A 144179-nucleotide genomic window follows, 5' to 3' on the forward strand; every position below is an offset into this window, starting at 1 on the left:
CTTGTGAACATCCCAACCACCCTCAGACTGCATCTGAGTGAATGAACTTATTAACCTGAGTGGCCGTCCCCACCAGAGAGCGGGGGAGTGGGTGGGCCACCAGTTTGAATAACTATCCCCATCATCAATGTCATATAAATCTCTTTCCCCCCCTTCCCCCTCCGAGCCACAGTTAAATGTTTGCCATAATGCCGGCTGTGGGTACGTATCTGCAACATTTCTGTGGGATTTTTCCTAACAAACCAAATTTAGCACAACACAGAACATTCCTGGTTACACTTTTTGATAAAGTAATAAATCTATTATCTGAATAAAAGCACAAGAACAGACACATTGAGATTCCACTGTGATTTTATTGTACAGTTCTTTTAGGAGTCAATGGAAGCCTTAACCAATATTCAATATGAACTATTCATGGTGTTAAGTACTGTGTGTTACTTTAAATATGACACTTTAACCTGCCATTGTTTTAAATCAATGAAAGCAAAAACAACAGATGCTGTAATGACAGACATGTCCGGTAGTTTATTGAGCAGCTGTACAGAACACTTTGTGATAACATGGGTCATGCAGTGAGGATTAAGACTCCTTTTTTTTTTTTTTTTTACTTTTTCACCAGCTGGATAACATCTTCATCCTCCATCACATGGTCCTTGCCCACCTTTTGAGGGTTGTGCTTTACGGAGGAGCCCCAAACAAGTGCACTGAAAGAAAGAGTTAAGAAAAAAAGAGTTTGATCCTGGTTGATTCGTTCAAGAGTGTGAAAAGAAATCAGGCCATTATAAAGTAGCCCTACAAATCATTCTTTGCTACAGCTCTATTATAAAGGAACCTACTGGGTACGTGACATCCGTAAGGTGCAAAAGCTTGCATGTGTCACAGTTTGACCCCGTCCCTTCCCTTGAGGATGGCTAATGCTCAGCAGCACTAACATAATGAATGATTGACGATGTTATCTTGGCTAGGCCATTTGGAGATGATGGTGCAACACGCGGTCACATGTCTAAAAATCAAACGTTCCAGTGATGGCAACATTTAGTCTGGTAAATGTTGCCATTAAGGGAGGTGATAGAGTCATGAGAAAAAGAATGTACACCCAGTTTTAGTTTTAAGGTTTTGACGCATAAAAACACATTAAGAATAATCTGATCAATACCACGCTCTAAAACCACTTATATACAACCTCAGATGAACTAAAAACAAACAAACAAAAAAAAAAACCCCGAGCTATTACATATGTGTCATTATTTATTTAACAAAAATTAAGCCAAAAATGCAGAAACAATGTGTGAAAAACTAAAGTACAGTGTTCCTGCTTCCATAATAATCACGAGGGTAAGTGGCGCAGCTACTCAGAATGCATTTCAAAACAGAAATTTTGGCAGTTTGTTGGTCAGGAGGATTCAGGTGTGTTAACGACAGGGACCAATTGTTGCTGCTCATCAAAATGCTAACAGTTATTAAATGTCATTTACAAATAATCTGAAGTCCATCATTCTACAGAGAAAAAGATTCACAAGTTGGAAACATTAGAGACAGCTGCCAATCTTCTCAGGAGTGGACGTACCATCACCATGCTGTGGTGGGACCTTTAGAGATCTGTGCATAAACAAATTTCCAAAAACCTCGATGAACTAAAGCAGGGGTGTCCAACTCCAGACCTCGAGGGCCCGGTGTCCTGCAGGTTTTAGATGTGTTCTTGATCCAACACAGCTGATTTAAATGGCTAAATGACCTCCTCAACATTTCATGAAGTTCTCCAGAGACCTGGTAATGAACTTATCGTTTGATTCGGGTGTGCTGACTCAGGGTGATATCTAAAACCTACAGGACACTGACCTTTGAAGCCTGAACTAAAACAATATTATAAAGAAGAGCTGGCCAAAATTCCTCAACAACAATGTCACCGAATGATGAAGTCGTTCAGAAAATGATTAGTTTATAATATTGCCTTTAGAGGTGGTTTTCTACAAGCTGTTGAATCAGGGGTTGTATAGTTTTCAAAAAAATCCAGCCAAGCTTTTGTTAAATAAATAATGACACTGTGTAATATTCAATGTAATGCTGTTCATCTCAGGTTGTATTTAAATAACTTTGGAACCTTTTAAAGATCACATGGTATTTTATTTTGTCCTCATCTGTAAAACCTTAGAAATTGAGAGAGGGTGTACTTATTTCAGTAACTTAAATAAACAAAAGACAAAAATATTTTTAAAATATTAGCATTTTAGCTAAGGCAACTATACTCACTACTTAAATTCTTTGATGAGGTTTTTGTGAATCTTCATGCAGAAATCCTCCACTGAAGTTCGTTCATTGGGGAGCACAACAGGAGACGTGTAATCAGGAAGCTGGCCTTTGGGTTTGGTGTAGCTGTAAGTAAACGTATCATCTCAGTAACTTTTTCCAGTCTGAACACATAAACACTTCAATTTTCCAAAGACTTGCTTTAAATCTATAACTGACTTTCACTGCATTCAAAGCATCTTTTGCAGATTGTATTGATGAAAATTCTTACATGCGCACAAGCCTTAAGTAGTCCCACATCCTCTCCAGCAGGTCATCAAAGTTCCAGCGGTGGTGGGCTGAGATGGGCACAGTGTGGGGCACTTTGTAGATGATGTCGAGCTCTTCAATGGAGATCTGGTCGATTTTGTTGAGCACATAAATGCATGGGATGTAGACGCTGTTGGGACAGGGACAGAGTCTGTAAGTGAAACCACTACATACTCAGTTATACTAAATAATCCAAGAAATAAAATTGTGAATAAATGAGTCTATATTTTGGTGCCGCATGAAGCCTTCTACTCCATTTACTTGTTAACCAACATGTCAGCTGGTACACAAATGTTAGATATTACAACTAATGCCATTTACCTAACACAGGGTGCACAAGGTCTCAAACAGAAGATTTACAAATCAGTTACTTTTGGCAGAATAACTCCTAATGAATATCATTATAAATTCATAGAGCTTGCAGTAAAGGTAAGATCAGGTGACCTTGAACTATCCCTCGGTTATGCTGCTGTTGGCTCAGGATAATGCACGACCTCCCATAATGCATTTGCCTCTTTCACTCCTCTCGCACTTACATGCCACTAGAGTAAGTCCTTTTTTTGCACTCTGTCACAGTTTGTGCTTTGCCATCTCTGTGCTTTTCCCTTTCCCCTCACAGCAGATGGCTGCTCCTCCCTGAGCCGCGTTCTGCCAGAAGCCTCTTCCTGTTGAAAATGAGTTTTTCTTCCCACTGATGCCAAGTTTTTGTTCATAAGGAAATCGCTGAATCACTGGGGTTCTTCTATAATGTTGTCTTTAGCTTAAAATATTAAGTGTCTTGAGACCATTGTGATGATTTGGTGCTACATAAATAAAACTGAACTGCATTGTCAACTATACACTCCAGTATAATCTGAGTCACCGACACGCTCTACAGTTTCTACAACATTTAGTAAGACATTTAATTCCTTTATTCTGCTTGTTGAATTTGAGATATTTAGTTTTTCATATAAAGTTTAATACTTTCATTTAAATTTAAACTTATCTTAATTTATTGTATTTATTTTTTTAACTTCAAATTACTTTCCACCTTATTTCTTTTGACATATCTTATTTTATTCATCTATATACTGTAAGCACTACTGCCTGATGTGGAGTTTACACGCCTGGGTTCTCGCTGTACTTCCTCCCAGTCCAAAGACATGCAGTTAGTGGGTTTAGGTTAATTGGTGATTGCAAATTGGCCATGGGTGTCGGTGTGAATCGTTGTCTGTCTCTCCGTTAGTCCTGCCACAGACTGGTGTCCTATCCAGCGTGTACCCCAGAATGGCTGGACGTATGGAATAAATAATGTATATTTCATTAAACTGTATAACAGCATGTGGATTAAGTGAAGCCTTCTACTTTTAGGTGGTTATAATTTCCACTGTGTCCATTTTCCTCTCAAAATTAAGTTATTTTTTGTAGGAAAAATTGTTTACTTTTCACTGGAACATTTGGCTATATATTTTTAATATATGTATATTAAGTAATTTTAAACATGTTTAAAATATGTATTGCTAAATTTACTTTTGTTAAGACACCTCTCTTCAAATAAATACTGTAAGTATACAGGCAAGGAGGAGGCCCCACCTAATGCTTTATGCAATGACAGTTCATAGGCCCATAGGCTTTTGAATTATGAGAATTTTTAAAAATATTTGCCTATATGAAACATCACAGTGGATTTTAACTCAATTAAATGTGAATGAAAGCTAGAATTTCATTTTTAATTCAAGGGATTTTCACAAAAAAAAAAAAAAAATCCTTCTCTGCTCATGTTCAGCCAAATGCTGCAAAACTGATCAGACAGAGCTTTGCAGTGCAAATGGATGATGACCCAAAGCATACTGCAAAAGCAATGCCGAGTTTCTCAAGGGAAAGAAATGAGACATTCTTCAGTGGCCAAGTCACCTGATCTAAAATCAGTAGAGCAGCTTTTCAGTTATTAAATACAAAAGTGAGGGCAGAGAGACCCACAAACAAGCAGCAGCCGAAGGCAGCTGTCGTAAAAGCCTAGTGGAGCATCTCATGGGAGGAAACAACATCTTGTGATGTGCAAGGGTGACTTCAGGCACTCACTGCAAGAATTAAAAAAAAAAAAAAGTCCTTGTATTTAAAATTATGTTTGTCCAATTACTTTTCAGCCTCTGAAAATGGGAGGGTGTCAGTAAAAAATGCTGTAAATCCTAAACACGTAATGCATTTTTTGGCCAAATCCCTTACAATAAAGCTGAAAGTCCGGACTTCAGACCTTGATTGATCAGTCTTAAGATCCACAATGGGGGTGTACAGGATTTAGACATTATTTGAGAAAATATTCTATAGACATAGTATTTGGTAAATTTGTTTCTTTTCTGAAGTTGTAGTTTTTATTTTACTGTTTTGTGGTCTTTCTCCTAGTTGTTTTTTTCTGAGAAAGGACCATGCTCAACTCCACATATCTCTGATCCCATATTTGTTGACTTCTTATATTAAGATAGATGACTCAAAGGTTTTTAAGTAATATTAAAACAGGAGTTCTCCCAGATGCTGCCTAGCACATAAACAGCATATTTAAATCCATCTGTAGTGGGAATGATGGGAGTGTTAAATGGGATTTCAGACCGGCAGGCCACACCCACTGAGAATGACTAAGAAAGGCCCATTGTGACACTTCAGCAGCTTACCGATTTCCCTCCACCACATCGATGAGGTCATCAGCTGTGGAGTCACTGCGCAGAGTGATGTCGGCGTTGTGGATCTTGTACTCTGCCAAGATACTCTTAACTGTTTCAGCGTCAAGCTCACTCTGTGCACACTGGAGAGAGAAAGAGAGAGTGCATGTAGGTGGATGACTTAAAGTAACACAAAAAAGCAAGAAAATAGTCATTAAAAAAGTCACACAATTTAAACATCTGTATTAATAAATTATTACATATTAGAGTCAGCAATACAATAAACATTGATATGTTCTAATCCATGTGGCATCACTACCCATTTCTGCATCTAAATGCTCTAAATGCAAGAGTGGCAGCTCTCCAAGGTGTTACAATAAACTGCAAAATATGAAAAACATTCAGCTCTGGACATAAACGAAAAAGGGAAAATTAAATGCCACCTTTGTTTGTTTGATTAGAGAAAATGGGATAGCTGACATTCTGCTACCTCATGATGAGTTACAGAACTACTGTTGGCCTGACATTAGTGCAGGTATGATGTAGCAAGAGGGTTAAACTGTTCTCAAAAGTACAGATAGACACAAATGCCGGACGGGAAGATAAACACCAAAAAAGGACAAAACATCAGACAAAAAAATGTCTGGGACTGTGGGATTTTAAAAACTTAGCTTGGAGAACATATTACACTTGAATGTAGAGGCTGAGAATGACAAGTAAGTAAGGTTTTAAGTATCAGTGTAATTATTCACTTTAATTCTAAAGTGAAAACTGTAAGTGCGAAGTTTCATTTACTGTGTTTATTATATGAAACGTACTGTAGCAGTAAAGTTGATGCCTCCTTTGTCCTTTTTCTTGAAACCGATGTTTGGTGGTTGCTTGTTAAGCCGAATGCCGAAGCCTTCCAGCTCATGTTCTATTAGCTTCTTATGAAGAAGAGGCTTCAACACATCGAGCACTATCAGAATCAGATTGCAGGTTCGAGCCACTGTGAGAGAGCGGAAAAAGAAACAATAACATCAGTCAGAGATGTGTAAAAAGAAATCCCAGGTGAAGTACACCTGTTCAGCTGCTCGTTAATGCAAATATGTAATCAGCCAATCACAAGGCAATATTTAGACATATAGCCAGGTAGGTCATATGGGTCAAGACGACTTGATGAAGTTCAAACTTGAGCTTCAGAACGGGGGTAAAAAGGCGATTTAAGTGACTTTGGTTTTTGATGCAGGACGAGCTGGTCTACATTTCAGAAAAAGCTTTCAGGATCTACAGAGAATTGTCTGAAAAAGGGAAAATATCCAGAGTGCGCTGTGAGGAGTGCTTTTTATGGAAACCAAATGACCACTCCATAAACACATGGCACAATACAGGAGGGAAAGCTCAACAGAACAAGACAAATGAACTTAAAGGAGAAAACACATTTTTGAGGATGCCAGTGTTCACATTTTGGACCAAGAACACAGACGGTTTGAGAGATGAGTAAAGAAGTCCATCTATATCCACTGTGAATTTCTGTCACCAAACAGAGGTGGTGGGTGTGACACGAGTTATCAGCCACCTACAATGCAATTTTGAGAAACCTTCCCAAGTATTTCAACACCCACTCTCACCTTGCCTCAGGTGACCTCGATAGCTCATATGAGGTACAAAAAATGTCTTTACAAACCTAAAGAAATCTAGTTACCTTCTTTTCAAGCACTTAAGACTACCATGACCTGTATGACTGAAAATCTACATAGACCACTGAGCATTATTTAAAATGTCACAGCCTACCTAGGTATTGTTGCAGCAGGATAGCACACCAGGTCACAAATCACCTTAAAACAGATTTTGTAAACATGACATTAAGCTGTCAGCAGCAGCTGATAAATCTGCAGCAACTGTGTCACGTTATCATGTAAATATCTGAGGAATGTTTCCAGCACCTTGTTGAATCTGTGCTACATAGAATGAAGATTCAAGATTCAAAGTGTTTATTGTCATGTGTCACAAGAGAAAAAGGCATTTCTCTGTGCAATGAAATTCTTTCTTTGTTTTTCACCTACAGATGCTGATTAATATATACAATAGAAATAGAACATATAAATACACATAGCACAAATAAATAAATGAAGACAGAAAGGGAGACAAAATATGGAGATTTGAAACAGAGATGTGTGCAAAAGAGCTAAAGAGCAAACGCAGTTCTAATGGAAGTACCACAACCTGGTACAAGGAAAGTGTAACTAATAAATTGTCCAGTGAGTGGATAAAGTTGAGGTTCACTGCCTGCCCATAATGGTCAAAAGAAATCTTTGAGCAGGCTTGCACTTTTTGATGCCAGAGAAAATGTAACAGTAATGAAGTGGAAAAGTTTCAAAATGTGCGTGCATACACGATATAAGTGTGCCATGGGAAGAAGGCAGTGATGAGGCTCATGAAAGGAAGAGCTTAAAATACCAAGACTTTATCAAAGAGTGTAGAGTGAAAGGGTGGCAACTATGTCTGTTTCCTCTAGAAGTGGAATCCCAGTACAGTCACTGTAAATGGCACTCACTACACTCAGAGTTTCAGAAAATGAGCGGAAGACAGCTGTATGCAGGATTGTGGAAGCAGCAGAAAGAGCCTCTTATGGGCTCTGGTATAAAAGGGAGGTGTAGGGTTGGAAGTGTGGAGGTGGTGGGCAGGCCATCGCTGCTGACATGCCAGATGGAGGGTGTTGCAGTTAAGGGTTGAAATGCCAGGTTAAGCCTGGGCATGACATCAGCTCCAGGCCGAAGGCCACAGTCAATCTGTAGAGCACCAGCGGTTGTGTTTTAAGCAAACTTTAGATAAACAATGTGAATCATTGTCTCACTGAAAATCTACAAATACAACATCTTATGATTTAATCTGTCTATAAATATATACGGGAGAAAACTAAATTCCAGTAGCACTATTAGTTGTGCTGCCATTATATTTCCCTCTAAGCAGATTCCACTGTGATCAAATCATTACCTGCGATGACCTGTCGGCCTCTGCCCTTTCCATCCTTGGCGCCCTCAATGATTCCCGGGAGATCCAGGAGCTGAAAAAGGAAGTAGTAAGGAAAAGAAAAATATAAGCAAATAACTTAAACCTTACCACAGCATGAACACTATTAGAGATTTTGAAGAAAGCAGAAACTCTTGTACCTGAATTTTAGCACCTTTATACCGAATGACTCCAGGTACTGTTGTTAGAGTGGTGAACTCGTAGGCAGCAACCTCAGAGTATACACCTGCAAGGTTACTTAGCAGTGTAGACTTTCCTACTGAAGGAAAGCCTACAAAGCCAACACGAGCATCACCGGTTTTCGCTACATCAAAACCTAAAAGTTGGAGGAGACATATATATATATACATAAAAAAAAAAATCAAATATGCATTAGAATTCTTTGCCGGGCAAAAATAAATAAATATTTAAAATAAAACTTTGGTAACATCATTAGGACACAAGTATCCTGATCTCACCTTCTCCTGTCCCACCACCGCTGCCTCCTTTAGGTGTGATGAGTTCCCTTCTGAGTTTGGCAAGACGTGCTTTGAGCAGACCCAAGTGGTGAGCTGTGGCCTTGTTCTTCTGCGTCCTGGCCATCTACAGTGAACAATAACATCAGTCTGCGTGAGAACTTTCTAAAAAGCATTAAGTACGCAGTTTTCACTGAATGCACTCAGGTACACCCATGGTGAAACTTAAAACAAAATAGACTTATCCTTTACAATTGAAAGTTTAATTTTGCCCATCTGGATTTACTGTAATGTCAGTGCAGTAACAACGCTATAAACCTGTTCCCATTCTTTCATGTTGTACAGTTTTTACTTTATCCATCCATCCATCCATCCATTTTTTTTAACATTAATTAACAGATATTCATTCATTTTATTTAATAACCTTAGTTTTTCTGTCCATTTGATAAATAATGCAGTTTAAAGCATTTAAGGTGGGAGGAAACATTTTTAATATGCAGGAAAAGTCCTGGCCAAGATCAACACAGCTGTGTTTCTCTGCACAATACAATGTACACCTAGTGCTGGTCTCAAGTTAGGGATAAATGGGTAGGTTGTGACAGGGAGGACGTCCGGTGTAAAGTCTTTGCCAAATCAAACATGTTAGCTAGAAATGTTATTAGTGATTTACGAGAACTGCTACCGGTACAACTGACCAGCAGGGTGGCTGCTAATGGCCAAAGACTGAGAAAGAATAGTAGGGGGAAGGCATGTTTGGAGGCAGCAAAATAGAAGGCAAGATGTTAAATGTAGGAATTATGGCTGGTAAAGTGAGAGACATGGCTGACAAAGGAAAGGATGTTCAAGATGGATCTGTCAGGCAGGAAGATAAGAGGAAGACCACAGAGAAGACAGATGGAAGCAATGATCTGCTGTGGCAACCCTTAAAGAAGACACTGAAACAAGTACTCTTTGCACTGCAACCTGGAGGGTTTCCTTTTACTGCCTCTGACAATACAGTAAAGTTTCCATAAAAATCTAAAACATTCGGTTTAATTTAAAGCAAGTACCCCTGCTGGTATGAACTCGCATGTTCAAATTTGAGGCTTCCTCAATACAACAGACGGCACACCATACAAAGATCATAATATATGGATACGTGCGGATTAAAAGACAGCACTGCCGTCTTAAATTAACTTGTATTGGACAGTTAAAGTGTACACGTTGCGTAAAGGCGAGCTTGTTACCACCATCAACCTGCACTAGCACATCCGTTATACTGTCTTATATGATTAGTAATGGATTCACAAGTTCACTGATTGGGTAAAGCAACTTCATAGGGACTTTGTGGTGAAAAGGGAAAAAACTGAGTTAGAAATATTGAGAGTAAAACAAAGCCCGGCTGTAATATTGTTGCTAACGCTAACAGTTTGTAGCAAGCTTAAACGTGACTGTCAGCGGGTTAGCCCACCCGCTGCTTCCATCTTACCTCATTTTCAATTTCTGCTATTTTGGCAAGTATACTCATGGTGACGGTGTTCCCCGTGTACAATTGACGTTACCGGTTGAAACTAAAAAGGTTTTACATGGAAGTTGGCAAAGTTATTGGGGTACTTTAGCATGCACGCCACACAAACGCGGTTGTGCGGTTTTTCGAGGGAAATCTCGCGAGAACTCGGACAGAAGCGGGGCATGATACCCGGTGCATTGACCAATAACAGCCCGCGTTGACTCACAGGTTGCTCACGGGACAAAAAAGAGAAACGCAAACGCAGCATGAGCTTCCAGAAGGGCAAATGCTTCATTTGCGAATCAGGAGCATGGAATTTAGTACAACTAAAATTGCAAATTAAAAAATATAAACACAAATACTGCCCCCTGAGTCCAGCTTTCATATAGCCTGCTATATGGATAATGGAAAATTCCATTATTTATTTGGAAAGGTTGCACTTCACTGGATATCAGAAAAAAAAACGTTTAGTTAACTTGTTTGATAAATCCCAGATAGCTTTTCGAGGAAAAAAATCTTTGCATCAAAAGGTACAATTAAGCTACTAAACACAATATTTTATTAAGAATTAATGTAGGCCTGTGTGCCTGATGAGCATTGGCTTGTACTTTTATCAAGTTTCGGATGTTTCTGAGTTGTGAGGAGACATCGTCGTTCTAAATTGATTTAAATAACCGTTTTACGCTGTAAAACATCAGATTGAATCAGTTTCTAGCTGAGAATGTACCACCGGACTGCGTTACTGTTGTCATGCAAAAGTTATACACCTGTACCTAAAATACTGCATGACTACATTTACTCAGGTAGGATAGTGCGCTTTGATTTCTTTTGCGTTTTTAATGAAATAATCCATAAGTTAAATATTAGAAGTTTTATAAAACAAAACCATTTAACTACACATGAACTAAATTACCGACATTACCGTCTCCTAAATTAGGGTTATGAATAAAAACACCTCTACAGAAGAAAATCTTGATGAAAAAATAAGCTCATGGGCCACTTCATTGAGTACACCTCAGTGGTACGAGGTGAGAATACCCTTTGCCTTTAGAACAGCCTTAATTCTTCGTGACACAGATTAAAAGATACGCCGGAAACATTCCTCAGAGATTTTGGTTCATGTTGACATGATCACACAGTTGCTGCAGATTTTGCAGCTGCACAACCCTTTATGAGAATCCCCCATTCTGCCACATCCCAAAGGTGCTCTACTGGATTGAGATCAGGTGGCACCGGAGGCCATTTGAGTACAGTCAACTCATTATCAATCAGTTTGAGATGATGTGGACTTTGTGACATCACGTGTAATCCCGTTGAAAGCAGCCATCAGAAGATAGACACGCTGTGATCATACTGAAGACCGACCGATATATCGGCACTGCTGATATTATGAGTTATGTTATGAGTGGTAATGTTATCAGTGTTCATGCTGCATAGTTTGTCCACCAGAGGGCACTTTTAAACGTCTCTGCTGGCACAAACACAGCAGATCTAAGTAGAGTCAGGCAGAGCATAATCGAGTAATCCAGGAGTTGTTGTGACAATATAATATGATTATTTTTAAACTGAATTGGAAGGACTCATAAATAACATAACAGATATTATGGAAATATGTTTATATTTCATGTGTCATGTTTCATTTCACCCATCAACCCGTCTGGCGCCAACAACCATGCCGTGTTCAAAGTCACTTAAATCACCTTTCTTCCAAATTCTGATCCTCCGTGTGAACTTCAGCAGGTTGTCTTGGCCATATCTACCTGCCTAAATGGACTGCCATGTGATGTGTATCATATTTAATACATGAGTTTTTGTGTTATTTATGAGCTGTTGAAAAGGTGTACCAACAAAGCATCCAGTGAGCGTATAACTGCATATAAAGTCAAAGCTGAATGCACACAAAGTATTGCAAACTGATGATTCGGTAAGATTAATATAATATTACATTTGTTGAATAGTAATTACATTTATTCAGGTAGAAGTTTAGATACTGTATTTGGATTTCTGGTGTGTAATTGTAAAATTGTTGCATGTTAACTTTTAACAAATAATCAATTCTACAATTCTGCTTCTAAATAAGAAAAATCTTAGAACTTTGTTATATACTCAGGGACTATCCCTTTACTTTTGCCAACACAATGGCAACTCTGGCTATATCAAATAATCTAATTTATGTCATAGCGAACCTTTTACTTTAGAAGATTTATAAAGTCTGTGGTGCACTTTACCTGGAGTGTACATACTGATGACCACATTGTTTACAACACTGGTTATTCTTTCTACAAAAGCACATAAGATACAAACCCACATTTAAATGCACACAAAAAGGATGGAGACCAGTGAAATTGTATATTTTTATTGTTTAATTCTTTATCGTTTAAGTCGCATACAGTATAGTCTGTCATTGGTTTCTATGCTGCTAAAGTTTGTGGACTGAACATCTGTGTTTTGTCAACTGTCTGATTGATTTATTGTTTAATGAGTGAGCTGGTTGAACAAAACCTGTGATGGATCTCCTCTGACCCATGCGATGCTCTGTGAACCTTGGAATGGCTGTTTTAAAAATACACAACCATTATGGTCGTATACTGAGTAATAATGCATAAAAGGGTATGTTGGACACATCAGAAGATTTCACAGTTCATATGTAGCTAGAGTGCATTAATGACCAAAGTGGATATATGAATGAAATCAGAATATATGTTAAATCAATTGTGGACCGTAACATTTCCAAGTGTAATAAATGCCAATCACATTTACCAGCCCTGCTCTTCCAGCTCATCCAACCAGTATCATCCAAAGCATATGCTGTAAATGATAGATGGAGTGTGAAGAATACCACAGTTTTTAAATCACACTATTTGTTAATTATGTTCAGAAAAGAGTCTCACAGACAGTTTTATGTATCTTAACTCCAGTCCAAGATATCCTTACCGTGTGCTAGTTACGCTGAATCTGCCTCTTAATCGATCCCACGTTGTTGTTTGTTTAGTTTTAAGAGGTGTGCTTCTCCTCATTAAAGTATATAAAAATAGGCATTTACTTTTTAAAAGGTAGATATGGTTACGGTTTTGTTGTTCAGCATTTGTTGTTGCCCAGCTGGGATGGCAGCAAGCATAAATAGCACAGGCAAAAGGAAAAAAAAAAGACGGGAGGTGAGACACAGCGAGACAGGGGGTTAATTAGTAAATATATGATCACTCAGTAAGTTTCTAAAGACCTCTGCAGGTCTAAGATGATGCTTCTTTGTGAGAAACAGAAAGGGGGCTTTGATTTGAATCATTAACACTAGCCACAACTCGATAATTGACAATAATAAACCCATGCCCGAACATTTAAAATGTTCTTCTTTTAATGAGCAACGTATCTTTATATCATATCTTAGTCAGCATTGAAGTGCATTGATTAAAAAGTAAGTGCAAGTACAGGTTCTGATGCATTCATTTTTACTAGAGGATTAAATTATTTGCAACGTGGCCCCCCAAAAATAGTCATTCTACAGGGGCACTCTGCAAAGGAAAACCACTATAGTTGATGCTGTTTCTAACCTAAAAGATATATGCTGTTTTCCTCATTTCAAGCTTTTAAAGTTATCTCTGAGTGACAGTGTGTAGGAGCGATTTTCATCTGGCTTCTGCTGTCAGTTCACTCCAGTCCGTAAACCGTAGTACTTTTCCTCAATATCACTGCCATGCTCCCTGACTGATTTCTCAGTGGTTTCTCGGTTTCCTTTGAGGAACACAGAGACTGAATCAAGCCAGCAGAAGCACAAAGTCTGTGAGAAGCACTATTTTAGTGCAATAGTTTCACACTTGGTAACCCTGCTACCTAAAACTGGCTACCTGTGCATAGAGATGGAGAAGAGTTCTTATCATAGCCCCATCGATAGGCCTTTTAGTTGTTACTGAGGGAAGCGCCATTATTTTTATGTCACCAGAGCAAGGATAACAACATCTTTTGAGGTAATAAAAAATAAATAACAGCATGAAGTTATCCATTAAAATGTATTGTCCCCAGTATCTTGGATTCTGTCATCAGAATTTGGATAATACTTATTGAAACCATAAGGCTTTACGATAAATGCAACTTGGCCATATGATGGCAAAAGTCTCCAGTGGAGGCGTTCCCCCTGGACTCTAGCTGCTCTCCGAGGAGGTGGGCGGTGCCGTGGAGGACGACCTCCGTCGGGACACTGACTGTGAGCGCTCAGGGCTGTGTTTGTCATAAGGCTGGAGCTGCACCTCCAGGAAGTCCCTGTGCTGCTGGCTGATGACCTGGCTGATGAGTCCGGGCAAAGCTTGCAAGTTACTCAGTAGAGTCTCCAGCTTCGTCTCCAGCAGGGCAATCCTTTTCTCCATGTCCTCCCCTCTCTCATTCAGGTCTGATACCATGTCATACATGATGTTCTGAGTCTGGAACAGGAGAGATAAAACACGCTTATTGATATCATTTTCAAACCGATGTTACTTTTGATGGACCACCAGAAAATTTATTATAGATTAAAAATAAAATAGGGAAAATGCATTTTTATCACTTCAAGATGCACTGATAGTTCTGAAAAGAGAAGAAAGAAAACTGGTTACAAGAGGCTACGAGTGCTAAAGATTCACTGTTCAAACACATCAAAGTCAAAGTAAAGAATGACTTTAAAATAATAAATGGATGTATATCTATTTGTACGTCTGTCTGAAAACAATACTCACATTCTGCCTGCAATTTCAATGTCAGCAATCGTGAATGAACATCAAAGGCGCTATGCTGTGTAAAAGTGCAATAAAAGTTCAGCTAATATGATGCTTCCACAGTCTGAGTCAGCTCAATAAAGCTCACAGTTTCAGATGTTACAGGATTTTTTCACTGTATTGCACAATATTTGATTATTAAACCAAGATAAAAGGAAGAAAAAAGTCACTATCAAATTCAAGGTATTTTAGGATTTCCTATTTCTCTTAAATAACAACAAAAATGTTCATGACTGAGTGCAGTAATGACACGGATACACTCAATGGCCACTTTGTTAGGTACACCTGCTCCACTGCTTGTTAATGCAAACTTCTAATCAGCCAATCTCATGGCACGTCTAACATGGTGAAGATGACCTGCCAAAGTTCAAAGTCAATATCAGAATGTGAAAGAAAGGTGGTGCTAGAGGTCAGAGGAGAATGGCCAGACTGCTTTGAGTTGATAGGATGGCAACGGGAAGTCAAACAACTCCTCGTTACAGCTAAGGTATGCAGAAAAGCATCTCTGAATGAACAGTATATTGATGGGCTACAGCAGAAGACCACACTAGGTGCCACTTCTGTCAGCTAAGAACAGGAAACGGAGCTACAATTTACTTGTAATGGTGTCGGGGATATTTTCTTGATACATTTTGGCCCCTTAGTACCAAATAAGCATTTAAATGCCAGAGCCTAACTGAATGTTGCTGCGGATCTTGTCCATCTCTTTATGCCCTTTATGACCATAGTGTGCCCATCTGCTAATGGTTGCTTTCAGCAGGATAGTGCACCACGTCATGCCTGTCAAATCATCAAAATTGTTCTCAAATGCCCTCCACAGTCACCACAACCTAATCCAATAGAGCACCTTTGGGATGTAGTGGGATGTGAGATTTCCATTATGTGCAGCCAACAAATTTGCAACTGTGTGATGCTGTCATATCAATATGGATCAAAATCTCTCAGGAGAATGTTTCCAATCTGTATCACGAAGACTTAATGCAGTTATGAAGGCAAAAAAGGGTCCACCCCGGTATTAGCAAGGTGTATCTAATAAAATGTCCAGTGAGTGTATACACCTTACGCCACACACGAGATCAGCCTGTACAGAACCTGCATAATATGACAGGGTGGTGAGTGCACCAATGTTTCAGTTTATGTGTCAGGCTGAACGCTGTCGTAATACTGCACGGTGAGACGTTCCTGCTCCGGCTTCTTGAGCTGAATCAACAGTTCAGATTTTACAAACTCAAAGTAAATGCTTTATGATACTGCCATTTTATCCATCTTGTCTGCAATGGTGTCTCACCCAGAGAAACCTTCACCATCCTTCAAAATAAGGTCAGAGGAACATTATGGGAGCACAGTATCTGCCGTAAACTGATCTAGAAGGGTGAATTTTATTTGGACAGTTTTCGTTTTCATGCAGACCAGAGTACATTAGTCTGTGAAATTGAGGAGACAGGAAAGGTGCCTGCTGACTTGACATGATGCTCTTCTGATGCATCAGCCATCTCATAACAGGCTATTAAAAACAACAACAAGAAAAGAAAAACAAACAAACACACACACACACAAACAAACAAAAAAAAAAAACCCATGAAAATTATATAACTATAACTACTCTTCTCTAAAACGGTTGGGCTTCCAAAATAGTCAACGACAGCCTAAGAAATTCATGTCACATTCCAGATGGGGAGTGGTGGTGATGCTGCTGGAAGGCGGTCTCTGAGGTACTATTCAGTGCAGGACTAATAACCCCTGGCAGCCTAGAGGCGATGTCATCCATCACTTACCTTGTCCTCTTCTGATTTGAGGCGGGGATGATGGGATAGCTTGTTTATATGAATCAGTGAGGACTAAGGAAGCCATGACACTACTTAACCTGACAACTGTTGTTAGGGTTGTGCTATTAATGTCAAATTAATCCTATAAAGGTCCATTTTTCTTCGTGTAATTAAGAAATGATTGCATCCAGGCACAGGCCTCCAAGTTTCAAACAGTGAAATGAAAGGAGAACATGCTCAAATATGGTGGAATGGATGCTAGAGAGCAAGAACGCCATTAGTAGATCATTGAGGAACGTATGTGATGGAGCAAGAATACAGGTGGTTAATAGACATCTACTTGGGCTGTAATGTAAAACCGCAAATTGACATTATAAACCAATTTCTGTTCAAGACGAGGGAAGAAGAGCGAGCAGAGTGGCAGAGATGGTTGTTAAAGCCACTTGAGCGAGCAGTTTTGTAATTTAAGGATATGTACTGGAAAAAATGAAAAAGAAAAAAAAATCCTGTGGAAGGAAACTGCATTCAACCAATGTTACATCGCTTATGTCACGCTGGATGAATAAACAGGGTCTGTATAAGTGACTCTGGAGGAGATAATGAAATAAGGGGATACGTTGTGATCTGAGGAATTTCACTGTGCACTGCAGTGGCAATGCATCTTCCAAAAAGATATGTTCAGCTCTATTTAGCTCCGTCTTTCCACCGAGAGCGTGAAAAGACTGAGGCCACACTGCCCTCCTATGGCTGCAGACTCTTACAACACTGGCCATAAGCCACCTTACTCAATGTCACGTCGCAGGTTTCTGTGCTGTTTTACAGCATGAGGTGATCAGGCAATATTAACTAATACCTTTCATGACATGCTGGCCTGGATCCAGTTTGACTGTGGTGTACTTTTGAATGTCAGAGTGCTCTGCTTTTCTCTCCTGTTTTTCTCTGCCTTTATTTCTGGCTGAATCATCAGATCACAGTGTGTCTCCCTTTCCAGGTTACTGTTTCTGCTGTGTCAGGCTGGCGCACTGCCTGGTCTTTCCCTAAGGTTTGTCAACTTCTGTTTAGTGCATCTGGAGACAAACATCAGAGAATACATAGAGGGAAAAACTGTGCCGGGTTTCTCATTACTCCCATTCAGTGATTTTTTTTTGTCCCGGGGACAGTGATTTACACTGCAAAATAAAGATGCGTTATTATTTCATACCCCAAACAAATTAAATTCCAGGTGAGTGCAGTCAACTGCAATCAACACACAGATTGTAAAGCCTGTCTGTTTATTTGACACCTGTAGACTTTATATTAGAAAACACAACTAATTCAACCAGTCAGCTAGCATGCATTGGATTCAGCCACACAGAGGGAGGAAACCTACAAAGGCAGCAGTGTACTGTTAGTCTAGCTTACCTTAGCAAGGTCCACTAGTGAGTTTGCTTGGTCATTCAGCTTGCGTTGCTCCATTTTAACACTTCTCAATCTGAACACAAGACCATTCAGAACCCAATAAATTAACGCTATTAGTGTCGATATGTTTTTTCTTTTTCTTTTCTTTTCTTTTTTGTTGTTGTTGTAAATTTGTGCACACACAAGGCATACACATGGAGAACACTCCCAGGACATGCATAGGATATGTGTAGAGAATGCAGGGTTTGGAGGGGCAGTCTGCTTGGTTGAGCTGCATGCAAGTGGAAAGGAGACCACATAAAAAGAGAGGGTGGGGGGAGGACAGGGAGCTGCCACGGGGGTGAATGAAATCAGCTCTGCATCCTACTCAACCAATACACACCACAAGGAAATGGCGGTGGGGGGTCATATCTGGGTACAGTGTAAACAGCATTTATCAAGTCCTAATGTTTGTCTTCCTGACATATGAGATTAGAAAACATCAACAGCAAGGGGGAAAAAAGGTCAGCTGTTGTTCCTGTAAAGTTCCCTTCTTGTTAACTTTTTTCTCTTTACTATTCCTATTTAGTCACTCAGAGAGCCAAAAACACCACACACTGTTTTGTATTAACACAGAGGGTAAAGTTTAACCTTTAAACAGCAGCTATAAGCCTGCTTCCTTTTGAGACTTTCCAATATTCCCGTTAGAACAGAGAAAATTGCATCATCGTGACAACTTAAAGAATCGTTTTAATTGTTAATTACGGGCAGGAAATGAAAAGATTTTTCCAGAAACTCTCTTGTGGGCTTCAAAAACCTGCAAAACGCAAATTTTTCTATCACCCAAAAATCCTACCTGCAAAGACTGAAAATTGCCTACTTTATAAAATGTGCTTAAATAATTTACAGCTCCTGTTTAATTGTGCTACTGAAGCACCTTTTTTTAAACTCTTCTTCTCAGGGGACTTAAAAACAGCAAAATGTGCACTATTGTAGAGTATTAGCCACATGTGGCTTCAACATATTAAAGAGGGTTTTTTTCCTTCCTCCTGAATCGCTTAAAATAATAATACACCGTTAATACAGTCTGACTCTTAGGTGATGATTGAGGGTCAAATTTTAAGATTGCTGAAGACGAAGAAATTCAAGAGTCTTTGAGAGAGACGGATATTTCGTCGAGAAACTCCCAAATGTGCAGCGAAGACCAACAGAGAGTGCCACAGAAGCCACTAAAGAAAACTGCAGGCATGGGGCAAAAATGTCCTGGCACCTTAGCCCCATAATTCATACAAAGAAGGCTCTCAGACAAATGCAGAACAAATTTCAAAACATCACTCTTATATTCTTCTAGCTATAATAACAAATAAAGAAAAGAGCAGTAGTCTGCTCTAAATTACAGAAGATAATAGGTGTTCGGGGTTACATGGTTTTGTAGTTGACATGAGACCTGTTAGAAATATACATTTCACAATTGGATGACCAATAGCTGTCAGAGGGCAGGTTGAGGTGAGGGTGAGAAAGCCTGCTGACCTTCTATTTTATATTCAAAGTATGTTTTCCACAATCAGTCACTGCTCATGGGCACTTCCCTTTGTGAACGGGCACTTTATATGCGGTTGGTGTTCATCGGGGGAAAACGGCTATGCTAAGCGTTTCAATCTCAGTTAGTGCCGCTCCACATTTTTTACCCTCTCAAGTTGCTTTATTTGTCATGACCTCCATTAAACTCATGGTGAAAAGAAATGCAAATTATTCTTCAAAGTAATGGATGGGTGTGACGTGGTTTTTTTTAAACCCCCCCCCCCCTTGTCCCTGCTGACCATTCACACTGTTGGTCACAGTTACAGCCTCTCGAGCACAAACGGGATTTCTTCGAGGCTTTACCCTGACCTTCCTCTTAGGTCACTTCCCTCTTTGTTCAATTCACTGATCTCTGAGCTAAAAAGGGCTCACTGTCCTGCTTTTTTTTTTTTTTTGTCCCCACTATGGTTCCTCCTTCAGCCTTGAGCATGGAAAAAGACGGCCTCCCCAAAGGGAGACATTTGATTTCACAGCCGTTATGGCCTAAAACATTCTACAGGACTTGTGTGATACCGTGCCTCTAGCACGTGTCATCCAAATGACCTCAGTGTTGTTGTGTCTCCAAACTCTTCTTGCATGGCAGCTGCATGTCGTTGCTATTATGCTGTTTACCAGCCACGACAACAACAATGGACTGGCATCTCTGCTACTGTGTCATCCAACAGGGAAATGGAGGAAATGTAGCTGCAAATGTCGTAACAGGCGTAACAATGGTTCCACTTGCCGAAAGATGACCCTGAGCCCTGATCTGTGCGAGCGTGGCCGCTCGGGCGTATCGCATGACTTTTAGGGGTATCACAGAACGTACACGTCTGCAGGCTAATGCCGCTCTGGTCGTCATCCTTCGGTAGGTGAAAGCACAGTTGATTGGAGTTTAATCAGTTGCTTTCTGATTAAAGATCAAAAGTCTCATCACATTCATGCAGAAATGGAAAGAAAAACACCCTCCATCATTGATAATTGAAATTCACTTAAACTGCATCTGTGGGTGTGTATACAATGTGCAGCACATGTCTGTTCACTAACAAGGTGCCTGTACCGGTGATTTAAATCAGACAAAGAAAAATGTGATGCTGTGTGTTTCGTCAAACTAACATGCCAACTAAGAAAAATACACTTTTAGCAGGTGTGTAAAATAATCCGGTGACTGGGTTGTGTGAAGCAAAGATTTTTGAGGTATGAATTTCACTTATCAAATGAGGGAGTGTAATTTTTTTTTTTTTTTTAGTAGTTATTGGGTTCAAGGACAAGCTCTCGTTAGCATGCACACAACAGGTCTGTATCTACATGAGAGGCGAAGACTTACTTTCGAGCTCTATTGCATTGTGTCGACACAAACAGGAAAAACAAAAACAAAACAGGAACAAAAAGGAAACATGAAGTAGACAAATGAATTATTACAATATCAGATAAACATAGTCAGATGGCAAACTCTGTTTGCTCACGTCTGGCTGCTGAAACCCTCATCGCTACGCTGTCACCTGTGAAGAGCAGCCACCGCTTCTCCTGACTTCTCTCATCTTGAAACCAGTTTTTCATTTCACCCTGCGTGGACCGTTTCTGGTGGCTGCAGCTGTTTTTGTTCTCTGAATCTAATTTAGCCTTTTCTGGTCCTATAAGAAAGACAGTGAATAAAAGCAATCTTCCTGTTAATGCCGGCAAACCAGAAGTGTCTGTTTAACAACAGTTTTTACCCCCCTCAACTAATAAGGATGTGTGAGCAAAGTTTTCTCACTGTCTTACAACTTTGACCAGTAGAGGAAGTCAAAGATTGCTGTAGGCCTATTACAAGCCTCCACTTGTTAATCCACTTCCTGTTCTATATTAATTGCACGCCAGAGTTTGTCTGTCACCCCCTGCGATTACGCTACAGGCCCTACTTAAAACTCTGCCACACGAACCCCGTGAACACTCTGCCTCATAACCGAGACCTAATCTCTCTAACACAAAGATGTGACCGGGAGTTGTTGATACCACGCTGAGTGGTCGTTCCAAGCACACAGAGCTGAACGTGACTTTTCCCAACTGAATCTGGTTCTTTATAGATTGCACTTTAGCTCTGAGCCATTTCCATTATTAGGCTGTCCAAGAGAACAGGAGGTGGACATGAGAAGCCGTCATCAATGCCGCGAATCACCTGAACCCAACAGCAAGGGCATAATGACTCGAAAAGCAGCAACAATGAGAGAAAGCTATTAAACTGCAAGTCTGGATGTGGGTTGCAGCAGCAGCAGACAGTTTGTATATATTTGTGTCTCCCTACCTTCCCAATAAACATCCGAATGTCGTTAAAACTTAAATGTGTGTCCAAAAGATTCATGAGCAAAGCAAAGTTGCACACAGTAGACCACGAAGACTCATATATATATATGCGTGTGTGAATAAAACCACAGAAAGCAAAACAAACATACAGAGGACATTTTTACTTGAGCATGAACAATATACCAGCGTATTTGCTATTATTTATTCTAATAAAGCGCCGAGGTGATTGCCAGTTAATGAAAGAAGCCACAGTGTGGATGTGCTGGTAAGCACTGTAAGCTGAAGGAAAACAACAGCGAGGTGAGGTTAAAATCAATACTGTTTTGGAGTGAGATAGCACTTTGGGGGTCCTTGGGGACCCACTAAAACACTAGCTGACAGGTGAGTGTCTGAGCAGCCGCCAGAGGAGTAGAAACCGAAACGTGTCAGCCCTGAGGTCAGCCTGACATCTGACTCACAGCGAAGAAGACACACAAGACTCAACCTGACAGCAAAAGGTGGAGAAATCGATATCATACTCCTGTGAATTCTGTAAAACCTGCATATTTTGAGGTAAAATGAACTTTACACAGAGTTTCTTTTTCATGATGCTAGTTTATGCCTTTTTAAATACGTGTAAATGCTTTACAGGAATCTTCAATGAGTCATTGTGTATATATAAATATATACATATATAACATTCAAACATCAGCAGAGGAAGTTGTGAAATCAGTCAAGTCGAAGCATGGTTATAAAAATACAAGATCCTCCAAATCTATGAGCACATAACTTTGCTACAGGTGTCAAACAATTCAGATTTCAGGTTTGTGTTGCTCTGGTGAATGAAATTGCTGGATAAAAGTGGCGAGGTCAGGGTTAAGAGCACGGCACCTACTGATGAATGGCTTGGAGAAATTTTCTCTGGTGCTTCCTGACTCTGGCGTGGTCCATCTTCCTCACCAGTTTAGTGTTCTTGTAGATGAGCCACGTCTCCCTGAGAACGTTCGCAGCTGTGTTTTTCACCTTTGGGTGCAAAAAACAAAATTGGTTAAGACTGTAAAGAAATAAAGCATCTGTGACACCTTGCAGAGCTTTCACTTACTCTTTTTGTTAGCTGGGTGTCCATCATAAAATTGTGAACATGTTTTTCAGCTTTGGTTAATTCCAGTTTCTTCGCCACCACAGCCACCACCAAGGCAGTGCAGCCAGCGCCCTGGGGAGCCAGACAAAATATACAGCGTTCCTTTACTTGTCAATATTTTTCAGTCACGATAAATTAGCAGCAGATCGGCTGCTTTTACATAATTAATAAGGGTCTTTTAATAGTTTCACAAGCTGATAAAAAAAAACAAGCATCATAAGCTCACCATAATGCCAGTCAGGAGGCAGACTCCTTTCCCACAGTACGTATGTGGGACCATATCTCCATAACCAATGGTAAGAAACGTGATTGAGATCAACCACATGGCTCCAAGAAAGTTGCTGGTTATGTCCTGGTTATCATGGTACCTGTAATGAATAATAAATGTAACAGACTGACACACCTTCATGCACCTGAACAAACTGATGCTCACGACTGCTACTTATTTCTTTTTAAAAAAAAAAGAGGTTTTAGCCACTGTAATGCCTAAAATCCAACGTTTCAGGACTCTGCAGTTTCATAATCTTTTCTTACAGCTTGTGTTAATCCTTCTATCTTGATGCTCAGACAGAGAGTGAGTATTCTATCTATTTTTAAGCCTTATCTATGTTTCATGCTGAGCAGCGCGGCATAGCATGAGAAAACTGATCCAGGCACCTCTCGCAGGCTCTCACTGTCCATGCAGCAATTATCCATAGCGAGATGGTGAAGACCAGCAGCACAGTGCCGGGACAGATGGTCATGAGAGTCTTCATCACAAATCGCGTGTTAAAGTTAATCTTGTTGAGTGCACCGATGCTGCGGGACGAGGCATCGGTGAAGAGCTTGCTGTGCAGCAGCATGACGCGAGCGATGAGGTACAGCCGCAGGAACATGGGGATGGACAGGATGATGTCCACATCTGCGTCCGTCTTGGATGCCACGTAGGAGTAGGCCAAGCGTGCCGTCCAGGTGAAGGTGTAGTTGCCTGGGATGGGGTGTATGGCGCACACCAGGATCTCCAGGCAGATGAAGAAGATGCGCTCGTATGTCATGGCTATCCTCCAGTCATCAGCTGCGTTGTCCACCATAAATAGCTGCAAGGAGAGGGCACCGTGAGGGTGATGAAGGGTAGAAAAACCAACCAAACGAAAGAAAACAGCTGAAATTTTCATCATGTTGACACAGCACACTACAGGAAATCATTAAACCCATTAAAGAGTAAACAGCACATTGCCTCAAGCCATTAAATTACATTTTTTTTAAAAAAGAAACTGTGCTCAGAACAACATTTGGAGGAAGTGTAGCCAAAGAAAAAGGAAAAGATTTCATGACAAGGGGAGGATGTTACAAACTTTCAGATATTTATAGATATATACAACATGTAATGACGGCAGCATGGCCTAAATGTCATATCTGTGTTTGTGAGTGCACCACACCAGGTGTGTAAGTTTTAATGCCTTAAGGAACGTTTGTTGCCATTTTTCCCATTTCCTTTAATGTCAAAGGTCTTTGTAACAAAATAAGACTGGGGCAGGGTCATGTTTACCACTGTAATGCATCACCCCGTTTTTTAACAACAATCTCAAAGCATTTGAGAACTAAAGCTTTGAAAGTCAAACGTTTCCCCATTTTTGCTTGTTGTGGGATCTCAGCTGCTCAGCTGTTTGACTTCAATACAGACTCACTGTTGCAATGTGTGTAAAACACTGGAAATCTCTGAAAAAGACTTCTGGATGGCAATATGTTCCTCTAAAACCTGTGTGTGCCATTCAGCATTTAAGACGCTTTTGGAAATGTGGAAACCTTTGGTTGTTCTGACCACAGCAGAGTTAGTTTTCACCCCAGTCCATCTTAAATGAGCTTGGGTTCAGAGAGGAATTGTGTGTTTATTTTCTTTGATCTGAAAGCATCTAAAATGGGACTACATAAAAACGGCTTCAATTCTTAAACAGTTAATGCAATACTTTTGTTACAGCCATCGATTTAAATCTGAAAGTCTGCACTTCACCCACATCTCCATTGCTTGATTTAAAATCCACTGTGGCAGTGGACAACTTAACTGATGGTACAGTAAACGGTTATTTCAGCATCAAATTTAAAAAACAAAATAGTCCAAAGACTCCAGATGTTCACTTATGATTGTAAACCAACTTTCTTTAAGGTTTTACCTTTTCAACAAAACCGAGACATTTAAAGATTGTCAGGGCAGTATGGACTTTTTAAAGCTACTTTCAAGGTTCAAGGTTCAAGGTTCTTTATTTGTCACATGCATAATTACACAAGTATAACACACTTTGACGTGAAAACTAAATAATGTAAAAAGAAAAAGAAAGCCAGAAAACGGAAGACTCATCAATACTGTATAAAACAGCTTCTCCATACAATAAATTATTGAAATTTCTGGAATAAATGACAAGTCTTAGTGTAAAGCATCTTAGTGCCTATAGAATAAATTGTTCTGAAGATGACTGAAGATTTTGACTTCTTCATTAAAATACATTAAAATAAAATATTTTTACATCATTAGCGGTGTGCAGTAAGCATTTTCAACTTCTAAGCAGTATACTAATGAGAACATCTGCCACCTCCACATTAGCATTAGGTGCTGATCGCCTGGGCACCCTGACCAGAAGGTTGGCGGTCTCACTGGGGACCTCAGTGTGAGTGGATTTCAACACCTCCCATCGCTCTTCTCCACCCCGTCCTTTGTCATATACGCAGCAGCTTTCTCACATGGCCACTCCTGCTGATGTCCCTTCGCTCCTCTTTATCACTTTCTACAGCTATCTTCAACTCGTGTCCTCACACGACTACCAATATCAGCTCCTTCACAGTCCCCACTTCTCACGCTTAAGGTTGTAAACAGGTGATCTCAGTTTTATACCTGTTATTTTATATTGTGAGGCTTGTAGATAAAAAGCCTTCCAAACCGTATTCCTCTCTCTGACACCTCGCACTGGTATCCCTTCTCTAATGCGCCCGCTCTATCCACTCAATCACATCAAGGTCCTCTGCCTGCACAAGCCGTCACAAGTGGCAGTAGATTTTTCACAAAATGTTGTTGTCAGCAAATCCAAGCGAGGTTTCCTGGCAGCTTTTTCTTTGCCATGAGAGCAGACGCCTTTATGAAGGGGAAAAAAAGAAAAGAAAAACTGCACTATTACGTGTCGTCAGAAACCTCCCTAATGTACTCGGTAATAAATTATGGGGTGTCCAGTGACTTCTCAGGCTTAACTATGATATACAGTACAATGATTTTGCTTACAGCCCTCTGAAACAACATCCTGCGCAGTTCTGTTCATCTTTCAGCTCAGAAATGTACAAGAATTATTAAAGGAAAAGGAACTTCTTTCAGGGATTTAAAGATTTCAGTGTCCTCCAAAACAGTAGAAAATATATATCATATCTTCAATAACATATATCACACTGAACATATATCAAAATAAAAAATATTTAATGTGATATATGTTTAATACATTTAATATACTACATTAAATATATCATACATGTGTGTTTGACTTAATATAATGAATGTTGCACATCTTCACAATTTGTTCTATTAATGTGTTATATAATACTGAAGTATTTGTTTGCTTACTCAATGGTAAGAAATTAAAATCAAAAAATAACCCAGATATTTAATGGAAGAATTAGTTTCAGGTTATGCTGTAAGTCACGAAAAATGTACAGTTAAAAAAAAAGCCATGATGCTGGCTGCAGAGTTTTTGTGCTGATCTTAATGTGAGAGAACAACTGAAACTCTGCAGTTACTGAGTTGGCAGAGCGTTAGCGAGTTTTACTCTCTGTGCCATTCAGAAGCACTCGGTGATGCCGCTCTGTAACTTTATGTGGTCTGCAACTATGTAGTTGAGTTTCTATTGTTCCTAAATGCACATTTTGCAGGGGCAACATCTCACAAGCAGTCAGGTCATCTTAAACATGTCAGTGATATAACTAGAGGGGTGGAGCCATCAAAAGTCCCTTTTGATTTCTCGCTTGGCTCCCTGTTAAATCTGGAATTGAATTTAAAGTCCTTCTCTTCCCATACATGGTCTTGAATAATCAGGCCCCATCTTATCTTAAACACCTCATAGTACTGTCTCATCCCAATAAAGCACCTTACTCTCAGACCACTGGCTCACTTATGGTCCCTAGGATAAAAGTAGAATGGGAGGCAGAGCTTTCAGCTTTCAAGGCCCGCTTCTGTGGAACCAGCTCCCAGTTTGGATTCAGGAGACAGAAACGTCCTCTTCTTCTAAGATTAGGCTTAAAACTTTCATTACTGATAAAGCATATAGTTAAGGATGAATCAGGTGACCCTGAGTGATCCCTTCGTTATGCTACAATAGGTCTAGGCTGCTGGTGGATTCCCATGATGCATTGAGTGTTTCTTCATCACTCACCTCTTTTAACGCGCTGTTACTGTGTTTATACACCACTCTGCATCTAACCATTAGTTATTATTGATGTCTGGCTCCACAGCATGTCTTTTGTCCTGTCCCCATCCCCCAACTGGTCACGCCAGATGGCCGCCCCTTCCTGAGCCTGGTTCTGCTGGAAGTTTCTTCCTGTTAAAAGGAAGCTTTTCCTTCCCACTGTCGCCAAGTGCTTGCTCATAGGGGGTCATCTGATTGTTTGGGGTTTCTCTGTATTATTGTAGGGTCTTTACCTTATGATATAAAGTGCCTTGAGGTGACTGTTGTTGTGATCTGGTGCTATATAAATAAAACTGAATTGAACTGAATAGGAGTAAAAACATTTTGAAGAAAATTAGATGACCAATTTTAGAATAATTCATCATTTGCAGCAATGTTAGTAAACATTATATTTGAAGAAATCCCTACACACAAAGGACAACACTGAAAAACAAAACTGACTGGCACAGAACAAAAAAACACGATACAGAAATGCTCCTGCCAGCTCTGCTCGTGTAAGATGGACTGAGGTGAAGTGGAAAGCTGTCTGTGGTCTTATGTATCAAATTTTAAATTCATGCTTCAATTCATGCGCGCTGCTCTAAAACAGGCTAAAGAGGAGAGGGACTGTTCGGCTTGTTGTCTTGCTGTCAGGAAAGGCCTTATTTGTTTTTGTAAGACAATGCCAGACCCCATTCTGCACAGAGTACACAGCATGGCTCTGTTGCAAGAGAGCCAGGGTGAAAAACTGTCCTGTCCGCAGTTCAGACCTGTCACCTACTGAAAACATTTGGTGGATTAATAGGCAAGAAAAAGACAACAAGAAGCATTTGATTTACAAAACTGCAGCAGCTGGTCTCCTCAATCCCCAAACACTTAAAGAGTGTGTTGTTAGAAAAAGAGAAAAACCTGATCCTAACCTTTTTAAAATGTGTAGCTACCGTTAAAAATGTGGGTGTATTTTTCAAAAACAATTATATGCCTCCCTTTCAGCATCTATTACTTTGCCCTTGCACTTTTAATCATTTATATTGGGCTTATATGATTTGCAAATCAGTCTGTCTTAACTTCATATGGTCATAATTTTCAGGACACTCTGGAGGCATACATCATGACTCGGCAGTTTGCCAGCCACTCTCCATTTAATTTGGAATTTCTCATTATAGAAGCAAAAAGAAAACTGTCCCACTCCTGAAAGGCTAATGGGATCACTGACCTAGATTGTAATTTTAGCTGTGACATGTTACCTAAAAATGGAATCGCTGAAATAGTCATGTTTCTCACATCTTAAATAAAGCTCCCCATTCAAAGCGTTCATCTCAAGGACAAAGCGAGCGCGCAGAAATCAGTAAGACTGCACTACAGACGTGTATGAGTGCTCCACATGCTACAGTTTGACAGCTTCAAAGGCTCTCCGAGACTACAGCTTCAGCTGCTTTAATGCAGAAACGGCACACTGCACGCTTATTATAGCTTCCGAGCCAAGAAATGTGCAGGAAATATCAGCTGTCAACAAGCCGGCACAGTACAACACCAGCCAACAACAACAGCAACAAGTCCCTGAATAAATGGTACAACAACCCCACGTAGCCTCTGCAGCTCATTTGTATTTATTCAGAAGCTACAATCAAAGTCCCCCACCCTCCCCCAAACACAGAAAACACGTGAATTAAATTTTCAGCGGTGGTTGTTCCTATCAAATGAGCGACACTGAGCTCCTTTAACAAACTGACATCTGTCAAAGAAGTGTGTAACTCTAACCACAGCTTGTCCTGTTCGGCTTTCCAGCTGAGTGTAATGTAGACATGGAAACACAAGCTGTGTCTCCACTCACACTGTGGTCTCTTACTTACAGAATTAGCTCTCTGAAAGAGGCTAAATCTATTGTTTGTACGTGGCACAAGCGACGTTTTATTTTACATTTTAAACAACAAACCGGTCGTGTCAAAAGCAGTTACAAAGTTTGTTACCTCCAAACAATGTAATTAAACATTTAGCAGGAGCTTGCATAAGGAAAGCCTACTTGGTGAGTAAAAGCAATTATGGTAATGGATGATCTGAAATACAATACTCATGGGGCTTTAACCGCACAGCATGAAATATTTCATACTCGCTGGAAAACCAGCAGTTATGACATCTTTTTTTAAAAAGAAAAAACTTATGTTAACAGTGTGAAAAACAAAAGCCCTGATGAGAAAGAGAAGGTTAATTATTTACAGCACAGATGGTTTAAGTACTATAAAAACAGGCTTTAAATATAATAATTTCAGTTACATCATAGTTACATTTTTTAATGTTAAGAATGAAAATAATAATAATAATAATAGTTAAATATGAAACAATTAACAGAGGTTGAAAAAAAACAAAACAAATGAGTCCACAAGTAAATTTTGTGGTGATCATTAAATTATTATTACATTTTTTTATTTACATATAGACAATTACATAAATCTTAAAATTATAACCACAGAGACATAATTATTAAAAATATGTCTAACCTGACATTAGATTAAAATAAAGGCCTGTGACTTGAGAAACATACCTGAAAGTTTAATTTTAAAATAAAGAAGGTAAAAAGAATCTATTTATAGCGGTAAGAGCTCCGCATCTTGACCTCGTACACAGTGGATCATTCAAAGGGAAGATCTGAAGATGAAAGTGAGGCACAGCTAGAATAGAATAAATCATTTTTCTCTTCACTCAAATAAAATCTTGTGCATAGACTTTCTTTGTCATGTTCACTGTGTGGAAATATGACATTTAAATTCGGTTAATCTTTTGTAAAAGTGGCAGAAACTCTTTTAGGTGTCACTTAGCAACCTAGTTGATAAAATCAACTTGTTTAATCTGCTCAAATGCTACATGTGTATGTTACTTAGCGTAGACTTGTTAACCACTTTATTAGGTACATCTATTCAAATGCTCGTTAATGCGAATATTTCATCAGTCAATTGCATGGCTGCAGCTCAGTGGATTTAGGCTTATAGACAGGGTCAAGATGACCTGCTAGAGTCAAAACCGAACATCAGAATGGGACTGCAAGGAGATTTATGTGAGACTGAATGTGGCATTGTTATCGGCGCTAGATGGGTGATGAACAGGCAACAAAAACTCAAACAACTGCTTGTTACAACCAAGGGATGCAGAAGAGGATCTATGAATGCACAACACATGAAACCTTGAAGCAGATGTGCTACAGCAGCAGAAGACCACAACGGGTGCCACTCCTGCTGGGAAACTAAGGCTATAATTCGGCTCACCAAAAATGGATAACAGAAGCCTAGAAAAATGTTGTCTGGTGATGGTACAGCCAGAAATTGGCATAAACAAGTTGAAAGTGTGCATCCATGCTGCCTTGTATCAGCAGTTCAGGTTGCCGATCGTGTAATGGCTTGAGGGATGTTTTCTTGACACACATTGGACCCCTTAGTAACAACGCCGGTCTACCTGAGTATCTTGGTGACCATGTCCATCCCTTAATGGGCATAGTGCATGCACCCATCTTCTGATGCCTGCTTCCTACAGGATAAAGCTCCATGTCACAAAACTCAAACCATCTCATGATCATGGTTTCTTGCATATGACAGTGGCCTCATATGACCCGCACAGTCACAATCCAATAAAGCACCACGATGGGAATGTGGAGCTGAAAAATCAGCAGCAGCTGTGTGATGCTGTCATGTCAGTATGGTTTAAAAATCTCTGAGGAATGTTTCCAGCACCTTGTTGAACCTGTACAATGAAGAATTAAAGAAATTCTGAATGCAAAGGGGGATCTAACCTGGCATTAGCACCTGGTACCTAATATAGTGGCCAGTGACATTTCTAATTAGCACAAAGTACAGCTCAGAGTGATGGGAATGCCATTAGGTCTGTGAGGTTATAAACTAAAGGATCAGGTAAAAAAAAAGACCTTAATGGCATTAGATTAAAAGCTAAGGAGTCACTAAATATATTTCAGTACATCCTGGAGTAAAGACAAACATGTGCACCTTATTTAATGGAAATCCATCCAATAGCTGTCCAGACATTTTATTTGAATGTGAACTGTGTGGTCACACAAGAGATTAGGATTTATCCTTATCTGCTCAGTATGAATGCCTATAATAAAGTTTTATGGTCGTTCCTTTAATAGTAAAATGGCTAAAAATGTAGTCGCAAAAATAATTGATAAAAAACAGGCCTTTAATTCCTTACAATCTATATTTATCACGTGGATATTCAAAGACACATTTGTTTGTATCTATATATGTGTCCTAACCTTAACTGTGTGCCTTTATTCTAAAACAGCTCTCTCCAAACCCCCACCTTACCTCAGGAAAAAAAACCTAAAATCAGTTCAAGAGCACAGACGTTAATCCCCTGCAATGTACAACAGAGCCCAGGGAACAGAGCGCCAGCCTGTTTCTAACTCGGGGCAAATCAAAGCATCAGCGGTTTCTCTTTGACATTCATCTTGTTTTCTGATGGACTTAAAATACAGTCTAATTACTCAGAGTGCATGCCCCTTTCCCATCATCGAAAAGGCTTCTTCATGTCAGTCTGAGAGACAGCACAGCCGAATATGTCTTGAGCTCATTCCCTGCCTGCCGATGTCCTGCGTCTGCACTGTGCAGCCCCAGAGGAGCTCACCTGCGCTGCTAGCTGGGTTGGTTACTGGTTTCACTACTCTCAATATAACTAATGGAGTGCAGCTCAATATTTAATCTGTGTAATGTGGAGATGGGAACATATATCTTGTCACTGAGAATGAAATCACTCAATCTCATTAGTGAATTAGGTTGAGAGGTTCAGTCCAATTAGGCATTAATGCAATGCTTTATTTATGATATCAAAGTGAGCCACTAAGAGGCCAGTTTGCAGAATAAATCTGAAGCTTTTGCAAATTCTGTTTGCTTTCGCTTCCGAGATTAAGTCTCACATTTGCATGCACAATTTTTCCATTCGAGCAAAGTGAAACATTTCCGAGCCAAAGTAAAAGCTTGTATAAATCTTTCTTTAAAGTGCTGTGGCTGCAGCCAAGTCGCCACACATTAATAATCTACATTCAGCTGCATGTTTGGAGTCACACACACACACACAAAGAGCAATTTAATAAATAATCTTCAGGATCCTCAGCTCTATGGGTGGTTTGGTATCTCTGCCCTTGAAAGGCGGTACGTTCAGTGAAAACATTGAGGTCACCAGCCAGTGGTGGTTATCTGACTCCAGTCTGGAGTCTCAGGTAGAGGACAGATTTCACTGTGAGAAATGCAGAGCGTCTCCTGCAGTTACACCATATCTCTGACACATACGCAGCACCCAGGGGCAATCTGAAGAGCGCAGCCAACTTTGGCTCTGGCAGGATTTTGCTGGCACAGTTTGGGTGACGCGTTGTTGTTTTATCTTTTCTGCGGAACCGAAAAATGTAATATTGCGCGACTGCGAAACATCAGCGCAGACTCTTATCGCAAAAGTACACATCAAAGACAAAAAAACCCAACCCAGCCCCGAAAGCATTTTGCATTCGTTTAAGAGAACTCAGCAGAACTGTCATCACAAGGTAGAGTGACACAGCAATGGCCTTAACACAACACTTTGATGTGAGAAGAAGAGGGAAACTTGCAAAATGTCAGTTTGTGTTTGCTTAGAAAAAAAGAGAGAACTCATCAACCACCTCAGCAGCTTGCAGCTCATATCAGACTCTGACAAGGACAAGTCAAAGTTAGGAAAGAGCTACACACTCTGCTTTATTAACTTCCACAACACAGCTGCATTGCTAAACTAAAAAGTCTAAAAATTACTCATCTGGAAATATTAAGGAGACGTATAATAAGATTCATGCTTCCGGCTCTTTATCAAAGCTGGTGTGTAGAGGGAGGAATACATATAATTTTCCTTGTGGACACTGAAAAAAAAAAAAAACTAAGGACAAATCTTTTTCTTTTTTTTAAGCACACTCAGCTCAGTAGGTCACTCCTCACTGCCAATGCAGCACAGCAGTTGTATCCCTAAACAAATGACAGCCTGTGTCCAACCTCTGTCCTGCCTGCTCAGAGTGACCTTTTTTTGAGTTTTCAGTCACTCTGCGCAGAACAAACTTTGTGTTGTGGAAATCAGAGAGCGCAGACTTTACCGAGCTTGACAAGTAAATCAGTTTTAAGGGGCTAGAAGTGGTGGGGAAACCATTTCATCACCCTGACTTATGCCTCTACATCTGACAGGCATCTGTGAGTACACATGGATGTGCATGCATAATCTACTTCACTGCAGGAACAACATTTCCCACATGGAAAAGTGCACTTTAGAAACAGCAATTCATATTGCAACATTGCAAACACATTAGGCTCTCGTAGAGGCGTAAAAATGAAGCGCGGGGGATGTGGATGGGGAGGGCGTGTTAAACCTAAGAACATTGCATAAAACCGAATAACACAACAGCTGACAGAGTGCTGATGCAGTAATGCTAAATATGGATTCAGTCGATGGGTGGGTTTGTGTTTTGGTGGGCGCTGTGGTTTCCAAACTTTTTCTCCAGGGGACGTCATTTGCAGATAGAAAATAAAAATATTTGGGTTGGTGAAGCGCTACATGGGAAATCTATCATTTAAAGCGATGAGTTTCTGAACTCAAGCTCTAATGTCAAACATCTGGAGTACATGTAGTGTGCAAAAGTCTTGAGCCACCCCTCATTTCTTTACATTTTGTTAGGAAAATGGGAAATAGATGCAGAAATTGTCGAAACAAATATAGAAACAGAGCTTGAACTCTTTTAGACAAGCTTTCTCATAATTTCTTTTGTCTTCGGGAATAGTTTCCAGGCTTCTTGTTAAAGCGCTTCTTTGGATGCTGACATGGCAGAGCCTCCACTGTGTTCACAAAAGGCTGTAGACACTCTTTGCATCAGACCTGTTGCCACTGAGACTATTTCTGATGAGTCTTCAGTGAACTGTAGATGAGTAAACCGGAGCGTCAGATGCATCTTTCAGGTCCTGCGTCAGGTCTTTGTTGGATAGTTTTCCAATTTGTCAAGGACATAACTTTCAGAGCTATAGAGAGTTTTTTAGACCTGCCACTTCTTGTTTTGTCCTCCACTGCCCTGTTTCCTCAAAATTTTAAAGACACACTCCACAGCATGCTGAGTTATGCCAAGTTTTCGATTAATAGCTCTTTAGGAATCACCTAAAAGGAATCACCTTGTTTTCCTATTTTATGTCTGCCAAACTGGTTCAGCTAAAGAAATGGGAACAAAGGATGAGCTTTTGTGACAGGATGCTAGCAACAAAGTGTCTAACAACTCAATTCAGTATTCATTCTTTGCTAAGTTGTGTGTTATGTGTAGACACAACACTGGCTGATTCTTGAGTTAGGTGTTTTTTAATACTTGAAGGATTCATGCAGTAGGTAAAAATATTCCTCTGAAAATGGCCAATGTCCAAAGAAAATCTTTGAAAGACCTCCATCCTGGAGAGCTATTGTTCAAGAGCACTTTAAAAAATTACACGTCTTGTTCCTTGGAAAGAAAATATGAAGAAATTGCCGTTGGCTTTTGCATTGTAGTGCACATTTACATTGACTTCATTCATAGGAAAATACTGTACTTTTTGCTTTGCTACACTTACTTCTTGGCAGCCTTTATGTGAGGTAAACAAAATATGGTCAAAGACAGAATGATTCAATTATCAGAAAGTTAGTTGGCAACTGATTCCTCTTTAGGTTTAGATTATTTGATAAAACACGAGTTTTTAGATGTTATGTTGTTCATTTCTTTGCAGCGAAAGCTTCTACTTCTGATATTTTAGGTAAACTTCCTAATCACATTTATAGATACATAAGAAACACTTTCAGTAGCTTTACTTTCAGCTGAGCTTTTAAAATGATTGACTTTATATAATGATTTTGTACTTTGTTGTTAATACTTGTATAGCATCTGATAACGTCTTTGCCACTGCCAGATTTACCTGTGTGAATTTACGAATCACTGAAAATGTACCAGTCAGTAGCCGTATTCTTCCACCTGTTAAAGTAATGTTTCTGACTTTGGAGAAGCTTTTCTCGAAAGAGTTTCCAAAAACTGCCAGTTAAGCAGATAATCAAGTTTAAAATTAAATGCCAAATTAAAAATCAAGAACCCCCCCCCCCCCCCCCCCAAAAAAAAATTCTCTTGTTTCAGCTCATCTGGTGTGACAATTTGCTGGTTTTTGTTTGTATTACATCACTGTCAGTGTTTGCAAGCACTGAACAAAATCCTCTGCATTTAATAATGGAAAAAAGGCTAATTCAGCACCAATAAACTATACCAGATTATTTAGCGATATAGTGGAGACTTAATGATATAAAATATGAAGTAATATGATGTCACGTAGAAAAATGCGCATTTAAATCCATCCATCTCCATCAATCCTAACTGCAAAGACACTAAAGTCCAGGTGAAACTGGACATACACACTGAACAGATCACCAGTGCATCACATGACTAACATCTACACCCAAACCAGTTCAGAATCACCAGTTAGCCTAACATGCATGCCTTTTGACATTTGCACTCAGCACAGTGCCTGCAGATGACCAGGTTCAATCCCAAACCTTCTTGAAGAGAAGTGAATGTGCTAACTGTTGTATCAACCCAATTTAAACAACTATCAAAATATTGGCAATGGTAAAATTTGCATTGGACTAGTTTATGTCGTTCCTAATGCACCCGGCGTAGCACCTCACTGCTAATAAAAAATTCAACCTTCAATCAGGATTTTCAATTTGGGGCATTACACCTTCATTTAGTCCGGATATTTAAATGTTTAAGGATTCAATCTGGAGTCTGTTTTAGTTTATCTTCCTTAAACAAAAAATAAACAGAAAGAAAACAATCAGTTTGTTTTTTTCACAAGCGTATTGAGTAGCAGGCAGCATAGGGACAGAGAAAATGAGAAAGAAAAACACATTTTAACAGCTCTCTCTGGTCTCTCTCTGTTCTGTGTGCTTGTGTGTACTTGCGTTTACCATCAGCAAGACAGATTCAGAATTAATTCAGCCCTCTACACATGTACATGTGCACGTTTTTGAAGGCACATATGTCAATCTGCAGGAACCAAAAAAGCGACAACTGGCACAAAAAACAGCAACAACTGACACAAAAAACAGCAACAACTGACACAAAAGAGCCTCAGGCAGGGAGGGACGGGAGCAGCTGGTGTGGTGGATGTTGGAGTATAACAGTGTGAACTGGATTTAAATAGTGAGACAGAGTCAGTTCCAGGAACTGGTTACTCCCAAAGGGAATGTGATGAATTAGAGGACAGACCTTATAATCAACTTGTATATTTACAGAGCAGGTCTAGTGAGTAAGACTGCGGTGACTTGATAATGTTTTCTGAGTCATCAAAGTGTTCCAGCTTCTACTTCAGTCAGCGTGAATATGTGGCGAATTGCAATAATCAGCTGTGAAGAAACAACTGCCTTAATAAAGTTTTCTAGGTCAACAAAGGAGGAAATGCCTTTTATAGTGGAGAGAGAGCTATGTGGGGTGAAAAATGTTTTGGATATTGACGTGACTGTCAGAGGGGACTTGATCAAAGATGTCTGAGCAGCCTGCCTGTGTGCTAAATATGCATCTGCTGACAATTAAAGGAATGGAAAGAGGGCCTTGCTTTAGAGCTAAAATAATCACTTGAGCTCAGGAAACAGCCGTTCTTCAGAGTCATTTTAAGCAGAGAAAAGAGATTTAAACTTCTTGAATCCATGCTTATAATATACAGATGTGTTGCTGTAACATTGCAGCAAGGATATATATACATAAAAGTAGTCTCAGCGTCTCAGCAAACTGGTTTCCTGTGAATGGGAACAGTAACCGCGTGGCTGATGCAGGACTAATTTAATACCTCTAACTAAACAGAAACATGCTGTGTACAAAGAATGTCTCTTTACATCAAAACTAAATTGTTACACCGGTTGGCCGCCGTATAAGCAAATGGTGAAAAAAAGCTCTGTTTCTGGATTTATTTATTCGCTCTGTATTTTAGCAGAAATGTCCAATGGCCAAAAAAAAAGAGGAAGAATAAGAAAAAAATGGGTTTGATACTTTCATACCAACTTATGATTTTCTTTCTAATTTATACACAGCTCCTGGGAACCATCTGCAGGGGAAATGAAACAGCTTCTGTTGTGCGGTGAAATATGATAATGATGCCTTTCTACCATCTCTTATGAAGAAAGGTTTACAATGAGAGATCTCAAGGCAGTGACACATTTTACTGTTGGGCTATTTTAATGACTGATCCTCTCCTGGGGTTTGTAGCTGCTAAATATACCAACAAAGCTGATGAAGATTCTGTTTGCCAGATGCAAGAGGTAAGAAGTGATGTTTTATCAAAGTGCAATGCACTATTTCATAAACAAAATGAGGCTACGTCTTGAGTTTGAGACTAAATAGACTGGCAACAAAGTGAAGAAATAAGGTCAGATGAAAACAGCTGGATCAGCTTTTACAGTTCAGCTGAAGGCATTTTTAAAATCACCCTCTTGTGCAAAGGTAAGAAACTCCATTAACATGATTAAACATGGCGTCGTTTACGATTCGAGAAAATGCTTGGGTAGTGTTTCTTTTCAGGTGAAGCTTTTCCCATTTAGGTGGATTTAAAAAGAAACAGACAGAAACACATCAGGCACATGAAAGCCGTCTGGCATGCAACGTTGGTCCACGCTGCAGGAAGTGAAAATTGGTGGCAAAGACACGAGTACTGAAGCACAGTAATGCAACAATGCTCTGAGGCATGGTCATAAAACTGTCTTGTTGGAGCATCTCAGGCTAATAATCATTCATCCACTCAACCCTGTGAGGAGTTCCTTAATCTTCCCAATATCTATAATGAACTGTTAATGCGGCTTCAATAGATGATGATTTGGCCTACAACAGCACCAGTGCAACAACCTTTCCCATCATTTAAACACTCACAGGGCTGCAGAAAGTCTTTGATTCTTTGAAAGAAAAAAAGATGGCAAAGAAACAAGCACACATTTCACACGTTTCAAGATGTTCATGCACTGAAGGCACACAAGACTTAAATCTGACACTAAATGAGCAGCAATGACTTTAAAATCAACCTGTAACATTGTAAAAGAAGGAAGAAAAAGTGTGCACAAATACAGCAGACATAAAACTGATAAAACATTTTTTGATTAAAACAAAAAACAACAGAGTGCATCAGCATTACCTGTATCTCCCTTGCATGGTAGATGATAATCAGCCCCAGGAGAATGATTGTAGAAAGGCTTATCAGGCATTTTAGAGCTAATGAATACAGGGATTCCTGCAAAAGAGCAAGGACAGTAAAGCCAAACAAGACACAACAACATGACAGAAGATCTTGTCTTACATGCTGGAGTAACTCCTACTAATGTGACAAAATAGATAAATAAATAAGTAAAAACTGCATGATTTAGCTTTTTAGGTCACAGTGCAACAAAGTCTAACATTGCAGCTTCTTCTCCCATTCATTTTTTTTGGAAGTGGTGGTGGTGGGGGGTCCCCTTCATGGCTGGACAGCTGTGGGCCTTTTGGCGTGCGTGCCTGGGACTCTGTGCAGTGAGAACACTTTATCCTTCCACAAGTTGTTTAACGTTAAAAACACTTGTTTCGTGAGTCACCTGCCCCCTAAATCAACTCTAGCCTACATGGGACTGCGAGGCACGGACTTTGAGTGGGCTATACGCACCTTTCCATACGCTCCCCATGAGAGTTCAGTCTCTATAACCATAACAACGATCCCAAACATCCCAAAGATTAAAGCGTAGTCGCTGAGCCGTTTCCTTTTCTCAAACAAGGCCCTCCTGTGCCCCAGCTTCTCCCCAATGTTCTGGTTCTTCTTTTTACCCGATTTGGCCCCGCTGTGGCTGCAGCCTCCCCCTCCGTCTCCCGATGCGTAAGGCATCAGGGTGCTTGAATTATTCTCCGGCTTGGATACTAAAGTGTCCGACGCATCTGCGGCGGAGATGGGCTGCAAAGGCTGGGACTCGGAATCAAACTCGTGTATGTTTCTGCGGGACGAGCTCAAGTTGCTCAGCGGCCGCATTACGCCGCCGTTGTATCTGCAGCTGCTCATGGCTATTTCATTGTAGGAGTTACTGTCTTTGTGGCTGCTGCCCAGGCTGCCCCGCTGCCTATCGCGGCAATGCTGCTGCTGCTGCTGATGGTGAGGATGATGATGATGATGTCTGGATGAACTACCATGACTAGAAGGTGTGAATTCGCAGACGCTGTACTGGCAGCCTTGCCTCGAAGACGTTTCCGAAGGTGTCCTTAAAGTTCCCACAGTGGCCGGCGACGTCCCGCGAAAGACGAGGCTTTTTCTCGCATCACAGGTGCAATTATTGCAGGTGCAGCATTGGTCGTGCTGCTTGCCGAGGCGATCCTCGCGTCCGCAGTAGTGCTGGTACTTACAGTGCTGGAGCTGCTGCTCTGGGAAGAAATCGTTCTGCAGCTGTAATGGGGTTTCCATGTCAGTGCTGCTTTTTAAAGCAGCGACCAGGCACCACAGAGCCCCCGACAAAGGGCGTCACGGTCCTTACGGGAGGACAGAGCCGCTGCATGAATAGATCCATTTCGGCTCCGGTAGATGTGTGAGAGGAGCCTCCGATTGGGCAGAGGGGACCAAAACAACTGTCTCGACGTCATGAAAAGGTTGCAACCACAGGAACTGAAGCCCAGCCTCGTTTCATTCTCATCAATATAAGCGAGTGAATTGTTGCTTCCCCCCACCTGCACTGTCACACCTTTCAAAGCCACACAGGGAAAACTTACTCAAGGTGTGTGTGTTTTTTATTTGTCATTATTTCTATTGATTTGTGAAACGTCACTTCATCAGTGCAGCTCTGCTTTGCTGAGACACCGCCACTCCCACAGGTGCATTTTAGCTTTTGCTCCCAACAACACATCAGCACCTCCTATTAATAAAACCCGGACTGATTTCCAATTTCTTGACTTGAGAGGAAACACAAGTAGCTCGCTGTCACCCGTGATTTACAACAAAGTGCTGATTTCATTCAGCTCATTGGCCGTTGAGCGCGTGACGCCTTCGCGAGCAGGGCCCTGTGTCTCCGCAGCCACAGATTGATGTGAGCGCTGGTGGCTGCCTTATTAATGGAGTCCAAGAGTTATATCGCCCCGAGGAAATACAACCAACAGCCCGAGATTGAGCAGCTGTGGCATAAACCAAAGACCGAAACCCAGTCATCCACACATCCCTTCGTAACAGCAGCAGCAAATTTAGTCACAGGCCCGTTAGGCGCTATTGGAGTTTTGTCGTTGTGTTTGCGGTGGGATTTGAGTGCGAGCTGCGCAGTTTGATTGCTCGCAATGATTTCTTTGCTTCATCTGCAGTGGAGACGTAAAGTTGCCCTTCTATGCAATATGTAAATTAAGCATCAAGCGTAGATCCAGAAACAACAAAAACAGCTCCAAACGGGCGCAAAGTTTGAACTGCACGAGTGTGTGTGGTAAAGTATTAAAGTGCACGTGTTTTCCTGCAATTATCTAAGTGGAGCTGTTTACTGGAGCTCACAGACAGAAAATTTTAGTCTTCAAAGTCAGAAACTTTCGGCTCCGTGGACAGCTCCACTCGCCCATTGATCACTACCAAACCCTCAATAAAACAATCCTTCAGCACAGGATCGCAATGCGCACTTACTCCTGATTGGCTGATGCACACGCCACGTGACATCTCTCGCCTTCACGAGCCGGAAGCTCCTTCCTTTCTCTCACTCTCTGTGAAGTCCAGTGAATGAGAGCCGTGCTCGTTAATTCAAGCCACAAATCGCACACAGTCTATGGGAGTCTATGGACTCTTTTCTGTAAGGCAGATAAAACAGCCTCCATTGAAGCTGAATACTCATTTCTTCCCCCCACTTTATATAGAAAGCACTGCCAGATATCTTAGCCTTTCTCTGCAAAAAGGACAGAGCATTTTAGTTCTTATAAGCATTTTGAGCGGTGTTTTAAAATTACACTGTAAGAACAGCAACATGTCTGTCCGCTTAGCTAATTTAAATATATGTTTACTTTGAAATGTCCCAACACTTTATTTTTGTAATAAGACATAAAAAAAGGGAGAAGATCTCATTTTAAGCGAATTCCAGATCTTAGGAAAAAACACAAGATCCAGAGCAATCATATGCACAATAATATGGGAAAAACGGGAAGTTATAAAATTAGATATTCTCGGTAATTTATATTAAGTTAAAAGAGTCTCTTAAAACTGCTAAAGCCTGGCGAACCCACCCAGGTACTGAGTTATGATCGAGTTACTCACTAATATTCAGAGGAACTAGTTATTGCGCCTCCTAGTGGTGGCACAGACTGGAGAGGGAGATTTCAGTGGACAAAGAGACGAGAAGCACATATTCTAATGAGATGCTGGCAGCTGTAATGGTGTATCTTTTATCCTTTCAAAATGGCGTGCACCAAACAAGGAAGCATAAATATGAATGTGAATTCAAAACTAGAGAATAAACCCAGATAAATCGTTTTTTATTCATGCATTTTTGCTCTTTTGCTTTCTCATGTTGAATAACATACATACAGTTATATGAAAACCAAAGTGTTTCACAGGAGTCCTTTGGAAAACTTTGGGTCTTTGTAGAGCTGCTTTTAGCAACAATAACTTGAAATAATGGTTTTTGTGTGACTTTGTCAGTCTGTCACATCATTAGGGATGAATTTGGGTCCACTCTTCTCTACAGTGTTGCTTCTGTTCATTGAGATTTGTGGGCTTTATTTATGCACAGCTCCCTTAAGATCCTGCAGCAGGATTTAGAATACTTTGATATACAGAAGTCGACTCAGCCTCTGCAAGGTGCAGGTGCTGATATGTGCTAATATAATGTGTTTGGTTTTCTCCAAACATGGTGTTGTGCATTGTTGCCAAGCATCTCCATTTTGGTCCCATCTGTCCACAGGCCATTGGTCCAGATGTCCTGTGGTTTGTTCAGGTGCAACGTTGCAAACCTGAGCCTTGCTTTCATGCTCTTATTAGACATGGAAGGCTTTTTCTTGGCGATCCTTCCAAACAAGCCACACTTGTTCAGGCTTTTTCTAATTGTGCTTTTATGAACTTTAACATTTAACACGTTAACTGAAGCCTATAGAGTTTGAGATATAATATTTGACATATAACATTTGACTTTGGAGTGAATTTGCTAGGACATCAACTTCTGCAAAGAGTGTGACATTATGTTAACACACAGTTGAATGCTCCAGAGCAGCAAACTGCCAAAACTGATGCTTTTTCAGAGGTGCTCACACTTGCTGATGATCAATTAACTGAGTACCTTTGACTAGCAGCTCCTGGCTGCTACTTACCCTCTTAATTTCTTTAGAAACAGTAATGGAGTACTTAGTTTTTCACAGGACTACATGGAGTCATGTGAAAATTTTCTTTTTTCACATGACTGTATATATGGGCCTTTGCATTTATAATCTAAAAGGATGCTATCTCTGTTCATTCAGATGCAAACTGTACTGTAATTAAGAGAACGTGTGTAGCTTTGATTCCATCCACAGGAATGTGTGTTGAAATTTCCAGGTTTAGATTCATGAGTTTTGCACCAGAGTTGTGTCTGTCCTCCTTTGTGCCATTTCTCCATTCTTGCCTCTGATGTACCTTGAAAGAGAAACATAATGCTTCCTTACACAATTACAGAGTCAGCACCAGTTTGCTCCGCAACTCCACGTGTTTATCTACTGGACTGTGTTTTGATCATACTGACAAGTAGGTTAGGAAAAAGTGAGGAGAGAAGCAAGCTGCAAAGTTAACAGCCTGCTTAGTCAACAGTATAGTTTGCTCCTTCCTTTCAAAGCACATCTGACGGAGTCGTGCACCTGAACCCAGTGTCACCAAAACAGATTCCTGAATGTGTTTATTTAGACGCTTTGCTTGCTGAAAAAGCATCGCTGGCTTTTAAATTTCAATGCTGACAATTAGTTTTAATGCATTCTTGCTAGGCACACATGTATCGTTTTACTCAAGGGCTTATTTTTAATAATGTCAGAGCCTCAGGTGACTTCAGATGACAAAGGATCAAAGGTTTGGTCCCGTGAAACCACATTTAAGCAGGGCTGTGGTGTCATTTTATTTACATTATTAAAAATGTATCCCATACACCTGTAAAACATGAGATCAGTATCGCTCAGTAGGCACCCTTTTATGAAACACATCCCCCCAGTTCTACAGTATATGCTTGGACTCGCTGGTACATTACAAGCATGCAAGCCGATCTAACTGCTGTTTTTTTTTTGACCTTTGCTTTCTATTGCGACTGGTGCTGTGGCTTAAAATTGAGACCTCTTGATTGCAGAGAAAACTGCAGCCAATAAGAGCAAGACACGTGGCTCTTGGTTTGATGCAGTTTGATGCAGTCAGCTGACGACACCTGATGACACCTTGGTACTGTGTGCCAGAGCTCCACAAAACACCTTTGAACTCATTTGCTGTGCCTGGCTTGTGTCCTTGCGTTAAACTGTAAGTGCAGCAGTCACACATGCACTCACGTACAGCTCTGGCCTAACTGACTGCATCTGCACCTGTTCATTCATATCCCTCCCCACAAAACCCAGTTTGTGACAAAACAGTATTAAAAACGCTCAAGGTGATACTGCCTTCAATATAATCTCTTAAGCCCAGTCACGTCCTACGTGTACAAATATGAGTGTCTGCTCTTAATGTTTTTTTTATTTTAAAATCCCCATTAAATATTAATTAATGTTTAAATTAATATATGACAAAAAAGTCTTATTATTGTTATTATCATTTGGTATCATAATGGAAGTTATCCTGCTTTTGTCCATCTGCAAATAAATGATCAGTATTTCAATGTAAATGTGTGTATGCAATTATTTATATTGTGATTTTATAGATGGATAGATAGAGAAAGGAAAGTACTTTCTTGGGGCATTTCAAGATCAATGTCACCTGCCTCCATTGTGCTGGGAATGAATTAAACATGATTTATTTAGCTGTGAGTCCTATGGACACTGGATACCTGACTTGAGTGAGAAGCTTTAACTCCAGCATCATTTTGCATCTGTTTTCACTACGATTCCTCCTCTAATGTCGCTGATACCTGAATCCAGAGGGCTTTTAGGTGCGTCACACCTGACAGAAGAGCCATTTGTGTTGAGACGCAGATTTACTGGCAATCTGGTTTAAGTGGCACCTTCAAGGGCATGATGGCGCGTCATGGAACCTGGGATTTTCACTCTCGGGTTTCAAGCTTATTTCCATGAGGAAGAGTGATATAGTGCTGCTGTGCTGATTCATCTGTAAATGAGTCATTTGTAATCTGGAGAATGGGCAGCAACCATGCATGCATTGGCAGAAATTCGCAGCCTAATTGGTCTGTCTAACTTTTGTGTGTTTTATGGCAAGAAGACTGAAGATGAATGTGAAATACAAAGTGAGGAGTGAGGTTTCTGACTGCGGCATGTGGCATCAAGAAATGAAGATTTACTAGCAAAACACAAAGACATATTTTACGTATCCGAACATAATTAACATCAGTACTTGCAAAATCCTTTTATTAAACTTGCTTTGTTTTCATCTGTCTCTTTCCTGCCACTGGAGATTAGAAAATGTATCCACTGTGAGTGGCACTTTGAGGACAACCCTGACAAGCTCGCCATGTTTTTTCTTCAAATTATGTGTGTGTGTGTGCGTGTGTGTCTGACAAAGACAACCTGAAAGCACCACTCTTTGTCATTTTGTACAAATTATGGATACAGAAATGCAGCATCGCTCGAGTACATAATAGGACACTGCTTTGAGCACAGCAACTTAAATGAGGGTTTATCCCAAAGTCTGACGTCAGCTGTGCCTTTCCCCTTTGCTGTTCTTTGATCACTTCTGTAACCCCACCTACAGATAACAAAAGGAAACTTCTCTAGAATAATAATTCTGAGTTAAGCCTGGAGAGTCTAATTCTGGCCAGCATGGTGGTGCAGCGGTTAGTACTGTTGCCTCATAGCAAGAAGATCCTGGGTTTGGAGGTTCTCAGCCTTTCTGTGTGGAGTTTGCATGTTCTCCCACAGTCCAGAGACATGCAGTTAGCATGGTTAGGTTAATTGGAGAACTTGGGACTGTAAATATGAATAGCTGTCTGTCTGTTAGTCTCGTGCTAACCTAATTAGATCATGGAAAAAATTAATGGAGCCTATATTTGAGGAGTGACTACATTAGCAAAACTGGACTGTGGTATCTAAAGCCATGTTGGTGGCTGTTTGATGTTGTATTTAGACATGTTGGACAGAGATGGTTGTGTGTCATTTAGAGGCTTGGCAGTGCAGGTACTTGTGGTACTTGTGGAAAAGGGCTTAAAGTGTCCTTGAGCAGGATACTGAACCCTAAATTGCTCCTCATTCATGATTGTGTGATAGTAACAGTTAGAAAGCACTTAAAGTTTGAAGATGGGCACATGAGCATTAGAACCAGACCACAGAGCAATGGAAGAAGGCGGTCATGTCCTATGAATTACATTTTCTTTTACATCACCTGGATGGTTGGGTGCCCGTGTGCTGCTTACTGGGTAAAAAATAGGACCAGGATGCAAAACAACACGTTTGAGGTGTTGACTCGGCCTCCAAATTCTCTGGATTTAAATGAGCTCTTGCTATCATCTCGGTGCAGATACGTCAGCACACTTTCAGGGGTCTAGTGAGTCTATTCCACCAGTATAATATTAGACAGGCAGTCATAATGTTATGCCTGATTGGTGAAAGCACCAGTCTCTATTTGAGTTTTAGTTCCAGTTTTATTTCAATCCTTATTTGTGTTTCGGGTACTTCCTTGTCTGTTTTTCTTTCTCTTTTTGTGTGTGTGTCTGTGTGTGTGTGAGTGCTTCCTTTCCGGGTCTCAGGTATCTGCTCTTCCTGTTTTATTTTGGTAAATCCTTTTCTTTGTGCCTCTTTCCTATCTTTGTTCTTTTCCTGTCCTTGTGATGGGCCGGTCTGCTGTGAACTGTTTGTGCTCACCCTGGCCTCCCTTGTGTAAATTTATTTCTTTGTGCTTTCCTCCAGTCTTGATCAATTAACCAGTTTTTTCACTTCCTGTTGTGTGTTTCATGGTTTCTCGGTGTTTCTCGTTCAGACTGGCTTGGTTATACCTTCACTTTGATATTCTGTTTCACCTCTTTTGTTCATCTCTATGTTTAATTAAGTGATTATCACAACCTCGCCTCTCTGAACTATAAAAAGTGATTTTAGTTTAAATTCATTGAATAGAAGTAGGATTGTGATTGCTTTGTGTGTGCTCTAAGGAAGCCTATTCAACATTTTTCTTCAGTGTGATTCTCCATAGAGTCAGTGGAAGCGTTGATAGAGACCCCCCCCCATAATTTATTGCAATCATGTGCCTTTCATTTTAGCTGAAAGGGCTGATTCCTGCCAAGCAGGGTGCAGTGTTTCTGGAAATAATCAGTGAGAGGAGAGGTTATAAAACTGTTAGACAGTTTAAGTCACCCTGACCAGACTGGAGTTAATGAGGATATAGAACGTGCGTGAACCTGAAAAGCTCCTTGTAAAGTGAACCTGTTAGGCATTCATTATTTATCGTGATCAAGCGTTGCCATGACTCTCCGTCTACTTAGGAGGACTTCACAAGTTTGGCACTAGTCCTTGAGTGTCAGTTTCTACTGCCAAGTGTTTCTGAGACAGCCTGAACAAAGAGTCCAGACTCAGAAATACAGGCACAGTGTTTGTTCAGAGTTATTTCCTGGGAATATAAATGGAGAAATGTTCCAAAATCTAAAGTCAGTGCAAGGGATGGAAGACGCAAAACATGTCACTGACACATGACAAGAGAAAACAACACAACAAAATATGGATGTAGAAAACATGTTATTTCCACTTTTCACACTTCACAAGATGCTATTTTTCCTGTTTCTATCCTTTTATCTTCATCTGCTTATCCAATTTAGGGTCACAGGGGGGCTGGAGCCTATCCCAGCTGCCATAGGGTAAGAAGCGTGGTACACCCTGGACAGGTCACCAGACTGTCACAGAGCCAACACAGAGAGACAGACAACCATTTGCCCTCACATTTACACCTCTGGGCAATTTAGGATCAATAATTAACCCCACTCCACTAACTGCATGTCTTTGAACTGTGGGAGGATGCCAGAGCACCCAAACAGACCTCAAGCAGATACATGGGAGGAAAATGCAAACTCATCTCAAGCGACAGTGTTAACCACTGCACCACCGTACTGCTTTTCCTGTTTCTGTTACTATACATTCTTCTTATACCATACACAATACTAATGAAATCTCTGCTGTGGTTAAAAGTTTGCAAGAACCAAAACTGGTGGATAAAAGTGAAGACAGTTTTGATAAATGCAATGGAAAGATAATAGCACTTATGAAAATGCTAAGTGACACCTCGGTTTGGAGCAGCTTCTCAGCCTGACTTCATTAAAGGCGCTCTTCACTGATTCATTTTGCACTTCTATTAAACTGGACGGCTCACAAGAGACCGCTTAAAACAAGAATGAGTTTTGCCTCCATCTTTTTGCGGGGACGCTTTGGCTCTCTCTATATAGAATGTGTATTAATAATATTATTATTGCTATCGTTAGCATTAAGTGAACATTTGTCCTGCTGGTGATGCTAAATAAAAGGGCCAGGGATCACCAGGGTTAGGGTTTGTCTTCTGCATATCTGATAGTTGTTGGCACAGTTTAATCCGAAGTTCTTAGAAAATAGAAGAGAAGAGTCTCACCACTTTCCACCCACTCAAAACCATTCTGGACATTTATTTGAGCAGTCATTTTGAAGCATTATCTAAATGAACCTTAATTAAAATTTTCATGGAGACATAAAAAGTACATTTGTACAATCACCAGTTCAATCTGATAAATGCTGCTTTAAACCCGCTGACTTTGCTTCAAATTAAGGCTTAACAAGCTTTCCCATTTTAACTTGTACTTCCACCCTTGTATTTGCTGTTTTAGCACAGATTTCAGTTCGATTTTCTTTCAGTGGCATCTTTCTCTCTCTCATAACATCCCAGGTCTAACCCTGCCAGATAAAAGAAACAGTTCTCCTCCCTCACTTTCTAACAACACAAGCACAGACTTCACATATCAGTGCTGACCATTTTGGTATTCACACTGTGTAACCACTCTGTGCCAATCGAAACTAAAAACTTTTTACTCATCTGATCTGGTCTGAAAACACAAAAGCAGAACCCAGAAAAGTCCAAACCTGAATCTGAAAGTAGACTCTGTAGTTGATGGGGAGCAAGTGCAACTGGGTTAGCAATCATGTGACATGTAAGTTCTTAGAAGACTTGGTCAGAAACTGCAGCTTAAAGGTTCAGAACTTTTCAGAGCAGAGCCTAAAGGAGAGAGCATGAGTTAACAAAGAAAGTCGATAACCGCTGTTGTCCCCCCTGTTATTGCTGATGGGGTTTTTATGTTTTGTCAAGATAGCAGGCACAAAGAAAGCATCACTATGTTGAAGTGTCTTTGTAGCACTCAGCAAATGTACTACAAAGCCACACCAGGTTATGGTGATAGTGTACCATGGGGCACATACTGTGGGCATGGGACCCATCTGGGGTTCAAGTCATGTTTCCTTGGTATAGCTGGTCTCAGTTAGTACACAACTCAAGTTTCACCAACACCATTTAAAACCTGTATATTGTATTTAGGTTGTTTGTTTTGATGTCATAGATCATCACAGTATTTTGACAGAAATGTTCTCTGCACACAGGAGAGTGATGGGCAGGTGGCTGTGGTCGCAGTTACTGGCTTATAAAGAAGATCTGGCTATGCTTCTCAGAGTGGGTAGTCTGATACAGAGACTCACAGCTACTCAAAATAACTTTTATCCAACGATGTGTGCAGTGTGTACAACACTGGTACTGGTTTTTTGCCCTGCATTGGTAGGTTTTTCATGAATACTGTGTATTTTTTGTATATGTATGTCGGTCTGCCTTCCTTGGTGAAATATATATTTATGTTTATTTTACTGAGTTCAGAGCCAGAACATTTTCCCCTTTATTGTCATTGTGTCTTTAGTGTTTTTCACTATTGACAACAAGTCAATTAGGAACCCAAGTTAGAGATTGAATCCTTTATAATTTGATCTGAGGGTGCATGTGTGGTTCTCCAAAGAAAGAAAAAACACGTCATTCAGTTCGCAGTAACTACTCCTTAAGAAAAGTCTTACAGCTTTTGTCTCATAAAGTGTCAGCCATTTCTCCTTCAGTCAAGCTGAAAATACAGCCTCCCTGGCAGTTGCAAGAGCTTCAGTCACCAGCAGGAAACACACTTCCCCACAACCTTTTTTTTTTTGACGGTCTAGTCTCTCAGTGCTTTGTTAACAGTGTTTTTAGTCTGAAGCTGACTCTTCTTCCTCTCTGGAGGTCAGCTGTGTGACATCTGGCTGCGTCATGTGCCAAACACAGACACACTGTATCCTCTGGACTTTTGTCCTTTTTGGAGGACCGGCTTACTTTTGTGAACCAGATGTTATGTAACGAAATTTGTGCTTTTTACAGTGAAACTTCTCACTGCTACTTTTGATCATGTTTTTTTTTTTTTTTAAATCAATGTGACAAGTTTATATTTGTGATTCTGACTTTGGAACCAGAGTTTTGTAATAATAGGTGTGTTAGGCCACTCTTGTTTTTCTAGTGGAAACGACTGAAACTGCTTAATTTGGGTATCAAACCTAAGAAGCAGCACTTTGAATAAATACACACCTCTCTGTGCCTTCCAAAGACAGATGACTGTACACAGTTAGTCACAAAGGATTTAGAGTAAAAAAAACCTTCCGCATGATATTTCTTTTATATGTACAAAATTTGAAAACTGATGTGTTTCTTTCTTTGCTGAAGAAGAATCTTCCAGCAGCATCCAGTTTCTCCTGTTCACTGTTTGTATAACTGAATGAGGTATGTGCAAACATTAAGGACGTTTTGCTGTTGGTTGTAGCTTAATGTTTACTGATGAATGACACTGAGGTTTTCACTGTCTGGATAGCTCATACATTTCCCCAAATCTAACCTTTCTTTTGAGAGTTATGGCTCTGTCCTCTGACATTAAAAGTTCTCTGAGAGGATTTTGTGTTTTGTGATGCAATTCTCCATTAAGCCGAATAAAAAGAGGTTAAAGGTTTTGGCTTAACTTCATAATCATGTCTTTGTCTCTCTCAGTGTAACTTTTTCAGACTTTTAAACAGATTGCAGGACAATAAATAACTTTTCTTTAGAGCAGCCTGTTAAGGGTCTCCCATGATCATTGGGCAGAATCCTTAAGCAAACAAAGGTCACACTCACATGACTTATTCCACATCAGACACATAACTTTTTAAGTTGTTGTTTTTGTTCTCGAGCACCTTATTCTTTGGCCCGCCAAAAAGTTAATAATTTCAGTGCTCAGTTAAATATGTGCTGCAGCCATGTGAATGATCTGAAAAGACTTCTCACCCGAAAGCGACAGACCTACAGCAATGATACAGCACTTAGGACTCCTGGTAGGTAACAGTTAAAACTATTTTTATGTCCACATTAATGTTTCTTGACTTGTGAATGGCTAGCTCAAGCATATAAATGAAAGGAAAACAAAAAAATTTGATGACTGCTTTATATGTAGAATTCACACGAGCCAAAAAACATAAATGGACATACAGACTGACAGATGTAAGTTTGGAGAAATGTGGTACTGAAAAAGTAAAACGTGATTATTTAGTGTGATTGACGTTAAACAAAATATACCTACATTTGCCAAAAAAACTTGCTTATTTTATTTTATTTTTACATTTTTACAGGTAGCTTATCCTGTTGTATTTGCTGCCATTTTTGTGTGTGGTCTCGGTGGGACATTTCATTATGGATACAGCGTGTCTGTGATGACCTCCCCCTCTGCTGTAAGTGAGATACTTTACTAAATTTAAATACAAACAACCTTAAGCTGTATTTTCCGCGTGCATAGACAAATCTATACCTGTTCACCTTGTTGTAGTTTATCAAGGAGCTGGTGAATCAAACATGCATGCACAGATACCGTCTCTCCCTGGAGTCATGGCAGCTCTCGCTCATCTGGTCCTTCACTGTGTCCATTTTCTGTGTTGGGGGTTTACTGGGGTCGCTAGCTGCTGGTTCACTGGCATCAAAATTCGGCAGGTTGGTGTACATGAGCATAGAAATTCCACATTCTGTTTAGCTATTAACATGGCACTGTCAAAGACATGCATGAATAGATGTTCTGCGTTGGCCCCAGGCTCTAAGTCTCTGTTTTTCTGTCCCATAGAAAGCGATGCCTTTTGTTAAACACTTTTGTGGCTATACTTGGAGGTGTGTTGATGCTCTTGAGTAAAACAGCCATGTCTTTTGAGATGATCATGGCAGGACGATTTTTCTTTGGCATTAATTCAGGTAACCTTTTGAGCAAACTCATCGGAGCTAGTTTCCCCGCTGTCCAAACTCACCTCATTGAATCTGGTCAGATTGTGTATGTGGGTGTTGTTGATTTTTCCTGTTACTCTAGGAGCCAGTCTTGCAGTTTATCCAATGTACATCATGGAAATCACTCCTCGGACGCTCAAAGGGATGGTTGGCGTGACCATTGGTTCCTTCATGTCTTTGGGGAAGTTCTCTGGTCAACTGCTGGGGATCAGGTGAGGTAACCTACATGTGAAAAAGTCCCGTGAAAAACTAAGTACATCTCATGATTCTAACACCTTCAGCAGAAATAACCTGAAGTAATTGTTTTCTGTATAACTTCATCATTCTCTCATTGTGGAGAAAATTTGTCTCACTCTTCTTCACAGCACGGCTTTGGGCATTCGTTTAGCTTTCTTAAGATCTCACCACAGCATTTCAATCAGGTCTTAATTTTGACTGAGTCACTGCAGCCAATGCAACAGCACTGCAAAGGGTCCTGTTGCAAAGTTTCTTTTGTGTGGAGTAAGCATCAGGTGGTGTGGTAGGCTTAACTGACTGCCCACACCTGGATAGACTACAAAGGACCTTCTGTACTCTGTAAGGAATGTCACTGTTCATTTACAGTGTCTCGATTTTCCAGCAATGAAAAAGAAAATTCTGTAATTTTTTACAGTGACCATTAAACTGTAATTTTACAATGTACCTATTTTCATGGACAATACAGATTCTTAATTTAAAAAAGGGCAGCGCTATTATTTATACAATAATCACGTCAGATGACTAAATGACACTACAACTGAAAAGATCAGTGCATATAAGAAAGTGGTAGCACTCAATAAAAAAGAATAACTGTATGGGACATAAATATTTATTGTACTTTGTTTACAAGGATTCTTTCCTTAAAGACATTTTACAAGATTTCATACAAAAAAATGTAAATGTTTAACAAAAATAAATCTTAATTTTGATTCGTCTGATCAAAGTCCACTTTTCCTCATTTAAATTGAGCTTTGCCCAGAGAACATGGTGGTGTTTCTGGGTCATGTTCCCATATGGCTTCTTCTTTGGATGATAGAAATTTAACTTGAATTGGCGGATGCCATGGTGAACTGTGTTCTCAGACAGTCATTTCTGGAAGTCCATATAGAGATTTCCATTTCAGAATCCTTCCTATTTTTAATGCAGTGTTGCCCGAGGGCCTGAAGATCAACTACCATCCGTTGCGCACAGAGATTTCTCCAGATTCTCTGAATTTTATGATGATATTGTGTCTTGCAGATCATGTGGTATTACACTGTGGGACATATTCAAAGATTTGTAACATTTTTTTTGTGGATCGGTAAATTTCATCAGCCCATTTCTCTCTAAGATTTGACCTGTTACCGTTAGCCTAATGTATGCAAAATGTTCCTTCAACTCCTTAGTAAAACTTAATTTCCAACCTTTCGTTACACATTCCCAGCTTTTTTTAAAGCTGTCTTGTTGCCATGAAATATTTTACATTAAATAGTATAAGTCTAATTTATACAACACATCTTGTCTATTTTGATCAAAATATGAAATTTGAAAATCATTTGCATTTTACACAACATCACAACTTTAAGGTTCTTATAGTATTTAACTGTATTTACAAATAACAGCAGTTTACAGTTTTTTATTTATTGCACTTTGTTACCAATAATTACAAAAATCTGTAATCAAGGATTATTTAATTAAATATTAATGAAACTTTGGCCCTTTCAAACTTTTCATAACTGTGTTTTTGGAAGCATCTTGCTATTTTAGATATTAACCTGTGATAACTTGACTATTGATGTTATACTTGCAGTGAGTCACTTGGTACAGAGAAGCTGTGGCCCTGGCTGCTTGGTTTCATCGGTTTCACAGGGTTGTTTCAACTCCTCACCCTGTTCTTCCTGCCAGAATCTCCCGGCTTCCTGTTGTTGGACAGAGGAGACCAACGGGCCTGTGAAAAAGGTGTGCAAAAACATTTTTTGCCTTAGGGGATTTTTCACTGTTAACTTACCATCTAAATCTCATGTTTTCTCATGCCACCTTAGCTTTAAAGCAGCTTTGGGGCAATAAGGACTACAGCAGAGAGATCGAGGAGATGCTGGAGGAGAAAGCTGCCCTGCAGAGTGTCCGCAGCTACTCAGTGTTGGAGCTGATTCAGAACAAAACGGTCCGCTGGCAGCTGATCACCGTCTCTGTAACTTTCGCCTCAGTGCAGCTCTGTGGCATCAATGCTGTGAGTGTATAAGCTAGAAACAGAGGACTCTTTCTTTCACCAGTCTCTGTCATCTCTTTTTTTTTAAGATAATGTTCTTTAAAAAAAATCCTGTAATGGCTAAATATAATAAATTGTAATAAATACATAAGTAACAATAACAGTGAAATATTCAGCAGTAAAACTTGCCAGTTTCTGTAAAATGAATAGAAACATTACACAGTTTCTTATCTGTGTATGTTTAACTACAGGTCTACTTTTATTCTTTTGATGTGTTTCGTGCGGCGGGAATCCCAGAACAAAAGTTACGATACACTGCCTTGGGGACAGGGCTCTGTGAATTTTCCACTGTTGTGTCCTGTGTAAGTACTGTTTCACTGATATCCAGTCATGTTTTATATCCAATAAAAAACGGGCTGTCCAGCAAAATATAGGTGCTCAGCTCAAGGACGACAAACTTTAAAGGACAAAAAGTAGTGCAGCACAATGACTGATTCAAAGGTGTTTACTTGTGCAAACAGACTAGCATTTCAGCAGGTGGAGCCAGAGTGGACAAAAACTAACAAGGGCAACGTGTCCTTCGACTCATCAACCAATATATTTAAACTGCCAATCAACCAATTATACATTGTACACCTGATTTGGACTGAATATAATTGTCTACCTTATTTCTTTGTTCAGGCTTCTGTTGAAATGTTAGTCCCTTAGCAAAAGCCAGTTTTAGGGAAAATTTATGTTTAATATCCTGTAAACACTCTATCATTAATATTTGTTTTATTTACTTATTGCTGATTTATCAAATCATTTAAGAAAAAAAAATGTCTCCGGTCTCACCAGTAATGTGAATGCCTTGTGGCGGCTGTTTTCATATGTAATCGTAGCTCCCCCATGTGGCTGTTTAATTCTGTGCCATTACTGCAAAACATTCACGGCAGCAGGCTAAATCTGTTCTCATGTTGCAGTTCATGATTGTTAACAGAACAGGAAAAACGGTCCTGCTCTTCAGAGGCTACGCAGGAATGTCTGTGACACTAGTTTTCCTCACCATCACTTTGTACCTGCAAGTGAGTCACTTCAAAACTAGCCACTTTTAAATTTATATTTATATATACGCTACCAGTCAAATGTTTTAGAACACCCCAATTTTTCATTTTTTTTTAATTGAATATTATGCTGTTTAATGTCTCATTGCACTGAAATGAAAGCATGGTACAAATAAGCAACTGGAGTTAAAGGAGGAATCATGGAATCAATTTATAGACCAAAATGTATTCTAAAGTTTTGACTCATCAAAGTAGCCAGCTTTGGCAGATATAACAGCTGAATACACCTTTTTTCTGCAATAGAAATCAAATATTCTTCAGGAAGTTCTTCCCATATCTATTCCCAGAGGGTATTGCATGGAGAACGCTGTGGTAGCCATTTTGCTTCAGGGTGCCTCTCACTCTGTACAAGTCCCCAACTCAGGATCCAGCAAAACAGCCCCAGACTATCACACTTCCTTCCCCACGTTTGACAGTTGAAGCCACACACTGTGAAACCATCCTTTCACCTACTCAAATGTGTACAAAGATCCTGCATGATGAACTGAAGATTTCAAATTTTGATTCATCAGTTCATAATACCTTCATCCAGTCTTCAGTAGGTCAATGGTGGTGTTTCATAGCCCAGGCAAGCCTTTTTGTCTTATTCTGAGCATAAGACAACTGCTACTTGTCCTGTTAAACCTGCTGCTCAAAGTCTTCTCTTCACATTTGAAACTGGGACTTGCTTATTACGACCTCTGTTAAGCTGTGCTTGAAACTGTTGTCCTGTGAGCCGCCTATCACGCAAGCTGTTAACTCACAGAAACTTGTCCTCTGATTTAGTTTTGGCTTTGGGTCTGCCAGAGCTCTTCCTGTCAGAGTTTCTGCCTTTTGATGCTAAAGGAAACTGTACTCACTGACACCTTTACTTTCTTTGCAATTTCTCTGTAGGAAAGACCTACATTTTTAGGTGTTATGATGGTCTGTCTCTTTTCCATTTTCTCACCATTTTTGTAGCAACACACTTTCTGCAGTACAATACTGTTCAACTGATGCTCACGAGGGTATGGTACCACAGTGTGTTCCAGCACTGCTTTTATGCAAACAGAGGGGGCTGTAAGTAATCCAGAAAAGTTGGAACACCTGTAGGAATTAGCAGCATCAGCTTTCAAGGCTTGATCAACCTCCATTGCTGCAGGACAGCTTTGAACTCTTAACCCATTTTGTGTTCCCTGAAAAAGACCTTTTTGAATAATTCTGAAATGTACATTATTTTTCAGTTTTGGGTAACCTTACCTTTTTCTTTAACCTCTGGCAGTTGACCACTTACCTTTGTACCATTTCAAACTATTCACTCGACTTGAGTTGAATTGCAATAAATGACTGGAAAAATTGGGGTGTTCTAAAACTTTTGACAGGTGGTGTATGTATCTGCATATTTGAATAAATAAACAAACATAAACCCTTTCGTTTTCCTCAGAGTCAGGTCTCCTGGATGCCGTACTGCAGCATGGTCCTCATTTTCATTTGTATAGTCTTTTTTGCCATTGGTCCAGGTACGTTTATCTCCTAAGCTAATATTTCTAAAGACTGTAAAATTTGCACCAAGAAGGTTTTCTTTTTGACCAAACAATGAGGACATCTTATTGTAACATGTACTTTTCCCCAAAGTTGGAGTTACACCTACTCTTCCAGGGGAACTCTTTGCTCAGCCTTTCAGATCGGCTGCGTACACAGTCTCTTGCACCCTCAACTGGTTAGGCCTGTTTGTGGTTGGGATGGTCTTCCCCATCCTAGTGGTAAGTATGTAAAATGTGGCATATTTTTAAGATCATTTGAAATGCGTCAAGCACAAGGACTGACAAATTGCCTCCAAATGCTTTATTTCCAGGAGAAACTGGATTACTTTTGCTTTCTCATTTTTCTGTTTTCTTGCTTCATCTGTGGGCTTTATCTCAAGTTCAACGTCCCTGAGATCAAAAATAAGACGCCGCTGGAGATCGCAGCAGAATTTGATAAGATGCATTGCAAACCCAAAAGGAAACACGCGACTGAGATGAACGCCAATAGAATCATATCATACGAAACCAAACTGTGATTAGTTTTATTAAAGAAATTAAAATATGCTGTTAAATTTGCAGCTTGAATTAGTCAGTGTATGTCAGATGGACAGGATATGAATGGCGTTAATGAATATTTAGGATTAAACTGGTCAACAGGGACATAGCACAGAGGTGTCAAACATCCGAGCCAGCAAAGACTCAACTGGATGGCTTTAGAAAATGTAAAGGTGGGCATACATTTTGGATTTTTAATTGCATTTTCATAGATTTGACAGCTTTTCCTACTGATGAAGGACATACTGCACCAAAATAATTATGTAATACAAAAAACAAATAAATGACAGAAAAGTCATTTAAAATAAAAAAGTATTATAATTTTTACAATGGGTACACAGTAACATTTGGAGAAAAAAAACTAAACAAAATATAAAACAGGACATTTTCTGTCAATGAATAAATTCTTTCTGTTTTCTAATGAACAACTACCAGAACTTTTTCTGTAATTTTGACCATTTTTATCATGCGTTTTCTTACAGTTAAAGCCCAAACAGTACTGGTGAGAAATGTCTTTCATTTACTGCAACAGTGTAGTATATGGCATAGAAGAACTGAGCTGTGCTGTTGTAACTGCACTTCTTTTTCTTATTTTAAGACCTCTTAAGGATTCAGTGTGTAGTTAAACTTCTTTATACAGACAGAAAGGAGAGTTTCACCAGTCCAGCCCACTTCAGATCAAACTGGGCTGTATATGGCTCATGACCTAATGTAAGATCTTTCACTCTTGTTTGACATTAAAAAAAACTGATTTTAAAGTGATATGTAGCAGTATTTTTTCTGTCCATGTTTTCTTTGCTCTTAAACTTTAATATCAGACCTTAAAATATTGTTGTGTTTGCTATTGTGCTTTTTGCTTCAAGCGATTAAATTTAATTTCTCCTCAAATGTGGTAAATTAATCATAAATTACATAATAATATTTAACTCTTCTGAAACTTGATGCATTTCTATAGTTGAAAATGCTCCACAGTGTTTTTCAGCCCTGAGCAGTTGTAAACCTCAAGTGCTGTTTACATACTGATGACGTTTTTCCACCTGTGTGACACTATATATAGAAAAAGAGGGTTGGTTATGTCATGGTGGTGTGTCATGCAGATAAGTCCCTGCCCAAAGGGACTTACAGTGCAGCACATAGTGAAACAACCACAGTACACAAACCACAAATGTACAAAACACGAGTTTTACAATAATATTTGCTACAAAACAAATAAACAAACAAACAAAAACTGCAAAGCTCAAATTATTTTAAGTTGCTGAAAGGAGAAATTTTTAAATTAACATATAATAAGAGATTTAAAAACTTATTTGAAAACGTATTTTCTTATTTCTTTATTAAAAAGGGACAATGCAGTTTAACATATATGTTAAACATATATAATATGGAGCATTAGATTAATATGCTCCACATAGTTTATAGCTGTTGCTATTTCCAACGTCTGGATCCGTGCATAAAGTTTTTTTTCTTCCTGGTGACCCTTAAGGCTGCTTTGTGTGTAAATGTGAGGATGAGGATGCGTTTCTGCGTGAAATTGGAGAGTGTGTCTCCAAATTTCTTGCAGTTACTTTGAGCGCGTGCTGCTGATAACGCTTCTTCACATGAAACTCAAACCAAATGATTCATAAATCAAATATCAGAAATGTTTTGCTTTGATACATGCAGCGTGCACTTGAGCTGCTCGAGTCACAGCGGGACTGACAGCCATCAGGAAACTCCCATTAATTACGCACACATGCAGCCCGTGCACATGTGTGCGCCTCTGATAACACAATCTACTCTCTCCAAGCTGAAAGCTCCGCAGCAACAAAGAGTGCTGATGCGGGGGGCGGCAGGCTGCATGCGCGTGTCCCACGGCCGTTTACGTCACTAATGAGCACTTAGTCAAAAGGAGGGGTTTCAACATGTGCACAAAAACAGAGAAGACGCTCAGCGGCACGCCTACAAAGTTTTGGGTAAATTTGAGAATTTAAATACCTCTTTGAAAAGAGGAGCTGCACATCAGCAGGAGTGGACCATGGAGGCAATGGACACAAGCATCTCCATCGAAGAGAAGAAGAGACGCCTTGAACAAAAGTAAGTTCAACTGGGGTAATATTGCACACTAATGTGTAAACTGCTGCTAACTGAAACAGTTTTTAACCAAAAGATGAATTTACACGATCAGAATTTCTGAGGTTTTACAATATATTTAAAAAAAGAACAAAAAAAGAAAAGAAAAGTCGTCTTTCAGTTGTGCTCTTTCTGTGCGTTATTACAGATCACAAATTAATTACTTATTTACACGTCATAAAAATATTGTTGCTCATATAATAAGTTAGACAATGAATTGCAAAAAAATAAATTAAAAAATCCACTGGTATATTTCCACAATTTCCGGTGCTTTTTGACATTCTGACCTATTTCTGTATTCTGAAAGTTTGCACCCTAACCCTGTATGACTATTTGAATCATCAGCTTATTCAGCTGCTTCCTGTCAGTAAGAAACACTCCCTCGCTGACAGCTTTTATTTTCTGGATGGAACTCAGGAGAAACACATTCACAGAACAAGAGCTTGCAGATTAATTATTTACAGCAACTCTATATGTATGAACTGTCAGGAAAGGTTGAGACTGGGCCATCCTGGCCGGAGGTGCTGGGCAGGCCTGGTTAAAAAGCAGCATCTGGGGGCAAGTGATGCAGAAAATACATGACAGTGTTAAAAATACATCATGATTATTTTTAATATATGGTCAAAATACACCATGTTAAGCATTTGGCAGTCATTTCAAACATCTGCGATGGCATTGGTAATGATAACATCTTTAGCCTCCACCCAGCACCACCCCCACTCGAGGGACTTCAAGGGCAGGATAGGTTCAAACTAAGTATGCAAAGTCTCTGAATTTTTGTGGTGGAAAAGACAAATTAAATCATAGTCAACACTATGCCATACACAGGGCAGAAGTCATACACTAAATGACTTCTGCCCATTGAAAATTCATTTAAACCACATCTCAGGGCAGACCTAATGTCAAAAAGCCGAAAAGCAAACTGAACCTTAAGAAACCCTATTCTGATAAATGAAAGCATTAAATTGACCCTAGTGCATAAAAATGAATCTCTATGACTGTCTGCCTTCAGCTGTGTTTCTGTTTGATCACAGGGTGTTTGTCAACAGAAGCCTGACGCTGGAAAATATTAAATGCTATGGCTTCGACATGGACTACACGCTCGCAAGTAAGTAAAAGCAAAAAACAGGTTTGATCGTCTTTATTTATTCTATTTGATATTGAGTCTGTGCTTCTGTACTTCTCCCTGCTTACTGACGAATACGACTGTGTCTAGCACAGAGAGTCATGGGATTATTATTTACCTACAAATCCTTCATTTAGCAGTGTTGTGATTATGTCAGCTATACAGTGTTTACATTTGATACACTTTTGCTCTGTTTTTGTGGCCAGGAACAGTACAGTTCATGTATAACTGTATAATAACATCATTTTTACTTTTACTTTAACTTGGTTGTTTAATTTTTTTAAATAATGCACACTTTTTTAAATTTTTGCCATCTATTTATCTATCTATAGTATAATATATACAGTGTATAATGGTTTAGATACCAACAGGATACCATGACTGAACTTCCAGTATTGATTATTCCTGCTCATTGTTCATGTTCAAATGCTGAAAATGTAAAACTAACATTTCTATAAGTATGAGGTGTTTGGGGCACAAGAATAAAAACAACAGCAAGTGAGGAATATATCTAAGAAATACTTACAAGTACTCTAAACTCTCTAGAACAAAATCAGCCTTGCAAAACCTCCAGCAGCCCACTGCTTGGAAAATATTGAAGGTGGTCATAAATGTTGGGTCCACTGTAATTAAAACATTTTCTTTGTCTCTGAGTTAAGAAAAATGTTCTGTTTTATAATAACAGGACAGTCATGGGCACTGAGCTACAGGAACACTTTTTGTAATTTTACACATTTATTTCTTAGAATTCATGATGTGGTGACAGATTTCTTCCATTTCCTGGAGCAGCATTTCTCTGTTATGTAGAAAAACTGAAATGTCCTCATATCTCAGAGATTAATTGTGTCTTTAAATTTCTGACACAGCTGCCCTAGAAAAACATTTAGGTAATAGTGACATTTTTTTAGTTTATTTATTAGAAAATTAGTCACCGCTAAAGTTTATGAAGTGTTTTTTTCAAATCTGAAAATTAGGTGGTATTTCTTTCTATGTTAAACATCTGAGACCCGAGCTCTTGTTTGGGATGCATTTTAAATTTCTCCAAACTATTTTGGAATACTTTTACCTGATAGCAATAAAAAATGTCAGGAAAAAATACTTACATAGTTGTTACCAACAGTACCATACTTTTTAAAAGTATGTCTGTTTTACAGCATAAAACAACTATACAGCAAACAACAAACTATATTTAGCTTATCCTTTTTTTTTTACAGCGTGTGTATAAAATATTTAATCACTCTGAAAATGCTACGTGTTGTCTTCATTCATAATTTTGAACTCTCTGTGTTGAATTCCTCATTACCGTTTCTGACTTTCCTTTCAAACAAGTTGCACAACAGTGGATGATTGTGTATTCATGCTTTCACTGTGTGCATTTCTGCTTGCAGCGTATAAGTCTCCCGACTACGAGAGCATGAGCTTTGAGCTGATGAGAGACAGGATGGTGTCCATTGGATACCCTCATGAGATTCTGCGCTACAAGTACGACCCCAGCTTCCCCACTCGGTTAGTTTCAAGTCTCTCTAATGATTTACGCCACAATGAAGAAGCCAATCAATTCTTCTTATCTTGTCAAGTATTAATAAACTTTCTCCCCTTTCTCCCCCTCAGTGGTTTAGTGGTTGACACTACATATGGGAACCTCCTGAAAGTGGATTCAAATGGGAATATTTTGGTCTGCAGTCATGGCTTTCAGTTCCTCAAAGGGTAAGGTCAGAAACAAGTGAATACAGTAAAAAAAAAAGTTTGCATAACCTATTTTGTACTTTTTGGTATGAAAGAGATCAAGCAAGGTGAGGACAAGAAGGGAGAAAGAGATGGAAACATGAAGACTAAAACCCAAGCAAGACTGGGCCAGTTGGATTCAATACAGCATATATATTATATATATATTATGAAGTAATAATATACACATCTATATATACCACTAGAGTTAAATTTCAATGAAACAATCAAGATGTGATTAACTTATAAACTTTCAGCTTTAATTCAAAAATTACACTACAGTAATTTTTATACACAGTCCCCTATTTTCTGTGACAGTGGGCTCACTGACAGTTTCATAGCCGGGTGGGGTCCTGGTCCAAGTGCATAACTATATTTGAAACTCTCAGTAGGAGGTACAAAGACCTGTCAGTGCAACTGAAGAAGGCCATCATCAGACTGAAAACCAAAATTAAACTTAAGGGAGGAAACATAGCACTTGGTGAAATCCATCGTTTCTGGACTTCAGACAGTTACTGACCGAAAAGGATTTTTATTGAAGTATTATAAACAATTCTTACATATAAAATAATTTTAGTTTGTCCAGTTAATGTTGAGCCTCTGAAAATGTGGGCATGTGTATGAACATGGCTGTAATTCCTAAAAAAAAGTAAAACTTTTAAAAATATGAAGTCAGTATAAAATTATTAGAGACAGACAAAATCTCAACAGTTATCAACATTAAAACCTATTTAAGTCCCACCTTTTTTTTGTTGTTGCAAAAAAAGCATCATCATGTTTCATTTCAAATATGAACAGGAGATATTACCTCACTAAACAAACACCCGTTTGTATTGATATCCAACAGACAAGGAAGAAAAACATACCTCAAAATCCTTTTATTGTCTCACTGAAATGGCTGTCAACTTCTCTTTCTTTGCTTGTAAATCGCAGCAGTCAGTACAAGCAAGTGAGTTGAAACTAAGAATTTACACAAACTAGATGTAAATTCATGCACGTTTGCAAAAATGTTTTGTTTCTCTGCAGCCAGTCAGTCTGGGTTGTTAACACTGATTCGTGTTATCATTTTGTGCCACAGTGAAGACATTCGCAAATACTACCCGAACATGTTCATCCAGAGAGACGACACCGACCGCTTCTACATCCTGAACACTCTCTTCAATCTTTCAGGTATAAAATCCTGCACTCTTCTTTACTTTCTGTAAATTTTGTTTACCGTCTTTGCCGTCTTTTCTACAATTAATTCAAAATTTTCATTGCATTATAAACAATTTACAAGTTATATGCACCCTGCAGAGACTTATCTCTATGCCTGCCTGGTTGACTTCTTTACTGGATGTACCAGATACACAAAGTAAGTCACATATTTTAGCCATATTATATTATCCTATCACCCCACCAAGACCTGGAGAAATACTCACTGTTAAATAAACTCTTCGTCTCGTCCATATCTGCTGTTAAACTCTTCCAGCCTCCTGAAAGGTTTCCAGCATGGTGACTTGCTAATGTCGTACAGAAGCATGTTCCAGGATGTTCGAGATGCTGTGGACTACACTCATGATACGGTGAGTTCACAAAACACACCAAGTGCACCATCAAAGACAAAAATAATGTGTCCACTTGTCAAAATTACAAAATGTTCAAAATGTTTTTTAGGGAACCTTGAAAGAATTAACTACCAAGAATTTGGAGAAATACATCGTCAGAGATGTGAGTAAACTGAAAAGATTATCAGTCTGAGTTTATGTTAGCGACTGAAACACTGAAAGTATAAATGTTTACAGCCAAACCTCCCTGTGCTCCTCACCCGGATCAAAGAGGTGGCCAAGGTTTTCCTCGCCACTAACAGTGACTACAACTACACCGAGGTGAGTGCAAAGGCTTTTTAACCCTTCCACGCGTAGTGGTCACTACAGTGGACAGCTATTCAATTTTTTCTGTTTCTTGTATTTGTGTCAGTGTTGATGTTATACTTGCACATAAACCACTACATTTGACACTGATGTGTCACTCAATACACATCAGTTGTCCGCTTAAGTGGAAATTTAATTAACTCTTTGAAAAGTACATGTTTAAAAAAATTTACTTCAAAAATCTTTTTTTCATTAAAGGTGAAAAAAAAATCCTGATTGAGGTTGTCATAATTCATGCATGAAAGGGTCAAAAAAATTCAATGTCCCATGACTAAAACCTTCTAACTACCAAAGAAAACCACTAGACACTTCATTAGGTACACCTTGCTAGTACTAGGTTGGACTCAGTTCTTTGTGACAAAGCCCTGCAAACATTCCTCAGAGATTTTGGTCCATATGAACATGTTAGCATCACACAGTTAATGCAGATGTGTTGAAATCTCCCATTCTACCACATCTCAAAGGTGCTCTTTTGGATTGAGATATTGTTACTGTGGAGGACATTTGAGTACACTGAGCTCATTGTCATGACACCAGTTTGAGATGATTTGAGCTTTGTGTCATAGTGTGCTCTCTTGCTGGAAGCAGCCAACAGAAGATAGGCACACTGTGGTCATAAAGGAATGAACATGATCAGCAAATCATGTTTTCTTGGCAGCATAATTGTCCCAAGAAAACATCCACCACACAATTACACCCCATCAGCAGCCTGAACAGTTGATATAACATACCCAAGCTTGTTTATGCCAGATTCTGAGTCTGAATGTTGAAGCCAAAATCAGGAAATCTCAGAACAGGAAATGTTCAATGATCTTTTGTCCAGTTTTGGTGGAAAATGTGTCAATAATAGGCTCCGTTTCCTGACAGGAGAGCCACCCAGTGTGGTCTTCTGCTGCTGCAACCTATCTGCTTTAAGACTGCATTCATTCAGATGGTCTTCTACATAGCTTTTCTGGTTGTTCGAGATACTGTTTCCTTTATGGCTCAAAGTAGTCTGACTCCTCTGGGCTCTGGTACAGCTAAATGCACTGAGTTGCTGCCATGTAATTGGTTGATTAGATATTTGCATTAACAAGGAGTTGAATAGGTAGACCTAATCAAGCGGTCTTTTAATGTTTATGAGATCATTGTAAATTATTATTTTTCCATTATAAATATAAATCATTCTAACTGTATTTTTTACACTTCACCTTCTTCATCAAGGTCATCATGACATACCTGCTGGAAAGTAATGTGAAGGTAAGGCATCTTCAACTGTGGTTTGACTTTTATCCACTAAAGAGAATCATGAAAATAAATTTTTTTTAAATGTTTTCCTTCCAGCCTGGAAGCCCCAAAAAGAGCTGGCGCTCGTATTTCGACCTTGTCGTTGTGGACACCAAAAAGCCGCTGTTCTTTGCAGAGGGGACTGTGCTGAGACAAGTGGACACGGTGTGAAAGAGTGTTTGAAGAGCTGATTCACAGTGTTGAGCATCGACACTTTCCAGTAACGTGTTTCATTTTTATACACAGAACACAGGAAAGCTTCGGATCGGGACATACACCGGTGACCTCCAGCATGGAACAGTCTACTCAGGAGGTGAGTCAGCACTGAGTTTTCCTTCAAGTTGGGCAAGAATGTTTTGTTCTAATTAGTAACGTTCAGTTCTGTTCGGTTCAGCTGCTTAACTTGTGTTTTCTGGTTGCAGGATCCTCAGACATTGTTTGTGATCTGCTGGGCGTCATAGGCAAGGACATCCTCTATGTCGGAGATCACATCTTTGGCGACATCCTGAAGTCTAAGAAGCGACAGGGCTGGAAGACTTTCCTGGTCGTCCCTGAGCTCACCAAAGAGCTGCAAGTGTGGGAGGAAAGGAAAAGTATCTTTGAGGAGCTCAAGCGTCTTGATCTCTACTTAGCTGAACTGAACAAGTGAGTCGATTTTTTGTTCCGGTATATTTCCTGTAGATACGTTTAGATTTGAAAGCACTCAGATCTGCAGTTTTTAGATCGGTGTGCTTTACTATTACTAAAATGTAAAATAGTTAAACCCAATGAAATAATGAACATTGTCTCATGAGGTACAGGGTTCTATATGTGACCAGCAGGGGGAGCACAAGCACCCACAGGCCCGCAGTTTTGGGAAAAAAATCCCATCTTGTTTCATGAGTAGATGGGATAGACTAGCATTTTATTCAGTAACCATTTATAACATTGTAAAAAATCAACGGTCTCATATAATTTTTTATTAATTCGTGCATTTTTATTGAAAATTAAATAAGTTTGTTGATGTTTTGGAGCTCTTGAGAATCCAAACAAGAGAAATCTTCGCTACATATTTACTCATTAACACTTGCTGCTAATAGATTAGCATTATAAAAAGATTTTTCATTTCCTACATGTGACACAGTTAGATAAAGTGACATACGTGTTCATTGTTCTATATGTGTCTTTTGAAGGCACCCAGACACCACCAGTCAAGAGTATCGTGACATCGGTTCCATTCATATGAGAATGAAGGTGAGCTCTGCACATCACAACACAGCTTTTTAAAGATTTCCACACTTTAGTTGTGGATGCGCGTAAAGTTCAGTGCATTCGTACAACCTACACTGTGCCTTCTGCTGGTATTAGAAATGTTTTTGGGATTCAAATTCTGCCTCTTTCTCTGAATGTTGAAATCTCAAAGTCTTGCATGGGAACAAATTTATCACCACCATGAAATAAATATGTCTCATACGTCCTGGGATATACTGGAATATTTTTTTTGTCATTTTAAATGCATAAATGCACTTCTAAAATCTACCACTACAATAGCAATGCTTCATTATTGTAGCAAAAGAAAACACAAATGTGTCTGTGCAGCATAACTACTGTTCAGCACCATTACAGTTCACTTCACCACTTTCTGTTCCTTCAGTTGGCACAGGTAGTGTTAAGCTTCACAGAGTAAGTGTATTTTTAATAGTAAATGCAGGTGTTGGCATGTTAACAGTACGGAGGACATAAAATTCCCTTCGATGTTGAAATCATGTGCTGATTTGTATTTTATGGAAACTGTTTGGAGTAAGTTTACGACCCCCGATTACACTGACACACCCAGTACCATAGACTGTATAAAAAAGATGGAACAGAGGCTACCAAATGCTGTTCAAAAATGCTAGTGAGGAGCAAAAGGTGAGTTTGGCTACAAAAAAAAAACTGAGGATATAACTCATTCATGTGTCACCCTAAAGGATACCCAATCTTTCCATAAACCAGACCATAATTTACAAAAATCAACTATTCAGTAAGACTTAACACTAATAACCAAGAGTGTGAACAATTAAAGTGTTTGCTGTGATCATAAATCAAGTGAACAGGGGAGTCATTTTATAATAGACTTTTATACAATCTGACTTGTAGCCAGCTGGTGGTGATGCCCCCTGCTGGCCTTTAGAAAAAATACAGGTTTAAGACTGGCTTTAGTTTTCAGACCCTGAGGTTGTGTCTGTCTGTCATATACAGTCTACCGCTAAAAGGACAGAATAAAAGACAGCAATACAAAAAAGTTTATGGTTAAAATTAAGCTGTTTTTAAACAAGAAATCATCCCTGAATGAGCAAGAATGAGCATGCTCCTGGAATGTGTCTCCCATGCCAGAGGCTTGAACTGTACACTGACACATTTCCTCTTTCGAAATTTACCATCCATGTACACTCATGGTGCAACATGCCTTCCAACACAACAGCAACTGCACTCTGCTATGAAAACTGTAGAAGAACAGTAACACTAATGACCGAGTAACAGATAATATCTGTGGTCTCCAAGACTGCAGGGAAACCTCTGCACGCTCCTGAGCGTAACACGTATCTCCTTAAATCAACACGTCAGAGGTAGATTATGACATTTGACTTCCTCTGTCTATAAGAAGTCCATTCCCAAAAAAGTAAACCTTCTTATAATTAAATTGGACTAAGCAGGAAGTCAGATTGGTGTAGGATGTTTGATGTGACGTGTACCTTTAAGCCATTGCATTGTTTTATACTTGCAGTTGCTGACCTACAGGATGGACATGTCATACGGCCAGATGGGCAGCCTCCTGCGCAGCGGCTCCAGGCAGACGCTGTTCGCCAGCCAGCTCATGCGCTATGCAGATCTGTACTCCTCCTCCTGCCTGAATCTGATGCATTACCCAGTCAATTACCTCTTCATGGCTCCTCCAGTCCTGGTCAGCCCTCTTCTTTGGTCAAACATCACAGAAAGGAGATGTTTGTCTCGTTCATCATTTATCCTGACAGTCTTTTTTTCTCTCTCAGATGCCCCACGAGGTTGTTTCTGAGGCATCTTCAGACTTTGAGTCATCACCGCTTACTCTCAGCAGCTATCCTCTCACAAACAAAAACTAAGGTAACAGATCTTTATGATAAACTATATTTCTGCTCTACAATTATTGATGTTAAAATGTTCATGAGTAGTTAATTTGTTTCTTCCATTGCAGTGACAGCAGACTCAGACTCAGGGATGAAGAGGCTACACAGTAATGTGCATCTTCTTGTCATTAACACATCACACACTGAGGACGGCTGCTTGTACCCGTGCACACATGAAGGGTTTATTGTAAGCCTGAGGTGCACACATTAGCACGAAATTACCTACTGCTCCACATGCAGAGTGTGACTTTCAGTAAAAGTCAAACACACTGACAGTGTAGGATTTCAAACAGAAACAGACTCAATGTTTTTATTTCTAGTTTTAAAGGTTATGTAATGGTTTATCTTTTAAAAATGTTTTTTAAAAAAGGAGCTTTACTCCATAATCCGTTGAATTGGTTCATTAAAACATTCATAAAATCAGTTTTTACTGTTTTCAATGAAGTAAAGCTCCTAAATAAGCATATAAATCAGTTTCGTCTAAGACAGAGAAATAATATTCAGAATGGCTTTTTGTAGTTGTTGCAATGACAGTTTTTAAATGTGATTTCACACAAAAATATAAGTATTATTATTTTAAAGCTCAGCAACAGATCGTTTAAACTAGAAGGCAAAATCCTAAAATACAGGAATATAGCATACTGGAAGAAAAATAACTTGTTGTTAAAGATTTTACTTTCTGCATTACATCTTTTGTCCACCGGGTGGCGCCTGATCACCTCTGCAGCCCACCTGAGGATTGATTCTTGTGTGGTTGAATGAGTTTATTTTTATACCCACAACAAACATATTGAATAGTTTTATCTGCCTAAACAAACATTTAATCTTCCAAAAAACTCTCATCACTTTTATACCAGAAACATTTATCTCACAGCTATTGCAGAAGCTCGTCTTGATCATTAAACTTAAATAAGTTACATTTATTTTGAATACATCAAAGCAGAAGTAGATGTTAATATCAGGAGCCTCCATCTGGGTATGCATTCATCATGGAGAGCACTAACATAAACAGATGTGATGCAATCCATGAGCAAACACTTAAACACGCTCACTAATATGTGTGGCTCTGCAGGACACAGGGCACCTGAACATTTAGCATTTGTTCTCCTTCTGTATCTCAGGAACACACACACACTTTCTCTCCGTTGTTACTGTAGGATTTCAGCGCTCATGTGTGGTTGTGGATGAATTTTCTATCAGAGTGTCACGATGGTGAAAATGGTGAAATCCTGTACCATCAGTGACATTTCACTCTGGAGCCAAACTTCAGCTTCACAGTGATGTGCTGATCACGTTATTTTATTTATTTATTTAATTAATTTCTTAGCTACTTAGAGCATTAGTAAAGATGATTTAATCTCCTGTGTGAGGAGATTAAACGTGACTCTAACTTAATCTAAAGTCATCAGTGTTTTAAAAATATTTGAAATTTCAAACTTTCAGCTGCTTTAAGATTAACACAGTTGAACTTTTTTGCGTTTTTTTTTGCTGCTTGCTTCAGATTGTTTTCAGATAAGCCACGACAGGTAAATCCAGTGCTCAGTTTTCAGTCCTTCCTCCTCCTCCTCCTTGTCAAAACACGCACATAAACATTTCCTCGATGATTTCACTTCTTGTATCGGGGCTATTTTGGTTTATTTGGATTTCCGCCTGCCCATTGTCTGTTGGTCACCCGTGTTTATTGTTGCTGTTTCTTGAGTCATTGTGTTCGCTTTGTCCTGTTGTATTTTCTCACCTGCACAAATCGGCTCATTGCTTCTGTTTAATCTGCTTTTGAATGAATGCATTTTGTGAGAATAAACCACACTCGGCATCCGCTGCTATTTGATGTTCAGTGAAACTAAAGCAGGCTCTGATGATCAGTTTGTCGCTGTGGTAAATTTTCATTTCATCATTAATTATTTATCGCATCAGCACATGACGAGCATTTTGTGACTGTGTCAGATTCACTAGTTGCCTCTGCACTACAGCGCCTGTCCTATGGATGGCATTAAACTGCCTCTCTGCAGCACGGATGAATCTTTGAAGAGGGTTAAATGATGGGCACTGTCAGCACATCAGCAGAGAGGCTGTGCATCTTCATTTATCTCTCGGCAAAGAAAAGAGCCGAGAGAAACGACAAGTTTGCTTTGCTTTGCAAATGTACCAGCTTCCATTTTTAATTTGAAAATAAAGCATTGCTTCCTGTTTCAAATATTTTGAAAGCTGCTGAAATACAAAAGAGAATATATAAAATAGGAAACTCGTTCGCTGCCTAAAATACAATAATTTCCTTTTTAGACTTGTCCAAAAATCAGACTAACGTACAAATCTACCCTACGCATCACACACAATAGCCACCATACCACTCTCTGATGGAAGAACTGTGAATCATAACTGTTTGCCTTTAAAATAATGTAGCGTCTGATCAGTCCTTTAATAGCCTAACTGCTTAAATAGAGGAGGAAGAGGAGTGCCCTCAGGATCCAAAATAGGGCTGTGACATTAATAGAGTTTCACACCAGCATTATAGATTGGCAAACAAAATTCACAGCAATGATTTTTATCATGATATTAAAGGAGAATTTGAAACAAGTAGCCATAATACTGTTGGTGAAATCTATTTAAATGCTTATATGTTCTCTGTTTCGGGGGGAAATTAATGTGACTCAAAATCCAAATGCACAAACGTGGTGAAAGAGTGTGTGGTTATGAATTTCTAAAAGGATACAATGGGAACAATTATGCAAATATTTTACAATATATACAACATGTGTATTACTGCCACAGTTTAGATGTATTTTATCATCAGTGCAGGGTTAACATGGCACCCCGGCTGAACGATGACAGCATGTCTGCTCTCCAGAGAGCTCATCACACTGTCGAAGCATCCAGAACCCGCTGTTTGATTTAAACACAGTGGCTAATGTGCTTTTGGTTGGAGGCCTTCTGAACTGTTTGTTGCATTTATTAGAATGTGAAAAATGTCACCACACTGAATGGCTTTGCAAAGTTTGAAAATGCCAAAGAAATCGTTAATAATTCCAGTTATTTGCTGTGTTATGCAGCGAAAGCAGCGTCACTGCTGAAAATGTATGGAATGCCAAAGTGGTTTTAGATCTGAGCCTAGAAATAAGATACTATTGTTCACAACAAACTAAAAAATCATATTTTATGTCTTTTTTTTTTTTGGCTGTACTCATATGTATCTAAGTTTTTCCTGGGATATCTCAGCCTGTTCATCATCTACTTTGCAAACGGAAGGTTCACTGAATACAAACATTTAAAAATAAATTGTGCTTATTTACACCAAAACAAATGGAAAGTCTTGGAGGTGTAATTTGAAAGTTACTGGTGGTTTTTACTGCTCCGGCCCACTTACAGTCAAACTGGGCTGTATAAGGCCCATGAACTCAGATGAGTTTGACCCCCTAATGTTTGCCATATGAATTTCAAACCTAATGATTTTCCCTTTGTTGATCCTTTCCCTTTCCTCTGTCATTGTTTGTGTTTGCATTTACAAACATTTTTCCTCACTGCGTGCGAAGCTCCGTTCCCCCCCCGTCTTCCACTTGAGTGGATAGTCTACACCAAGTAAAATTTAAACCCAAATATATGCTTTTATTTTTTCCACGAAACAATAACACCGATACAGTTCACATGTACTCACAATAGTTGATTATTTAAGGCGGGATTTTTGCTATCTTTGTAAACTTTCTAGTTTCCTCTCAAATTAAAAATGAAGTTCTGTAAGCGTTGCAAAAAAATCAAAATCAATTTTTTTTTTTTTTAAATAAATGCAACACAATTTTGCAACAAGATCCAGAGGAAAATCTGTTTGTGCATCAAAACTGTCGGAGCTGTAAGTGCACCCTGCTAAACAGTCCATTTAAGGCCTGCAAGTATTTCAAAGTTTAGGTACAAAAACAGACAAATTTCATGTTTTGTTTGTTTTTTTTCACCTACTACTTTCTAATTACTTTTTAAACTTTGTCACTGGAGTATAAAGGGCAATTTACATTTTTATGAGAATGCTGCATCTGCTATGCAATTGTGTGATTTCATTTAAATCCATATTTTTGCAAGAAAAAGAAAAAACAGACAAAGATGTAATTTTAACTGACTTTATTTAGAGAGAGGGTGACAGGGGAACAGGAGAGCAGATTAATGAGAAAGGTTTCATAAACCTGTTAAATAAATTATTTAAAACAAATACACATTTAGTTGGGTTAAAGATCAATTGTATAAATGCATCATATAATTTAACTTGTTTTTTTCCTTTTCAGAAATTTACATTACCAAAAACTAAATCAAACACATTAACTCATGAGCAGTAGCTCCAAAAATAAATGACAAGCAAAACAAGCACAGCGTTTGCTCTGTAATTGAGTTCATGTAATCATTTAATTAGCTTCTCTTTCCTGGAGTTTAACCGCGCATTCTCTGATTGAGGTTTTAAGCTGCTCAAAAAGCACTGCTGACATGTTGGGTTTCACTGCAGGATACTTGCTGCTCTATGCAGTCAGATAACTGCAGAAGCACCACCGTCCCCCATTCCACACATTCCAGGATTTCCCAGCAAGCATTGCAAGCAAGCCTAAACAAGTCACGTTCTTTACTCAGGAAGAATTTCACACAGTCAAGTGACTGAAGCCTGCTTTTGCGTTCCCTCTGGTGAACAATCACAAAGACCCACCTTTACGTCTGAAACACCTCTGTCACCATTTAAAATGTATTATTACTATCATACGTTTTCTTTTTTGCCTTTTTTTTTTTTGTTCCTTTCTGGAGAGACCTAATGAGATTCTATAAACCAGCTTTACTACACAGTCGCAGCAATCCTTCTTTTCACCTGAAACCTTTTACTGCAGCGGGGCAATCTGTGCCCCAAAATATGCTTCCTGTCTGTTTTTAATAATGCCTTGAATCCTTCTGCAGCAGCTTGTAACAGCAACTGGACTGTGGTTAAACATTTCCACCCAGAAAGGTCCGCTGACAGTCATCAAAACAAACGTCTTTGCTCTCCTACTTCAGGGTTCAAACACAAGGCACACAGGCGAGCGCACACACACACACACACACACACACACACACACACACAGGAGCAGTGACACCTAATCCCAACACGGAAAGAGAAGGAAGAAAGAAAATAAAGGGAAGGCAAAAGGCAAGAGGGTGAGAGGGCCTTGCTCCCTACATTCCTCACAAACGTCCCCTCCCCCAATCGACCTGCTACCACCGAGGATGCTCAGAAAGAAAGAAAAAACCCCCACATACATTGACCTCCCAACCCCTCCTCCTTTTCTTTTTCATCTGCTTATTTTACCCCATCATCCATGCCCACCATCTCATTGACAACAGAACACCATGAGGAAAAAAATACAGAAGGTAGAAGTCTGATAAGAAGAGAAAGACTTGATCATTTAATTATTTTAACATAAATAAACTGCAGTGTCTGCTTTCACTTCAAATCCATCTACAGTTGTGTTTTTTTTTTAAAGTTAAAGTCACACTTTGTTTGGCGCCTGATGCGAATATGTGATATTTTCCATCACAAGCTTGACCCCTCCTAAAAAAAGAAAAACCCAACTGTACCATATGTGTGTCTTCTTCCCTTCATGTGCCTTATTTGAGTACCATTACCTAAAACTCTGGTCACAAGGACTTATGTCAGCCTAGAAAATGTGTGTAAACTCTGCTCTGTAAATACAGTACAGGGTAAACAGCTTAGGAAGCTTTCTGCCACTACCTGCTATCAGACACTGGCTTTACTTCTACACAAGCTCGTCTGAAGCGAGCCCTTTAAGCACCAGTTTTAGTGTGAACTGAGGCCAAATGCTATGACAATACTATTGCACTGCTAGAATGGATGGTACAGTAGTGCAACATTGTCAAAGCAGCTGACCTCAGCATGTGTCAGCACGTGGACATGGGGGGGAGTGGGGTGCGGGAGGGGGAAGGTGGGGGGTTACAGCCATTCTTCACAGCCAAACTCCAATTACGCTTAAATAAGAAGCAAAGGTGTTATTTATAACAAAACAAGAAGGTGGGTGTTGAAATGCAAATTTACCTGTCTTCTTCTTCCATGTGGCTGATAACGTCTGTCGAGTGTGGACTTAAGTCTACAGGTTTCCGTGCAGCAGGAGACACAGTTGCATCACATTTAAGCACACCCGAAAAAACCGCTCCACACGCAGGTTAAGAGTTAAGGCAGTAAAGGGAGGTGTGGGTGTCTGTTTCATCAGCCAATGCCCTTTTAATATTGCACTGCTCATCTCAGCGTCCAGTAGTGCAACAGAAAAAGGGCAGTGGACAACAACATGGACACCATCAGCCTCCACTGCACATACTGACTCAACTACCCACCTTGTTTTCTCAGCCCTGCAACAAACAGTCGCATAAATCACACAAATGAATTAAAACAAAGGCACACACACACAAAGTTGGATCAGAAAAAAAGGGGGGAGGGGGGAAGTTAGTTTGCAAACTAACTAAATTAAACCGGAAACAAATGATTACTTCCGCACAAAGTCATGGGTTTAGCTCAAAAAAGTTCAGCCCTGCAAGCGTGCATGTCCTGGAGACAAAAGTTAGGATGTCACAGATTAACAGTATAGCTTTTCAGCTGAGGAGTTAAATGAACTTCCCAAATTAAACAGCATTGGTTACTCTCACCCTGGGAGAATGGGAATTTCCCAGCATGTGGGCCCATACTATTCTCTCCAGTGAATGACATGCATTCTAATTTTGGTGGAGAAATGGGAGGTTGGAAACAGGGGAGGGGGGACACACACAGACACACACACACACACACTCTCTCTCAAAGGATTCAAAGAGCCATGGGCTGATAATGCCAAACTATAAAAACACATTTTAAAAATAAATAAATAAATATTAGTTTTGTGCAAAACGAACACAAGGTGGGGGGAAAATGAGCTAAATTATTTAACATATTCAAACTGAAAAAAAAAGTTTGTATCAATACAGGAAAAAAATAGTAAACTGTAGCAATCCCTGGAAATAAAAGAGAAGCAAATCCTGCAAGTTTACACAATGGGTGCGCAGTTACACAACGTACAGAATCTATAGCATGACAGGAAAGAGGCGTTGCAAGCGTCCAGAACACAGCGAAGCTTCCTCATTCCTCAGACATCTGACGATTCCTATAAATACACCTCAAGGTGTTCCTCTCCCCCACCCACCCTTTTTTCTTTCTTTCTTTTTTTTTCTCTCTTTTTTTTTTTTTTTTTTTACCTGTTCTTGGGAGCTTTATCCGCCATACATATCTGTGAGCGGCCTATACGCCTTCTAGAAGCGCTGGCTTTGCTGTACGAGCCATTCCGGCCAGCTCTCACAAACCCACAGAACCATACTGACGACTTGTTAGATTGCACAACAGCATATAGGCTGCACTAAACGTACGCACACGCTAGCACCGTGAAAATGTCCCCCACCCACCGAACCCCCCTCGGAGAGACCCACCGCACTAAGATAACGGCGCGATAAGGTGCAGGACGCGGGGTGTCTGTCCACAAGGCGTTAAATCGTGTCCTGATCAAGTTTTGAAGCGAGCTTCCAGATGCGCAGCGCGCGGGATTCACTCAACTCTTATCGCCGTTTTGCTCCTTTAGGTCACAGAAACAGGAAAATCTTCGTATCTCGACCTTTGCAACTTCCAAGTTTGCACTGAGCTCCTGACAATTTACGCACACAAAAAAGAAAAGAATTTAAAAAAATAAATAAAAATCAGCTACAACTCACAGTGGACAACCTCCCCCTCCTCCACCTTCTCCACCTCCATAACCTCCTCCTCCAAAATCATGAATAGTATCAAGCCAGGGAGGGACAATCCGTTATGGGCAAAAAAAAAAAAAAAAAAAAAAGGAGAGAGAGAGGGAGGGGGGGGAGAGGGGGGAGAAAAGGGAAAAAAGTTGTCCATAAAACAAAGAAAAGCAGCCCTCTCCACAAACCACACTTCGCGGTCCGCTAGTTTGAGGATTCGGGCCGTCATCCTGCGAGGCTGCGGGCGGATACGGATCAAATCTGCGGAGCTCGGAGAGTCAGAAAAAATCGCAAGTCTTCCATGCACAAGCACACGGCCTCGCAGACCCGGACTCCATCTTTGACTACTTGACATTCAGAGCCTGCCGGAGCAAATTCCTCGTTTGCATGCCTCCCGCTGATTGGCCTCTTCTTGCGCTAGTCTTTGCTATATGGTGCGCCATTGGTTTGGTTTCGGCGTGTTCGACATTTTCAGCGCGCACGGGATTGGTTGCGGGCGTGGAAGCGTCACAGCGTACAACGAATACCTGATTAAATGTTTCCCATTCACAAATTTCTCATCATCTGCCCCGCACACTATCTGGATACTTAATCACTAATTATTGCGTTTACTGCGTGGCGCACAAACCTTTTGTGCGCTTATAAAGGAGATTATGGTTGGTGTGTAATTGGTCTCTGAGGGGACAGTAAGCTTCTCATTAGTTAAAATGTGGACTAAGTCCAGCTTATTCTCACGGCTTGGATAGCTCGGATCAGACCAACTGGAGTGACCCAAAATTTAAAATAATCGATTTAATATAATTATGACAGGAAGGCGGAAGTAGTATGTAGTCCATAGTGGACACCGATATGCAACCTTTATTAAAAGAAATTAGAATAATAAATTCAACTTGGACAGGCTTTAAACCACTACGACAGTTTTTCTTTTAAAGAATATCCATAATTAGCCTGTATGGATCAGCTTGTGAGGGATCAATGCTTGGATCGGATCACACGGTGCTGGAGGCGGACCTACTGGGCGCCTCGGCCCCTCGCAGAGCTTTGATTGACGCACAGAGAGGAGTAGCGGGCTGTGAAATTTGGCATTCCTGGCCAGAGGAGCTGAAATAATGGCATTATCCAGTGGGAGAGGGCCCACTTTTTACTCCCCACACACCCACCCGACTCTAGCCCACTCAGAAGGGATCTGATTGTGCAGCCAGTCGGCAAAATATGTTTGATGTAAGGCGAGGCATGATGGATCCGGTGAAGGTTTGGCCCAGTGATGTCCCATCTGAATCCACACAGAGAGGCTTTCCCCCCCCCTCCTGTGACTGTCCGCATGCTGGACCGAGTCCTGTCAAAGTTTACGACCTCTGAAACTGATCATAAAGACCAATTATGGTATATATATTCTGATTTTATCACTGCTGCTGAAGCCCATTTTCACACATTGTTTCTGTCCTCATTCATAACCCAATAGAAACAGACAGAGAGGAAAGCAGTTTTAATGAATCTGATAAATACACCATGAACACTGGAAAACTGTTTAAAAAAAACCCACTGACGTGCAATATGTGAAAATGAGTGGATCCATATTAGGTGGATGTATGAAATGGACCTGTTTTTCACATTAAAGAAATTAATTTATTAAAAGGAAATAGCTTCAGAAACAATTTGGAGAAATGAGCTGATTCACTGCTGCTTCAGGCTGGTTTTAAAATAAAAATCTGGTTTCACAAGGAGTTAAAATGAATTATTATTATCATTATTATTATTATTATTGTTATTATTAATAAGCAGATTTTCAAAAATGTTTGAGAAAAGATTAATAAGTATTTGACAGGATTGAGACATAATTACTTTTACAAAAAAAAAAACATTTTACTGGTGGGAGACATTGATTCCTCTCCTTTACACAGCAACGACTAATCCATGATACGACTTGATTATTTGTTAAAATGAATTTATATGTATATATTTTGTAAGATTATAAAACTGAATACACTTCATTAGACTCTGTTCAGACTTGGTTTACCTTTGGTAAAATAAAAGGAATCAAATTTAGAAAGTACAAAGAGATACTTTCTTTTCAGATTTGTGCATTTAAAATGTGACACAATTACATATTTATATTTTGAAATAAAATAACATCAAACAAAAAGAGCTAAAAGACATTTATTGATTGGACAATTTCAACCATTTTACAGCTGAACTCAAATCAGGTTTGTGGTTACCAAAGGTTGACTTTCAGTTGTGTTTAATTCAGATATGACGATTTGCATTCTTCAGTTCAGGGAAATCCAATTGGATTTTTTGAATAACTGTAATTTAAGAGATTTACAGAAGTGAATAATTTATTCTGTAAATAACAAAGACTAAAACAACACATGTTTTATGATTATTTCAAACATGTGTTTCCTGATTTAAATGCAGTGTTTGACTCACATTTACGAGGATCCCACAATTCAAACTTTACATTTTAGGTTTAAACTATAAACTGTTAATAAAGCAAATTTGTTTACAGTTTCTCATAAAGCAGCTATCACTGAAAACACGTCAATAATGTCACCATTCATTTATGCATATATATACAGCAGTTCCTGACACATCTAGCAGTTAATTTTACACCTTTTAGGACATTTTCTCTACATTTCTGACATTTAGGGCTGATGTTTTCACACCAAATGAGCTAATTACATCTGGTATAATTTAATAAATAAACTATGAGTTAAAAGGATCAAACAATTCAGTTTAATCAGATTTTGTTTTTCAAATATTTTTTCTTCTTTGGTTCAACTTTAAAAAACATTAGGAAGATCAGTATTTCCCAAACCTGAGATGGCTACACTTTAATTAAACTGGTTAATCTAGAGGACATTAAAGAAGGAATACACCTATAGAAAAACAGGATGTGGTGCACTCAAATCCTCCTTTCATTAAGCAAATAACACTAGCAAAAAAACATATTTTTAAACATTAAAAAAATGTTTCATTTTTCACAAAATGTTTCTTCTGAGCTCGAGCTTGGGGGAAAATTACCAGCTAAAAGCTAAAAGAAAAAAGGCCTGACTTTAAACTGCTGCCTGTGTGAGGTGTGATGGGGGCTGAGAAAAGCCTTTTAAACATGGGAGTTATTGTTCCCTCTCTTTTTCCCAACCTCCCATCCTCCGAAAATGTACCTCCTTTCTTCCTCTGCCCTTTAACCTCTACCAACCCCCTATCCCTCCATCTTACGTGTCTCTCCCCCTCAACATTTCCTCTCGCCTCTCGTCGGCTGAAGACCAAACAGCTGTGATGGATCGTCATTGATAATTTCCCACACACAGAAAAAGGTTAATGGAGAAGGTTTTGGTCGGTGGAAAGAGGTGTTTTCTCTTTCATCCTTTTTCATGAAGTAGCAGTAGTAGTATTAGTAGTAGTAGTGGAAGAGGTAGTAGTAGAAGACCCCACCTCGAGCACCGGGTCCCTTCCAAAAAGAGGTTTCCCCACCTCACCTCCCCCCTCTCTCCTCTTTCTTGAAACAGACTCTATGGACTGCATACATGACATTCCAGCTGTGTGGGTGGCACAGCCTTTACAGCTTCTCCAACAGTACACATGGCTCCTAAAGCACAACAGCAAAGGAGCCCACGATCCATCTTCACGTACACTTCATCACTTCAGCTCTCTGCCGCGGTTTTACCTGAGAAATGTAATCACAAATGTTGATGGCTCGTTATCTGATGACCCAAAAGTTCACAGGGCAGGACACGTGAAAGAATAAGTCACAAGGCGGCACATTTTTCCCCTCTTCTTTATCTTTAACCCTGATTTTGTGTTTTAAGAGCTTTCAGGAGCTCAGAAGCATTCCTGGAATTTTGTTTTATCACCTTGATACCTCATGGCTGTTCAAAAATATGTTTTTGTTATAAACATGATTTTTCTAATTAGTTATATGTTTTGGGAAATAGCTGTAGGCAGCAGCTTTAATACACAATTTAATATGAAAGATTTTCATGTGCCCTGTATCTGTGATTAATATGCAGCTTTTCCATTATTCAAGTTTTGAAGTATTTAATAGCCGGTCATATGTCTCATAAGTAGAGTCAGAATCTACAGCAGTGTGTACATTTGTCTGGAACCTACATTTGTGTTTAAAGAAAGCTCATATTTTTAGTGTATTTCCATATCATATATAACATTTGAACTATTTCTTTAGTAAGTGTAATCACAATACTTTTCATTTTGCTTTTTAGTTCACCTTGAAAATGTTCTCCGTATATTCATGTAATGGCAATAACAATGATATTTAATGGAAGGAAATAGTGGAATAACATTAAGCATGCACATGTATTAAGTCGCTCAAAGGTTTAACTGCACTTTTTGTACTCTTAATGTCAGAGACTCCCTCGCCTTCACTATACTTTTGTTTTAAGTGTAATTCGTTTGTTAAAAAATAGACAAAACACACAATGAATAAAGTTAGTGAATAGAAATTTGACTGAAGGCATAACCATCATTTTTTTTTCTCTAACAGAGATCATGATAACGTCATTAAAGTGAATTACTCAGCCGCAGGAATCAAGAAGACAAAATCTGATACCGGGACAGCCTGAGTACATATTAGTAATAACAAATATACTCAAATAAAAAAGGAGTTGAATTTGCTGATGTTAGCACTTAATTTTAACCTCATATTTAGACTCCATACGGACATTTAACACCTGCTTCATAACAAGTGAAATGCAACTGAATGTAAGTTGAAATTTAAAGATAAAGAAAATTTTGCCCAAAATTGTTCCTGTAGACGTTTATAACACTAAGCTAATATAAAAATATATTTTAAAAAAATGGCAATGTAGGAAATTATAGAACCACCTGTAAACAAAGGGGAAACATTACAGATTAGACGGATAAACATCAGGAAACCCTATAAATGCTTAAAAAATGTTCTTATAGCTGGTCACAACTACATTATCCTGCACTGAAAACCAGTGATCAAAGGTTTATGGCGGTCTTATAAAAGTTAGGGTGAGGTTTATAAAAGTTAGTAAGGTTGGTATTTTTTAAAAAGATGAGTGGCGTTTATGAAGAAGTAAAGGGGATATCAAAAATAAACAAAATGCGTTTCAGTGCTCAACTAAAAATTATAGAAACTGTTCACCAGTCTGCTATGAATCATGTCAGTGCAAGTTAATAATTTCTGATTTTGCTTGTTGACACATGTTCTGTTTGTATTTATACAGCTCAGTGTCACAAATTTGCCACAAGGGGCTCAATCCCCTACCCGGAGACGCCCAGCCCCCCTTGGAATAAATAAGGGGGAAAAAACTCCTCTGTGACTTCATATGCATCAGTAATAATTTTATTGTCATCATATTAACCCAACAGCTGAGCTGTAGTGGTAGCAGGGAGTGGAAGCACCCAACAGTCTTCAGTTTCCACAGACCTTCATGCTTCCACTCAACAGCACCCTCCATTAAATCAATTAGTCATGAGGATCACTGCAGAAACTTACTGAAGCTCAAAACCTGCGGGTGGGAGACATCGATTCCTCTCCTACCGCCAACAAACAACAAACCTCGTCCATAACTCACAGCGAAGGCTACGTCAGGCTTGTTTTTCCCCCCTCACTTCCACCGGGCGAGTGCAGGAGCAGAGTCCAAAGGATGAAAAAACTCAACCCCATTAGCTGAACTTCAGAGGAATTCCTCACTTTACATACGGAATGCACATTAGGTCAAAGGGCAAAGGGCCAGAGGGGAATCCACCCCCGCCCAGGCAGGCAGGCAGGCCTTATTTAAACAAGCCAGGAATGCCTGGTTTGAGGAGAGGAGAAGAAGGAGAAGAAGAAGGGGAAGGAACTCCTATGCCATTAAAATGAGTTAAGGGGCCACTGCCAATGAATGCCAGCACTTTTTAAATTACCCGCACTGGATGAGTTCATCTGCTACTGACTCTGAAATTTATTACGAGCTTTCCCTCATTAGATGTTTACTGCTTAGATGAGTCTTCCTGTAATGATAGGTGAAATTACAATGTGTGCTCTGATGTGCCGTGCAGACTGAGGAAGTGCAATCAACCTCTGAAACAGAGAAGCTCCGAAGTTGGACAATGAATACATATAGACGTTATACTGAGTTTAGTATACATACTGACAGTATATAGGCTTGTTGCGGTTAATTTCTTATTAGTTATGCTCAATCAAATCTATTTTTCATGACTTTTGCATCATTTTTTAAAACTCGTGCAGAATTCATCCAAATATGTTTGATATAATCGGAAAACCTTTCATATGAATTGTGTTTGGCACTTCTTACAGACACACCAGCTAAGCTTATATCCACATTTGTCTCTATTTCATGTGCAGCTTTCACACTTAATACTAAACAAATATCCTCTAAGTTCATTGGATTTTATTGATCTTCTGTCCCCATAAATTAAAACAAAGGATTGATTCCTACAGCAGTTGCTGGCTAATTGGGACTGTGCCTTGACCTGCATGTCTCTAATTTTAGGATCAAAAGGAGAGAGCGGTACGAGCGCCTCTAAATACAAAACCCTGCATTCCAGGCAAGGGCCAGCCTCCCGAGTTTTAGGACCATCTCGCCAAAATATCTTACAAATGACATGCTACAATCCCCATGACTGTGGTGGAATTCTGTCCACTTCAGGGCTTCAAAGTTGTGCAGGAATCGTGGATTGCTCTGGCCAATAGGTGGAGGGGGATGGACCCTGCCTGCTTTGACCTCAGAGACCTTCCCCCCCCAAAAAACCTCCCCAGCCACACACTCAGTGTCCTGCCCTTCATCCACCCCCTCACCATCCACACCATCCACCTATCCACAGAGCCAGTCAATCAGTCAGTCAGTGGGTCAGCCTGTTCATCTATGTGGCAGTTTGAAGGTCTTCTGGGTGTCTTTAAGCAACAACGAGCACTCAATATGGAGCTTTTTCTTTCAGCACGAAACCCCAGCCAAATGTTATACTAGCATCTTTTCATTAAACTGGTCCCTGCTAGAGTAAATTGGCTTCCTCTCCATAAATGTTGTAGTTCAATCCGGACCCTGCTCGTACTCGAATATTTTATCTCTGACCTGCCACAGCAGATCAGGCAAAATGCCTCACATCCATTACAGGAACAAGCACTGAGTGAAGATCTCAACATTATTCTAAAGTCTTGACTCAGCGTCTTTGGTCTGTCATTGAGGCAGTCATTGCACCCCGCCCCATTAGGATCTCCCTACAGAACCCTGCAGAAACCAATTACTGTACTTTGATGAGAGCACACCTTTCATTTCTGTTAACTGCTTAATCAACGGATGATTTCTCTCTTTGATTGTTCTGATTCTGCAGCTTTCCACATCTCCCATTGAAGCCTGGCTGTGAAAATGTGAACTGCATAACGCTGCGGCTCACCAGCGTGTTGATACATTGGATGAAAGCTGCTCATATACACTGGAAAACAAGCTTATAACATCGGCCAATAAGTGAAAATACATCGAGCACGCTGACTTTAAGAGTAAAAGCTAGAACATGCCTTTTAAAACTGACTTGTGTCATAGGGTTTTCAGATATTTGTGCTCTGCCTCCATCTGCTGGGCGATGTTCATATTGCATAGAATTATGCAACTGATGGTTGATGGAAAATTTCATCCGCGATAGGAAGACGATGGGGTCGATTCTGCAGCTGCATATGAAAACCACCAGAATCTATTACCAGTACATACATTCTACCTTAAAAATGGCTTCTAATTTCCAGGTTTCCAGGCTGACAAATATGTTTTTCGTCATTTTTATCTAACGTGAATGGGAAAAGCTGTGTTTTGTTTGTTTGTTTGTTTTTTTACGCGGTACCTTACTTTGACCAAAAACTCTAGTTGGCTTCTGTTCTGCCAGTGGAGCTTGTGGATATTACAGGATGCTGACACACACGTTTCCTCCGGTGTTTTTTTTAAACGCTGTATATTGAAACTCAGCTGAGGGTGACTTCAAAAACAGACTTTTTTTTGTTAGATATCTGTTACCTTTACTTGATTGTACTGCTGATGCCTTCATCATCCATGTCTTGTGTGAGTGGATGATTTAAACCACAGAGCTGATGAAGTGTGAACACCCACTAATTAGTCAATATTAGCATGTCATGTAAAATTGTTGCATAGGAAAAAGTTTATTATGCTCACCTATTTTATCATGCACACCTGTATAACTGTTCCTTAATGCAAACATCTAATCAGTTAATAACATGGCAGCAATTCAGTGGATTTACACATGCAGACATTGTCAAGATGACTGGCTGGAGTTCAAATCGTCGCATCAGAAATGGAGCAGAAGGGTGATTTAAGTAACTTTTGAACTTTGTATGACTTTTAGCGTCAGGTAGGCAAGTGTGAGTGCTTGAGAAACTGTTGATCTACTGAGGTTTTCCCACACAACCATCTCTGGAGTTTACAGAGAATGGTCTGAAAAGGAGAAAATATCCAGCAAGCTGCAGCTCTTGGAGAGAAAATGCTTTGTTTATTATCAGAGGTCAGAGGAGAATGGCAAGACTGCTTAAAGCTGAAGAAGAAAACAGTAACTCAAATAACCGTTCAGTACAATCAAAGTATGCAGGAGAGCCTCTCTGAATGGACAACGCGTCCAACCTTGAAGGTGATGGCCTACAGTCATAGACCAGGCTGGGTAGCACTCCAGTTAGCTGAGAGCAGGAAACTGAAGCTACAATTTGTTAAGGCTCACATGAGCAATAGGACAATATTGAAAAACCTTCACCTTGTCTAATGAGTCTTGATTTCTTCTGCAACTTTCCGACTGTAGGATCAGAATTTGGGATATGAATTCATCCTGCCTTGCATCAACAGTTCAAACTGGTAGTGGTGTAATGGTGTGGGAGATTTTCTTGCAACACTCGGGGCCCCTTAGTACCAGCCCTGCATCATTTAACCACCACTGCTTACCTGAGGTATTGCTGGTGACCATGTCGATCCCACTAGGATCAGTGTACTGATCTTCTGATGGTTGCTTCGAGCAGGATAACACACCCAGTCACAAAGCTCAAATCACCTCATAGTGTTTTATAACATGGCAATGACCTCCAGTGGAGCACATTTGTGATGACGAGATGTGCCTCATGGATGTGCAAAAACTGTGTGATGCTTTCATGTTAATATGGACCAAAATCTCTTCCAGCATCTTGGTGAATCTGTGCCATGAAGAATCATGCACCTCTGAAGGCAAAAAGGACCAACCTGGTATTTAGTAAGGTGTGCCTAATCACTAAGTAGAAGCACAACCTTTTTATTTCCTCCTCCTTCAATGACACTATATCGATCATGTATGACAAACCAACACAGGAGATACAGTGCAATTACCCGTGTTACTAACAGGTGACCCAAAGAAAGAGATGCACTCGTTACAGTTAGAGTCATGTTTATTTACAGCAGAATCCTGAATGAGGGGGGACAGGAGCCAAGGGGGCGGGGAAAAGGGGTTAAAAGGAGACAAAGTGTTTTTTAGATCAAGCGCTTCAGGATTCATGTTTCACTACACAGTTCTTAATTTATTTTATTCACCATTTTCTATACAGAATCCATTCAGCCGTAATATCAACGCAACCAACAGAGCTCGTGTGCTCTGCTGGAGGGGAAGAGAGATGGAAAAAAAACCAAAAACAAACAAAAACTAAAGCACTAAACTAAAAATACAGAGGGGCTAAAAAGAAAACAAATTTCTATAAAAAAAAACAAAACAAAAAAAAAAAACCCAACAAAAAACCCCCAAAAACCACCATGATCATCATTAGTTATTTATATATGCATATATACACATATACATACACACACGCGCGTATGTATATGTGTATATAAATCTATATATTTTCTGCCTTGTCCATGAAGAGGTGAAGGGGGGGGTTTGTAGTTCCATGTCAGTTTTGACGACTGCAATGAGCGAACTGCCGGAGATCCCGAACCAGACAGTTCTCAGGTCAAAACTTTCAGTCAGAGCTGACCAATCAAAGTCCTTCTGACCTGCAGCCTTTGTCCTACCCACTGACACGAGCTCATAGGTCCAATGTCTCTGTGTTGGCCAGCAGAGCTCAGCACTGCAGTAGCCCTGTGTAATGCAGTCTGAGAAATGATACACTGTACACTTAACATGCACGGCCAGGTAGCATAAAAAAGTAAAAAAAAACAAAAGAAAACAACAAAAAAAACCAAACCCAAAAAGCCAGCAAAATGCATCCAGACATCTTCAATCACACGCTTTCCAGTATACATTAGATATTAACTGACAAGCACCACAAAACAGTGGAAAGACCAAAAGAAAAACAAAAAAACGTCAGTTAATGGTGACAGTAAAAACATCCTGTGGGTTAGCTTCAACCTCAATTATTTCACTGATTTCTGAATGGTGTGACTGATTCATGACTCGGCTCAATGGATTCAAACAGGTCCAAACACACACACACACACACACACACACACACACACACAATCCATCCACAAAACCTTTAATCTGTAGCTACTTTAATCTCAGTAAGCCTTCATATCCAATGACCCTCCTCTGCAGCAGGCTTTGATTTAAAACCCTCACAATAGTCAGGTTTTCATTGACTGAGGTCAAACACTGACATTTACAGAGTTCAGATCAGATGTGTCGTTTGATTTGTTCTTTTTGTGGTTTGTTGTTGTTTTTCCTTTCTCTTTTTTTTTTTTTGCCAAAACACAAAAAGACTTGTGTATGCTGGAAAGAAGTGTGTTTTCAAGGCCATATATAAAATGTGTAAATTTGGGATGTGCAAAATCACTGAAACATGTAGTTTCAGGATAAAAGTAACGTAGCATACCTTCAATTTACTTCAACATTCATTTATTTGAAACAAACAAAAACAACACTGTTTACATTTCCACCTGTCTTAAGAAAAATGACCTCTGGTGAGTTCTGTGTAAAAGTTCATGCAAGTTTTGATCGAACACAATCAGCTCAATGCAAACCTGACTATTATCGCTGTTTCAAAACTTCAATGTTCGTGATTTCAAATTAAAACCATGTAAAACAACCATTCACTCATTCGTTCAGCTCTTTTACACACACACGCGCGCACGCGCACACACACACACACACACACACACTTTAACACTAGAACAGGAAACTTTGCCATTGATCAGTAACAAATGATCTTGTTTTTTTGTTTGTTTTGTTTTTTAAACCACACACCCGTACACACACACACACACACACAAAATCCATCTGTTGATTCTATTGGACAAGTCAACAAACATTTAGAAAACTGTCTCCAATAGATGGACGCTCGCTTGTCGACGCAGCTGGCAGTCAAAATTCACCAAAATTCACCAAAAATTCGGCTGTTGGCTGGCGTCAGTTTCCCACCCTGTTCAACATGCTCCCAAACACAAATACAAACTCAAGATACCGCAAATACATGTGTACACATATATACAAATAGAAGCGCCTCCCCTGCCGACGCTGGGGGGAGGAGGCAGCTCAACAATTTATAATGCATCATTTCTGTATATGCCAAGAATAAAACTTTTCTAAATAAAATACATAGTTATCTGTGAGGGTGGGGAATGAGGACAGCAGATGAACAGAGAGGAGGAGCTCGCAGGGAGTGTCAGAGGAGAGCAGGAGCGCCGAGGAGAAGCCATCATGGAGCGATGGTGGAACAGATGGGAGAAAGCGAAGGTGAACGAGGGCAGACGGATGGAAGGGGAAGACTCTTCTCCTTTACCGTGTCGCTGCTCATGGGCATTCTCCTGTGTCGCTGCAATACTCCACCTCTTCTCCATTTTTTTTTTCAGTTGTTCCATAATAATAATAATAATATTAATAATAATGACCACGACAATGCTAAAAAAATATATATAAACCCCTGCTATGTCTCACAACTGCAAGTCCACAAAAAGGGGGGAGGGGAGGCCTTGCCCTCGAGTTCATCTGAGTCATAGACATAGAGAGATGCAGAGGAAATTAAAGACGTAGAAAAAGGAGGAAACCGCAGAGAGAGAAGAGGCCTGACGAATGAGACGAGGCCATGTGAGGGAAGTGGCAAATAAGACCAACTATACACGTGTGAAAAAGGCGGTGGGGAGGAAAAAAAAAAAAACAAAGACAGGGAGGGGCAGAACAAAAACAGCATGGGCAGGATGTGCTGTAGTGAAGAGGAAATAAACAGCAGAGAGGAAGCAGAGATGAAACAGGGAGGATATAGGGACCAAAGATGAGTTGTGTCAGGGCGTTGTGATCCACACACTGGTGTCCCTTCGGAGGGTTTTCTCAGAAGATTGGTGGAAAGCATGAACGAGTGATGACAACATGGCCTCACTGAGTGCGCCCTCTCTCCTTCCCTCGAATTTAGGGAGAAAAAAACCCAAAACAACAACAACAACAACAACAAAAAAAAAAAAACTTCTCCGTGCTGGTCGCTTGTCCCAAGTTGTATCATACCTCTAGGAAGCGAGAGCTGCTAGACTTGGCGTGAAACGGCTCGGACCACATGCGCCGCAAATCCCCCTGTGGGCCACAAACACCAAGAGAAACACAAGTTAAGAGTCTTTAAGTGAATCACACAAATGTTTCCTAATAAACTGACACTGACTAGATGATGATCAGATCAGAACAGGAAAAGTAAAAATAAATATCTCTGCCCCCATACAGCTGTGCACATAGGCTGTGAGATGTTATTGGAAGATGAATCAACACCTAAAATGATTCTTCACTACTTAAAAGTACAGTGTATAAAATCTCACCACTAGATGTCAGTAGATTGCAGACAGCAGTCAACTGAATTCTGTTTTCTTACCCCTCCCAATTCAAGTGCGTAAGCTACGGTGGCCCCTGTAGGACAAACAACTCTCGCTGCTGTTCATCCGTAGTGAGTGTAGATGGTCAGTCCGCTGTTTACCTCAGCTGTCAATATGCCAGGTGTCCACCTCTATTTAGGAGGAGGCTGTAAAACTTTGTGAAAGGAGTCTGATACGAGGCAACGACTCAGTGAAGCTCACTTCTATGTCATGAAAGCGATACTGAGGCGAGTTATCAAGGATATCCTGAACCTTTCTGTCAGTAAGCGCTGCCGTTTTTCGGCAGAATGGCAAACACTGTATTCAAGATGGCAGGCCAACATGGTGGCTTCCACAAAGTGGCGCCTGCTTCTATGTTTTTGTTTTTAAATGGACTAATTTTAAGTTCAAGAGTATGCATTAGTTTGTTGGAAGGCATACACACACTAACCAATGTATATTTATGAGTATGACAAGTTTTTTCTATTAAATAAACTCATAAATCGAAATACTGTACCTTTAAATAGACAAGTATGAGTTTCTTGTTGAAGTCAGATGAATGTGCGTCGAAAAAGCATGCTGACATTTTATTGTTTTCTGATTTTCCCCAGTTTAAAGTCCCAGTAACCACCAGTTTATTAAACACTTATGCATACCATGGGCAAGCCTTTAGCACTTTAGAAGAAAATGTTACCATTTATAGAAACTGAGTGCAGTTTAGTTTCACTTAACAATTAGATTCACACTTCTCTAAAAGCAGCACAAAGCAAAGAGCTTATTTTTTCCCACACTTAGTTTTTCTTTCTTTCTTTTGTTATTTCTAATTCAGAACTACAACAGCTAGATTTTTGCCATAGTCCATGGCTGTTATTATACCTTCAGGTAGGCCATGGTGAGCAGAGGCAGCAGGGTGAAGGGCACCAGGTAGAGCAGAGCGGGCTGTGCAGCACGATGGATCCTGGAGGCCACGGTGGCAGTCAGCAGTCCTGAGCACACATCAACAACATGACAGAAATGTCACAAATACTTAAGACAAAACATTTTAAAAGGTCACAGCTTAAAAAAAAAAAAAAAATCACCATTGCCTAACACTGAAACAATATAACCTTGACCTTTTACATCCATCCTTTCATTGACTGCTTACCTACAAAGTATCCGATGAGAGTGCAGTGGAAATAGGAGACGCGCTGCATGCGTCCAGACATGTTACCGGGCCCTGGGACTTCCCCGGTCGCTTGCTTCTTGTAGTTATCATAACGCAGGACAAAGCATAACAGCAGCCCTGGCATCACGATGTCTCCTATTCCCAGCATCGAGAAGTGACTTCCTGTGGAACTGTGCAGAAGCAAGAGCGAAAAAGAAGAGATGAAGGCAAATCAATTCCTGTGTGTTTTATTTCCATTTCATCACTACTTAGCTAACGCCAACACAGGTCCTGAGCAAATATCAGACTGAAATCAGACAAAAGTCAGTCGTCATGGTAGCGGACAGTTACTATGTTCACTGAAACAGAGAAGAAACTGATTGACAGCTTTAGGAGACGTACGGCTCCAGAGTGTCAGCTTCAGCTGTATTACGTTAACTGCAGTTCTGTTAGTGCCACTAATTTTAAAGGGGACCTATAACTGCTTATTACCAGCTATTTTTTATAATAATAATAATAACAATCACTATTTAATTTATATGGGGTCTTCATGCCGCAACTTAATTCAGCCTACACCTGGAAGACAATTGTGGCTCTCCCTTTAAGCCTAGTTTCTTCTGACCTACCTCAGTAAAGAAAGTTATGTAGAATAAGACAGAATGTGTGATTGGTTTTGTTTGCTAACAGGATCATGCAACAAAATTATAGCTGGATTTACAGTTTAGATGATGAACCTCTGGTATGAGTATGAGGAAAATACAACACATCAATACAACACATCAAAACGTTCTTAAGCACAAGCACGTGTTTTGTCTGACGGTGTCTAAGTTCATGTTCAGGTTGTCATCCAACACAAAAAAATACACCCTCATTGTGACAAAGGGACAATAAAATGTTTGGCATGTCTGCCAAAACACCCTCCCTAAAACAACAACAAAAAACAAAACACAAACACAAACAGGTATACTAATTCAGTTTCAGCTCTGTCAGCTATAAGGATGTACCCTTTAGCATTAATCTTAAGAGGTAGTTAAAATGTTTGTCCTCCGTTTACTGAAGGTGTTATAAATTTGTTGGTGACACCAAAAGCGTGAGATAACAATACTTTAGGATTCACCTCGTGGGACCTGAAAGATGTCTTTTCAAGGGTCGGTAACATTTAGCAAACTTAAATGTCAAAAACCTGAGCAGAGTGATGAAGTGAGCATCAGTGACTGACTAAAGGTCACACATCATGCACACGCAGAGGCTGATCACAAGCAAACGACTCGGTGATCACGACTGAATGTGTACCGATCACACACTGCACTACTTCATGATCGATAGCGGCATTACCTGGGAAAGACCAGTTTGCCGGGCAAGGAGAGGCGGGGTACGTCACGGCCCATCCCCGGCCCCAAATGGAGCTTCCTGGACAGAACATCTATGGGATTTTCAGCAGGCTGAGTGGCTACTTTGACCATCACATTACTATTGAAGATGTACGCTGAGAAAAACACCTGGAAGGAAAGAGAGCCAGCCGTTAACACATATCAGGCCTCACCACAACCCAAGGTGACTGTTACTACTTTTGTCATAAAACTCAAAACACAATGTTTGTGTGATGAAAAGTAAGAAAATTCCACTTAAAAGAAGGTGGCTGCAGCCAGTTTGATATTAAGTAACGCTGAAATTCAAAAGCAGGGATGGGTACAGCTTATAAATTTGTCAATACCCAAGTTCTGATAAGAGGCACTATCAGTATTTATACACTTTTGATTCACTCTGACAGAGCAACTCATAACAGCTCTTTAAAGACAAAGCTACCGGTCTCAGGAGATTATGTCTGACTACTGTGTGTTTGCATTATGTGCTCGCCAGTCATAGCTAACAGGGCAGACTGTTCAAGAGTGCGTGCTCACTATTTAACGGAAATTCTGCTGAATGCCATAAATGAAATGTATATGGCACTCAGCTTTTCTCACCTTTTTACCCATGTGAAATTCAAATTTCTATAAATCTGAAGGAAAGAGGCATGTTTGTTTGCAAAGCTGCTGCTGCTGTACTGCTTTCCGATTCTGGTGCTTATGGGATTTGTCAAATTCAAAGCCAACTGACTTGACTTTGAATTAAGGTAACACTCAATATTGGTGTAAAAATATCTGCAGTTAGCGCAAAATACAATTGACCATTTTTAAGCACTTTTCAAAATGTTGGTTGTTCTGAGAAAAGCAAACGGCTTCATCAGTGGAGAGCACACATCCATATTTAACCCATTCCGTATTGCTTTACAAAATAAAATCAACAAAGAGAAAAAAATAAATACAAATTTCATAGGGCTGCCATCAAGTTTATTTTGAATGCTTCCTGCACATGAACTGGGGGCTGGAGCCTATTCCAGCTACTACAGGGCGAGAGGCGGGGTACAGGTCACCAGCTCTTTGCAGGGCTAACACATAGAGAGACAGACAACCATTCGCACTCACATGGGCAATTTAGATTACCAGATTACCTAACTAGCCTAAATAACCTAACCTTTAGATTATGGGAGGAAGCTGGAGTACCTGGAGAGAACCCACGCAAACAAAAGAGGCTTCGGCCAGGTGGTTGAATTGAACTCATGACCTTCTTGCTGTGAAGCAACAGTGCTAATCACTGCGCCACTGTGCTGCCCCAATCTCATATATTGACCTATATTTTTCTTCCAGGTACACGAAACATAAACAGATTTCGTAATATAGTTGAAGGTTTTTCTGTCTCTTCTTTTTATTTAAATCCATATACTAACAGACTGAAACATTTTTAATAGTGGCCCTCCAATAAACTGGCCAGGTTCTCTTCTGAGATATACCGAATGTCACCCAAGTGTACAACTACGTACGTAAGTATTTCGATCATAACACACTTGTCTGTAAGTTCTGTCTTTGCATAAAAGAGGCGCAGTTTAATAAGTTTTCATTCAAGAGATTTTAAAAAGTGCTATATCATCTGTGTAGAAATTACTGCCAGTTTCATCCATATATATATTTATGTATATATGTCTCAACTCTTTTTGTCATTGTTGAAGCCTCGACTGCAGATGTCTCAGATAGACAACTGTCTAATATAAAATATGGATGTAGCTACTGGGTCAGAAAAATGAAGCCAGTGCAGACGTGGGAAGTGTCTTAATCCTGGATTCTATCTGAAGGCCACCAGATAGTGATGGCTATAATTTCAAAAAGACTTCTGGCCCTATAGAGGTCTAAGGGAAAAAAACTGCTTCTGACTTAATGTCTGTATACACTTTCGTTGAGGTTAGGGCTCAGTCAATCATTTTAGGTCATTCTGAATTAAAAAAAATCTAAGCCTGTTTTGTAAATCTTCGTCATGGCATGTTTCAAAATAGAGGAATTTCTGTGGTATGAAATTACACACTGATCAGCTTGTGAATCAGAAGTCATTAGAAAATGAGCATGTGGTTTCACAGTCACACTTGTGACGTTTTGTGTGCGTTTCTTTTTTTACAATTAAGGAAGCGAGAGCCGAAATGTTCAACTTGAGGCTTCACAATCAAGACATGAATGTGTGGCGTTATGACACAACACGTTTAAACGGTCTGTGTCATCAGCGCAGTCGTTGTTCTTCTCTGGAGATCTGCTGTGAGCTGGAGGACAACTTGAACCCACAGCAGGTGAAGGGCTGCTGTTGTGATGCTGCAGCTCATGAGCAGAACGGGGACTGCCTTTCCACTGCGGTCTAAGACAGTGGAGCTGAAGACCACGCACGAGATGAACTTATTGTAGAGACAGCTAAATATCGTTTTGGTATTCATAGACACAAAGCGTAAACCTTCTTTTGTGCATGTAAACACAGATACACGACTATTTTTTAGTGTCTTAAAATATATTTTTTCCTCTGTTTTGAACAGCTCTAAGCAGTACTCGACACACTACATACAAAATGGAAGAACTGTTCAGTTGACCAAACATGGGGCTGTTGAAAGATGTGTAGCATCGTAAAATTAGAGGTTATTAAACAAAGAGGAGAAACATACCAAAAGTCTGCCAGAAAATGCTAACGAGACTTAGATGCTTAAATGTCTCAGTGAATTAGTGATCCAGTGTTTCCTGGACTAGCACCCTCTGTAGCAAGATTACCTTCATGACTCATTTAACATGTTAATTCGATCAGATTTGTTTTCTGTCAAATGAATTTTAAATTTTTGATGATTTATTTCATTTCTGCACAGCAGTCAATTTGATCAAGTTCTCCCCCAAACTCACTACTGTTCATTGTAAAGTGCCTCACTTAATCAGCAATGACAGACACTGGGGTGAAGGTTTGAGGAATAAATACAAAGTCTTTCATAATCGTGAACCACCATGTTTTGTTTTGTTTTTTTATAAACAGAGACATTTTTCTATGAATGTGTGCTTCATATATCGCAGTCTGTTTGCTGCGTCTCATGGAAGCTGCTTGTATGTCTGCCGTGTTGCAGGTTTAATTTGGGTTGGGAGCATTTCTTACCCAGAAAACATCATAAATGAGCAGTCCTGACAGCAGCAGGCAAGACACCTTCAGACTGGGAAGTCGCACAAACGCTATCATGGCGACACACAAGCCCATGGCTAAAGCTGAAAGGAAAGGACAACACATAATTTCACATTTTCAAACGAAATAAATGAAAACAGCAACATGACAAAGCTGTTCAAATTATTTTCCTACTTGAAATTGATTTTCTCAGGGCTGCATAACTGAAGATGAATACCAACATACACTTATCTCGAGCTGCGAGTCTGTCATTACCTTTTTCAAAGCCCAGCGAAGTGGAATGCCAGTTCATGGGTTAGTCATGTGGGTAAAATATATAACCAATGACTAATATTTCCACCGTTAGAAGAAGTATATCTTTAAAACTATGAATCATTACAAGCTGAAGACGTTAAAATGTTGCCCTATTTAAGACTCAGATTAATTTTTACTTTTAGCATGCTGCTTGGCAGGGCATGTTAAACAACATCGAATCACACATTGCAGTTACATTTCTGAAACCTGACTACTTTGAACATTTGTGTTTACATTTCATTGCTGTGGATTCTCATTCTGTTTGTAATATGAACTGAAGACACATTCACACAAAAGTTAAGGCAGAGCAACATACCGTCCATGAGAAGCCAGTGTCCAGTCAGCACCCAGATGAGCACCAACATAACAGAGAGCGAGAAAGACAGGAGCTCAGCCAGAGTGAAGCGCCCACAGCAACCAAATGAAATCCTGCAATGAGACACAAAAAAAAAAAAATACACAGAAGTGATCCACTTAAATCCCACAGAGCCCTTTGGGGTAAAATGTAGTGCATACAAACTTCTACAGGTGGATCTATTTCATAACTGAGGATCTGCTGTATATCGACTGCTGTACAAAGAACTTATGTTTGAGACAACTGATGTTTGGATGAGTGACAGTGGAAGGTAAGCCTGTAAACTGCTTTACAGATCAAGTTAATAGTAGTTTTTGTGGTAAATAGCGTGCAGGTGTCCATCTTTGGCCTAGGAGTTTTCCCTGGGGTGTGGCGCTGGCAGAGAAACCATTACATTGTGTGGGTTGTAGGGTGGAGCCTCAGTGGTTCAAGCTTGCTCGGGGGCATTCAGCAGATGCTTTGATGGATTGTGATCTGGGAGGGTGCTGTCAGGAATTTATGTCATGTGGGAAGTCGTTGCCATCATGATCATACTTTTTTGATAAAATTGCTTAAGCTGACTAGTTCAAAGTAACACCCACAGCAAGGTTTTGGCACAGATTGTAGGAACAAGAGGATCAGAGTAATTTACTTCCCCCTGTCAGTGGCTTTAATGCTGTGGCTTAATTGATATATTGATTTTTATCATAATAAAAATATGGAAACAGCCTTTGACAGAATTTACTTAACACAGACAAAACCCAACAAAAGTCTAAAGGGATTCTGGGTAGGTGTGGAATTGTTTTTGGGTGAGAGAAGCAGACAAAGAATTAATGAAAACTAGATATGGGATTTGAATGTTTAAACAAAGTAGTTTTTATTTAAAGCAGTTTTTTCCATGTCGGTTTATTGAGTAGATGGGCTCTCCTGGTGACTCTTTGTGGAACAGAATAGCTGATTATTCTAGAGGCTATGCTGAACTTTTAAATGGAAATTATATGGAGCAAGGCAATGGAAGAGAACGTATTTAATTTTTACTACCTCCAAACATTCAAAATAAATTTACCAGTGGTATTGAGCTTTGCATAGAATTTCAGTTCTACTCTGTGAAAATAATGCAAAGCATTTCCATCATACCGGGAACAGATGAGAGGACAGGGACATCTGATAAGCAGTAGTAAAAGACCTTTTGAATACTTTGTGGAAGAAACGCAAAACGGTTGAGCAACAGATAGAAAGGCAATGAAACATGATTTTCTTACTTGTTCTGTGGGGAGCAGGGTCTGGTCAGATACTGGCACATTGGCAACAAAAGGAATGCAAATGCAATTGTTGCAAGAACTGAGGAGAAGAACAAAACACAGCAGTTAGATCCAAAGCCCAGTTCACCTCCGCTGCTTGTTCCAGTGGTTCCTGTCAGTTTAATGGGGCAGCTAATGCCTTCAGTTATGATAATCAATGCAGCAAAGAGGTTTCCCCAGTGTGTAAAATAGTAACATGAAAGCTTTATAATAACTCTACAGCTTATTTTTTGTGTGGTATGTTCAAGACTGGCGGTTACCTGCAGTGCAGATGGTAAAGACCACCTGTACAGAGTCAAAGAAGAAGAACATGACTAGCAGAGACACTGAGGCTCCTATGGGCAGAAACAGGGCCTGTGTGGAGTCTATAGTCTGAATGCCTGAAAAAGAATTCAAACACTAATGTAAGATGGATTAAATTCACAAAACAGAAATGGATATTATATGTGACTTTAAAAAACACGCGCACAAGCAGAGAAGTTAATTATTCATTAGTTATTATCTGAAAATCCAAGAAAACATTTAGCAGATACAGTTCAAACTTTGCCCTGTATGTAACACTTACTGTTGTTTGTGTTGTTGTTATTGAAAGACCCCGTTGTTGAAGGGTTTCCATCCTTATCCTTGTCCTGGTTCTCACAATCCATGTTTAATGACCTGCACAAGGGAGGGAAAGAAAACCTATGTGTGATTCTGGCTTCCATAATTAGCTCCTCAAAAGCATGTACACTAGCATAAGGTGAAAATGCAATCTCTGCGAATCAGATCTCATTGCGGATGCTCTAGCAGCTCAGTTTCAGGGTCTTTTGCATGATAAGCACGTTGCAAAGGACCTTCAGATTTAGCATGCAAGCGTTTAATTTTATTTCTTCATTTACCAGGCATAGGTTTTTTTTAATGTTTGGGTTCTATGTAAGCAGTGTAACTATTGAAAGACAAGAGAACTGTACCGCCAAAAATGCACATTTTAATATTTCTTTGTCCCATGTCAAACAGATAATCAGTACTGAGTTTCTTCATATTGTGCAGGCCAAGTCTGAACACACGTCCAGTCTGATGACTTGCTAATAAAGAGTGTGGGCAGAAGTGTGTAAAGCTCACGTCTGAAAAAGCACATCTTTTCTTCGAGTCAGAATGTCTGACTCAAAATTCCAGTGAATGGAAACATTGAGTTAAAAAAAAAAAAAAGTAATCCTTAAACATGACCAAATTTAAACTTGATGCATGTTTTTAATTAATTATGCATATGTATAATAGCTTGTTCAAGTCATAGTGTGATACCAATTTTCCATTCTGGTACTATAAGCCATACTACCAGAAGAGGGTGCAAACTGAAGATGTGGAGAAACAGTGGAAATTACGTATGGATGCATGTTTATTATCAGCAGACTAGATATCATTTATTGTTACAAAGATTGAAAAAAGCTCACTGGATATCTTTGAAAACTCATTGCCATCTCTCTCTTTTCTGCATCCTTTAACATCTATGGTACTTTTCATGTTAATAAAGTGCAGCACAATTACTGTCACATGGGAGAGGCAGGGATCCTACAGTTCAAACCAGATTTGATTCAAACACAAAAATAAAGTTTTAAAGACCAACAACACAGTAACCAAAATTTAAGGGAAAAAAACCCCTGACATCAGTTACTTAAAGGTGCCACTTGTTTGTTTTTGTGGTTTGGCTGAGGTTCTTTAGACAGTCTCGTCAGCAGCTGCAACAAGCTGATCTGAGATGCATGAGTAAGTTAAACTTGCTAATGTAAACCATCTTTTCAAATTTACATGAAAATGTGGGGAATTCCAAAGTTTGGGAACATCAGTTCCCACCAAGTCGCATTTCAAACACTTCCTACACAAAAACGTATCTCGCCTCAGAGATCCTGCAAAAATAGCTTGAGGCCACTTATCACTTAATTAGCACTTTTTCATATCGACAGATTGTTTTTATCCCTATTAATATACAAACATGAGTGCTGCTGGTTTTCTCATTGTAGTCTACTTGTGTTTAATAAAAAATAAAAAAAAAATAAATACAGAATTTACCAATTATTTTCTCATTTAAGCTCTCTAAGCCAAAAATAAAATAAAGCTCCTCAGTGGCTAGCCATTTTTATTCAGATGGCCATCCTTCCTTGAAAATCCAAGGTACAAAAATTATACCTCCTCCTAAACAAGGCAGTTATTGAGAAAGACTAATGCTACCAAGGGAAACGTATTAGATTAATATAATTAATGCATACAGACAGCCCTAAAGCCTTGAATAACAAACTAGTTGTTATTTAAGTTGTTACTAAGTTGTTGTTGTTTTTTTGTGCTTCTTTCTTGTGACATTTCAAACCAGGTTTTTTCACATAGAAAATGTTCATGTAAACTTAACTGTCAGTCTTTTTTACTGTGTACATCTTTCTGTGTTTATTTTTCTATTTCCAGAGTCTTTAACAAAATTGTGTTTAATGGTATTATATTGATCCTATTTTTGAAAAAACTACATTATGATTGTTGCCACATGGCCAGTTGATTTGCAGTGGTTCTCTCAGCAGATGTTTTTTTATTGTGCGATTAGAGCTCTGCTTTTGGAAGTGGAATTGGTATTGGAATATCACTTTTATATATCATGATTGTTGTTTGTCTTAAACTACGCTGATTACAGCTTATTGCTGAAATGTATTTGTCTTTAATAAATACAGTGGTGCTTTTGTTTTGTTTCCCTCCGAGGAAGAGTGAGAGGGTATTCTCTGCATTTTTTTTTAAAATTTGAGATTAATCAGTGTAATTGCTTTCATTTAAGGATCTGCAAGAACCCTGATGGACTGTCTGGAAAATATATGTGGCCGTCCTTAACCGTCACATCTGTGCACTCTCTATAATGGCAGGCTGCGGATTTAAATATGCCCACCCAGATCAGCCACAAAGTTTTTTCTAACGAGAAAACAGAACGTCAGGTTTTCTCTTCAATGCGGTTGAACTGTCAGTGACATTTATGTCACATGCATTTTCATATGTCTATATTTACTCTCTACATCTGTTTCCAGTGCACTTTATCACTTTTTGTTTCTAATTAAGTTTTTCACCTTAGCCAAGTGGGAATATTTTGAATTTTGAAAGATTTTGATTTATTTGTGTCATCGCTGCCAAAGATTTATACTGTGCAAAATTAAATGGAACACCTCCCAACAGCAACCGCCTCAGACTAGAATGAGCAGAGTGCAATAAGTGCAATTTATTGCACTCTGCTTAGCTGTCATTTCCAAATAATGACTGCAGTCCACTAATGACTATAATATTAGCCAACTAAATTTTGTCTGATGCTTTGCAAGCTGGTGTGCTTGCTGGAGTGATGGCAGTTTCATGGTATAATCACAGCTATTTCTGTGCAAGTGGGCCTACATGAAGGTTTAAAGTGTTTAAACCTTCTGTCAGTACCACAAAGTATATAAAACATTTTAAGGTCATAAAAAAAGAAATGCAGTAAAAATTAAATAAGACAAAACAGCAATAAATAATAAACTCTTAAGCTCTATTAAGAAAAAAGGGGAAAAGAGGCTACTTTAGGAGGCTTTCTCTGTTGTTTTGGTTAGCTGTGATGCCCTATTTTAAGGAAGAAGTCATGATAAAGTTAAAAATCGGGTTAGCATGTGAACTGAGCCTTTAAAACAAACTCATTCTGAAACTGTGGCACAAACTATCCTGTTATCAGGAGGAACACTCCATAGCCTCAAGTAACATGTTTTCTTTGCCTTACCTGGTTTTCTGATACTTGGTGTAAAGAAGCTGCCTGAGACCCACCCACAGTGAAAGTTCTTTCTTTAAATTGTTATTGTTGTTTTGTTTTTTTTAATAAAAAAAAGTCAGACAGCAGACAAGTGCTGTATGTTTCTGCCACATTCCTAGTCTCTTTGTGTAATGCAATGATGGACTCCCTGCCAGATGTTAATGCTGTCAGGTTACCTAGCTAGCAAATATTACCCAGCACATGTGCAATTTTGCAAATGTGCAGTTATTAGAGTTACAAATTGTTTATGGTTCACAGATTATAGTGTGACATCTTGATTTCTATCATATAATTAGAGTGTGAATAAGACACCAGGCACACAGGAGCCCACTCCCCCACCCCCAGGCAACCACTGCTCACTAGGGAAACGTTAATATTCCCTGTGTGGTCGTGAGTAGTTGCTGGAGGTTGCTTGTTCTCACCAGGCGAAATTGGTCACAAAGAGGTATACAGTGCTACACTAAAAACCTTGTGATTGCTTTGGTCACCTAAAGACTGCCGCGGTCAACAGTAAAGCCCCCAGTAAGAAGACAAATTTAGACTACCGTAGTTTTCGGGTCATAAGCTGCTACTTTTTTCCCCACACTGTGAACACAGCGGCTTATACTGACGTGCAGCTAATGCATATTTTTTTTCATGCGGCCAAAAACATTTTGCCTGGTAACAGTAGACCAATCAAAATGATAAGTAGTGTATATATACGGTATATATTTTATCGGTTGTTAAGAGACGAGTTGTAATGTTGTTTGTGCACTGTTCCGTAAAAAAACCATAAGCAACGTAATTTGTGTTACCGATACGTACGTATACTTAAAGGTAGCCGTGTTACAGGCGCTGTTCGAGGAAAAAAAGCATTTGCAGTATGTATTTTTGTATGTTACCATAACGTTTATGTTACCATGTTTATGTTACCTTACGGATTAAATTAAACGTTAAAAATCCTCACGTGTAATATTTCTGTGTAAATATCTCATATTACAGGTGAAACGCATACGGCTTAAAATCCGGTGCGGCCTGTACAAGTACAAAATTGATTTTCTTTCTACAATTAGAGCATGCGGCTTTTAATCAGGTGCGCTCTGTAGTCCGGGATTTACGGTACATGAAAATTCATAGGGCCCGTCTTGTGGGCTCACTGGTAAAATATTATGTGAAAATGTTATCATCATTTTGATCATCAATTAAATTACATCTAGTTTTAATGATAGATTATACCTGTTATTACAAGGGTGTGAGAAGATAATATATTCATACAGATACAGATTAATCACGAAATATAAATTAGAGAGATGATTTTGATTTTGTTGTTTGCGGAGCAAATCACAACCCAAACCTCAGTTTACATTAGGAAGAAAAACCTATAAGGCAATTACTTGCTGGTAAGCATTCTTAGAAAAAAAAAAATGTTTCACTTATACTCTAATGCAACCAAATCAATCCAACCTTCAGGACTGAGGACTGAAGCCTGAAGCCTCCCCATATCGCACCCAGACCACATAAAGCATGATAACCACATTACATATCCTGGTAGTTGCACTTTCAAGTGTTAGAAATTACATTATTTTAACTAGAACTTCAGTATTTTTACTGACTTGAACACTAGACAGGCCTTCATCTACTGTAATAGAAACACTAAAACCCCGTTTCTTTTTCCTATTAACACTCACCTGAAGCTGCCATAGACGATGAGCAGAATGGAAATGAGGAAGGTGGACACCTGACTGGAGTCAACTAGGGAGTACGCCCTATAGAAGAAAGAGACATACAAACATTACTTATTGAACAAATGACTATGTATGGACAGTTAATAACCACAAAAGCACAACTGTCTCATTACTAACACAACGTTACTGTTATGTACTGTTGAAGAGCAGTGACACATTCAACTGATAAATAACTGTGCTTATTTTACCACAGCTTAAGTTTTCAAATTCCTAACACTCAGATGCTGTTGTCAAGTGATTATACTTCATGTTTGTGTGTGTTTATGTTCTGTACTCTCCGGTCACAGCTGTCAGAGTAAAACTCTGGGCTCCATTCACTACATTTAATAGTGATGCAATATATGGCATATAAAAAGGCATTATACAGACCAATGCCAGCAACCTCGATAACATCTCACAAATATAACGGCTAAGAATCTGAGGCACTGCAATGAGTTTCACTGCTATAGCAAAGTGGCTGCTGTACTGGAGAGCAGTCTCACAACTGTGATGCTGATGGGATTTGTTAAACAGTGGTCTGGACTCTAACACTTGGCATTACTAGACTTGATATTTCATTGTTTAAACATTTCTAATAAGTGCTAAGACATGCAGCAGCCAGGAAAAGGAGACTGAAAATAAGTGTCACATGCTTCAAAGTATGAGCAAAAAGAAAAGAAAACAGCCCAAATTCCGTTAATGTCTCTTTTTTAACCACAAAGGTTAACAACAAAAGTCAGAATGATGCAGTGATGCAGTTTCTCTTCTGCAGCAGGAGACAACAATGTGGCAGCAATGTGGAGGAGTTAACCCAAGTGAAAAACATTTTTTTAAGAGTTTAGGTACTGCTTTTGCTGTAAAAGCAATCAAACTTTTGTGGTTTCATGTTTCTGCTAGAACGTTCTTGGAACCTTTATGTGCCCACTGACGCTCTGTTTTACACAACAGTGTTACACAACAAAATAAAAAATATTAACTCTTTACCCCTTGAAAGCCAAAGAGGAATGGTTTCAGTAATGTTTCAGGGCTGTTAGTGAAGGTGGTCTCTGCTTATGCAGCTACCCTTGGAAAAAACGGTCATCAAACCACATCTTTATTGATATATACTGAAGTGTCAAACTCATCATTAAGGGTACAGGGGAGGTTGTTAAATGTTATCAAATATTCTCTTTATGGGGGAAAGTTTTAAGATAAAGATACTTTCCTGATGATTTTATGGGTTCAATCACTAGTTTCAAGTCCATACATACATTTTCTTAATATCTCGCCAAGATACAAAGTGCACCCTGGACAGGCCTACCACGGGACTAACACAGAAATTGACAAATATTCAGCTTACATTTAATCCCACAGTAAGGCAAGATACTGAACCTAAAGTTACTCTCCGATGCAGCCATTAGACTGGGAATATGTGTGAATGTTAGATTAAAAGCACTCAGGTAGAAAACAAACATACAAAAAGTATAAATGAATGGATGGATGAGGCATGCTGTAAAGAGCCCTTTGAGTGTTCAAATAGAGAAGAAAAGCGCTATATAAGAACCACCCCAATTACCATTTACCAACCAAAAGGGCCCTTGGTAGCTGGTGGACTTGAGACCAGGATCGGCAATGGCACTTACTAAGGTTGGGCAATTGGATGAATATATCGACTATTGATTTATTTATTTATTTGCCCATGAGTAAGTTTGCTAATAATGATGGAGCTAAGAGATGCAGTAAACAGAAAAAAATAATAGCACTGTTTTAACAGCACCCTCTTTCATCTGCGAGCAAATGCACCTTCCTCAGAGTTCACCCAAATTCAGCGATTCATTTACTCAAACTCATAACAGAAAGAAAGGCAGTAGCCTATGCTCAGAAAAAACAAACAACCATTTAACATTCGGATGGTGGACACGTACATGCTCATGCAAGTTAGTTGTGTTTGAGTCCTTTGCTCGCACTATATGTCTGCACAAGCGGCTCACCGCTTTGGTCACATCCTTAGGTTTACCCGTTTCATCTGGTTTAAAGCCAAAGAAATCCCAAATTGGCGGCTTTATTTTTTTGGCAATTAGTTAATCCATGTTTGGACTGTGTTGTAAATGTGCAAATCAGTCCGTGCATGATTACATTGCTCTGCCCATCAAAAAGTCTGAGTATGTGCTAATATTGTGCCCATCGTCGATTATTGGACTTGTCGGTTGGAAAGTTTTTACATAGGCCCAACCCTAGCACCTTCCTCACCACCATTCCACCTATCTTAAATAAAACATCTGTTAAGGGTAGGCTCATTAACTAAAGCCACTGAGCATCCAGCCTCCTGAGTTTGACTGTTTGCTCCCCACATCCTGTTTCATAGCACTAAGATGGAGAAGGCAAAAAACTCAGCTCAGAGCTTCATAATTGACTTCAATACACAATGAATGGGTGATGTCACGATCCACATTTTACACTGTCTCTGATTTAACCACAAAATATGAATAGGAGTAGTTGTGATTAGTGTATAAATAAGTACTGTCACTATCAATAAAAGGTATGTTCACACAGGAAACTTCATGCTTTGTAGTTCATATTTGGTCCAAACTCTGGTTACCTGGGTAACCATCTAAATGTACCACTCACTTTTACGTCAATCAGCGCTATCCCATGCTTTCATTTATGGCAGCTTTGCTTGCCTTGAAGTTAAGAAAATTTGCCCACTCTTCAATTTTTTTAATATACTTTTGTTTGTTGCACATGTTGAATTCTCACTTGAGGTGATCTGACAACTCGTACTGAAAGATAAATTGTTTAAAAGTGATCTTAGCTTTTGTGACGCTTCCTAGCTTAGCTAAAGGAGAAGAAAATATTCACTAAAATATTCACTAAAATTCAAGCATTACACCCCCCCCCGCCAAAAAAGTTATGAAACAAAATATGTTGAGTTGACAAGGGTTATTTAGTGAGTCAGGATGCATGTGATTACAGTCAAATTTACTCAAAGTTCAATTATGGAAGAGGAAATATGAGCTTCAGAGCTGGTATATTACAGGGGAAGAAAGTTCAACCCTTAGATTTGCTAGACTGTGGTGAATTGTGTAAATAAGCCTCTCTCTGAGAATAAAGGTGGTTTTCCTGCTGGATTTTACTCTGTAATCAATTCACCCATAGAGACATACAAACCACTGGTGATGTCCGAATAAATTATGGCTGCGCTGTTCTTTCCATGGAGCTTTTTTTTTTTTTTAATCATCATACTCTAAACACAACAAAAACAGATTCTAGCTGAAAATGGCAATTTGTGTCACTCCTTTCTGACTCTATAGCTGTGGCTGTGGCAATTTTATCACCACGAGACACATTTGTCCTGGCAAAGTAGCGCAGCACCAACAGCAACCACAAAAATGATAAACTGAGTGGAGCAAGTTTAACACTTGGAAATAAAATAATGAAGTCTGCAGATTGTACCAGCAAGCGTAAACTAACTACAGCATGTCCATTCCATACAAAGGTACAGCATTGTGCATTGTGTATACAAAGGGAACTGGGTCACAAGAGTTCAGTTAACCATCACAGTGGCCTGTTAAAGAATAAGAATAAAACGAAAAAATCCCAGTTTATCACTACACAACCAAACATGCAACAGAACTGGAAAAAAGCCTGAATAAATTAATTATGACCACTCTACATCCCACTGAAGCGGCACGGTGCTGTTGTGCCGCACAGACATGAACATATGTTCCCCTGAGATGACCGGACCTCATAATGCACACACACCAAAGCAGCGAATGAAACCAATTCGACAGCAGAATCTGAATTGCTAATTTTGCTGCATGTTAAAATGAGAACTGAGGAAAAGCAAGCTATCGATTATGAAAATCAATGAGGAAAATGGGACCGAGTTAAAGGCACACTGGAAACTGTATACTAAAGAAGAGGGTGTGAATTAAAAAAAAAAAAAAAAATCTGAACTGTACTAATTCAGGTTTTAATTGGCGTTATATTTATTGGTGTAGTTTCAAAGCAAATGACTGAAACATTGCAGTTTTATAAAAGCTGAGCTTGCACTGAATACTAGCTTTGCACCTATATTAGTGTATGCATTTGTTGTGTAACAAAGGCCCTTCAAGGCAACGTATTTATAAAGAACTGTCAAGATTCATCAACATAAAACATCTGAAATTTCATTGTGTGAATTCCTGATCGGACTTAAATGCATAAGCCAACACTCCAGATAGAAAATATAAATCATGCATTTGATTCCTGGAATACTCTGTAACATGAAAGATTGTATAGAAAATGTTCTATAGTCTGGGATTGCCAGCTATGATCATCTGCAGATCTTGCTGAAATAATGCCTCTGGAGTGGAATGTATCCATATGTGCTATAGCACTTATGTTTTTCAGTTTTATTAAATAGCCTGGGGACAGATCGAGCACAACAAAGCAATAGCCCTCTGCTCAGTCACTATTAAAAAGATGATCCACACAACTCAGATTGAAAGCAGCAGGAATCTTAGTTATGCACAATGGCAGATGCACTGCACTGCTTTGATAAAACATGAGCATGGTTTTAAAACTTCAGATATCATCTATCCATTTCAGTTTGTTAATCAGTCATGAATAGAGTTGCGCATCTAATCGGGATGTTTGCACATTAAATAGTGGCATCTGTTTTCAAACAAATGTTTACTCAGGCGTGTATTTTGACTGATCTTCGTCCCATATCAATATGCGTCATAACATGGCACATCCTTGACATGCAACCTTATTATGCAGTCAAAAACAAGGCTGGTATTGTAATTTGCCTGCCTTTAGTACAAGGTGCAAATGTGACCCAAATTCTGACCCGTGTGTCTCCTGTCAAACTCTGGTCATGGATGAGAAATGCAGAGTGCATTTAAAAGTGCTGTTGAAATTAATGTTTACTTCAGAGTAAATGAAATGAAAATATACAAATTGTTACAAAGTAGAAAAAGATAAAGAAATAAGGTGTTAAAAAAGAGAAAACATTTAAACAAACAGTGTCAGAAACTATATGTATGACTATATGTATGACATTTAAAACTAATATACCATAGTATCACTTTGTAGTGTTTCAAATGTTTCTCACGCTATGACACCTGATGCCAGCAGCTACATCCTCTTTGGTTATTATGAAACAACACTGAGTGGAAGCAAAATGATTTCCTTTGCAACATCCTGTATTATACACATTACATTTCCGTTTGTGTTGCCAGTACCAGCAAAATGTGGAGGCTATATTATAATATATACACCAATCATGACTAACTGAAAATTTGCATTTTTGAAGCAAATTTCTTGAGCTATACTTCAAGAGTGACAATGAAAAAATGCAATCTTGGATGTTATCTCTGTAGCGTGCACCATAATGCCTCTCGGCTTTAATTAAATCAAACAATACTTGGGTATCGTTTGTTTGTTTGTTTTTTTTTATTAAAGCCAGGAGAACTTTAGAACAAAATTTGAGCAGAATATTGGTAAGTTTGAGAGCAACTCCATAGGTAGTTGAATATTATGAGGAACAGTTTCCTTGAATTGGTTATTGGTACATATAGCATAACACACACTATGTCAACACAGATGAAATACTCCAACACCATGTACATGAACTGAGATCCAGTTTAGCGACATTAATTAGCTGAGGTCCAACCCAGGAAATATCTACGGGCCACACCCACATGTCTCGGCAGCCACCTGTCAGACTATGCTGTCAGGCCTCCAACAGAATTTAGATTTTGTACAATTCAAACAGGTCAGCTATTAAAACTGGGGGATGTAAAATTGACCCTGCTGGAAAGATGGACATTTTAAGATGGGAGTCTATGGGAGCCGACTTGCTTTTGGAACAAGGCTCTAGTGGCAGAGGAACTGCTGTTTTTGGCCCATGCTGACTTTATTTTACAGGCCTGAACTGACCTGAATGTAAAGCTTATCACACACACACTATTGTGATATAAAAGGGATGCATTTTTAGTTTGGCTGTGCAATTACAAAGATTTATTTTCTGCTGGCATCCAGTTGGGTTGTATAATTGTTTTTCCTCCAAACACCGATAGAACGTTTAGCATAATGGGCCTTTTATACTCAGTTCTCGTCCTTGCAAGTTGCACTGGACGCCAGAAGTGACATCACTTCCGTTGGCACAAGCTGCACTTTGCTGTTGTCTTGGCCAGTTTTGCACCTTTCAAATTTTATCACCTCATGCAAGGGCCACGCCTATTTGCTGCCCATTTGAAGATAAGTGTACGATTGTATTGATTTCTACTGCCATGTTTATGATACATCAGTGCTTAGCCTAGAGATTTCCAGATTATACTGGGTTTATTCTAGATTTAACTTCTCCTCCTATACCAGTGCTGATGTGGAGGTTTTATCTGGGTGGCGACACCCACCATTTAAAAGAAACTGGGTGCAGTGATTACTTGCACCCTCAGTGGTGGTGTAAATCGGACAGCACTGTGGTGGCATCACTGTTTATGTGTCCAGTTTGGTGAATAAACTCATAAGACGACTTGCAACTTCAAGTCATTTTTCATTCTGGTGTGTCTTTTAACACAGGACTTCACAGTTCTTACTCTGAAAAAGTGAAAAAAAAAAAAAAAAAAAGCAAGACCGTTGTCACTTTCATTTATTCAGTGGTACAGAAACTTCTAAAGGGCCTCTGAGTCCGGAGCACTAACTTATAGTTCACTGTGGAAACGGGACACTAGGACAGCACTGCATCATACAGCATTACAATGGGGGCTGGTATATTTGACTCTAGGTGCAGGTTAAAACAATATGGTCAGTTTGGTTTTGAGCATTCATAAAGTGATAAGGGAAAGCTGACTTTGTTTTACAACACACCAATGAGGTCACTGCTCCACTGTCAACACAGCAAGCAGACAGACAGCTAGTTTAATCTCCCACAGACCTAATTCATATTCTAGCATCGAACTGGTTCGTCTGAATTCTGTGCACAGAAGCCTGTAGAACATGGGTGAGATAGATGAATGGAACATTTAAAAACAAAATACAATCCCGGACTGTTGAGGCCTGGACGGTAGCCCGAAGTGCCATAAGACGTCCTTGTTCACTGACAGACTAGGTTTTCAATAACAATTCCAATACCATTCTTAATCAAAGCAGTTGCATGCAGACCTGACCACTAAGGGCCAGGTCAACAGGCCACAATAAAGACTTTTGCTACTGTGAGGTATGGGCGTTGAAGATTCAAGCATGCAAAATTAACATCTTACTCAGATCTGGTCTAATACACAAAGGCAGTCACATAAATTAAACAGAAAAAAAGGTAAGTCTTCCAGGACTAACATTAATCTTCCGTACAAGTTTTACTATCAATTACATAAGACGAGGCACTGGGTGTTTGACATCCAATTAGGTAGCATTTAATGTCTCCCCTTTATGATCAGTTATGGACATCAGTGGACTACACCCAATAAAAAAGGACATATTTCCTCTTCATTGCTACTGTAATGAGTATTTTTACATTTTTTGTTTGTTTGAGAATTTAGCATTGAAATGGATCCTGGTCAGATCCAGGCGGTTCTGGTCTGGCTTTATCTCTGCTGTTACAATCCCACAGCCCATCGTTTATTTTCATTTATTTATTTGCTTTCCATGATGATTTTCGATTTAAAATTAAAGAGAAAATCTCCTGCAAAAAGACATGCTTTAAAGTTTTGTAACTGCATGATACATGTTAAAATTTAACTCTGGTTAGGTGTCTGTCTCTCCAAATTAAAAAACTAAACTTTTCAGCTCCGAGAGGTTATCTTAGTGGTGCTTCTGTTCAAACCACATCCAACAGGTCCCTTAGCAGTGTGCCAAACTCAAACAGGTCAATGTGTGCTCTTAAGTAGAGAATTCAGCAGGATTAGCTCTGTCTATACAGCTGTAAGATCTACTGAAGAAGCCCTCAAAGCTCCTTAAGATTTAACAGGATTATTTAAAAAGTGCAGAAGTCAACATTTAAGCGTCATCTACTTATACTGTAGATAAGTCTTAACAGGATTCAGTATTTGTATCTTTAAAAACCAGGTTTCCAGGTGTAAATTTTTTTCTTTAATTTATTAACTTAATTTACTAAGGTATTCTTAAGACTTCCTGGTTAAAATAATCACATTAGTGTAATTACGTACAAGATTTAATACATAAAAAAAAACAAATTTGTCTTAAGATTACAAAACATCTAATAGATGAGCTTAAAACATTGCAAATAAAATCACTGCATTTCGATTTAACATTCTATTACTGACATTTAATAATAACATTGTGCTTTTAAATACCACTGAACATTTTGTGCTCTGTATAACACTACACACGTGCAGTATTAGATCAGTTTGCCAAGTGTGAGTTACATTAGCACTGCTAGCTGTAGGCCAGCATCCTAATATGTCCCTGTGCAGAATGTGGTTTCACACAGCTTCTGTCTTGTTTATGTCTACTCTTGTACTATCGAACATAAAACTAGGGCTGGGCCATATCATACCGTTCACAGTAATACCGGTATAATGTTGGGCAACGATAAGAAAATGAAATATCGTGATAGAATATGGGTAAAATGCGCATGCGCAGTGCCTTTGTTTTCATACGCACATGGCGGAAAAACCATGCCGGCGACGGAGAATGAGAAGGGAGAAAGCGGATCGTTGAATGAAACGGATGAACCAGAATTGGTTTGTAAAAATGCTGCAACTTCAGTGGTGTGGAACTGGTTTAGCTTTCATCCGTCAGATACACAACAAAGCACTATTTTTGGTAGAGCATGCTAGCGGGCCGTCGTTATTACCGTGCTTTTTGGAAAATATGGCACACATAAAATCAATCCTTTGATTTTTCTGAAAATCGACAGTGCCCCTTATAATCCCGTGTGCCTTATGTATGAATTCTGGTTGTGTTTACTGACCTCGAAACGATTTTATGTGGTACACGGCGCTCGAAAATCTGTCAAATGTTTCAGTACGACTTTGCTAAGCTACGAACCCGCACCGCTTGATGGATTGTCGGAGCATTACGGCAGGAGCCTCGCGGAGTGATACATACTGTGCTTCAAAATAATATTACCGTATTGTGTATAACCTCTTTTTAAGTTTTGTGGATATTATACATGGTTATGCTGAGGATATATCGGCCAATTTCCACTGGAAATGCCTTTTGGTTAAACTGTCAGCGAGGAATTTGCATTTGCACTTTTTAATTTTTATATAACTTTAATGCACATAAAAAACAGCTGCTTGTTTAAGTGAAAATACATTGATGGTTTTTCTTTTTGCACTAATAAAGTTGTGGAGTTGTAAAGTATTTTGTCTGGTGTCAATTATATCGTCAGTTATATCGTTATTGCAAATTTTCAAATGTATATCGTGATAAATATTTTTGGTCACATCGCCCTGCTCTACATATCTACTCATCTTCTACATCAAAGCATTGTAGAACCACACTAGTTCTCACAGCTGTCTGCCTACTTTTCAACACAAAGAGGGAGCAAGCACCACTGCCTCCCCTTAGACGGAAGACGAGAGATTACAACCAATAGGTAATTTTGGACATCAATAAAATAAGAATCACTTGTTTACCTGACAAGTACTTCTGGTGCTGACTAGCAAGAGCAGCAATGCTTAAACATCTAGTTGACTAGATGCAGTCTGCATTTAAAACACATTTAAATGTATTAGTATATGACACGTCGACATTGGCTGCATCGAATCGTTACCATAAATCAATGTCGACGTGTCATATACTAATACACTTAAATGTATTTTAAAAGCAGACTGAGCTTTCCTTCCACAACAGCACTACTGCAGTGTACAAGCACTTAAAGCACCGGCACCCTGACCCTGGAGCTGTGACGTCAACTCTGCATGTGTCAGTTTCAGGGAGTTAAGTACAGGTATGTTTACGCTAGCTTACCTGTCGGAAACTTCTCATGGATGATGCTTGCTAAGCGAACACCATTTCAGTTTTGTTAGCTAATGAGTTAAATGCAATAGTAAACCATTAAACAGGAGTAGCCACTGAACACTACATCACCTGAGAAACTATGCTATATAACCAAATTTGTGCTTAGTAACAGTCTTTTCCCAATTCAGTTTTGTTCTGTTTCACTAGTATTAAGCAAAGGCATATAGATGAGTGTCCTGAAAAGAGGCTCATGCACCGCTCAAATAGCTGAAATCATGACGGAGAGCATTTTAGCGTGGTTATCAGCAGCTGATAACATCATCTCAAAGATAAGAGCAACCTCACTCCAGAGCACATCCACTGTAACCATGTATTCGTGGACAGGAAAATTTTTTTATTTAATTTGAAGCATTTTTAGTTTCTTATTTGCACATTTTTTGTTTAAATACTACTACCACTTTAACTTCTATTATTTAATTTATTTTTTTAATTTAATTTTTATTCAGATGGTTCTATTGAATAATGTTAAAAATACATTTGATTATTTTCAAATTCATATGTTTCCTAAGACATTATTTAAATTTTCTGTGGGAGGAGACAAGAGGGTGACAGTCACAGGTGAGGTACTGGACACTAGAACAGAAGGTTTGCCCAAAGGAAGCGGAGATAAGAGTTACCAAAATAATCGTTGACTAATCGAAGAAAATTGGCATATTAGTCGACTACCAAAATAATCTTCAGTTGCAGCCCTTGTTGACTAGCTGCACACATTTCTACTAATTAGACTACAGACAAACTGACAGCAATAACAGTCAATTAACTACCAACTCTGAGCTTCTGGAGCATGCAACAGTTCAGAAACACAGGTGAAGGATCTAGTCACTGACAGGGATGTGAATTTATTCTTCATGTGTATTTAGCGAAAATTATTTTTCTGATTCAAGGTAATGGAGAAGTCTACACATTTTCTCTGTTATTTAGCTCAGACTTAATGGAAATGTTTAGGCTCCACATGTAAAATGGTAAGGGAAACCCAAAGGCTTCTATCAGCCCTTTTCCACTAGTACCTCCTCAGCTCGGCTCAGTTCAACTCGACTTTTATTGTTTCCCAACAGGTGATAACTGGTACCAGGTACTTTTTTAGTGGCTATTCAGCTGGGGTTCCAAGGAATCTAAAGTGATCCAAAAATATGATGTCAACAGACTGCAGACTGCACAGACTCTGACAAAAAGCCATACACCGAGCAGCAGGTATACATTGCCTTGGCATTCTTCATTGTTGTGGTGTCACATACAAATGACATCACAGCACTTTCAGTGGCATTGGTACAATGATCCCACCTACATTAGGTGGTACTTGATCGTAATGGAAAATGGCTGAAACAGAGTAGGGTCGAGTCGAGCAGGTAGAAGTGGAAAAGGGCTACAAGACTTTAGGTTAGCATGCCAAACCTGAAGTGTCAGGTTGAAATCTTGTTCTACAGGTTTGTATTTAAGTCAACATATGTTGAAATAAATCCCCACACAAGTTGATCTCTGCTTTCCTCTCCTTTTGTTTTTTTCAACTATTAAATGTGTCAGATTGGCACTACTAAAAGTTAAGTTCTATTTTTTTAATATGCTGTTAAATTTTTTTTTAATTGGGTATGACAATCAGCAGATACGCAATCTAAAGTCTGTTATCTGAGTAACAAAAAAACAAAAACAAAAACAAAAACACCAAAAAACCCCTAACTTATTAGTTTAAACAAATAATTCTCTACAAAGATTCTGCTGCACATGCCTTTACACCTACATGCTGCAGCATTATGTTAATATTTTGGGGCAACCTTCATATTTCTTGCAACTACAATAAATTACAGAAAAATAAGTACCACTAAGTCCTTATTTGTACTGGCTTTCCACTGAAGTATTGGGTCTTGTGGCATCCCTAATTACATGTGCAATAAAATATTCATGTGGCATATCATAGTGCCCCATCTTGCTATACAGTTATAGCTACACTTCAGACATACAGATATTTTTAAAAACACGCATGCACTCTTAACTCTACCGCAAATGTATCTCTGTGGTAAGTACGCGTATGTTGTTTGTTTCTGTTTTGCCCATTAAACTGTGCAGTAACCTAACTTAAATCTTACGATTATTACGAGCTCCACTATCTTCTGTCTTCATTTTTCTTCAGCTCCCTAATCCTGTCCCACATTATTATTATTTTTTTTCTAAAAAAGTTGAGCCTTTATAGCCTTTTCACTTTCATTTGTCAGTAACAAAAAGGAAATGCATGGGTACTTGAAATTTATATGCAAGTATTATCAGCCTCTGTTAATATAACCTTGAAACTATATGACATTATCCCAAAAGGTTGATTCTGTTCATCTGGACATTTCGTCACCTAACCAAGTGAGGAAACGTCCAGATGAACAGAATCAACCTTTTGAGATTTACTTACCTGGATGATTGGGTTTGCATCGAGATATATAGCATTATATTTTAACATTTTAGCCTGATCCACAATCTGAAAGTATTTTAACTAACTGAAAGTGTTTCAAAGATTAGACATATGGATTTAATTTTAGCATGGTGGCGAGCTAGTTAAATTCCTCAAGTGAACTAACTTGCTGAGATACTGACACCCTTTAACTTGTCATGACTGCACAGGCTTGTTATGCATAAACAGCACTGCACTACAGATAATATGCTGGGATTCAGGTAACTACTTGTTACCTGAATCACCCTTAACAACCTCCACCCTTCAGACACACTGACACAGAAATGACATGACTTGGGTGTAGGCTATGTCAATTATGGAGAGATGATACATGTAAATTCAAGTAGTTACTTTTATACACTTTTTCAATGTAATCTACCCATGTCTATACAGGAGGATGGAAACCTACATATTTCAATTTAAAGGAAACCCATGGAACATAACACTCTTCTTCACTGCAACGGCATTCAAGTCATTTGAAGGAAAACATACCTACTGGGCAATTTTTATGCCTTTGGAGAAACTTCTCAGACTTGGAGGAACTCAAAAGCATCAGAAAGGAGATGAAATCATGATTTAATTAAGGAAAGTGCCATCCCTTCATAATCGACAGAGCCTACATCCATGCATCTTCAAGATATGAACTGCTTAAGCCTTAAAACCTCGACAGAAAAAAAACTGAAAGAATAACTTTCATCACTGAATTGAACCACTATTATCAGAAACCTAGGGACATAATTAACAGACACTGGCACATCTTAAAAGCTGAACCATCACTAAGAGGAATCACTGAAATGCCTCCTCTCCGATCATTTCAAAGAGCTCAAACAATCAGCGATAATCTTGCACACAGTTTTCAGGCAAGCAAACCTAATCATACTTTGCGTCACCTAAAAGGAAACTTAAGAAGGTGGTAAATGCAGTCAGTGTAACACTATTTGAGATATATTTCACCCATCCACATATTGGTAAAAAGTTCCTTATCAAACAATTCATAAACTAAACTACAGGACCACATCAGTAATCTGTATTCTTGAATGCCCCAATGGTCAAGCTTACACTGAACAAAGAGCAGTCAACCAATGAACTTCAGAACATCTGAGACTCAAGCATACTGGGAACGCGGAGTGGTTACAGCCAAACACTACCAAGAAGCTAAACATGAGTCCCTTGCCACTCTGCATTTCATTGGATTTGACTTCTCAGAAAGAGGTGTATTGGGTCTCAAAACAATGATACCTGCTGGGCTGAATGAGAATTTTAGTTTAAAATTCTGAGAACAAGTTCATATAAAAATACAGAATATTTATAATAAAACTGATAACCTAAGACATAATCATACTCAGTCATATATATCACTATATCACTAGTTTGTTTTCTTGAATACTCTAACAGCAAAAATGCCATTTATTAACTTTGAGTACTTGACATTGGACACAAATAACTGTGTTATCCTCCTAATATCTTATTATTAGGCATAGCTGCTAGTACTTAGCTTAATGATGTTAGCTAATGTGGCTATGGGGTAATTGCTAATAGTGAAATATCTACTGTTAATGTGATCTCTGGCTATGTTAACATTTATGAAAAAGCTTAACTATTTTGTTGAAATGGCAACTTTGCTGTCCTCTTAAAATTCCTCATAAAGTATGCTGAGCATTGTGAGCATTCACTACCGATCATGTGTTTGTAACTAGTGAGGGGAGGGATTTGTCCGGAGGCAAAGATGGCACTGTTGCTATTGGTACTTTTGCTTTATCTAATCAGATCTGTAATTTTTAGCTTATTATTATCTCAGTATTATTTTGTAAACAACTTTACTTAAAAATTATGTGAATTTACATGCAATTCAACTGCCAATGGCACAAAACTATTTAATGTTAGTTTCCAGAGGAATGAGATGTAAGTACTCTTCTTGCAGTCATATTTCAGCAGCAGTACAGTACTGTTGACAGAAGAAACATTATACCAAATGATGTAAACAGGAATAACACACACTCAGAAAAAAGGCTAATACAGTTTTACCGTCACTCTTTCCACCCACAACTGGGCTGCTTAAACTAAAATAATAAGCTTAATGGCTTTTTACCAATATAGGTCTTGATTGTGATTATAATAACGAGCATTGTTGTCGGCAACTTAAGAAAAAAAATTTAAACCCAGGTTAAATGAAAGAAAGTTAACGATCTTAGCCCAATTGCTGTCTCTTTGCTCGTGGCTCAGTGAACGTGTGTCATAGAGGTGAGGCTCCAGCTCTACCATAAAATACAACAACGTCATCTTCTCTGCTGTTGTGATTCTTAACCCAGTTCTCTGTGTAGATGAACTGATAACTGTAACTGGTGTAAACGCCATCAGTAGCCTAAACAAGTCAGCAGGCAGGGGTTATGTTAAATCTTCCAATACTTTTTATCTTTGCTGGGTCTCTCTGGTGGTGGCAGGACTTAAATAGTTATATCAGAAAAAAAAAAGTTTCAGTATATTACAAATAGGGCAGTGCCCTATCAATGTGTCAGAAAGAGTGCCATACAACAAAAAGATAACTGGATAGTTCTGCTGCTCTGTGCTTTCACTTCAGGAAGTGTGACTTTCATAATTGGGTCTAAAATGTCATGGTTGAAGATTTCTCATTTACACTGCATGCACTGTCAGCTGCACAACTAAAAGCTAGGAAGAGAAACTAGAAGAAAACAACTACCAGTGGTTAGTAATCAAACTAACTGTAAAGTAAATTGCTGCTATTGTGAGAGTTGATAGCGGCAACAAATGAAGACTCTTCAGAAAGATTGGTCAACTGGTTATTGTGCGGTTGAAAGGGGCTCACTGTCATTTGCTCTGGACAGCAATATACTTGATACAAAATTAGCTGCGCACAACAGAAACTCTAAGTGCACATTTAACAAATGTCTCTACAAATTGCGGTGAGAGATCAGTCTTCAAATATCTGCTCTTTGTCAACACTATTAATAAACTTAGGCATGTGATTTAAAACAGTAGTGCTTACTGGTGTCTTCTGAAAGTTACTGGGAACACATTGCATTCAGTGGCTCAGTGTGCAAGGTAGCTGCACTGGGGTTAGCCTAGCTGCTGCTCTTCTGACAAACGGGTACTGAGGTGAGGACAAAAGTGGCGTCATTTACTCTATTGTAACAGGATGATTTAAAACTGAACTACAGAAACTACTGCAGATCATCTAGTGCAATATTAAACTATATTAACATGCTGATGATGCTGATATGAAGAGAAAACATCACTTACTTACTAGATAGCATCAATAAAAATGTAGAAAAGATGAAGCCATTTTCATGCATGTACTCTTAGTTTTTCTAGTTGTAATCTGATAGAAGAGGAGGGCAGAATGCAAATATCCCATGCAACTGGATCAGATGTTTGGTTTTTGGGGTTTTTTTAGTTTTTTTTTTTTTAAACCTGTCAGCTTCAGGAGTATATGCGATGTATGAACAAAGCACCTAATACTGCAGCAAATCTAACATTTCCAGCACACTGCGAATGGGTTTGCGAATTATTTCCTGCTGTTCACTACAAGTGAGAAAAGCAGATAATATCCCAACCAGATTGTTCCAAAACTGTCCTAAATTTGTGTTTGAAAACAGCTTATGTCTACAAACACTGTGATATTCTGCCCTGATGGTTGGCTGTGCACACTGTAGTAATTAAAATAAATCTCAGGTTGGCTGCAAAGCAAAAAGAAAATTCAGTGCAAGCACACAAGCTCTGAGATTCAGCTATAATTCCACATTTACTCATTCTTCATCTCTGAAGCTCCTCAGTGACATTTAAGCTATTTCAAGCACAATAGATCGTCACGGTCTAAAGTTTTTCTGCTGAGCTTGCAAATCAACACAAGCGACTATGCATCCAAGCCCCATTTAGACTAATTTTTTTGAGCAGGTTGAGTTAAATCATAAATATTACAATAAATACACCTCTAAGTAGGAATCCTTATATCAAACAGCTCTTTAGTCATGCTTAACACAAAAACATTAAGTCACAAAATGTGCAAAGCCTTGTTGACACTACGGGTTTAAAAAACAAAACAGATTTTCCTTCTCCATGGACTTCTCCATCCTTTTAGCCACACACGCAGTTTTAGGTCACTGAAACTGGTCTTTTGGAAATCAAGGGTCAAGAAATTCAGAAAAGGCATTTGCAGGGTTGACAGTTTTTGACGTCACACAGCCTGTGGTTCTGATTGGCCGACATGGCTTTGTGGTTTGTCCACTTGGCATGTTCTTATCAGTGCTTCTGTTGTGTTTCTGTGTGTTTTCTTTTCCCCCCCTCTATAAACTGTCTGTGTGGATCTGTGTGGTTATTTTTGAGAAAAAAAAAAAGGAAGAGAAGATACTCATGTACATGCAAATTAGACCAGAGAGAATTTTGAAGTGGCTGAATTTCCCCAAAGTCCTTCTAGAAGAAAGTCTTGCAACTGAGCAGGCATCTGGGTAAAGCTTTTGGGCACTTGTTTGGGGAGTTAGTTTAAAGCAAGTGTCTAAATGAACTCCAACTTCAGTGGCAATTGAGACATAACTGCATTCACAAATTAACTAAATGAAATTTTAAAAAAAAATAATTTTTAAAACCCATCTGAAAACACACTTTTACTCCACGGTTTTTAAATCAGAATGAGTTTGTATTACTTTCATTTCTCTTACTTCTTACTAGAGCAGGGCGATATGACCAAAAATATTTATCACGATATACATTTGAAAATTTGCGATAACGATATAACTGACGATATAATTGACACTAGACAAAATACTTTACAACTCCACAACTTTATTAGTGCAAAAAAACCCATCAATGTATTTTCACTTAAACAAGCAGCTGTTTTTTATGTGCATTAAAGTTATATAAAAATTTAACAGTGCAAATGCAAATTCCTTGCTGACAGTTTAACCAAAAGGCATTTCCAGTGGAAATTGGCCGACATATCCTCAGCATAACCATGTATAATATCCACAAAACTTAAAAAGAGGTTATACACACACAATACGGTAATATTATGTTGAAGCACAGTACGTATCACTCCGCGAGGCTCCTACCGTAATGCTCCAACAATCCATCAAGCGGTGCGGGTTCGTAGCTTAGCAAAGTCGTACTGAAACATTTGACAGATTTTCGAGTGCCGTGTACCACATAAAACTGTTTCGAGGTCAGTGAACACAACCAGAATTCATACATAAGGCACACGGGATTATAAGGGGCACTGTCGATTTTCAGAAAAATCAAAGGATTGATTTTAAGTGTGCCATATTTTCCAAAAAGCACGGTAATAACGACGGCCCACTAGCATGCTCTACCAAAAATAGCGCTTTGTTGTGTATCTGACGGACAAAAGCTAAACCAGTTCCACATTACTGAAGTTGCAGCATTTTTACAAACCAATTCTGGTTCATCCGTTTCATTTAACGATCCACTTTCGCTCTTCTCATTCTGCATCGCCACCATGTGCGTATGTAAACATAGGCACTGTGCATGCGCGTTTTACCCATATTCTATCGCGATATTTCATTTTTCTATCGTTGCCCAAAATTACACCGGTATTACCGTGAACGGTATGATATAGCCCAGCCCTACTTCTTACTCAAATCCTCCAATTTTATTATTCTTTTTCTAAGCTTTTATCATGTCTCCCTATGTTTTTATTTGTTTTGATTATCTTAACTGTACAGCCCCTTGGTCAAAATTTGTTTTAAATGTGCTATATAAATAAATTTGACTTTGACTAAATGATAATTAAATAAGGTACAGATTTCGCCCAGAAGCAAGGTTTTATATACATTTCTTTACTCTAAGTTAAAATTCCATAACTATCTTTTCTGTTCTGGATAAATTTCAACCAGTATAATGTCTCTGATTCCTCTTTTTTACTCTCTTGGATGGAGGTTATCTGTTTTTCAGATTCTCTTTGTACTAAGCCAAGTTCAACAAGTGTGAAAAAGTCGAGCATGAACAATACATTAACACTATTAAAGCAAGGCCTGGGGACAGATGATAATAAATATGTTCAGAGCAATCCCAGATAGCTTACCAATCAAGATGATTGTTACAGGTTGTTTTGCCAGTAACATATTAAATCATCATCACTAGCTTCTACTTAATTTAATCTGCCTTGCTATAATTTTAATATCAGCATATTTAAAACTGACACATGCAAAATGGTCATGTGTGGGAGTGCGCATAAAATAACCCCAATTCATTTTTTTTGTGTTTGCGGAACAATATAGATAACAGTGCTCCTGTTATCTATATATATTTTTTTTTTATTATTATGAAAATTCATATTCAAACATGGAAGCAAAAAAGATCAGCCCTATGAAGCTGTTGGGCTGTGAGGTTGGAGTGTTATCCACCCACATTACTGCAGACCGTGTGTCAAAGTCAGAACAGCTGTTTGGGGCATATACGGCATGCTTGAATGTTTCTATTCATACCTTTTTTAAAATAAATAAATAATCAAACATAAAGTTAACCCTCCTCCCCTCCCAGGCAGAGATGATCTCAGTTCTATAAATTTAATTAAAAAAGAAAAATGATGGGGGCTGTAATATTGTGAAGACATATTTCAATGTTAGCCCCATTTAGCACAAAAGAGTAAATGCACATTATATGCTGTGTTACGAATCAATCTATTGACTTAACCACATCTGGAGGTAGTTTTGCCTGTGCTTTGATCTGATCTCATCCAGGTGTAAATCCATCTCAATCTGCAGTGGGCTTTATTGCTGCTATGTCACATAAATTAGGGTTACCATGTTAATTAATCCTTACCGGTGCTTCTCCTATCTTCTGATATATCACAGTTGTTGACAAGTCAAACAGGATCATGAAGCTTGTTTTTTGGATACTATTTTGCATTCTGCGATCCAATCGCACTGCACACAAAATGAATGACAACTCTTTGAAATATCAAGTTTCAATGTAAAAGCCTGTGGATTGGATACAGTCATAAAAATAGTGTATTAAATATATATATATATATATATATATATATATACACATAATGATTTATTTCTTTGGCCTCACACTAAACATTTTACAGCGATTTTGACTTTTCATACAAAAAATTTACCACACAAACAGTTTTTCGATAGACTGATTATAGAAGCTACATGCACACAGTGGCACCCTGCAGGCAAAAACGTTAGGAAAAACTTTGTTTTATCTGCATTTACAGATATCTCTGTACCGGGAAAGGCTTTTGTTCACTGATCTAAAACTGCTGAAAGATATTCAATTGGGATTGTTTTTAAAAGAGCATGAATACTGGGATTTTCAGAGGGAGAAGGTTCACAGAAAGTGTGACATTAAATAAAGGTTAGTCTATGAAATAAACACAGTCGACTCGTACAATTCAATGAACGGACTATCTTAGGGAAGACCCGGTTGACTGGGCCTTCTTAAACTCAAAAGGATCTTGTAGTAGACATGACACAAACACTTAATCTTTAGCTCATAGATCAGACAAGTATAACCCTACCTACCTACTATACATTAAGTAGGCCATAAAAAAAGAGGTCTTTTTTGAAGACAACGCATTTCACTTATCACATCATCTCTGAATGATTTCGTGCAATTCGCCGACCACAAATTCACCATGACACTATAGTTATTTATGATTTCTATACCTCGAGACCTGATGGTGCCATCTGTGACCGCCCATCGCTTGTCACTGTATGGAAAAACTGCATTTTTGTGACATGACACCGATGCTAGCTTAGCTACAGACGAACCTTTGTTATTGTGTGAGCAGCAGGTCGACGACGAATGCCAGCTAGCGCTAATTTATTGGCACGGACAAGAAACTAAGCCTTTTAACACTGTCATGAAATGCTGCGTTTATTGTGCACAACTGCGTTTACCACCAAAGCAAGCCGTACTCCAAAAAGCCAACGAAAAATTCGCAAAATGACCATCCCATTGTGCTTTAGCCATTAGCAGGGCAGCTAACTCGTTAGCATTTCCTTACAACAGCCACCATTGGATTTAACCGATGCTGGACAACGTTAGCATGCCATCAGCTGGGGCTGCTCGTTAGCTACGGCTAGCCCAAGTTAGCGGTTTAGCAAAAAAAAAAAAAAACCCCAAAAAAAAAACCACAAGGTAAAGGAAAAATATCTGGATGTGTGACCTTTTGCTCTGAAGACAATGATAAATGCATGTGAAAGTGTCGATGTGAAGAGACAAGGGTTTCTGTGTACTGACAGAAATACGGTTCGTTGGTTTAATGACCTATTGCAATCTGGTTTGGCAATAGCAACAGCGGCTAACGTTAGGTAGCTGCTACCAGTCGGTAGCGCAATGCCAGTACGCACTCACCAGGATGAGTAGCCTTGCTCCGCCATATCGCCAAAAACAGTGGGTTCCGCGACTGTGGCTAACACAGATTCAGGTCCCGGTGACAACCCGTTGGGACCCGGGAGATGTTTTCTTGCGTTTCTTTCACAATCCGACTTCTTAGCAGTTACTTTTCGGGGACAACATGATGATACATCCCGGCAGCAGCTAGTAAGAACTAGCTGAATATCTTGCGATTGAAACGAGTGATGGTTTGCTATCGTTAGGTGGACAAGACAAAGCACCCCGAGAAAAAAAGACAGCTGTTATTTTCGGTGGTTTCGCTAATGTCCTGCAGTCACCCCAGCCAAGAAGGCTCGGTCTCCAACGATGCTACACCCACAGTAAATCCATATTCAGCTCGCTGTATGCAGACTAAATTCGGGTATTCCTCAAGTCTGCACCCCTAGCTGTTATGGAAGACGTTCAGCTTTGTTTTCTATGGCGAGTCCACGGGAGCGCGCAAAATCGCCCTAGTGAAGAGGTTTACAAATAGGACGTGCACGGAAACGCTTTCATGCATCGAAAACGTTTGTAATGGTTTCCCCTCTCGGCAGCAGTGCAGCATATCATATACACAGCGATCGTGAAAGGCAACGAGTTGTTGCAGTTAATTGCTGAATTATGTGACATACAAAGTACAGAAAAAACGGGCCGTGCATGAATATTTAACCAATTTACTTTAGTATTATGACAAAAAAGAAATTAAATTTAATTAACAATTAAAAAAAACTTTTTCAGAACAAATTAAATTGAACACGTGTGTATATTTATAAAAAATACATTTGTTTTAAGACTCTAAAAAAAAATTAAAAAATATTATTTTGCATAAAGCGACTCATTTGGTGATTTTTTAAAGGACCTAAAACCGATAAGAGAAATATTGTACAGTTATCAGGACAATGTGTTGATTGAAAATGTGAGTCACCCCATAGATGCCCTTTATCAAAATATAAATTAAAGGGGGTGCAACAGAGCAATATTTATAGAAATAATCAAGTCAAATATATATATATACATATATATAAGGCCCACCTGTTTTTTGGTTTTATGTTTTTATGTTTTAATCGATGATGATTACATAAATAAATCCATTTGTTGTGTCGCCCCCTCTGGCTACTCGATGTAATGACCATAGTAGGGCATTCACTGTCATTCCCCTTTTAGTGGTAAAAACATGAACTCTATATGAGGATTAGGATTTTGCAGGTGAAATAAACGTCAACATGTATCAGGCTTGATCAAGTTACAAGATCTCTGCTCAAACACTCAGTGACGTTATTCATGGGTGGACTTATCTATAGCTTAATTTATAGTTCTGTGGCCAACACCATTTCCAGCATTTATGTCACTGCTTCTGTGTCGATGGCAACATCTAGTTACATTTCTAGGGAGGTAAACATCAGGTTACTGCATAGGTTTGGCAATTACAATGTAACTACAGCAGAGACTTAACATAGAAGTATAAATCCACTGTGAGTCTGCAAACAATGGAAGCATATGTTTGGTTGATGCTTGCCTGCACCAGTGGAGCAATGAAAGAAAAGTTAAGACTGGCTCAGCTTTAATTTCTAAGTGTTTTATATCGGTCATGCGGCAGTAAATGTCGGGTGCCATTGTGTAACTTCATATTGCTGCCTTCCATTGTCCTTTCCCAGTAGTGATACCGCAGCCTACCCACTAATAGATTATTGATTCCCTCTGTGAACATGGAATGGAGATTTTATGGGAACAAAAACACTGCAATACCCAACTGGACTAATGCCCAAGTGGCACCCAAAGACCACAAAATTATTATTACTATTAGTCCTGCTAAATGTATGGCTCTAGTGATGGCATTGTCCGCCGGTCTCTGACTTTGGTCCAGGCTTTATAATTGTACACAAAACCTTATAATTGTACACAAAGCCACAAAGTCTTGTATAAAGGATGAACACTGGGTCTTTTCTTTAACCCTTGGCTGTTATTTTTGTTTGATTTGCAGTTACTGAACGAATTTTATCTGCTTTTGTGCAGATTTTTGTGAATTTCTGGAATTTTGTTTTTTTTTACATGATTTCTCCTCTAGCCAGGTTTCTCAACACTTTATTTTTTTCTCTTCACTCACAATTGCAGTGATGCATCTATAGACTGTTTGTCCTTTTAAAAAGCCTTATCAGTACACAACATATCTAAAAGACCGCTGTATCATTAAAGCCAGGGTTTGTTGCTTTGAGAATGACACAAAGGCTTTGTGAGAGTTTCTAACAGTCAATACGCCAATCTGATAAAGATGCGTTTTTGACCAAAGGTGCACAAAAGAATGCAAATTTTGCCTTTTATCCTCTGGATAGCATAGATTAGTAAACTGAATGACAATCGGCCCTTTAGACTTTGAAGCCCTCAAGTGGATATTTTGGCCAGATGGTGGTAAGAGAGGAAAGGTCAGAGGGGGTCACCAAAACCATTAAGGACTTAGTCCCCAGGAGGGGCATCAAAGGCCACACAAAATGTACAAATTGATGAGATGGGGTCTTAAAGGACAGATGCCCAAAATAGAACTGGCGTATTCTTTAGGTATCATGGGCGTGGTGAGGAAATTTAATGGTAATCTGCTCAGTAGATTTCTTGTGCTACGGTGGAAATGTTGGTTTGATGGGGATGAAAGAAGAATTAGGCAATGACTCAATATATTTGATATATCTTGTGGATATTATCTTTTTTTGAAATACACTGTCACGAGCAGTCGTGCTGAAATTTCCTGGCATTAGGAGGGTCATGGCAGGGGTCTGATATTCACTAGAAATTTTCCATAGCTATACTTCAAACTGTATTCAGATGAGTGCATGGAAACAAAACTACATTATATTATAATAATAAGCATATAAACAAGGTCTTGACCTTATCTAACAAGACAAGACACATGAATGTGTAATTCACCAGATTTAATATAAGAGAATGATAGATTGATGAAAGAAAAGAAAGGGGAATGGCTCATGGCCCAGATCATAAAGCAATCTGTCAAAAATGTTGTTGGTTCAGTAACAGAGTGAGCATCTACAGCTGCCAATAAAACCGGCACACTGACATTAATTTCATTGATAATTTTACTGCTGACAGAAGTGTTGCGACAACAATGCCAAGCAAGCAGCAAAGAATATCTTTCCAGAACAGCCCTTTCCATTTTGACGATGGGAAGGGAGGAAGGTTAACCAGACTGAGAGATAGGGAAAGAAAAAGCAGCAGAAGTACTCAGAAACTGTAACCAAACCAGTAAGTGTTACAGAGAGCTCACAGACTTGTCTGAATTTTCCTGGCACACAGACAAAGAGGAAAATGAGCTGATTCCTGGAGCAATTTTGGATAAAACTACCTGTCTGACCTGCTGGGAAACAGCAGTGACCTCTTTGTCTTGTGGGTCCTTGTTTCACGTTAATGTTTCTCATCCTCTAAAGTTCTTGGGCATTACAACCCTGACAAATACACACTTACTCTTCTCAAACGAACTGCTGGAAACATTCACTGACACTCTCAAGTCCATACAAAGTGTTCCCCTCATCTGAATACATTCACTCATGCAGATGTACATACTTTCTACTGAAAGCTTCAAATTTCCTTGTCTTTGTTTGATTCTATCACTAAGAATTTGCATTTGGATTTGATGTTTGGTCATTTCTAACTGAGAGACTTTCATGTTTGACTTTTTCTATATTTTCATTTGTCTAACATTCAGTTTGACTTAAACAACATTTATTTGAAGTAAACCAAATCTGCATGTGGCTTGTTCATTTTTATTAGTGTGTCTTGGAAAGCTAATTTGTTGTTATCAGTATTTTTCCCTATGTGATGAGGAAGTTGAGGATTGTGGTTATGCCAGTGTGGACACCTAATTAAAATTTTGAATATTAGGTACACACGTACGATGTGAAGTGGCTGAATCCTAACACCTTACAACAACATAGACTGAAAGAAGCTGCAGAGAACGCTTGAGAGAGTATGGGCGTCTGCTCATACTGCTCAGTTTATGCATGACCGCAGACACCTTTTAATAGATGTGATGATAAGATGATAATTTTGTTTGAGCTTCATGCAGATCAGTATAATTACTTCTGAACCTCTAAACTATGCCTTAAAAATCTCCTATTTAGTTCTTGCTTATTTGTAACATCCACATTCAAGCTGTCAAAATACTTAGTCTTGACTGTACATATATTCATCAGAGGAAAATAAGATAACCAGGCTTGAAAATAGAAGACTTTTAAGCAAAGGACGTTGTGCTTTAGATACAAATACCATGAGGGGTCATAACTGGGGCAGTGGGACTCCCTCTTGCCGATGAGTGCTGGGATTACCAAAGTCCATACAGAGCTGCTTTTCTTACAGATTATGTACAATCTGTTCTCATGCCGAGAGACACATAGTCACAGAATCAGTATTAAAAAAAAAAATCAGATGAAATTCTAGCGCACAATCGACCAGCCTACATTTAACTTCCCTGTGAAGTAAAACACGAGATTACCTCAGTCTTTCGTGAGAGCTAGTTTAGCCTTCATTTCTTAGAAAACACTTGCTGGTTTAGTTTGAGAGGATGTTTTTTTTTTTTTTTGACACCAGCTGGAGTGGTTTCGCTTTCAGATCAGGAATGACAGAGGGAGGAAGGAACTATGAGCTAACCTTGTAACACTCAGCCTTTCAGCGAATTAATGTGAAGTGATTTTAAATAACCTTTGCAATCCCAAGCACAATAGTTACAGTAACTGTAGATATGTCAGAACTCTTAAATTATGTATTTTGGCGCCCGTAACCATGGCGCGCTTATTTACTGAGACAGACGTCAAACAGATCTTTCTTTGTGCAGTTCATGTGATAAAAATCTCTGTGTTCCTTGAAATTAGGAGGTGTAGTCAAAAGCTTCCTGGAAAAAAAGGGGTTGCTATTAGTGACAAAATTCCGAGAAAATGCTTATAATTATATCAATTTCTAAGAATTACCTTGAAAGTTAGTGGTAAATAATGGGCAGGTCCACGGGCGGGGGCAATGAGAACTGAGATCTGATTGGTCCCTGAAGTGCCCCGTCCTGTCGCTAATTATTTCACAGCACTTTATTGGTCGGACCTACGATGCTGCATTGATGTCATGTGGGAATTGTAGGTTACTGATGAGAAGATCCCCCTGTTTACAACTTCAAAGAACTGTATTTGTAAATGGTGAAACTGGTAATTACCTTTGGGACTTCAACGCAGCAGGAGATTGCACCGGCTCACGAGAGCCCAGCAGCTGCGCTCAACCGCAAAGCTTCATGGTAATTTACCTTTCTGCAGTTTAACTCCTGCTGTCACAGAACACGCTGTACGATTGCTGAGCATTAGGTTTAACACTGTTGTTGCATAAACAGTTAAACCTTTGGACACTATGGGCCTGTACCAACAAGAACTGGGACTTATCAGGTAACACAAGGTTTGACTGTGGGGTTATCAGTTTAATTAATGTGGTTCACGTTTTACATCACACCTTAGATTGCCATGGTAACTTTTCCTACAGGCCTTATCTGCTCTGGATCAGGTTATGTTCAAGATGGAGGACTGTACAATGTCAACACCCACTAACCGATAAATTCCCCGTATATTAGTGTTCCCACTATTCCCAGAAGTTCACAGGAACTGGTTGTGTGAGGATGTGACAAGTTTTTTTCTTTTCTGTTGTATTGTTTTATAATCCTTAATATGGAGATGTGTTTTGTTTTGTTTGTTTGTTTGTTTGTTTGTTTAGCTTTTTTGAAAATACTTTCCATGCTCTTCGATTATTTAAGACCTCCAGGTCTGCAGCTCAAAGAAGAAGGCCGTGATTTCAGCGCATTAAACAACATAGACTGCTAACTTAATTAAAAACTGAATTTGGAATCGCAGTCTCACATGTGTTACTTAGAGGTCTGTCAGCTTACAGTGAAGTCTCACTGACCACAGTGATTAAAGTGCAAACACATTAATACAGTGCCTTTTAATAATACAAGGCTAGTGTACATCTTAGGGTGCAGTAGCTGTACTGTTTGTTTTTTTTGTTTTTTTTCCTATATGCTTTTTATGATTTTTTTTTTTGTATGCTTTTTGTATTCTTCTAATATTATACTTTGAGCTACTTTGAGCTACTCATTTAAAATAAATATCATTCTGCTACTAAGAAACGTATTTAATATTAACATGCTCACATCTAGGTAGAAAAAACCTCAGGCAAGTTGATACCATTTGCCTGATTACCAACGTTAGAGTATAAATAAAGCCATTTAAGGTAAAGACATCCCAGCTATGTAGAACTTGTTTCCTAGTGCAGGCCTCGGAGCAGCTCCTGACACCCATTACCATGTAAGAAAACTTCTAGATTCAAGATAATGACAAGAGACAACTATTTCATGAGAAATGAAACAATGAGAGAGAAAATATTATGAAAATGCACTCTTCTTCTTTTTATTATTATCAGCATGGACATCTGGTCACAATGCAAAGAGCACATTCATCAATGAGTTCTCCAATATTGTTGGTTTATTAAAGGTAGTTTAAACAAAGGGAACACAAGCACAACATGCTGAGCTCTGAAAGAGACAAAATAACTCAGCCATCATTCAATGTGGAAGTTAAGGGAGTGCCTTTTTTTAAATTATGTGTGTCGGATGAGCTCCATTAAGAAATAAAGAAACACAAGAGCCAATCGGAAATGAGAAAAATGAGGAGAGGAAGTGAGGTAAGGGTGGTGAGGCGTGTATAGGAAAAGGGTACATAGAAAAGTTTATTACACTCCCATTTTTTTAGAAAGAAAAATGTTTAAAGAAACCATAATTGGAAATATCTTCAGGGAGGGCAGACAGGCTATAGGCCTGATGTAGAAATTTGATAAACTGTTCCTACAAATGATCTACTAGTATTCGTCCATGATGCCAGTGTCGCTGACCAAAGAGATCAGAGCCAGGATAAGACACTAAGGCAAGCGACTCACACTTCCTTTGGGATCCAGAATTTTAAAGCTGGCCATTTGTGTTCGGGGAGTTTGTTATTCTGCTCTTGGGTTAATTGGAAGATTTTTACTGTTAGGAATGGAGAGATTTGGTGGTGATATCCAAGTGTTGAAACTTGGACCACTAGCAGATTTATTACTCTACAGGACTTGTCCAACTCTGTTTCATCATTGCCAGGTTCAGTGGATTGAACTTTGGAGCAGCCACCTGATAGGTGTGGTGGGCCACTGGTTCATCTGTTTGGGCTGATAAGATTTGACAAGGATTTGTCTCTTGTCCATTTGTATCATCTTTACCAGCATTAGTTAGCATTGGTTAGAGGAGAACTGTATTATGCTTCTTTAGTGCTGTGATCCACTTTAGGGGTTAGCTTAGCCCCATATTCAGTGTACTCTAGGATTGGAAACTGATTTATTAGTAAGTAAAGTTTATTTATAAAGCACCTCCATCCATCCATTTTCTGCCACTTCTCTGGATTTAGGTTGTGGGAGCAGCAGTCAGCAGAGAAACCCAGGTCTCCCTCACCCCAGACACCTCCTCCAACTCATATTGAGCTGAGACATTGCCTAGCCATCCAAGAAATACTGGGAAAAGGCAAACCCAGGACCCAGCGAGTCCTGGGTTTGCCTTTTCCCAGTAGGACATACCCGGAATAGATATTCTATCCATTAAAACTATGAACAGAATCAGTGACAAAAGGGCAACCCTGGTGGATTCCTGGTGGATTCCAACACCCCCCGGAAACAAGTCTGACCTATTGCTGGCAATATGAACCAAACTCTTTTTACGATTATACAGGGATAGAATGACCCATAATACCTTCTGAAAGTCCACAAAGCACTTGTAGACCCCTTAGCCAAACTCCCACGCACCCTCAAGTAACCTCGGGAGGATAGAGAGCTGGTCCAGTGTTCCACAACCAGGAAGAAAACTGAATTGTTCCTCCTGAATCCAAGGTTTGACTAACGAATGGACTCTCCTCTCCAGCACCTTGGGATAGACTTTTCCCATGGAAGCCGAAGACTGTGATTCCCCCTGTAGCTGGAGCACATCCCCGGGTCCCATCTTCTTAAAGATGGGAACCACCACCCCAGCATGCCAATCCAGAGGCAGTCTCGTAGACCTCCATGTAATGTTGGACAGATGTGTCAGCCAGGACAGCTCTAAAACACCCAGGAACTTAAGGCAAATCCTATCCCCAGGGGCCCTGCCACTGTGCAGTTGTTTAACCACGTCCAACCACAACCGTACTCTGCTTGGGCTGCTAGTACTTGTCAGCTGCCTCTGAAGTCCCACAGCTAACCAAGCATCTAGATGAAAGATGGGATGGGGTATTATCATTTAAGTCTGGTTTAACAAAAAAGGTTTTAGCTGCTCTTTAAAAGAATCCAGAGGGAGTTTACTCCCGATCCTTGGTGCCACCGGTTGAAAGGCTCTGTCTTCCCAGAGTCTGTAATCTCATATGTGGAACAACAAAAAAATTCTTAGCATCACAAAGAATGAGCAGCAGTGTGTTTAATAAGGAGATAAATAGTCTTGTCTGTTTATACTCCTTATGCGATTACAAGAATTTAAAAATCTATTCTAAAATAAATTGTGAGCCAATAGCAAGTATAAAATAGGTTGGAGGTGAGCTCAGTTACTAGAACTTATTGTTAATAGTCTGGAAGGGCATTTTGTGTAGCTTGGAGGTGAGAGACAGATGATTCATCTAAGCCAGTAAACAGGGCATTGCAATATAAGTGTGATGACAAAAGAATTATCATTTTTGTCCCACTCCAGTCAAAGAGTTTCAAAGTGTTCATTTAATGAAAGACAGAGACATGAAATGTTTTTTTTTTATATGTGTGGAGTCTGATAATGCATAAAGATTATGAACATTGGGCAGTTGAAAAAAAGGAAGTGAGTGCTTGACTGCTTTTAAGGGTATAGTTCATGAGGAGATACAATCATGGCCTCAGGCTTGTTGAAATTTAAAGGTAATTGTTGGAGATCCAGTCACTAATCTAGGATAAACAATCAGCTAGGGTTCACAACAGTCTGTAGACAAGATTGCTTTGATTGGAAATACAAATAAGAGAGAGGGCCTGTAGTAGTGGCACATTCTTTACCTAAATGCATATACAAATACTTGTGTTAAAAACTTTCCCCGGTAAAAGTTGAAAAACTGATTCAACTTCTTTACTCAAATGTGAAAAAGGTGCAGGCTCTGAAATGCACTCCAAGTAAGAAAGTAGCACTTTGAAGGACACCAGCTATCTTTGCACAAAGCAAAATAAACCTCGTTCTATATTAATATAATAATGAAATAATATTAACACTTGAAAATGGAAAAAACTTGAAAAACTTTTTTCGCGTTTGCCTCCACGCTTAAAAAGAATATTGAGAACAGTTGGGGCTTAAAGTGGATTTGGACGATCGAAAAGAATCATAACACAACAATTTCTGAGAGCTCATGTGAACTGTGCTGCTGCTGCTGATTTCAGGTTTATTGCTCTTTGTGGATTTGGTGTCTTGGCTGATTTCCATTCCCTACATTGACAGTATGCTGTTTATACTAACTTTATAATGGACCATATAACGTTGGTATAAAGGTTGAATTCAGCAAATGAATCTAAGCATTGTCAGCTTAAATAAAAATTCATCTTTGCACTTAATGTAACCTAACTCAGACCGTGCATTTCATGCAACCTTTAAGCAATTTAAAATAATTATACTTCAGTGAAAAAAACAAACAAACCCATAACTTCATATCATTTACAAAGCCAATATCTGATTTAAACAATTATAACATTACATGGAAGCTTTGAATTTTCAGTTTATCAGTGTACCTTTCAATATAACCTCTCTTCTTCCTCTCCTGGCCAGTCTTTTTCATCTTTCTCCATCTTTGAGTGAAGTTGTCTCTCATTCTGGTAAATACAGCAGCTGCACCAGCAGACGCACTGGCTGAGTTTGTGTTTACTGATTTTTGTTGAGCTGATAGCTCAACAATACTCCTTTTATGCTCACTTCTCTTTTGTAGCACTAGCTACATTTGCACCAAAAGAGCAGTTCCTGATCGTTTAGAGCACTGATTATAGAACCATAAATGCTATAAAAGTATGTGTTGTTTCATCGATAAGCCTCTGTGATGGATACACCAATAGTACTGTATTATTGTTCCCTCCATTTAGGTTCAAACTAGTTTGATGTTTGATGCGTTAAACCAAAGGTAACAAGCCTATTTTGAAAGTGTGAGGAGTAAAAAGTAAAGATAGTTGTGCAAAAAAATTTAGGAAGTCAAAGTAACAAGTTGTCAGAAAAATATATACTCAAGTACAGACAATACAAGATATGTGAAATCTGTACTAGTCTCTTCACACCTTTCTGGAGGTGTGTGCGTGTGTGCGTGCGTGCGTGCGTGCGTGTGTGTGTGTGGGGGGGGGGGTTGCTGGCCTCGCAAGGGGAGTGGCATAATGGTAACTGCCAACTTGAACTTCTAAGGCTTCTCTTGTGGGTCCTGATTGGATTTGATAGTTTTTTGTTTTTGTTTTTGTTTTGAGACCCATAACACATAAGATAATACATCTGACTGGAGCAACAGGAGTAATAAGGTGGGTATGGTCAAAGCCTATGAGAAGCAGTAGAGAGGCCTTAATAGATGATAATGGGATGCTCTGAAGATGGTTTTATTTTCTATGAAGAGACAATACAAGATATGTGAGGTCTGAAAGTGCTAGTTGGCCTGCAGTTAAAGCATTCATGGTGAAAACCTTATCTAGGTTTAGAACAGGAGCGATCAGGAAACTTAAAGAACCTTGAATGGTTTCGACTTCTTGGTGAATAGAAAAGAGTGACAACTTTCAGCTTTCCCATTTAGGTGGACATACTACAAGAACAGCACGTTTCAAGGGTTCTTTTGCTATTATGCAGAAACGTTTCACAACTTTGAGAAGTATGCTGTCACGGTTACTTGATATATCAAAATACAATATCTGCACTATAAGGCTAGCAACATTGTTGGATCTCTGATTTACCTCTCACGGGACTTGTAGGTGTTCTCTGAAGCAGCCTGGTGAGTCGTAGCACAGCACGGACAATGTTTGTTTTCCTTTATTCACTTCATCTTTTTATCTTTTCACACATCAGTGAACCTAGGACATTTTCTAATGTGGTGTTCAGAGAAGTAACAATATGCACAAGTTGCTCTTTTTTGTACACATTGCAAAAGGCTCTGAAGGCTGCACTAAAACACAAAGGTTATTTGCGCCACATAGAATTGCTTAAGGGGGAAGTATGGAGTTATAGTAACGAGGATTGGTTTAAATCTCTTTTCTTGGTTGACACAGTTTCCAACCAAGATGAGAAAAATGGTAAGTCATATTTTATTTCGCCGTTTCCTATAGAGATGCCGTTTAAAGTGACTAGTGTGTTATGCAGGTGCCTTTTCAAGGAGACGAACAACATCGCAGCCATAGGGTAGTTCTGGACGCCCTTGATCACCCTTGGTGCCTAGAAGAAGAGTTTGTACACAACAAAGAAAAGTTATCAAGAGCATGACCTTCACCTACTCTGAAAAAAAATGGAGAGATAAAAGGAGATAAAGAATATCTGCCTTTAATAGTTTGAATTTATGGGGAGAAGCAATAGAAAAGGCAAGAGCTAGTCACTTAGCTTGATATTTAAAGTGCTGTCTCATTAGGTTCAAGTAAGTTACTTAGTGCCATCTGCAATATCCCGCACTGCATTTCATCTTTAGTAAAGTGTGGGAAAGAAGGGCATTCAAGCTGTATACACGTGCTCTACTAGTAGGTGGTCGTAGTACTGGCTGCTTCTGCAAGGCATGAGATGTAGATGATTATGGCCTTAAAGTAGAACTCTGCCCAGAGGAAATGGAAATAAGAGACTGAGTGGAGCCTGCAACTAGAGAATTTAAAAGCTGATCACAACAACTCAGTAGGGGACCCTGTAATAGTGATGCAAGAAAACTAGAAGGTATCTCATCATCCTGTGCAGCGAGGATTGGTATGGTAAACCAACTGAAACATTGAGGACTGACAAATCATTGTAACTGGGACATGGCAGAAGAAACAGAAGTAGGGTTAAACTGTGGAGGACAAGAACTTGACTGAAAGGTTGGTGGTTTAATTACCGGGTACTGATCAGGTTGCCTTTGTATTTGGGCAACTGCTGGTTATTTGCTTACAGAGGATTTGATATCTCCAGATCCAGATTTGGATATCTGAAGAAACAATGAGAATGGGGAGTGGATGAGTTAATCATAAACCAGCTTCCTTCATTGTTGCTTAAAGCTCCTTCATAATTATAATAATTAGTAAGCAGAGGATCAGGGTGTGGATCTTGTTGGCTTTGCTAGTCTTGTTTATTATCCTGCAGCCATTGTGTGTCTGTGTCAATATGCTGACATACTGTTTGGCTCTCTGTTTCACATGCAGCACCTTTAGCTCCAGAATGCCAAACATTCAGTCAAGTTCTTGTCTGCCACAGGTTAGCCATCACCCTACTTCCGTTTCCTCTGCCATGTTCCAGTTACAATGGTTTGTCAGTCCTCGATGCTTGGAAGTACCATTTTAATTTGGGCGTTCAAGTGAAAGGACTGCTGTAGAGAATACAGACATCAATGACTTTCCAGCATTTAAGGTTTATTTTGTTTTTAGAAGGTTAGACATTAACTTGAAAAAAAAATTATTCCGTAAACTCAAGAGAAGACCAAAACAAGCTCCCCTTCGCTGCTGTGCCATGTGAGAGCAGAAGGAAGTGCAGTCGTCTTAAAATGTGTACCAGGTGAGTTAACCAACGAACGTAGAAAAAAGCAGGAGCCAATCAGCGATGGGAAAACAAGGACAGGAAGTGAGGTAAGGGACCTGAGCCATAGATGAGCAAGAAAAGGGGTAAATAAGATATCTTTGCTACTCATATAGTGATGAAGTTTAACAGCTCTGTTTTACGATTTTCTGTTTCTCTTCAAGGATGAATTTTCTTTTCAACATAAATCCACATTACACTGAATCTAGGGTTATTCAACTTCCTTACGTAAGACTTGCCTCTCCAGTAATGTAGCCGAACATTTTTATTGCATTTCAGCCAACATTTAAAAGATTTATGACACAAAACTTACATTTTGACAGAGAAAGTAACACAGCTGACATGACGCATTAGGAGTGAAAGAGAAACTGTTACTTAAGATAAAAGAGGAAAAAGGCATTTTGTTTTCTCTCTGTTTCTATAAATAAGAAGCTCTTCTCTCAGAATCAGCATCTGATAACCTCATCTCCCTGAAACATAAAACACTCTGTTTAATAATAATGTATATAACACTGCAGATTTACCCCTGTGAATGTAATAATTTCAAGAAGCACTTTGCAGTTTTCAACCTTACATGTTGTTTATCAAATTAAAATAATGTCATTAGGAATCAACCCTTTCAAACCAAACATTATCTTGGTGATACCAGGTTCCTTTAATCAGACAGTGAAGTCTAGTTATAGTGTAAGTATTTATTCATTGTAATATATACTGTATCTAAACAATATCATAGCTTTTGTGTATAATTGCACATATTTTTGTGCTACAAGCTGCATGTACTTTGCAATTTGTTGCTTAAAATTCTTCTTCTTCTTCGTCTTCGTCGTCGTCGTCTCATTATTATTTTAATAATAATAATTTTAAACAAATAATGATAGTAATTGTAGTTGTGTAGTTGTCACATGATCTTGTCTGTGCTCAGCCCAATTTTAATGATCTGAATTTTTCTGCTTGAGTTGCAAACTAGATGAGCCATGTTCAGATGTAAACAGCCAGTATGAAGCTGGTGTGGGAACGTTCATTCACCATCTGCAGCAGATTCACATTCATCGAGCAGGTATGTGTTGTTTCTGTGGGACCTGTTAGCTAGCATTTTCATTTTTTCGACAATCATGGGAACAATTTCAATTTTCATACTTTTAAATCAACATTTAGCTGATTATTGTGTTTCTGTGCTCACCTTTTTTTTTCTTTTTTGACACTTAGTGGTTCTTGTTACTGTAATACTATAAAATATTGTACTGCGCGATGCCCCATTTCTTCCAAAGAGCCAGATTTTCTTGTAATTTTTAAAATAGTCTTGAACAATAGTTCTCCGGGATTTCTTTGAAAGTCTTTCTTTGAATATTGTCTGCTTTTCCCACTCATTTTCAGTCCAGTCCTTTTACCTTAAAAACGATTACACAGTTTGACAGGCATAACATTTTTGAACCAGTGAGGTGATTCACAAAGAGATATTAGCTAAAAACTTAGAAACGGTCTCAGTGACGTTCCATCAGGGCAGGCAAGCCATGCAGTGCTTGTGAAATCTATCGAAGAGACGTCAATCAAAAGCAGCTTGCAGCTGGTTGTTTGAGCAGTTGCATAGTAGATAAACATCTGTTTATTTTCTGATGGGAGATTAGCGTGCAAGACAAGCTGTCACTACTCTGAGATCAATTATGAGCTGCACTGTGGGAACACTATGCACAGCTCCTAACCACCTCAGTAACCACCTCAGCCAACAAGTGTGACGTAAGAACTTGTTTAGCACATTAGTAATGAAAGCTTTTGGTCCTGCATGCAGTAACATCCCAGAATAAATCACAAATATATGAAAACTATTAAATGTTTTTTGAAACAAACACATTTCTTGAGCAAAGAACAGCTCATTAAAGGATGTGTGTCTTAGCTCAAAGCTACAGAGCCAACAGTAACCGATGAATAAGGGATAAAATATCTAAAAAAAAAAACTTACTGAAAAAAGTGGTACGCCAAGATATAATCCTGTAATCTATGAAGTTTCTTAGGCTTTAAAAGACATTTAAAAAGCTGCTAATGTTAAAGTAGTAATGAAGATTTTATTTGAAAATAAAGACATGTGAAGCTACATGAGCAAACTAGAACAACACTACTAGTTTTTTCCCTGACAAAAGAGGAATTCAATGTTATACAATCTCTTTAACTCATGTTTTCAAAGAATCAAATCACAACTAAGCTTGACTGATATACAAAGTATGTTGATTAAGTCACAACATCAACTCCGGCTCTGTGGCTTAATTTTTGTCCACATGGTGACAGGTGGACATGAACATATGGATTTATGAACTGATTATGTAGTCTAACATTTAATCGTGGGATCACAATTGACTACTGTCAGTGGTTACATGGCATGACCTGATATCCCTGCGTTGGTGTTGTCTGAGCATTCAGTTAGCGTTTGCCAAGAAGTTGGGTAATGCTTTTCAAAACTATCAGTAGCAAACGAACGCGACCTAAATTTAGCTGACAGCAAATCTAACTAGATAATATATTTATTATATCGTATAAATGAGTTCACTTCGAGAAAACACTTGAAGTACTTATCATATGTTCCAAGAGACAGTTTAATGTATTAAAAAAGGCATTTTTTCCTTCTTTTTGCCCCACATTGTAAAGCTATGACATCACAACAATGTGATTGGGTAGCTGCAATTCTGATAACGAAGGAAGAACACCAACAGGGGAATAGCAGATACATCGGTAACATGTAGAAATGCACCATAGCCCAGTAGTGTGCATACACAATGGAGCACTTCAGTGTTTAAACAAAAAGTTGGTCACCATAGCTCCAGACAGAAGGTCACAGATTTAATCCCTGGTTCTTTCAAACCACATGTCAAAGTGTCCGTAGGCAAGGCACTGATACCCAAATGTCTATCAGTGCATCCACTGGTGTATGAGTGCGTTTGGCCTTGCAGAATTATCCCAAAAGTAAACAGAAAGCACATGCAGATTGTTGTTTTTTAACAACCGGTAGAATGAAGATAAAATAAGATCTTTTGGGTGAAACAGAAAGTCATGAAAATACCAGTTTCTCCCACAGCTAAAATGAATGTATTTTTTCAGAAACTTAAGAATAACAGCACTTAATCAAACACCACAAGAAAAATCTTCCAGATATAATTTCAATCTGGTTTCCGCCCCAATCATAGCACAGAAACTGCTCTGTTAAGAATTACCAATGACCTTCTGATGGCAGCTGATTCTGGCCTCCTATCCATTCTCATCCTTCTTGATCTTAGTGCGGCGTTTGATACCATTTCTCACAATATTCTCCTGAACCGGTTAGCTTCCATTGGTATTAGTCATACCCCCCTTGCCTGGTTTACCTCCTATCTCTCAGACCGCACTCAGTTTATCCAACTTAAATCCCATTCTTCAACTCTCTTTCCTGTTTCTGCTGGTGTGCCCCAGGGTTCAGTATTGGGGCCTCTTTTATTCATTATTTATATGCTTCCTCTTGGTTATATATTCCGAAAATATAATATAAATTTCCACTGTTATGCCGATGACACCCAGCTCTACCTTTCTTCTAAACCCAATTCATCCCTCCCACCTCCCTCCCTCTCAGACTGTCTTATTGAGATTAGATCCTGGTTCTCCTCCAATTTCCTCAAACTTAACAGTAATAAAACTGAAGTTTTACTTGTTGGTACACCATCTATCTTAACCAAATCCCACAGCTTTTCCATTAACATTGAAAATTCTCCCACCCTTCCCTCCCCTCAGGTTAAGAGTTTGGGCATCATACTTGATAATACTCTTTCATTCCAGTCTCACATTAATTACATAACCTGGTCTGCTTACTTCCATTTACGTAATATTAACCGACTCCGTCCCTTCCTTACCCCTCATGCTGCTGCCATCCTTGTTCATAGTCTTATTACATCCCGTATTGATTACTGTAATTCCCTCCTATTTGGTCTCCCTAAAAGGTCCCTTCATAAACTCCAACTTCTTCAAAATTCTGCAGCTCGGATCATAACCCGTACTCCGTTAAGTGCTCATATTACCCCAGTTCTTCAGCAGCTTCACTGGTTGCCCATAGAAGCCAGGATAAATTTTAAAATCTTACTTCTTACTTACAAGTGTATCCATAAATCTGCTCCTTCATATTTGTGTGACCTGCTCCATATCACCACTGTTTCCCGCCCTCTCAGATCATCATCTGCTATTCATCTTACTGTTCCGTCCTCACACCTTATTACTATGGGGAACAGAGCTTTCAGTCGCTCTGCTCCCCGGCTCTGGAACTCTCTTCCCCCTGCACTAAGAAATATTGACTCCCTCTCCGTATTCAAGACACAGCTCAAAACACATCTGTTTAAACTGGCTTATTCGCTTTAATGCTGATTTTATCTGTTGTCATGCTCTGTTTTGTAATTTTAACTTATTTTATGTATTGTATGACTACTGTTCCTTTTATTAATTGTGTTTTTTTGTAAGGTGACCTTGGGTTTCTGAAAGGCGCCCTCAAATAAAATGTATTATTATTATTATTATTATTATTATAATGAAATGTGAAAATATGAAACAAGAAGTGCAAATCATGCCTACAAATGACACAAAAATGGGAATTATGTATTTGGTAAAGGCGAACTTCATTATAAGATATAATTACTTCAGAATATTGAACTGTTTCCTGTCATTAGTAAGCTCAGAGGTGACACATGCTTGTCTAATGTTTTTTTTTATTTTTATTTTTTTTTTTTATGTGTATAAATAAATATTGCAAAAAATGAAATGAGGACCTTGGGCAAAGTTTCAAAATAGTGGAAAAGTACCAAAATATAGCTGAACCAGAATCACTTATCAGAGACAATAGACTACCCACACAATAAAATGGATTACAGTGTCATAATATGTCACACACAGAGAGAAGCACAAACTACAACGATGGCAGTATATGTTCATTTAATGTTTTTAACTCAAAACATTCGTCCCTGATTGAGACTTCGGTTGCAGGCGAAGTTGCATCTATGACAAAGCTATACCAATGCTTTTGGATATATAAATATGTGGTGAAACAAAAAAGAAGGAGAAGAACAAGAAACTTTCGGCTGCTCCCTTATTCACCAGGGGTCGCTGCAGCTGGTACATCCAAAATGTTTCCTCTTAACTATATGTTATGTACATGCTTGGCCACTAGGTGTCAGCATTTACAATAAAAACAAGCTAGATGCCACACCATAGAGCAAGACTTCGAAGATCCTATAAATGCAGGGCTTTCTATTTTTTTTTCATTGTTTGTTTGCTGTTATTATCAGATAAAATTCAGTTTATATAGGTCATGTTTGCTGAATTTACTCTTCACTCTTAGTTTTTAAAGACCAATACTGCCAACAGTGGTGTTATCAAAATGAGAAAAGAGGAAAAAATGTTTTCCCACTATCATTTTCACTTTATTACAGCAGCAGGTAGCCACATATCACAGATCAGATGGTGCACATCTTGCGCTCACACTGGCCCTGCTAAATGCTTCATTTCTCTGGCTGATTTAAAGCACCTGATTATACTTCTGAACTGATTAAACAGAGAGTCTGAGTACACTGTCAGTATTGTTGTACATCTGCAGAGAGCACAAACCTCCAGGTCATGTGGTTGTGAGAAAGGAAATCCTTTATGTACCCTGTCTGTTGGTTTTACAAGGCTGGCCTCTGTGATTCATTTTTTTTTAATGTGATCACTATCTAGCAATATACGATAACCTCTCCACTTAGAATACCTGCCCTGTCTGAAGTCTGAAGAGAATGAATGACTGAAAGGATGATGTCATTTTCATAACTTGTGTACCTCATGGGATTCATTCCAAATTACGAAATAAATATGTGCATGTTGGTTTCAGACTTTTTTAGGTGCTCTGTACAACCATTTAAAGAAGCCTAAGCTTAAAAGGTTGGCCATTAGTCGTTTTATGACAAGGCCGAGGATAAGCATTACAATCCTCAGCCATAAATCACAACACAAGAACACCAGTGACACAGACTCCATGCTTGGTGTCAGAGACACTGCTCACAAAAGCGACTTTTACATCGCTCTGCTTTACACTCTGTACTGATCTGTTCCCACAGCAAGTTTAGTTCACGCAGGAAAGAAAGTGTGTCATTACAGCTGGATGGTGACATGTCCTCATGTAAATGTTTGCTAAATTTATAGAAAGAGACACAGCTTCTTTCAGAGTCTCTCGAGACAGGATCTCTGCTGCCTCGCTTTCACCTTCCTCTCAGGCAGAGTCAGGGGGTGAACGCCTGTTTGAAGTTCTCCCCCTGGGCTCCGGGGTTCTGTGGGATCTGGGTGCGCTGACACTGTTAGCACGCCTGATATGAGAGCCTGATCAAAGCTGGCTCATTCTGCCTGACCGATTTCCACAGGATTAAGGATTAGGGAGACAGGAAGCTGTGAGAGGCACAGAGACAATCTGGGAGAGACAAAAAGGGATATGGAGACTGAAAGGGATGGAGGAATGCTGAAGTTTTATAAAACATAAAACCAGTGATTGTACACAGTAATCATATAGCAAACATTAAAATATAAAAGGATCTGTCTGCAAAACTTCTTTTTAGGATTCAAAAGACAGTATAGCAGGTTTAGCCTTACCGGACTTACCTGACTAACTTCATCAAAGATTAAATGTGTCAGTTTGAACTAATTTTCTCTGAACAGTATGATTCAGCTTCCCATATGTCAGTGGTTAACAAACCACCCCACAAGTGGTTTACTACTTCAAACCCCTACCCAGCTTTTTGTTTAGTGACCACTTTTAAACGTCTGTTTATTATTTTCAGCTAAAAATTAGATACTTTTAGCAAATAGCTTCATCAGTTTGCATATGGTTAGCTAAGAATTTCAACATTTTTCTTCATTTTTAACACTTTTTGACCATCACTCATCTGTTAAGCTCATTTATATTTTTATTTTGGGCCACTCTTACTGCCACATACTACTTTAAGTGAACTATTTGCTTTTAAGATGCTCTTTCTTTTTAAGATCTCTGTAGCTACTCTGCAGTAGCCTGTACATGCTAGCTGTTGCAGAAATAGCCCCGTGGGCATGTTAAATGCTGGGTGGGAATGATTTTTAAAAATGTTTGGGTATCTTCTCATACTGTCAAAGCTCTACCAGGAGACCTGGCTGTGCTAGCTCAAATTTTAAAAGTCACAGGCAGCCACTGTGGAACTGCTAAGGGAGCTGATATGATCTTTTGCTACTCATCTGCAGTCTTGCTGCTATAAACAGGAATTGGAGTCTTACTTAAAGTGAAGCCCTTATGCTCCTCAGTAGCTCCTTATTTTTTTTTTTTTAATTACTTTCCATGATTCACAGTTCAAAAATAAACCATCATTTATCTTATAGTGACTCTTCATCCAGTGTCTGAAACAAGCTATCTGACCTGCTATCGCCTAAAGGCCACCTTCCCGTGTGCCACATGTCAGCCATGTGCCTGAGATGACCATATAGAGCAGCGATCCCCCAACCCCCGGGCTATGGAGTCGGGACTGGGCCGCGAGAGTTGAGGCTTGGGTGTGAAATTTATGGTTTTCGGGGTTTTTATCGTTTTTTATCGTTATTTTTTATTGTTAACTCAGTTTCCCTGGGTCTTTTCCCATGTGTTATGAATAAATTTTTTTTTTTTGGTACCGGTACTGGTTTTATTTTGTTGTATTTATCGGTGACATCTTAAAGGCCGGTCAGTGAAAATATTGTTGGACATAAACCGATCCATGGCACAAAAAAGGTTGGGGACCGCTGATATAGAGTCTAGAGCAGCCTTAACTCTTTGGCTAATAGCCTTTTAACCTCTTTATTTTAAACCTTTAGCCATGTTTAGTATGACAGTCCACCACTGTGATGATATAAATGGAAAAGCAAAGCTGCCTTTAAGAAGAAAACGAGTGGTTTTGAGTCTAAAAGCAGCAAAAAGATGAAAGCAGTGGTATTCTTTTATTCTTTTTTTAATTAAGAAAATATAGGGTGAAAACCTTTATCATTTAATTATATGAATATCACATCCAAATGATTATCTCCAGACTCAATGTCGCTGGAACAGCAGTGTGTTAATCGTGAGGCTTTCTGGTTGTTAACAGTCATGAAAAAACACAATATGAGACGGTGTGCTGCCAAACACTGGTGCTCTTCAGTCCACAGCGGCTTGTACAACAAGCGGAGACCAAAATAAGAGACAGCGAGGTGTTTACTTAAACAAGTCAAGATGTTATGTGAACCAGAGGAAAAAAATGGTGGCAACGGTGCATATCGTTTGTGAGTGTGTGTGTGTGTGTGTGTGTGTGTGTGTGTGTGTGTGTGTGTGTGAGTGTGAACGTTTTTGTATTCAGAAACATCAAAACGTGCCTGACGCAAATGTTTCCGTCACACCTGGAGCTTTATCTCCTCTTCTTCAACAGGTATGTCATCACAGGCTTGACATTTGAAGGTGAAATGTCAACAACAGCTACTAAGCCTAAGTTAAAACACTGACTGAGTATAAAGCCAAACGTCTTATCTGAACAGGCAGGTTGTTTCTGTGCCGTCCTCTGTGTACCAGTGAAGCTTTAATATAGTGTTGTCCCGTTGAATCGAAATGATACGGATAGGGACTCCCCA

At 39.1% G+C, this 144179-nt stretch overlaps 5 protein-coding genes across 6 annotated transcripts; 2 read left to right on the plus strand and 3 right to left on the minus strand.

Moving 5' to 3' along the window:
- Positions 1-333: 333 nt before the first annotated feature.
- On the minus strand, positions 334-10322 carry drg1 (developmentally regulated GTP binding protein 1). The gene is made up of 9 exons (XM_003444322.5): positions 10128-10322; positions 8663-8786; positions 8345-8520; positions 8169-8238; positions 6011-6180; positions 5205-5335; positions 2519-2686; positions 2251-2373; positions 334-704 (listed from the first exon to the last, which is right to left on the minus strand). Exons 1-9 carry the CDS (start codon positions 10164-10166, stop codon positions 605-607), a joined length of 1101 nt encoding a protein of 366 aa, XP_003444370.1. The 5' UTR covers positions 10167-10322; the 3' UTR covers positions 334-604.
- Positions 10323-12504: 2182 nt separating this feature from the next.
- Positions 12505-44150, minus strand: kcnn2 (potassium calcium-activated channel subfamily N member 2). 2 transcript variants are annotated; one of them, XM_003444323.5, is made up of 9 exons: positions 39084-44150; positions 38583-38678; positions 23654-24072; positions 23223-23364; positions 22958-23068; positions 22751-22878; positions 20921-20929; positions 18058-18127; positions 12505-14560 (listed from the first exon to the last, which is right to left on the minus strand). In XM_003444323.5, exons 1-9 carry the CDS (start codon positions 39864-39866, stop codon positions 14285-14287), a joined length of 2034 nt encoding a protein of 677 aa, XP_003444371.2. In that variant the 5' UTR covers positions 39867-44150; the 3' UTR covers positions 12505-14284. The 2 variants fall into 2 exon arrangements, with proteins under 2 accessions (XP_003444371.2, XP_019216672.1); XM_019361127.2 differs by lacking the exons at positions 18058-18127; positions 20921-20929 and having other exon boundaries at positions 14379-14560; positions 39084-44148.
- A 6623-nt stretch (positions 44151-50773) lies between these two features.
- On the plus strand, positions 50774-57510 carry slc2a11l (solute carrier family 2 member 11, like). The gene is made up of 12 exons (XM_005451310.2): positions 50774-50893; positions 51188-51286; positions 51382-51542; positions 51670-51794; positions 51907-52036; positions 53632-53780; positions 53864-54051; positions 54282-54392; positions 54993-55094; positions 56536-56611; positions 56727-56854; positions 56947-57510. Exons 1-12 carry the CDS (start codon positions 50870-50872, stop codon positions 57151-57153), a joined length of 1500 nt encoding a protein of 499 aa, XP_005451367.1. The 5' UTR covers positions 50774-50869; the 3' UTR covers positions 57154-57510.
- Positions 57511-59072: 1562 nt separating this feature from the next.
- On the plus strand, positions 59073-71223 carry nt5c2l1 (5'-nucleotidase, cytosolic II, like 1). Its single transcript, XM_005451309.4, has 17 exons — positions 59073-59245; positions 60316-60389; positions 61796-61913; positions 62019-62114; positions 63211-63302; positions 63429-63486; positions 63604-63697; positions 63789-63842; positions 63917-64000; positions 65249-65284; positions 65369-65476; positions 65558-65624; positions 65734-65956; positions 66484-66544; positions 68058-68234; positions 68323-68413; positions 68505-71223. The coding sequence occupies exons 1-16, from the start codon at positions 59187-59189 to the stop codon at positions 68410-68412; spliced, it is 1491 nt and encodes a 496-aa protein (XP_005451366.1). The 5' UTR covers positions 59073-59186; the 3' UTR covers position 68413; positions 68505-71223.
- Positions 71224-85570: 14347 nt separating this feature from the next.
- On the minus strand, positions 85571-123317 carry sppl3 (signal peptide peptidase 3). Its single transcript, XM_003444384.5, has 11 exons — positions 122747-123317; positions 101989-102066; positions 97112-97203; positions 96807-96926; positions 96508-96586; positions 95228-95340; positions 94594-94700; positions 91441-91604; positions 90106-90296; positions 89838-89947; positions 85571-88692 (listed from the first exon to the last, which is right to left on the minus strand). Exons 1-11 carry the CDS (start codon positions 122770-122772, stop codon positions 88621-88623), a joined length of 1152 nt encoding a protein of 383 aa, XP_003444432.1. The 5' UTR covers positions 122773-123317; the 3' UTR covers positions 85571-88620.
- Positions 123318-144179: the final 20862 nt, after the last annotated feature.

The sequence above is a fragment of the Oreochromis niloticus genome, linkage group LG7 (genome assembly GCF_001858045.2).
Source record: "Oreochromis niloticus isolate F11D_XX linkage group LG7, O_niloticus_UMD_NMBU, whole genome shotgun sequence".
Classification (NCBI taxonomy): Eukaryota; Metazoa; Chordata; class Actinopteri; order Cichliformes; family Cichlidae; genus Oreochromis; species Oreochromis niloticus.

Bases quoted from the DNA above. Each gene is read 5' to 3' on its own strand.
- drg1 (XM_003444322.5), bottom strand. From the start codon at position 10,166: ATGAGTATACTTGCCAAAATAGCAGAAATTGAAAATGAG. The intron at 6,181-8,168 runs GTAATGATTTGA...GCTCTCTCACAG, and splicing joins AGGCCGACAGGTCATCGCAG to TGGCTCGAACCTGCAATCTG. The intron at 5,336-6,010 runs GTACGTTTCATA...TTCTCTCTCCAG, and splicing joins GCATCAACTTTACTGCTACA to TGTGCACAGAGTGAGCTTGA.
- kcnn2 (XM_003444323.5), bottom strand. From the start codon at position 39,866: ATGGAAACCCCATTACAGCTGCAGAACGATTTCTTCCCAGAGCAGCAG. The intron at 38,679-39,083 runs GTGCGTATAGCC...GCTCTTTTGCAG, and splicing joins CATGGGGAGCGTATGGAAAG to GAATCCCTGTATTCATTAGC. The intron at 22,879-22,957 runs GTAAGTGAAAGC...TTGCACCCAAAG, and splicing joins ACACCCAGCTAACAAAAAGA to GTGAAAAACACAGCTGCGAA.
- slc2a11l (XM_005451310.2), top strand. From the start codon at position 50,870: ATGATACAGCACTTAGGACTCCTG. The intron at 54,393-54,992 runs GTAAGTACTGTT...CTCATGTTGCAG, and splicing joins TTTCCACTGTTGTGTCCTGT to TTCATGATTGTTAACAGAAC. The intron at 56,855-56,946 runs GTAAGTATGTAA...CTTTATTTCCAG, and splicing joins TGGTCTTCCCCATCCTAGTG to GAGAAACTGGATTACTTTTG.
- nt5c2l1 (XM_005451309.4), top strand. From the start codon at position 59,187: ATGGAGGCAATGGACACAAGCATCTCCATCGAAGAGAAGAAGAGACGC. The intron at 61,914-62,018 runs GTTAGTTTCAAG...TCTCCCCCTCAG, and splicing joins GACCCCAGCTTCCCCACTCG to TGGTTTAGTGGTTGACACTA. The intron at 63,487-63,603 runs GTAAGTCACATA...AAACTCTTCCAG, and splicing joins GGATGTACCAGATACACAAA to CCTCCTGAAAGGTTTCCAGC.
- sppl3 (XM_003444384.5), bottom strand. From the start codon at position 122,772: ATGGCGGAGCAAGGCTACTCATCCTG. The intron at 102,067-122,746 runs GTGAGTGCGTAC...TTTCTTCTATAG, and splicing joins GAGCAAGGCTACTCATCCTG to GGCGTACTCCCTAGTTGACT. The intron at 89,948-90,105 runs GTAAGCAGTCAA...ATGTGTGCTCAG, and splicing joins TCTCATCGGATACTTTGTAG to GACTGCTGACTGCCACCGTG.